Here is a 144179-nt window from a genome sequence, read left to right as displayed (position 1 = left end):
TTTTACGTTCGTGATCTCCTCGGGAGGTATAAGTAGGGGGAAGCAATATATTCGATACCTCATCAAGATATGCACCCTCTCGAAACCTGGACAGCAAGCTACACCGCGATGCAGAGCGCCTCTCTTGCAGAGTCTGCCACTTGAGTTTGCTAAACATCTCCGTAACGCTATCACGCTTACCAAATAACCCTGTGACGAAACGCGCCACTCTTCTTTGGATCTTCTGTATCTCCTCCGTCAACCCGATCTGGTACGGATCCCACACTGATGAGCAATACTCAAGTATAGGTCGAACGAGTGTTTTGTAAGCCACCTCCTTTGTTGCTGGACTACATTTTCTAAGGACTCTTCCAATGAATCTCAACCTGGCACCCGCCTTACCAACAACTAATTTTATATGATCATTCCACTTCAAATCGTTCCGCACGCACACTCCCAGATATTTTACAGACGTAACTGCTACCAGTGTTTGTTCCGCTATCATAAAATCATACAATAAAGGATCCTTCTTTCTATGTATTCTCAATACATTACATTTGTCTATGTTAAGGGTCAGTTGCCACTCCCTGCACCAAGTGCCTATCTGCTGCAGATCTTCCTGCATTTCGCTGCGATTTTCTAATGCTGCAACTTCCCTGTATACTGCAGCATCATCCGCGAAAAGCCGCATGGAACTTCCGACGGGCACAGTATCTCATGTTCCTTAGACTACCGACGGAATAGCCCACAAATTGTATTATCTTTCGTATCACATATCATTTTTTTGTTTATAAGACTTAAACACTTTTCGCCTGCTCCCGTTAAAAGCAAACCCGCCCAAGTTCTCAGTTGCGAGCACAGTGTAAAACCCTTTTTTGGAGCATTTTATTTGGACAGTGGAGTGTTTGCAGGTGTCGGAACTGCAGGAAGCCCGCAGCAGGTTAATAGCACGCGCGTTCCGAGCGGTAGCCCGCCGGCCAGCTCGCGTCGCGCTTCCTGCCTCTGGAGGACACGCCGGCTCGCAATTGTCTGTGTCCGGCTGTTTCCGCCGCCCGTGATTCCCGCAGCGCTCTGTCGCCGTAACCGGCGGCCTTTACGTAAACCGCACACCGCCGTAAGTGCCTCTCGCCTCTGCCTATCATTGTTCCATGCTCCGTGAGGTCCGCTCGCAAACGGATCTCCGGCCCGTGAAATGTGTACCACAAGCGCACACACACACACACACACACACACACACACACACACACACACACACACACACACACACACACACATGCACAATTCTGGTCGTTAAAATTGCAACACTAAAATGCGGTGTGCAACAAACATTTGGCTGGTACGATGCGTACTACACTATCTGATGAAAATTATCCGGATACGCGTGTGTAATGTGAAATTCACATCTAGACCGCATAAGAGGTGTACTCGCCAGTATAAAAAGAGGCGGGGTACACTATCCGAACACACTAGACACTACTAGCTAGGCCATAGCCGCCTATGATAAATGGTTCAAATGGCTCTGAGCACTAAGGGACTTAACTTCTCAGGTAATCAGTCCCCTAGAACTTAGAACTACTTAAACCTAACTGACCTAAGGACATCACACACATCCATGCCCGAGGCAGGATTCGAACCTGCGACCGTAGAGGTCGCGCGGTTCCAGACTGTAGCGCCTAGAACCGCTCCGCCACTTCGGCCGGCCCACCTATGGTAAACTAACATACACTAACAAGCGACAAACGTCGGCAAGCCCCTGCATAACAGCAACACTGACTGGCAACTACCAGCTGCTATTAGAGCCGACCAACAGGCCACAGCAGGGACACCGACGAGCTCGCCCACTGACGCACAAACAATTCGCAAACATCACCCTACACTGTGCATCCGATATATGACCTATCGGACACAAAAACGATAATAAACCTAATTGTTGCAGGTTGCTGACGCTGAACGAGAGCTCTACACCGACACCCAGCGGCAGCCTCCGAGAAACATCAGCGCACAACGCCAAAGGTATAGACATACATGATACCCACTACTAACAAAGCCTACCCTTGCAGGACCTATCGCAAGCAGCAAGACATCCGCTACTGCTCTTACCACCCGACCTAACTATCGCAGAGGTTTTTTTTCCCTTGGCTCTTGTCTTGGCACTTTTTTTTCCTCTGCCCTTCAAACCGCTACCCTTCGTTCGACTTCGACCCAATCTATCTCCAGATGAGCGCGTATTAATGGTTAACCTTAACCACACGTACGCAAACATCGCAGTACCCACATCCTGCGACACCTCACTTTACTGAAAACTAACCCTTATGCAGAGATGGCAGTACACATTATGAGTTGGCTATCATACCGGTGTGGGCGTGGAGGGGCTCCACCTCTATAAAACTATCCGGACACCTGGCTCAAAATGACTTAGAAGTTCGTGGCGCCCTCCATCGGTAATGCTGCAATTCAATAAGGTGATGGCCCACCCTTGGCCTTGATGACAGCTTCAACTCTCGCAGGTATACGTTCAATCAGGTGCTAGACGGTTTCTTGGGGAATGGCAGCTCATTCTTCACGCAGTGCTGCACTGATGAAGGGTATCGAAGTCGGTCGGTGAGGCCTGGCACGCTGTCGGCGTTCCAAAATACCCCAAAGGTGTCCTATAGGGTTCAGGTCAGGACTCTGCGCGGGCCAGTCCATTACAGATACGTTATTGTCGTGTAACCACTCCGCCACAGACCGTGCATTGCGAACAGGCGCTCGATCGTGTTGAAAGATACAATCGCCATCCCCGAATTGCTCTTCAATAGTGGGAAGCAAGAAGGTGCTTAAAACATCAATGTTGGCCTGGGCTCTGATAGGCCCATGCAAAACAACAAGGAGTGCAAGCCTCCTCCATGTAAAACACGACCACACCACAACACCACCGAACCCGAATTTTACTGTTGGCACTACACACCCTGGCAGATGAGGTTCTCCGGGCACTCGCCATACCCACACACCCACACCCTGCCATCGGATCGCCACATTGTGTACCGTGATTCGTCACTCCACACAACGTTTATCCACTGTTCAATCGTCAAATGTTAACGCTCCTTACACCATGCCACCATGCGAGGCGTCGTTTGGCATTTACCAGCGTGATGTGTGGCTTATGAGCAGCCGTTCGACCATGAAATCCAAGTTTTCTCACCTCCCGCCTAACTGTCATAGTACTTGCAGTGGATCGTGATACAGTTTGGAATTTCTGTGTGATGGTCGGGATAGATGTCTTCCTATCACACATTACGGCCCTCTTCAACTGTCGGCAGTCTCTGTCAGTCAACAGACGAGGTCGGCCTGTACGCTTTTGTGCTGTACGCGTCCCTTCACGTTTCCACTTCACTATGACATCGTAACCAGTGCACCTAGGGATGTTTAAGAGTATGGAAATCTCGAATACTGACGTATGACACAAGTGACACCCAATCACCTGACCACGTTCGAAGTCCGTGAGTTCCGCGGAGTGCGCCCCATTCTGTTCTCTCACAATGTCTAATGACTACTGAGGTCGCTGATATGGAGCACCTGGCAGTAGGTGGCAGCACAATGCACCTAATATGAAAAACGTATGTTTTTGGGGGTGTCCGGATACTTTAGATATATAGTGTATGATGTGTTGACACTGTAGAAGCAGTAACAGTGTGGGTTGGTCGCGAGAGCTCAGTGACTTCGAACGTGGACTATTCATTAGTTGCAGCTGAGTAACATATCCATCAGGCACATTTCGACCCTTCTAATGCTGCCAAAGTAGATGGAGATGTGGTTGTGAATTGCAAACGCGAACGAAGAACCACAACTGAACCAACACCGGTCAGACCTCACGTACTGACAGTCGTGAACCGTCGAACCTAGCGGAGAGTGGTTGTTTTAAAAAATTTAAAAAAAGCTTGAGGTGGTGTAAAGAGCGAAGCCAGTGGACTGTGAATGTCAGGAAACGAGTGATTTAGAGTCATGACACACGCTATACCCCGTGGCAATCCGATGGAAGGCTTTTGGTTTGGCGAATGCCTGCAGAACGTTACCTGTGTTCGTGTGAAGTGCGTGCTTTGGTTACAGAGGAGGTGGTGTTTCCGTGGAGGGGTGTTTTCGTGGTAAGGGTGTCGCCACCTTATTGGGCTTAAGAAAAGTTTAAATGCGGAAGGATATGAACGCATTTTACAGCATTATGTACTGCGTACATCAGGGAAACAGTTCTGAAACGTTAATTGTATCAGCATTATAATGCACCCTGTCACAAAGCAGCGTCTGCCCAGAGTCCCTACATCAACCCGATGGAACACCATAGGAATGAGTTAGAACGTCGGCTACGCTCTAGAGCCAGTGAACATCAGTACTTTCTCAGATTTCGGCTCTTGAGCAAGCATGTGTTGCCATTCCTCCATAGACATTCAGAAACCTCATTGAAAGTGTTCCCAGTAGAGATCAAGCCGTCATACAGGCGCAGGGTTGACACATCCCATTTTAATGTCTACTAATAGGTGTCCAGATGATTTTGATCACATAGTGTACATGCTTTGACATGCAAATGGTCATCAGTTCAGCGCAGCAGCACAAGGTAAGTAGCAGTATTCTGTTTACTAGCTAAAGAAGGGCTTTTGCATACCGTCTCTTTTTAGGGTCCTGTACCGCTAAAACCCATGTAAGATCCCTTTGTCAAAAAACTCATTTTTCCTACGTAAGAAGCCAAATATATAACACACAAACCGACATAGGTAAATCTGTACATCCTAGCCAAGTAAATTCAATGTTAGTTTGCATTCGTAAAGATAAATAAATGTAAATGTCGTGTGACTAGGGCCTCCCGTCGGTTAGACCGTTCGTCTGGTGGAAGTCTTTCGATTTGACGCCACGTCGGCGACTTGCGCGTGGATGGGGATAAAATGATGATGATTAGGACAACACAACATCCAGTCCCTGAGCGGAGAAAATCTCCGACCCAGCCGGAAATCGAACCCGGGCCCTTAGCACTGGCATTCTATCGCGCTTACCCCTCAGCTACCGTGGGTGAACATTCGTAAAGATGTAAAGATGAGATTGCGGCATTTAATTCTTTCGCTGACGCAAAATTCTGAAAATACATGTGTCACTTAGGTAAAAAGCTAACCGCGTCATCTATCGGTTTTTTCGTCTCCTTCGAAACTAACAGCGTCATCTATCGGTTACCTTTATTTTCACCATCCTATTGTTATGAAATAAAGCCAGTATGTTGCCCCAAGCTACGCTCAAGTTACCTGTGAAAACCGTAAGAAATTTCGTCTCGTAGTTTCGGAGATTAGCGAGTTCAAACAGACAAATAGAAACGACGGTTTTAGGTAAAACTTTAACTCATGGTACCTTTTTTTCGTGATCCTATTTCGATGAAATAAAGCCTATAAGTTGCTACAAGCTACGTTCAAGCTACCCGTGAAAATCCCATGAAAATTCGTCCAGTATTTTTGGAGATTAGCATGTTCAAACAGACAGACACGACGTTGTTGGATAAAACTTTAAATCACGATATTTGTCCGTGATCCTATTTCGATTTAATAAAGTTTGTATGTTGCCCCAAACTACGTTCAAGTTACCTGTGAAAATTTATCCAGTAGTTTTGGAGATCAGCACGTGCAAGCAGACTGATACGACAGTTTCACAGTTTTATTATTAGTGTAGATACAGATAAGGAAAGATGTCGCAGTGGGATACTTACTAAAAATTTTCATTTGAATGTTAGTCGTTTCTGAAAAAATACTGTTACGCCACGTGTAAGAAGGAGAAACACCTATCAACATGAGTCGGCATTCGACAGCAGGCAGTATCGTGGTTATGGTTCTCTGTTATTACCGCTAGCGTTGTGCCGCACCCCGCGACTGTTATGCCAGCGGAGAAATGCTCCTGTCGGAACACAAAAAAGCGAATATGCTCCCGTTTAGAGGACTCTCACTGGAAAGTGGAGTACCAGCAGCCTGATTCTGCCTTCCTCGGCACCTTTAAAATTTTTGCCAAAACTTTTGGAATGCGAACACGTCCGCGCTCATTTCAACGTGCCACTCACCTGTAACTCCCACAAGCTGCCTTAAACGTAAGACGCTCACACCCACTAGTCCCTCGCTGTAAGTCGCTAGTACCCATCCATTCCCACTTGCCCATCCGCACTCACTCATTCACCCCTACTCATTGTCGTTGTCTCTCTTGTCTCTCTCGCTGCCACCGTCTGCTTCCTTCTACTGCTGTCCCCTCCCATTGTCAGTGTCTCCCTCTTACTTTCTCTTACTGTTACTGTCTCATTCCTTCCTTGCCACTTCTGCTGTCTCTTCTCACTTTCACTATCTCTCTCTCCCTCGCTGTCATTGTCATAAACTTTGTCTCTCACTATCACTGGCTCTCATCCACTTCCATTTTCTATTTCTCTTTATTTCTCCGCCAGTAACATTATCTTTCAGTATTTATTACTTTTCCGTCCATTTCGCAGTACCACTGCGTCCTTCGCTCCCAGTATAAAAATGCGCGAATACGTTCACTTGCCAAAATGGTTCAAATGGCTCTGAGCACTATGGGACTCAACTTCTGAGGTCATTAGTCCCCTAGAACTTAGAACTAGTTAAACCTAACTAACCTAAGTACATCACAAACATCCATGCCCGAGGCAGGATTCGAACCTGCGACCGTAGCGGCCTTGCGGTTCCAGACTGCAGCGCCTTTAACCGCACGGCCACTTCGGCCGGCACTTGCCAAAATTTTTGGAAACATTTTTAAAGGTGCTGAGAAAGGTAGAATGAGGCAGATGGTACCCAACTTTTTCACTTAGTCTTATAAACAGGAGCATATTCGCCTTTTTTGTGCTCCGACAGGAGCGTTTTTCCGTCCGTTCCCTTCTGTTCCCAGCCACACCAGGGCATATCACTGATACGAAAAGATCTTTATGGGTCAATAACATTTTGGTAGTTTATTTACGTGAAATTGAAATAACGCAAAACTAACTTTACACCTCAACCGTGTTTTACGTGCACAAAAATTTGCACGTGCTTCAGTATTGCACAAGGGGTTTCCAGAACACTTCTGATGACAACAGACACATTACAGCATAATTCTCCATGCTATGTCACTTTATAAACTACGTTTTTGCCCCACTCCGGATTTTACTTGTGTGTTTTACGTGTACAAGTAGGAGAACTTTGTACCTCTGTACTTCTGAAACGGATAAAGATGTCAAGAAAACTTTCATGGCTGTGCGTGATCGGGTTCTTTGAAATATATAGTAAACATTTCAGCCATTTCCTGCTCATAGGTGTCTTGGAATCCGCGCCTGGGTTTTAGTACCCAACAACCATGTTTTTAAGATGTTTCTCGAAAACGGATAAAGACACTTGAAAACGGGAAGATGGCACTTCTAGATAAATGCCGGGAGAATGTGTAGTTAAAATTTGACCGATTTTCTGCGATTAGTCATTTAGCTGTCAGCTTATGACGGCGTAAATAGGATGAAAAACATTTTTTCTGGTTTTCTGAGGAACCTCCCACGAACTAAATGGTGCCTCTACAAGCCCTTTAAGGCACACCGTAGACCACATTTACCACAACAAGAACCAACCGATTTGCTTCATTTGCCTAAGCTGGATGAAGTGTGTAATATTCAAAAATTGACCTGTACTGTCGGATAGTTACAGTAAGACGATCAGATAGTCTCTTGCCCAATTGCTATCCAAAACAATAGACCCTACCTTTCTATCACCAACAGAACCCGAGGTATGAGCTGCGGAAAAATCCCGTTTTTATGCGTGATCTTTTGGAACACACTCGTAACGCATGCTGTCGCTTTTGTATCGTCGGGTTCAGGGGGGGAGGGGGTAGAGGGGGGGAGGGGCGGACATGTTCGCCCTCACGTGCAGGATCGAAGAGACACATCATGTAACGTTAGTCGCCAATTGGTCTTGTTTTGCTGCAAGACAAGTACCAATACTTTGGTAATCCATCAAGGGAAATGGGACAACAGACCGCTACGGTCGCAGGTTCGAATCCTGCCTCGGGCATGGATGTGTGTGACGTCCTTAGGGTAAGTTAGGTTTAATTAGTTCTAAGTTCTAGGCGACTGATGACCTCAGAAGTTAAGTCGCATAGTGCTCAGAGCCATTTGATCCAACCAAATGGGACAACAGCCGGACACGAAGTACTTGAATAATGGTAACAAAACCAACAGCTGTACTGAAATCCAACGTCTTTTATTCTTTTCAACACCTGCTACCAGTTTCGACACCAGATGGTGTCATCTTAAGGACCCAAGCGTATCTGCCATCCATAACCGCAATGATACAGACCAACGAAGTCGTCAAACGGGCACATGTTTCATGTGTGTGAAATCTTACTGGACTTAACTGCTAAGGTCATCAGTCCCTAAGCTTAAACACTACTTAATCTAAATTATCCTAAGGACAAACACACACACCCATGCCCAAGGGAGGACTCGAAACTCCGCCGGGACCAGCCGCACAGTCCATGAATGCAGAGCCTTAGACCGCTCGGCTAATCCCGCGTGGCCAAACGGGCACAGTTATCAAGCATGTACACCAGCATGTGCAACGAACAGAGTCGCATGCAGTGGGGCCAAAATTAACTGGATTCCGTAGGTAGCAGTAACGAGCGCAGCATGGTCAGACGACAGCTGGAACTCCAAGGCACTCAAGGTAATCTTGACAGTAGGAGTTACACTTACGATGAGTTAAGGTTGTGCCCTTTCAACAAGCTAATACAAGATCTTATGTTTCCCCTACTACTGAGTTTATTAACAACAAAAAAACCACAGTGTCCAAACAGGCCTTGAAGCATCAACAGCACCGACCGGCCGCCATGTCTTCCTCAGCCCTTAGGTGCCACCAGATGCGGATGATGATGATGATGTTTGGTTTGTGGGGAGCTCGACTACGAGGTCATCAGCGCTCGTACAAAGTCCCAATTTTTACACAGACCAGGTTTTGTACACAGTCCAGTCTAACCACTACCACGAATGATGATGATGATACAAAGGTGAGGACAACACAAACACCCAGTTCCTGGGGAAAGAAAATCCCAATCCTGCCGGGAATCAAACCCAGGACCCTGTGATCCAGAGGCAATAACGCTAGCCACTACACCACGAGCTGCGGACCCCAGATGCGGATGCAGAGGCGCATTTGGTCAGCACACCGCTCTCCCAACCTTTGTCACATCCGTGCCGATTGTCACCATTCCTTGGTTCACAGGATCACAAGTGTGTCTGGAATACTTGACTTAAATCATTTCTGTCAACAATGGACAGTGCCGTTACTGGTCATTGGCGACTAGCACGAACTTCCCGAAGACGACTTTTGTTTTTTATCTTTTGCTGTTCAACGTCCTGGTTGCAGCAGGACCATTTACGGACACCATTAGGTCTGACAAAAATTGGCAATATATCCACGACATCTTCGTTCTTTTGTTGCGGAATGATGATGCTGCAGGACTCTACTCAGCGAACCGCTTGATTATCAGTTCTTAGGGATGTTTGTAATCCACTCGAGACCCTTCTTTTGGGGCAGCCCTCTGCAATGTGGTTGGTAATTTGCACAAGCACCATACCAGCACTAGCGATTCTTTCATAAGCGCTGTTCGTTTATGATTTAACAGTACAGATGCTCTTCAGTCTCATACTTTTTCAACTGGAGACGCAGTTTTCTCGGCAGGCGATAACCATGGATGCCAGTTGGACTGCGTACAAGCAGAAGAGAAGGAAGATAGTGATTTAACGCCCCAACGACGACGAGGTGATTAGAAACAGTGATCTGGGTGTTTCTCCATGGCGGGAAGACGAGTACAAGTTGTACTCAGCCTCGTGCTGTGGTTGAGGAGCTACGCACTTGTTAAGTAGCGGCTCCAAGGTCTGGAAATCCGACAACGGTCATAAAAGGGGTGTCCTGATCCCAAGCTCCTCCATATCAAATCCGAATGACGCCACTGTCAGAGGATGGCATGGCGGCTGGTCGGTACCGAACAGCCCTTCAGGGCCAGTACAAGGACTGGCACAAGCACGGCTTTTGGAAGGATGTGAAAGAAAACTGTCCATGTCTTTTTCAAAGGAACCATCCCGAGATTCGTCTTACAGGATTTAGTGAAACCTAAATCTGGATGGCCGGATGGTGACTCGAACCTTTGTACTTTCAAATGCAAGTCCAGTGTCTCACTATTGAGGGACCACACTGCGTGTGGGAGGTTATGCATTTGGCTCTCGCCACTCATGCTACAGGACCTTCTGGTCAAAACCACCTTATGACAATGGTGAGGGTTCATCATATGCTGCTCCTCTTTATTTCAGTCCCTTAAATAGTAGGACCGAAGGGCCTCTGAAATGAAACTTCCACTAACAGTCCAAGCTGAGTTCTCCTACGGATATATAGTGGTCAAACTTTTTGATATCATCACGCGAAATGAACTACTTTTTTCTTGAATCAAACCGTCTAGATCGCTTAATGCATTTCTTTATTTGTAAAGCATCTATAAGATCGTTTCTGCTACTGCCATAATCGCTCAGAACTTAGAACTTCAACACAAAGTTCGGTGTCAGTATCAAAAAGATTCGGCTAATCGAGTCGTTAACTCACTGCTTCTTCATGAACATTCTTCTGGACGTAAAACTACGTCCTGATGTGATACAACTGCCATTTGGTTACAATTCCAAGCAGCCTGTTACCTCTAAATTGATGGCTGCCTGCTGTAGTAGCCCAGTTGTCGGTCGTCGCACATCCAGAAGAATTTTATTGAAATATGTAGACAACGGCCCCGAAAGCCTACGCCCTTATACGTAAATGCGGTAATTGATTGGAGAAACGGTTCCAGTCTCGGCATCGAGCACGTTACGAAAATCGCGGGAAGTCTAGAACAAAATGGGTGGAGCCGCAACGTAATTGACGTGTACCCGTGCTCTTCCACCGATTTATGCCATCCGCTCATGGCGAAACTCTGAAACGCCGTGCGAGGGCGTGGAAGATAGGGTGCATTGTTCGTTGTACCCAAGCACCTGTTTTTAAAACTCGGCGTGTCGAACGCACATTCAAGAGCAGAGTAAAATGCAGTATTCATTATTACACACGAACGAGGAAACGAAGAAAATTCTGGATTCATCCATCCATCCGCTCAAAGAAACATAAACTGCAGGCTCTTTGTAGCCGTCAAGGAGCTTGTAACCACCCTTATACCAACATAACTGTGTGAATCGTAATTGCTATTTGTGTACTCGTATTACTTCTTTAAAAAGCAAACGAAACATAACACAAATAATGAAAGTTGTAGTAGAACGTTGAAATGTGTGGGATGTTACTTCACTTACGTGCTTATTGTCATGCTGACAGTTGATGTCCAGTTAATCTGCTCACTGAATCTTCCGTTGTGTTGAGTAAAAATCATTGTGATATAAGTGCGGCACTCCAATAAAAATGAGTACGTCGTACTTTTAATTTTAATTAAAGTTTAATGAAAACCGGACATTTTTTTTTTCGCAACAATTTTACAAACAACCACACTCTGACCTTATCTTACTGAAATCACACTGCCTTGGCTGGCGAAGCTGCCGGCACATACATGTATTCGCAATTGCGAATAAGGACAACCATCAGATGTAGAATGGAATGACGGCAATGAAAATTTGTGGCGGACCGGGACTCGAACCCCAGACCCAAACTTCCGTATGTCGTCAATGATTGGTCTACGACCTGCACTCGTACATCCATTATGTATATTCCCGTACAGGTCAGGCGTTGTACTTGAAAATCGCAATTGCGAATACATTTCATTATTTCATAACGGCTGTATTCGCCGCAGTGCCTGTTCCTGAAATGCATGCATGTCCAAAGTAACTTTGCATCGTAATCAGAATAACACAGGCTCTGCTATATCGTAATTAAATACAGTAGGAGTCAACAACACAATTTTGATTAAAATACATTCACAGAAACTAATTAGAACTGGGACGCAGTATGGCGCACGTTATAAAATGTAGACACAAATTTGTTACTGAGGAATACGAAATGCGGATCATTTTAGTCACAGTTTTGCAAAATATGTTCCTTCAATAACACGGAGTTATCAAATTTTAATTAAACAAGTAATTAGAATTCCAGTTATTTTACTAACATTTATAGTAAAATTTAACACTAGATAGATACATCTGATGTTCCTGCTTTTGTTTGGTATTACATAAATATTCACAATGTGATAGTTTACATAGTAAACAAATATAACTTTTACGTAAATGAATAACATTGTATTTAAAAAAATTCAATGATTAGCAAAAAAAAATAAAATAAAATTTAAAGAATTTATGAAAGTTATAACATATGGTTCGACTAGTAAAATGGTTAGTATCCCATACTTCAATATGTGCTTCTCGGTCGGTGATATTACAAGTTGCAAGAGAAAAATTTCGAGATTCATTGCTTTTTATAGAATCGTTTGTCTTGTGAACACCACTGTGTTTTCACTTATCTTATATCTGTTACTTCTCTATCGTTTTTCGCCATTTTCACTTGTAATTTTACAGAACGACACGGGAGCGGCTAGTCACACAAAAAATACTCCCGGAATTTTTTACTATTTGTTGTGTATTTTCTCCCATTGGCGCAATTTCTTTTTTCAAACAATAGAGGCATAGAATCATATATACCTGTAATTTGAACTGCTTTTTCCCATCCACGCCACGTCTTCTCTATGAAATCTCTCCTCCAGTAGCCTTGGAGCTTATGGTTGTATAAAATGGAATGTTTTTTCCACTGCCCGTACGAAGCAAATGTTCAAAACATGCTTATTCGTTTTCAAAATATAACAATACAGAGCTTTGTTCGAGGAGAAGATGCATCTCAAGTCGCTTGGCAATCGAGACAAGTCTGTGGAAACTGGTTGGTCTACACCAGAGGTGCCCAACCTTTTAGCTTACCTCGACCACATTGGAACGAGTATTTTTAGGCTGCACATGATAGACTTAACCCTACTAACAATAACTGTTGAAAAAAACGGAATGGACCGATGAGAGAACAGTATTGTTGGTGGGAGTTTCAGATTGAAAATATTAAATTTATAATAACTTTACAAGAACGGAATTTTATGGAATTTTTTTCCGGTTGTGTGATAGTTGTTGATTTCTCGGTACGCAGTCATACATGTCTTCGGCCGCATGCGGCCCGTGGGTTGGACACCGCTGTCTACACGATGCGAACGATTTAATAGTAAATAAAAATGTCGTGTGACTAGAGCCTCCCGTCGGGTAGACCGTTCGCCGGGTGCAACTCTTTCGATTTGAGGATGGAATGATGATGATTAGGACAACACAGCACCCAGTCCCTAAGAGAGAAAATCTCCAACCCAGCCGGAAATCGAGCCCGGGCCCTTAGGATTGACATTCTGTCGCGCTGACCACTCGGCTACCGGGGGCGGACGATTTAATAGTGAGCGAACAGTTACTAAATTGCATCGTCATCGAGTTTGATTTATACCTATCCCTGTGCGGAGGGTCTTCTACATCATGATGGGCTCAAGATATTATTTCAGTTACTATTCCAGGCAGCCTGTAACCCAAATGAACGGTATCTACATTGTTGTTGTTGTGGTCTTCAGTCCTGAGACTGGTTTGATGCAGCTCTCCATGCTACTCTATCCTGTGCAAGCTTCTTCATCTCCCAGTACCTACTGCAACCTACATCCTTCTGAATCTGCTTAGTGTATTCATCTCTTGGTCTCCCTCTACGATTTTTACCCTCCACGCTGCCCTCCAATGCTAAATTTGTGATCCCTTGATGCCTCAAAACATGTCCTACCAACCGATCCCTTCTTCTAGTCAAGTTGTGCCACAAACTTCTCTTCTCCCCAATCCTATTCAATACCTCCTCATTAGTTACATGATCTACCCACCTTATCTTCAGCATTCTTCAGTAGCACCACATTTCGAAAGCTTCTATTCTCTTCTTGTCCAAACTGGTTATCGTCCATGTTTCACTTCCATACATGGCTACACTCCATACAAATACTTTCAGAAATGACTTCCTGACACTTAAATCTATACTCGATGTTAACAAATTTCTCTTCTTCAGAAACGATTTCCTTGCCATTGCCAGTCTACATTTTATATCATCTCTACTTCGACCATCATCAGTTATTTTACTCCCTAAATAGCAAAACTCCTTTACTACTTTAAGTGTCTCATTTCCTAATCTAATCCCCTCAGCATCACCCGATTTAATTAGACTACATTCCATTATCCTCGTTTTGCTTTTGTTGATGTTCACCTTATATCCTCCTTTCAAGACATTGTCCATTCCGTTCAACTGCTCTTCCAAGTCCTTTGCTGTCTCTGACAGAATTACAATGTCATCGGCGAACCTCAAAGTTTTTACTTCTTCTCCATGAATTTTAATACCTACTCCGAATTTTTCTTTTGTTTCCTTTACTGCTTGCTCAATATACAGATTAAATAACATCGGGGAGAGACTACAACCCTGTCTCACTCCTTTCCCAACCACTGCTTCCCTTTCATGCCCCTCGACTCTTATAACTGCCATCTGGTTTCTGTACAAATTGTAAATAGCCTTTCGCTCCCTGTATTTTACCCCTGTCAACTTCAGAATTTGAAAGAGAGTATTCCAGTTAACGTTGTCAAAAGCTTTCTCTAAGTCTACAAATGCTAGAAACGTAGGTTTGCCTTTTCTTAATCTTTCTTCTAAGATAAGTCGTAAGGTTAGTATTGCCTCACGTGTTCCAACATTTCTACGGAATCCAAACTGATCTTCCCTGAGGTCCGCTTCTACCAGTTTTTCCATTCGTCTGTAAAGAATTCGCGTTAGTATTTTGCAGCTGTGACTTATTAAACTGATAGTTCGGTAATTTTCACATCTGTCAACACCTGCTTTCTTTGGGATTGGAATTATTATATTCTTCTTGAAGTCTGTGGGTATTTCGCCTGTCTCATACATCTTACTCACCAGATGGTAGAGTTTTGTCAGGACTGGCTCTCCCAAAGCTGTCAGTAGTTCTAATGGAATTTTGTCTACTCCCGGGGCCTTGTTTCGACTCAGGTCTTTCAGTGCTCTGTCAAACTCTTCACGCAGTATCGTATCTCCCATTTCATCTTCATCTACATCCTCTTCCATTTCCATAATATTGTCTTCAAGTACATCGCCCTTGTATAAACCCTCTATATACTCTTTCCACCTTTCTGCTTTCCCTTCTTTGCTTAGAACTGGGTTGCCATCTGAGCTCTTGATATTCATACAAGTGGTTCTCTTCTCTCCAAAGTCAGACAACCCTCTACATCCTTACATTTGTCCTCTAGCCATCCCTGCTTAGCCATTTTGCACTTCCTGTCGATCTCATTTTTGAGACGTTTGTATTCCTTTTTGCCTGCTTCATTTACTGCATTTTTATATTTTCTCCTTTCATCAATTAAATTCAATATTTCTTCTGTTACCCAAGGATTTCTATTAGCCCTCGTCTTTTTACCAACTTGATCCTCTGCTGCCTTCACTACTTCATCCCTCAGAGCTACCCATTCTTCTTCTGCTGTATTTCTTTCCCCCATTCCTGTCAATTGTTCCCTTATGCTCTCCCTGAAACTCTCTACAACCTCTGGTTCTTTCAGTTTATCCAGGTCTTATCTCCTTAAATTCCCACCTTTTTGCAGTTTCTTCAGTTTTAATCTACATACATACATGTTCTTAGTTTTTCGTAATATGTAGGTTCGGCTCATTCGAGCGTACATGAAGGTTCATTTAAGTGACTGAAGAAATATAAATTATTTCATAAATTTACAATATAGTCGCATTTCTTAAAACATTCCATATATCATGATAAATTTAAGTGACAGCGAACTGATAGTTCCGGTGCGACTAGTTACTCCGTAACTACGAAATATGGTCTGCTATACAACTTTTGTATTGTAATTACATAGAATTTTCTTGCTTTGTAATATTCTAAACAGCGGATTAAACTGCAATTGTAATTTTTTTAATGTGTAATATATCTGAAAATGGGCGACTTTGACCGAAACCGGTCACAATGAAATAAAAATAGTGATCGACAGACGGAAAACAAGCCTATTTTGTATAAACTAGTATGGCCTGTGGTCGAAATTCGACCAATTGTGTCAGTGGACCTGATCTGTGATGGCAAATGTCATGTGTCTGACATTTTAGCCACAGAACTGATCCGTGGCAATTGCTGCTTTGTAGCTACGTCTATTCTTGAAATAATTCTTTGATTTCTCTTTAATTGTTCGATCATTTAAAGGGAGTCTTTGATACACTGCGCTGAAAAATAAATTTTGTGTTAATAGCAGCACATTACCTTTACGACAACACAATATGAATGACGTTGTACCACGTGAAGTCACATCAGGCTCGAAATTATTTGCGTTACAAAATCTGCACTGTAAATTCATCAAACCGCAACTACAATTGTCAAAATTATGTTCGGTGCACATTTAAATGTATCTTTCAGAACGACAATAAAATTATCGTCAGCAACATCTGCATTATTCCTATTACTTTTTCTACTCAAAAATTGTCTCTCTCTAAATCTTTGTCTTTCAATCCGAACCGTTAATGTTTTTCTTCGAAGCACAGCCTAAAACAAACAGCGTTTCTTTATAATACGAGACGTTGTAGCTACTCAAAATGAAGATACTGAAAATTAGGAACACACTAAATAATTTTGTGGTGACGGTGGCAAATGAACACAAAATTAGTTCCGTTTCCTCGTAGACCAAAGCAAGTGAAAAAAACGACGCTAATAAACAACGTTTGTTGTCCCCAACAGCTTCGTTACCACGTTTCATTTTCCACTGTTGATAACATCAACGAAGCAGCAGTTGTGGCGTTGTAGCTGCCTGCTATGCACGTTTTACTGCAAATGAACCATGTACAGATGAAAGCCCCTAGAAAGCTATTTCACGAACTATTACTTTCGTGAGTCATTTCTACCACAGCACTTGATGCGTGCGCAGGGCAAAGGTTGGTAGCTGTTCAGTTTTCGATGTTCTGGTATCGGAGATTTTAATGCGTGGTAGAGAGTGAAACATCAGTGCTATGAATGTGAAAGCTTCTACTTGATTCTACCACTCTGAACGGCTACATACACACGTTGTTTTTTCTTTGTGCGTATCTGTGGTAAAGTACCTTTCGAATTATATAAGTATCATTGGCCTCCTTATACAATTAATATTAAGAATAGGTACTTCAGTTTTCGTGTTCACGTATTAATATTACCATAAGGCTCATGGGTAACTCCCTGTGACAAATATGTCTAGTTTCGATTAGCTAGGATCACAAACAGTGAATAATGAAAAATATTGTCATTCCGGAAGTAGTACCAGATGAGGCGTACAAAGCAATTCGAGGTAATGCATAAGGTAAGGCGCCTGTCCATGATAATACTTCAATACAAATGGTTAAAGGAACTCGCACATTGTTTACAGAATGTCCGCCGAGAAATACAGTTCCACTAAACGGGAACAGCTCTGATACAAGACAGGGTACAGTACAAACTACACCTAAGATCCAGACACCGTTCAGACTCATTTGAGATTTTACAGGGACAAAGGTAAGAGAAGACTTAATAAGGAAGAAAACGATTTTTAAAAAAAACGACAGTTCTTCAGCAAGGAATGGAGAGATGCGTACAGGGAATTATTAAGAGGAATAGCAGGAAAGAAAAAAAAAGTGTTTCGGAGGGCAAGTAGAGGTGGACGACGTAATTATGAACGTAATGAAGAAACTGAAATGAAGGTGGGCGCTACACGTTGTCAGGCGAAGGCACTGTAGATGACTCAAGGAAGTTGTTTGCTGGATTCCAAGAAATAAGAAAGACACAAACGATAACCTAATGGAAGTTTGGTTGCCACTGGAAAGAGCCTACTAAGAGGACTTCAGCAACATAACAACTTCAGGAAACAGTTACAGGATAACAGCGCCACCTGGGGAAAGAGCGCAGGACCCATGACCCCTACTGTCCACCCAGTCCTGTTGAAAGCGGGTAATTCACACGTACTTCTGGTCGAAGCTGTAAAAATTTTTTCGCGTCTGTGGTAACAAGGAAAAATGGCTCAGATTATCCTGCATGTCGAGACCAAAAGATAATGAATCTCTAATGCTTAAATGTGAATTAGTGAAGCCGGCCATAGTGACCGAGCGGTTCTAGGCGCTACAGTCTGGAACCGCGCGACCGCTACGGTCGCAGGTTCGAATTCTGCCTCGGGCATGGATGTGTGTAATGTCCTTAGGTTAGTCAGGTTTAAGTAGTTCTAAGTTCTGGGGGACTGATGACCTCAGAAGTTAAGTCCCATAGTGCTCAGAGCCATTTGAATTAGTGATTTTTGTACATGTTCGTTTAGCATTACCTTGGGAGGAAGGGAACCGTCCCACACCCCATTTACATTTCTTAGTATACTTTTAAACACATTTACAATTTCGTTGTCATTATGTCCATATTTATAACTGGAAATAATTTGTCTTTTTCATATTAATTAGTATTTTCAGGTTTTACGCACAAACACAAAAAAAAAACCGACGCACCAAGAAGGAATAATCCGAATTGGACGAAAATAGGTAGATGCGATGTTCACGAACAGACAAACAAACGACTATACAGGGTTATTACAAATGATTGAAGCGATTTCACAGCTCTACAATAACTTTATTATTTGAGATATTTTCACAATGCTTTGCACACACATACAAAAACTCAAAAAGTTTTTTTAGGCATTCACAAATGTTCGATATGTGCCCCTTTAGTGATTCGGCAGACATCAAGCCGATAATCAAGTTCCTCTCACACTCGGCGCAGCATGTCCCCATCAATGAGTTAGAAAGCATCGTTGATGCGAGCTCGCAGTTCTGGCACGTTTCTTGCTAGAGGAGGCTTAAACACAATCTTTCACATAACCCCACAGAAAGAAATTGCATGGGGTTAAGTCGGGAGAGCGTGGAGGCTATGACATGAATTGCTGATCATGATCTCCACCACGACCGATCCATCGGTTTTCCAATCTCCTGTTTAAGAAATGCCGAACATCATGATGGAAGTGCGGTGGAGCACAATCCTGTGGTACGTTTAGCTCCCTGCTTGCTTTATTCGTCGACTTCCGCGGGCTACGCGTGAAACTTGCCCGCACGAGTTCAACCGTTTCTTCGCTCACTGCAGGCCGACCCGTTGATTTCCCCTTACAGAGGCATCCAGAAGCTTTAAACTGCGCATACCATCGACGAATGGAGTTGGCAGTTGGTGGATCTTTGTTGAACTTCGTCCTGAAGTGTCGTTGCACTGTTATGACTGACTGATGTGAGTGCATTTCAAGCACGACATACGCTTTCTCGGCTCCTGTCGCCATTTTGTCTCACTGCGCTCTCGAGCGCTCTGGCGGCGGAAACCTCAAGTGCGGCTTCAGCCGAACAAAACTTTATGAGTTTTTCTACGAATCTGTAGTGTGTCGTGACCATATGTCAATGAATGGAGCTACAGTGAATTTATGAAATCGCTTCAATCATTTGTAATAGCCCTGTAGTTTCAGAAAAATTTGATCATTTATTCAAAAGAAGGATCTTCACAAACTGAGCAAGTCAATAACGTGTTGGTCCACGTCTGGCCTTATGCGAACTGTTATTCGGCTTGGCATTTATTGATAAAGTTGTTGGGTGTTGTCCAGAGGGATACCGTACCAGATTATGTCAAATTTGCGCGTTAGATCGTCAAAATCCCCTCATGGTTCGAGGGCCCTGCCCATAATGCTCCATACGTTCTCAATTGGTAGAGATCGGGCGATCTTGCTGGCCAAGATAAGGTGTGGCAGGCACGAAGACAAGCAGTGCAAACTCTCGCCGTGTGCGTACTGGCATTATCTTGCTGGAATGTAAGCCCAGAATGGCTTGCCATGAGGGGAAACCTAACGAGTTGTAGAATATCTTTGACGTACCGCTGTGCTGTAAGGGAGCCTCAGATGAACATCTAAGTGGTCCTCCTATATGAAAGTCCTATATGAAAGTCCTTGTAGTTGGGCCGTACGGCAGGCGACATTCAGGTTGGTATCCCACCGCCGTCCGGGGCGACTGGTCATCGGGGTTCAGTTCGAAGCGGGACTCGTCACTGAAGATAATTCTACTCCAGTCATTGAGATTCCAGAACGAAGACGTGTCTGAGGTGCCATTTCTTTTCATGGCATCCGCGTAAACCTAACAGCACAGCGGTACGTCGATGATATTAGATTAGATTAGATTTACTTTCATTCCAATTGATCCGTAGTGAGGAGGTCCTCCAGGATGTGGAACATGTCAGAAAAACAACAATACATGACAAATATTTACAACTAAAACAAATAAGCTAATGTACCATTCCACAGGTCCCAAGTGGAATGATCGTCATTTTTTAATGAACACTATATGAAAGTCATTTTACAAATACTAATGCACTGAATTTAAAATAATTTTTTTTTACTTATTTATAAGGTAATAAACATGTAATACAACTACTATAATACTTATTTACAATGAACACATTACTGCACTGAAATGGTGCAGAAGTTAGATTGTACTTACACACACACACACACACACACACACACACATTTACAATGAACACATTACTGCACTGAAATTGCGCAGAAGTTATATTGTACTTATATACACAAATCAGTTGGTTTTACTGAGAAATTCATCAATGGAGTAGAAGGAGTTGGCCACCAATAAATCCTTTAGGCTTCTCTTAAACTGAATTTCATTGGTTGTTAAGCTTTTTATGGCTGCTGACAAGTTATTGAAAATGTGTGTTCCTGAATAATGCACACCTTTTTGTACAAGACTAAGTGACTTTAAATCCTTGTGAAGATTATTCTTATTCCTAGTATTGATTCCATGAATTGAGCTGTTGGTTTGAAAAAATGATATATTTTTAATGACAAATTTCATTAAGGAATAAATGTATTGGGAAGCAGTAGTTAGTATCCCTAGTTCCCTAAACAGGCTTCTGCAGGATGTTTTTGAGTTCACACCACATATAATTCTTACTGCACGTTTTTGTACCCGGAAAACTTTAGCTTGGCTTGATGAATTACCCCAAAAAATAATCCCATATGACATTATGGAATGAAAGTAAGCATAGTATGTCAGCTTCTTCATTTTTATATCCCCTATGTCTGACAAAATTCGCATTGCAAACAGAGATTTGTTAAGACGCTTCAGCAGTTCTGTGGTGTGCTCCTCCCAGTTGTTGCCCTTGCCTCCGTTCTGTTGCCCTTAATGGAAGCCACCCTGGGCTCACATTTCAGCAAGATAATGCCCGCCAGCACACGACGAGAGTTTCTACTGCTTGTCGTAATGCTTTCCAAACCCTAACTTGGCCCGAATTTCGTTGTATCTCTCCACAATTGAGAACATTTGGAGCATTATGGGCAGCCGACCAGAAAAACTTCTTGCATAAGGGCCAGAGGTGGACCAACGTGTTACTGACTTTCTCAATTTGTAAAGCTCTTGCTCTTGAATGTCTCATACAGTTTTTCTAAAGAATGGTAATCATCTGTTTGTCTGTAAATGTACATGACATCTATCGATTTCCGTCCAATTCGATTTGTTTCTTCGAGTGCGTCGTTGGTTCTTTATAGAGTGTATTTGTTTTCTGAGGAATTGATTGAAATTTTGGTTTCGGGTTGAATTTTCTTTGATATACAAGAAATCTGTATTTATCTGGATTGCAGGAGTAGAATTGACTAGTGTAATTTTTCTGGAAACATTCTCAAGCACTGGTGGTTCTCTGTCTATTGCAACTAAGTATCCATTAAGTAATCACAAAGCGTTTGCAGTTTTCCAGATACAGGCATTGCTGACACTAAGTCCTCAACAAAACAGTTACCATCCATATCACGATCCGCACTGAGAAACAAAATATACAGGATGGTCAGAAACAGTCTGAAAAGCTTTTAAGGGTGTTGCAGAGTAAGTTCTATTGAGAAATAGTTGTTAACGTGGGGACTGTATGTTGTTGCTTCTTGCATTAGTCGCATTAGTCTCGTCATATTGTAATATCCATGACGCTATGTTCTAGCCACAAGATATTAAAATGAACTAAGTGTACAAACTTCAACAAATATTATCGATACTACGTATAAAAAGACTGTAACGCGTAAAAATGACGATAATTATTTCATTATTTCTGTAATAATTTAATTTCTGTGTGAATTAAAACTATTATCAGAGAACTACACTCATGGGCAACGGCAATTATAATTGTTTTTTCTTGTTATCTGTGATAATTGTGGTTCAGTTGTTCTTCCTATGCTAACGGATGAACTGTTCGGACGTGAGACGTGTGAGGTCTGTAAAGAGAAAACCTATAACTATATATTGTTAATTATTATTTGAAAAATAGAGCTGCTATTGTCTAGACGTGAATTTGTATTTATTTCAATTGTAATCCAATCTACTTAATGTTTTTAAGTGTTAATTTTCAGCTCCGCAATTAGGAGCGCAGCCACTAGTGCTAGTAACTTACAGCGGAGTTTACTAGTAGCTAGTATAAAAAATATGTCGGTATTTATCATTGAAAATGATTTTAAATGCTAAAGAATATAGATAAAAGGATTAAAGAGTTTTATTTAAATATATTACCTTGATAACATAAATCGAGAATAACAATAGACAAATTGACTATCGTCTGTCTGCCGCCATCTTAGCAAAAATATTTCCGCGGCAGTTTTAAATCGAGAATTTTAACAAACATAAATGTTGTTAGAAATAAATGAATGGAAATAAATGTGCACCGATGGTCCCGAATCTACTTTAAAAGACAGAACTCAACTCAGATTGAATCCTTAAATACATCACGTTACGTAATATCAATTTCTTATTTGTTGATGTATGAAGCCTAATTATTCCGGACGGTTTACATGAAATATTTTAATAGGAGACATATGTCAGTGTTGTGCACGGGTAGTATTTTGTGACTAAATGTTCCCTTTGCTAGAGAAAAGTGTTTCCATCTTAAGTAGCAGTTGTCTAAAATCTGATGAATGATATGCAATTTAGTGCCACTCACACGACTTTAAAGACAACATTTATACACAACGTCAAGTGGAGATTTCTTTAGCAGAGTGACAAATATTAGCCGGGATAATCATTTTTGAGATCAAACGAATTGTTACGCTGCAATAGGTAACTGGTTTTATATTTTTTTGATCTATCTGAAATATCGTTTATTAGTAATTAAAGTCACGAAACACTATAAACCGGTTCCGCCACAATATGCTGTTCTCTACCAATGGCGTATTTTATTCTTCACGCTTCCAGTTTCTTGAACTTCTTTTATAATGTTTGTAAAGACAGAGCGTGAGTGTTTGGCTTGATCAGAATACCTTTCAGCATTCAATTGCACCGGTGGTATAACAATTTACTAATGAATACCATACAGATATTTTTGTTCTGTGGTATACAGGCTGTAAAACATACATATGACCAAACTTTCAGGACACATTCCCTACACATAGAGAAAAAAAATTGTTACATAGACATGTGTCCCGAACGACTTAATTTCCCTGTTCGAGCTCATTTTCTACTTATCTTCATAATGAAATTAATCATGGGAAACACGGAAATAGAGCGTACCTGCGTTGCATGAAACGTTTTCTTACACGAAACGTTCAAAATATGTCCTTGGTTACATTTGGTTAGAATGTACATTAAGATTAGCTTCACCGTCTATGTTTGTTGTTCCAACTGAACGAAGGTAGTGTTGATATGGAACTCACTTCGTTGTTTTCGTTGGCGTAAGACTATCTTCATTGTCTTCCTTGCATCATGCACATATCATCAACTGTTGAGTATACATCGCGGACTTGGTTTCCTGTACAGTGCAATGGGAGTGTACTCCAATTCGGAGATGGCACATGCCTATTTTCAAGAACGACAGGGGTCCTACGATAAAACGTTTGAAGCAACAGATCATCGTCTTAGGGAGCGACGGACATACGAATCTACTACTCGCGACTAGGGGGGACCTAGAAGGGTGAGGACACCTTAACTGGAGGAGAAGCAGGTGACGACAACCCTTGCGGGAGCGCAAGACAGTTAGCTGCAACAAGTAATGTTGACTACATGACTGTGTGGAGTGTGCTACATGAGAACCTGGTGTATCCATACCATGTACAGCGTACGCAGGCAATATCAGCAGCTCACTTTTTCCCACCGAAACACTTCTGCCAATGGTTCATTCAACACCTCACTTTAGTGCAAATATGCTGTTCACGGACGAGGCTTCATTTCAGAGTGGATGACTAATGTTTTTAAGAGTTGTAGAAACTGAGCTCTAACATGGAAATAAAGCGTATCCGGAACCATTTCCATATAACCGTATTTTCTTCCTTTGAGCGTGAGGAATGTTTCCTGAAAGTATGGCCATACCTTTCTGTTACACCCTGTAATTGTGAACGTCCAACTAGCTTCACGAGTGACTTGCCTGATTGCTACAACAGCTGAGCACAGACTGACAGACTTCAAATGTATAGGTAAACATACGAGGGGCGTTTGAAAAGTCCGTGCAAAAAATAAAAACTACTTGCGTGTTTGGGGTAAACCTTTTTTTATTTTTCGACATAGTCTCCTTTTAGACTTACACACTTCGTCTAACGCTGTTCAAATTTGTTGATCCTTCTGAATAATAGGAATTGTCCAAGTCTGCAAAATGGCTATTAGTTGCTGCAATCACCTCCTCGTTCGAATAAAATCTTTGTCCCGCCAGCCATTTCTTCAAATTGAGGAACAAATAGTAGTCCGAGGGAGCCAAGTCTGAAGAATCCGGCGAGTTGAAATCCTATTTCCATTAATTTTGTGACCATAACTACTGAGGTGTGTGTTGGTGCATTGTCGTGATGGAAAAGGACTCTTTTGTGGTCCAATCGCCGGCGTTTTTCTTGGAGCTCGGTTTTCAAACGGTCCAGTAGTGATGTATAATATGCGCCTGTTATAGTTTTACCCTTTTCCAGATACTCGGTGAGGATTATCCCTCGCGAATCGCAAAAGACGGTCGCCATAACCTTTCCGTCCGAAGGACTGATCTTCGCCTTTTTTGGTGCAGATAGTTCCTTGGTAACACATTGTTTAGATTGTTGTTTGGTCTCGGGAGTATAGTAATGTATCTATGTTTCATCCACAGTGACGAAACGACGCTTGAAGTCCTGCGGATTCTTCCCGAAGAGCTGCAAACCATCCTTGCAACACTTCACACGATTCCGTTTTTGAACAAGCGTGAGCAATCGCGGAACCCATTTTTCTCATGTCCAAATGTTTATGAAAAATATTATGCACCCGTTCATTCGAGATGCCCACAGCACTAGCAATCTCACGCACCTTAAGTCTTCTATCATCCATCACCATGTCATGGATTTTATCAATGATTTCTGGAGTCGTAACCTCCACAGGGCGTTCAGAATGTTCAGCCTCACTTGTGCCCATATGGCCACTCCGAACATTTTGAAACCACTTAAAAACTGTTCTAATCGAAAGTGCAGAGTCACCGTAATGTTTATCAAGCTTCTCTTTAGTCTCCTGAGGTGTTTTGCTTTTCATAAAGTAATGTTTAATAACCACACGAAATTCTTCTTCGTCCATTTTTTGACAACCACTCGACTTCCTTGTTTCACAAGAATGCCAAACACAAATAAATAGACCAATATGGCCGAAACTTGGTGTGCGTTCTTTCCAAAGATGCTACTAACTAAAAATGACCTCGATACGCGCTGGGAGTGCCATCTCTCGGATTTTGCACGGACTTTTCAAACGCCCCTCGTACACTGAGGTGACAGAAGTCATGGGACAGCGATACGCATGTACACAGATATCGGTAGTATTGCGTACACAAGGTATGGCAGTGCATCGGCGGAGCTAAAAGTTGTACTCAGACGATTCATGTGAAAAGATTTTCGATGTGATAATGGCCGCACAACAGCAATTAACAGACTCAGAACGCCGAATGGTAGATGGAGCTAGACACAAGAGACATTCCATTTCAGAAATCGTCAGAAAATTCAGTATTCTGAGATCCAAATAGTCAAGAAAGTGCCGAGAATACCAAATTTCTGGCATTATCACTCGCCATGGGTAACGCCGTAACCGACGGCCTTCATTTAACGACCTAGAGCATATGCGTTTGAGTACAGATGTCAATGCTAACAGACAAGCAACACTGAGTGAAATAGCCGCAGAAATCAGTGTGGAACGAAAGAGGAAAGTATCCGTTAGGACACTACGGCGAAATCAGCCATTAATGGGCTGTGGCAGCAGACGACCGAAGCGGGTGCCTTTGCTAACAGCACGACATCGCCTCCCGCGCCTTTCTTGGGCTCGTGACTGCACCACTTAGGGTCTAGATGACTGGAAAACCATCGCCTGGTCAGACGAGTACCTACACTACTGGCCATTAAAATTGCTACACCAAGAAGAAATGCAGATGATAGACGGGTATTCATTGGACAAATATGTTATACTAGAGCTGACATATGTTTACATTATCACGCAATTTGGGTGCATAGATCCTGAGAAATCAGTACCCAGAACAACCACCTCTGGCCGTAGTAACGGCCTTGATACCTCTGGTCATTGAGTCAAACAGAGCTTGGATGGCGTGTACAGATTCAGCTGCCCATGCAGCTTCAACACGATACCACAGTTCATCAAGAATAGTGACTGGCGTACTGTGACGAGCCAGTTGCTCGGCCACCATTAACCAGACGTTTTCAATTGGTGAGAGATCTGTAGAATGTGCTGGTCAGCGCAGCAGTCGAACATCTTCTGTATCCAGAAAGGCCCGTACAGGACCTGCAACATGCGGTCGTGCATTATCCCGCTGAAATGTATGGTTTCACAGGGATCGGATGAAGGGTAGAGCCACGGGTCGTAACACATCTGAAATGTAACGTCCACTGTTCAAAGTGCCGTCAATGCGAACAAAAGGTGACCGAGACGTGTAACCAATGGCACCCCATACCATCACGCCGGGTGATACGCCAGTATGGCGATGACGAATACACGCTTCCAATGTGCGTTCACTGCGATGTCGCCAAACACGGATGCGACCATCACGATGCTGTAAACAGAACCGGAATTCATCCGAAAAAATGACTTTTTGCCATTCGTGCACCCAGGTTCGTCGTTGCGTACACCATCGCAAGTGCTCCTGTCTGTGATGCAGCGTCAAGGGTGATCGCAGCCATGATCTCCGAGCTGATAGTCCATGCTCCTGCAAACGTCGTCGAACTGTTCGTGCAGATGGTTGTTGTCTTGCAAACGTCCTCCTCTGTTGACTCAGGGATCGAGACGTGGCTGCACGATCCGTTACAGCCTTGCGGATAAATGAGACGCCTGTCATCTCGACTGCTAGTAATACGAGGCCGTTGGGATCCAGCACGGCGTTCCGTATTACCCTCCTGAACCCACCGATTCCATATTGTGCTAACTGTCATTGGATCTCGACCAACGTTAGCAGCAATGTCGCGATACTATAAACCGCAACCGCGATAGGTTAAAATCCGACCTTTATCAAAGTCGGAAACGTGATGGTACGCATTTCTCCTCCTTACACGAGGGATCACAACAACGTTTCACCAGGCAACGTCGGTCAACTTCTGTTTGTGTATGAGAAATCGGTTGGATACTTTCCTCATGTCAGCACGTTGTAGGTGTCTCCACCGGCGCCAACCTTGTGTGAATGCTCTGAAAAGCTAATCATTTGCATATCACAGCATCTTCTTCCTGTCGCTTAAATTTCGCGTCTGTAGCACGTCATCTTCATGGTGTAGCAATTTTAATGGCCAGTAGTGTATTTCAGTTGGTAAGAGTTGATGGTACAGTTCGAATGTGGCGCAGATCCCACGAAGCCATGGAGCCACGTTATCAACAAGGCACTGTGCAAGCTGGCGGTTGCTCCATAATGGTGTGCGCTGTGTTGCTATGGAATGGACTGGGTCCCTGGTTATGTTCGGTGGCTTGGAAACCATCTGCAGCCATCCAGGGACAAAATGCTCCCAAACAACGATGGAATTTTTATGGATAACACTGCACTATGTCACCGGGACATAATTCTTCGTAATTGGTTTGAAGAACATTCTGGACAATTCGAGCGAATGATTTGGCCACCCATATCGACAGGCATGGATCCCATCGGACATTTATGCACAAAATCCTGCACCGGCAACACTTTCGCGATTATGGACGGCTGTAGGAGCAGTATGGCTCAATATTTCTGCAGGGGAGTTCTAATGAATTCTTGAGTCCGTGCCTCGTCGAGTTGTTGCGCTACGCTGGGAAAGAGGCGGTCCAACACGATATTGGGAGGTATGTCAAGACTTTCGTCACCTCAGTCTATTGTCTCGACATTGGTAACACGCTTGTTCACTGTGTCGAATTGCGCGGTTTCTAACCTGTAGCTGGTCCCAAAATCTTTTTGCTTTGAACATTTTTATGTTACGATTCACAAATTCAGTGTAAAGGATTAAAATCAATTGGTGTATCATGAAAGAAGTAGCGTAGCACTATTTAATTATTAACAACGCTATTGTCTGTTATTTGTCTTTAGTATACACAGCTACAGGATACCAGTACAACATTGTTGAAATAATATTGAACAAAGCCACGGCTGCAAAATACTAAAACGAATTCTTTACAGACGAATGGAAAAACTGGTAGAAGCCGACCTCGGGGAAGATCAGTTTGAATTCCGTAGAAATGTTGGAACACGTGAGGCGATACTGACTCTACGACTTATCTTAGAAGACAGATTAAGGAAAGACAAACCTACATTTCTAGCATTTTGTAGACTTAGAGAAGGCTTTTGACAATGTTGACTGGAATACTCTCTTTCAAATTCTGAAGGTGGCAGGGGTAAAATACAGGGAGCGAAAGGCTATTTACAATTTGTACATAAACTAGATGGCAGTTATAAGAGTCGAGGGGCATGAAAGGGAAGCAGTGGTTGGGAAGGGAGTGAGACAGGGTTGTAGCCTCTCCCCGAAGTTATTCAATCTGTATATTGAGCAAACAGTAAAGAGAAGAAAAGAAAAATTCGGAGCTGGAATTAAAATCCATGGAGAAGGAATAAAAACTTTGAGGTTCGCCCATGATATTGTAATTCTGTCAGAGATAGCAAAGGACCTAGAAGAGCAGCTCAACGGAATGGACAGTGTCTTGAAAGGAGGGTATAAGATGAACATAAACAAAAGCAAAACAAGGATAATGGAATGTAGTCGAATTAAGTCGGGTGATGCTGAGGGAATTAGCTTAGGAAATGAGACATTTAAAGTAGTAAAGGAGTTTTGCTATTTGGGGAAGAAAATAACTGATGATGGTCGAAGTAGAGAGGATATAAAATGTAGACTGGCAATGGCAAGGAAAGCGTTTCTGAAGAAGAGAAATTTGTTAACATCGAGTATAGATTTAAGTGTCAGGAAGTCGTTTCTGAAAGTATTTGTATGGAGTGTAGCCATGTATGGAAGTGAAACATGGACGATAAATAGTTTGAACAAGAAGAGAATAGAAGCTTTCGAAATGTGGTGCTACAGAAGAATGCTGAAGATTAGATGGGTAGATCATATAACTAATGAGGAGGTATTGAATAGGATTGGGGAGAAGAGAAGTTTGTGGCACAACTCGACTAGAAGATGGGATCGCTTGGTAGGACATGTTCTGAGGCATCAGGGGATCACAAATTTAGCATTGGAGAGCAGCGTGGAGGGTAAAAATCGTAGAGGGAGACCAAGAGATGAATACACTAAACAGATTCAGAAGGATGTAGGTTGCAGTAGGTACTGGGAGATGAAGAAGCTTGCACAGGATAGAGTAGCATGGAGAGCTGCATCAAACCAGTCTCTGGACTGAAGACAACAGCTACAACAACATGTGCGTTAGTTTGACATATACTCTAAGACAAAAAAAGAAAAAGAAACGAAAGAGGCGCCACGAAGGAATTATCCGTATGTGACAGAAATAAGTAGGTGTGATGTACATGTACAGGCAAACAAATGATTACAATTCCAAGAAAAGAGGATGATTTATTGAAGAGAAAGTGTTTCACAAAGTGAGGGATGTCGTTCCAAATTCTGTCCAATTTGTGCGTTCGATCGTCAAAATCCAAGGTAATTGGAGGGTCCTTCCCGTCGGGCTCCTGATGTTCTTAACTTGGATGAGACCCAGTGACCTCGCTGGCCAAGATAATGTTTGGTATGCACGAGGACAAGCTCTCGCCGTGTGCGAGCGGGCTTTATCTTGCCGAAATGTAAGCCCAGGAAAGCTTGCCATGAAGGGCAACACAACAGGGCGTATAAGATCATCGACGTGCCAATGTGATGCAAGGGTGCTGCGGATGACAACGAAAGGGGTCCCGCTATGGGTCGAAATGGCAGCCCGGACAACCACTCCTGACTGTCGTGCCGTATGGCAGGCGACATTCAGGCAGGTAACCCAGCGCTGTCTGGTGGGGTCTCCAGACACGCCTTCGCTGGTGATCGGGGCTTAGTTCGAAGCGGGACTCACCACTGAAGGCAATTTTACCCCAGTCAATGAGGTTTCAGGCTGAATTCGTGCCTAGAGCGGTCCCAGACAGTGGTGGGATACCAGCCTGACTGCCAACAGCCCAGCAACCAGGACTGATGGTCTGAGGTGTCATTTCTTATCGTAGGATCTCTTTCCTTGTCTTACAGCACAGCGGGACATTGACGATATTCTATGCTCCATTTTTGTTGTCCTTCATGGCAAGCCTTTACATTTCAGCAAGATAATGCCCACTTGCACACGGTGAGAGTTTCTGCTGCTCGTCTTCATGCTTGCCAAACTCTACCTTGGCCAGCGAGGTTCCAGATCGCACACAAATTGAGAACGTTTGGAGCACTATGGTCAGGGCCCTTCAAACAGCTCGTGATTTTAGCTATCTAACGCGCCAATTGGACAGAATTTGGAGCGATATCCCTCAGGGAGACATCCAACAACTCTATCAAGCAATGGCAAGCCGAAATACTGCTTGTATTAGGTCCAGAGGTGGACCGATGTGTTACCTACTTGCTAAATTTGTGAAATTCTTTCTCTTGAACAAATTATCACTTTTTCTGAAATTGTAATCATTTGTTTGTACATGTACATTACATCTATAAATTTTTTCTTAGAGTGTGTAATGTCCTCATGTTAATTTATATACTGAAGCGTGAAGAAACTGGTATAGGCATGCGTATTCAAATACAGAGAGATGTAAACAGGCAGAGTACGGTGCTGCGGTCGGCAACGCCTATATAAGACAAAAAAATGTCTGGAGCAGTTGTTAGATCGATTACTGCTGTTACAATGGCAGTTTATCAAGGTTCAAGTGAGTTTGAACATGGTTTTATATTCAGCGCACGGGAGATGGGATACAGCATCTCCGAGCTAGCGAGGAAGTGGGTATTTCTCCGTACGGTCATTTCACAAGTGTACCGTGAATATCAGGAATCTTGTAATACATCAAATCTCCGACATCGCTGCGGCCGGAATAAGATCTTGCAAGAACGGGACCAACGACGACTGAAGAGTATCGTTCAACGTGACAGAAGTGTAACCCTTCCGCAAACTGCTGCAGGTTTCAGTGCTGGGCCATCAACAAGTGTCAGCATGCGAACCATTCAACGTGACATCATCGAGACGGGCTTTCAGAGCCAAAGACCCACTCGTGTACCCTTGATGATTGTACGACACAACGCTTTACCTCGACATTGGACTGTTTTTGACTGGAAACATGTTGCCTGGTCGGACGCGTCTCGTTTCAAATTGTATAGAGCGGATGGACGTGTACGGGTACGGAGGCAACCTCATGAATCCATGGACCCTGCATGTCAGCCGGGGACTGTTCAAGCTGGTGGAGGCTCTGTAATGGTGTTGGGCGATTTCAGGTGGAGTGATATGAGACCCCTGATACGTCTAGATATGACTGTGACAGGGGACACGTACGTAAGCATCCTGTCTGATCACCTGCATCCATTCATATCCATTGTGCATTCCGACGGACTTGGGGAATTCCAGCAGGACAACACGACAGCCCACAAGTCCAGAATTGCTACAGAGTGGCTCCAGGAACACTCTTCTGAGTTTAAACAGTTTCGATGGCCACCAAACTCCCCAGACATGTTCATTATTGAGTGTATCTGGGATGCCTTGCAGCGTGCTGTTCAGAAGAGATCACCACCCCCTCATACTCTTACGGATTTATGGACAGCCCTGCAGGATCATGGGGTCAGTTCCCTCCAGCACTACTCCAGACATTAGTAGATTCCATGCCACGTCGTGTTGCGGCATTTTTGGGTGCTCGCGGGGGCCCTACACGATATTAGGCATGTGTAACAGTTTCTTTGGCTCTTCAGTGTGTTTTTCGTCTAGAATAACATGTCTTTCCTCGGACTGGATTTCAAAACACGTTGGGCAGTACTGTCCACCATTCTGATCCTCTTTCCTCCGCACTGTACGAATAGGAGGGCTGTGGCTGTCACTCCTCTGTACAGTGTTTCATGCATGACGGCTGCACTGGGGCGGAGCGAGCGCCAACTGGTTGCGAGCAAAATTTAAAAGCTGTACTTTTAGAGAGCATAACAGGATATTATTAGAATTACGGCCCAAATTTCAGCGCGGGATCGATTTCTGAGGCTGATTTCTTGCTAGTGTTCTTTTGTCCTCATTAAAATATGAGGTCGAGTTGGTGATGTTCCCTTGTTAGTCTTGCCACCGGAGCTCTTGAGGCTGATACAGCTATTCTCCAAAGATTACTTTAATGTTCATATATGCGGATTCTATCTTCCACGCATGCTTACACAGCTCTGCATTACTCCTCTAGCAATTCCTGCTTTGCCATTTCGCACTTTCTGTCACCCACTTTTTTTACATAGCTCTGTTCACATTTGCCCGCTTCATTTGGTGCAGTTTCAGTTTTACTCCTTTCATCATCAAATTAAACATCTCGTGTGTTATACACGGATTTGTGTTAGATTTCATCTTTCTGCCTAATTGTTTCTCCGATGATTTCGCCATTTCATCTCCCAAGGCTGTGCGTTCGTCTAGTATATTATTCCTTTCCCCCCTTCAAGTCAATAGTTGCCTAATGCTCTCTTTTAAACTTTCAACAACCTGGTGTTTGATTCTTTCAACTTATCCAAGACCCATCTTCTTTATTTTCTACCTTTTTGCAGGTTCTTTAGGTTTAAGTTGCATTTAATGGCCAATAAATTACGGTCGGAGTCCATATATGGTCTTGGAAATATGCCACATTTTAAAATCTGGTTTTTAATCTCTGCCTTACCACTACGTATTTATCTGGAACGCCCTGGTGTATTACACGTATAGTTTCTTTCATAGTTCTTATACCAAATGTTCCCAATGATGCAGTTGCACTTAGTGCAAAATGCTGTCAGGCTGTTTGCCCTTTCATTCCTTTTCTCCAGTCCATGTTCTCGTAGAAGTTTCTCTTCTCCCTATCGAATTCCAGTTGCTCATCACAATTAAATTTTCATCTAATCAACGAACTGAATAAATTCTTTTATGCCGCGCGGTCTAGGGCGTCTTGCCACGGTTCGCGCGGCTCCCCGCGTTGGAGGTTCGAGTCCTCCCTCGGGCATGGGTGTGTGTGTTGTCCTTAGCGTAAGTTAGTTTAAGCAGTGTGTAAGCCTAGGGTCAGATGACGTCAGCAGTTTGGCCCCATAGGAACTTACCACTACCATCACCAAATTCTTTTATCTCATTATATTTTTTCGGTTTCTTCATTATCTACATAGCTTTTTACTGCAGTGGTGGATGTTGACTTCCTGTCTAACTTGGTTATGAAATTAGTTTACTTTTGGCGACTTATTGGTAATAGATATGCAACCAGTCGCTTTTTTATGATTTATCCAACGATGAACATACTTTCGAGCCATTGCAGGCTCATCATCAGATGGAGGAGTTACAAGAACGTTATGCGTGGACCAAGCGTAGCTAGATTTACTTTTATAATCGTGTCCCCACCTGACCATTACTCGTGTTCTACCTACCACCGCATTTCACTAAATCCCATTATATCAAACTTAAACCTATTCATTTGTCTTTATAAACTCACTAACTTGATGAAAACATCTTCCTGGGCAGTCCACGCCCAGAGATCCTAATAGGGGTCTATTTTACCTTCAGAATATTTTACCCAAGAGGATGCTATCTTCATTAGGCTATACAGTAGGGCTACATGTCCTCTGGAAAGATAGCAGTTGTATTTTCCCCTTGCTTTCAGCCCTGCTGCAATACCAACATAGCGAGGCCATGTCAGCTATGTTACATAGCAAGATCAGCCAAGCGTCCACCCTGCTAAACCCGCAGCTACTGGAAACGCTGCTGTCTTACTTCAATAACAATACGACGTGATTTTAATGGTTTTGTGGGTTACTTGGCAGACAACATATTCACAGGTCTCCGTTCGATCCCCAGTTGTTTGAAGGGTCATCTGTGAACTCGGAACATAGGGTCTATAGATTTACGGTCTGACAGTTTCTAGCACTATCCTTCAAAGGTGAAATTTTTATAATGAGTTCATATTTTTAATAATTACCTGTTATGTGGCTAGTGAGCTTCCTTGGCTCACAATAACGTCTTAAAAGTATTACACGAAATCATTTCGCGGGAGCATCCTCGTTTAAAATAATTTAGGTGTTATTTGCAAATTCTCTCTCAGCTTTCCCAGAACTGCCTACGTTATCTTCGTGAAGAGTAAAAAAACGTAATAATTTCTGACATAAATTGCCGATTTGATCTCACAACATGTCAAACACACTGATAGTCCTTACCTTTCAAATGTTTTGGCTCTCTTGGGAGACTTTCGAGTTTTATACCACTCTTAGAATTTTCAGCACACGATGACATTCACGGCTGAAAAACTTGCTCATAAGTTTTCAGTGTAAAGACAGGATAGTTCGCACTCGATAATCGCACCTTTCAGCCGCAAAGTAGGTGCTCTTTTCGTTCCATTTATATATTCGGAATACAAGGCCATTACAGCTCACGGGCAAGTGAAATAATCAGAGTATTCCCAGATAAAAAAATCACATATTGTAAATGCGAGAAATTGTAACTTGCCAAAAGTAGGATACAGGCAATAAATAGGATTCTCTCAGAGCAAGTAGTGACAACCGAAAATTGGATTATCTCAATGAACATGAACAATCATCTCTAAAAATCTATTTCAAAACTCGAAGCCAATAGCTTTATGTTGTCCTAAATAAATTTTATCACAAATTCCTTGTTGGGTGGCTGTAAACGGTAAAACGGCGATTTCAGTACGTCAAGATGTATTGGAAATGATAAAGCTTGCTGAGAATTTACAGTGACATGTTCAGGCTGCTGTTTCACACAACCGAGTTTTCTCAATCGCTCCCTACTACTCATCCATAACGTGTACCCCACCTTTTCTTCCAAACAACGGCTTCCAAGCTCCGTAATGGGAAAATTCCGCTCCTAAACGAGGCCGAACTCAAAACATAAACGTACCCTCCGTTTCCACCGTTATAAGACATTTTGCGTTCACTTGTGTCTCGAACTAAAGGAGATCTGAGAGCTGTTATCAACCAAGTACACAAATTTATTTTTATGTACTTCGTCACAAAAATACATCGTCTTCATAGCAACCGTCTGATACAGATATGCCAAATCCCAGTACGTATGAATACTACAGATGACACCTACATAAAAGTATTGCGCTGTGACGTCTTTTTTAGTGTTTTTGTTTCTACACGCACATACGAATTACGTAACGTAAACATTAAAAAAAAAGTTTGGTTACACAATTTTAAGCATGTTTCTTCCCTGTTTTATTTCCTTGTTTAAGAGTCTTTTGGTCTACAATGAGCTCAAGAAAACTGCAGAACTGTTGACACACCGTGTATAACGTCTTATGCATGTTCCATTTTCTCCCTACTGCGATTTCCTAACAATCGATTTAGGTGGTAATTGTAATGTCGTTAAAAAGCACGGGTGTCCGAAGTTGCTTGCAATACCTTAAATGCAATCATAGGCTCACATTTAGTGCAAATATATCCGCGTGAATATCAGAGTTATATGACAAACAAACCAAATCTGTAAACTGATGAGCCATTCCAGACTATATGTTATTATGGCTATGCATGCCATAAGCTTTGAAACTGTTGATGATTTTAGTCCCACACTTTTTTCCTACATTTTAAACGTGTTATTCAATTAATAAGCTACTGACAGTTCAGTAACAACGAACGGATCTATATTGCCAATACAAAATATTTAATTATCCTCTAGTCTTAAAGTGTTTTAGAAAAATTCTTCGGTAACGTCTTCTAATGAAAGAAAGCCCAAAAAGGCAGTGCTACACTTGGCTGTGAAAAATACACAAAGGCACATGTTTCAAATCTAAAAGAAGCTTAGGGAAACAACAACAGACAACTGCAAACGAAGACAAATGAATTTGTTATAAATGTAAGACCTACCCAGTTACCCAATTTCGTAGTTTTTAAGTGTGTGAATAAAGCATTGAATAAGATAGACACACCTCAAAACTAATGGCACATGTGTTTACGATACGATACACCGCGCTTATGTAGCTAGCTTAAATAACTCAAGTGTGAGTTGTATAACGGGGCTTTCTTCGTGCCACAACAAGCGAAGATGGTCGGTTCCTATCTTAACCAGCGTTATATTCCACATAGCAAAATCATACTTAATACAAGCAGGAAAGGTATGTTCAACAGCTGTTCTTAAATATTTAGCAGCGTGGTCCGAAAATTTGATGTAATGCGACTCCTGAAATACCTCGTAGAATAATTCTTTTCATTTTTACAATTGCATTTGATAAGATTATATTCCGAATATTAAATGTCCTGTTTTTCAAGGACGCATTACGATTTGGCGGCTAAGATACACAAACACACGTTGGCAGCAACTTCTTGCGTGATGCAAGCGGCTTAAAGAAAGAGAAATTACATCTTCTCAACAGCCGCTCTAAAATAGAATCCATAGATCTTTATAGCCATTACGTTGTCCCACTGTGACAAGCGGACATCGCGGCACGTCTGTCACTTTCGCTTCTCTCGCGTCAAGGATTCCGCAGCAGCGCTGTACCACCACCGAGTTGCACCAGCACCGCCTACCAACAACAAGGCTCCAGTAATGTCAACGCCGAAATACTCACCTAGGACGGCCTGTAGAGCTTGATCCTCTCCAAGAACGTCCATGGCCTGCTCCTTTCACCTTGTCAAGCCATTTTCATTAAGAAAATTCATCTTCGTACGATTGTCTTTTCCATTTTTCACACGATTCACTGGAAACCGTCCCCGTTACAGCAATGAACTTTCCTCCAAAGCCACTGTTATCACGTGACGTACGGTGCGCTGTAGCGTTTCCGCAACGCACCAACAGATGGCTCTAGCCTACAGAGCAGCATGGAGATTTGAATGCACTCTTGTTGTCCTTGGTAGTCATGACAACAGGAATTCCGATAACCATTCGCATACGCAGAGTAGAATTGACAGTAGGGAGGCAGAATGGCAAAACATAAATACGTGATATATGACGCAGGAGATAAAGTAGATGTTGCTTCCGAAGGTAAATTAATACGGTACCAACATTAAATTATTAGAAAGCATTTCATAGTTAGCAGACGGTGCGCTTCCACTGTCCGAATAATATTAAAGCATGAACTGTTTAGCATGAGCAATGTAACCCATTTCAAATGATATTTGCCTTGAATAGACGTCACATGCCGTACAGCACATATTACAAGAGTAATGCATCAACGACTGTTATCAACATATCTTAGTTTGGAAGAATGTGAGGGACTTTATTAGGTGGATGTCAGTAATCCGTTTTACCTGTATCCATGAGATCTGTAATTCTTGCCTACCAAAACTTATGATACATGCTAATGTCACTAGAAACTATTAAGATAGTAGTCAGCTAGGTGGTGAAGAGCAAATAAGGTTTCAAAATTACAACTTTTTTTTTTTTTCATTCATGAATTAACTGCTATTGTAAGTAACAATGAAATATATTAGGGTATTTGCATAATTCAGTGAATGATTTTCAGAACGTTCTTGTATTAAATTGAGTAGTCTACATCAGAACAAAAATTAATATTGTGTGTGATGTCCATGGACAAGGCTCTTGTGGGCACTGATAATGTTTATGTTTCATGTTTTCTTATGTGTTTCATGAGTATTCATGTATTTTCCCAAATGTTATCAACGTGATCTTTTAATATGGTAGGTGTTAGGCAGGATATCTGGCCACCAACTGTCACTAACATTATCATAACCCATACAACATACTGATCCCATAGAGAACAGGAGAAAGATGAAGAAGAAAAGAAGGTCCATTAAGAAGATGTCTTCCCATTCATTAATTAATTTTGTTCCTTAAAGTCCATGAGGTAGTACAGCCTGCAGGGGAAAGGAATAAATCAAGGTATATATTAACAAAGGATAAGGTAATCACAGAAATTTAATGTGTATCTTGTATTAAAAACAAACTATTCCTGAATTAAAAACGAACTATCACTATACTACTTAACACTATTTGCACATATTTCATCTGAATTTAATCAAGTATGCTAGAGAGGAAGCTGCTACTTTTGGGAAAAAAGGAAAGGAAAAGATGATGATGCTGCATTCTTAGTTATACTACAAAGCTGTTGTTTATGTACTTTTAGGTGCTTTATATTTCCCTGAGTACAAAGTATTTTTTTTTTTTAAAGTACCTACATGAGTAACATGAAATATATTCCAGCACTGTTTCAGAAGATCTTGTGCCATATCAGTGAGAAGTCAAAAGGTAGCCATTTTATGTATTTTTTATTTCGATATGATACAGTATGGTCACCAAATTTTGCATGCAGGTTTGAAACTTGATTATTACACACTATCTTTTATTTGTATGGATAAGATTTCAGAAGAAGCTTTCCTAAACTATCCATTAAGAGGAAGAAAACATGTATATATAAAGAATATAATAGAGGGAAACATTCCATGTGGGAAAAATATATGTAAAAACAAAGATGATGTGACTTACCAAACGAAGCGCTGGCAGGTTGATAGACACACAAACAAACACACAAAATTCAAGCTTTCACAACAAACTGTTGCCTCATCAGGAAAGAGGGGAAGGAGAGGGAAAGATGAAAGGATGTGGGTTTTAAGAGAGAGGGTAAGGAGTCATTCCAATCCCGGGAGCGGAAAGACTTACCTTAGGGAAAATTTTCAGTCAGGGGAAGACTTGAACCAAGGACCACTCACTCCACAGCTGCTCACGCTAACCACAGGACCCTAAGGTAAGTTTTTCCGCTCCCAGGATTGGAATGACTCCTTACCCTCTCCCTTAAAACCCGCATCCTTTCGTCTTTCCCTCTCCTTCCCCTCTTTCCTGATGAGGCAATAGTTTGTTGCGAAAGCTTGAATTTTGTGTGTTTGTTTGTGTTAGTTGGTGTGTCTATCGACCTGCCAGCACTTCGTTTGGTAAGTCACATCACCTTTGTTTTTAGGTGTATATATAAAGAGTAATATTTGATATGAGTTGTCATCTTCGACGAGTGATATAGGAAACGTGACAAGCCCCATAAACAACATGGCAACTGTAACATGATACAAGTGATGATTTTTTTCAAACATTGTAAGGCACAGATTGGACTGTCACCACGATCAGTCTTTTTAGTTTCACATCCATTGGCTTTTGTTAGCTCACAACCAAACTGTCAACTTCCAACCTAACTGAGACCTAAGGCAAAGTGACAGATCAGTTTGTCACCGCAACCGGGCTTTTTAATTTCACGTTTGTTGGCCTTGCCAGCTCACAACTAAACTGTCACTTTCCAACCTAACTCAGACCTCGGACAAAAGCTACAGACCAGTCTGTCACCATGACCAGGATATTTTTCCCTTCCACACCAAAGGTGATATCACAGCAGGCATTAAGATTACAACAGGGGGCAAAGTCGGTGACATGTATCGACTATTCCTCTTGAACTGAAGCACATTACTCAGTGAAAACCAAATTTCCCATCATGCTGAATGGGGAGGGATTTGGATGGCACGGGGAGGGGTGAAAAGGTCGTGGGGGCAGGAAACACAATTAGTTCACTGCTGCCACTGCATTTGTGTGTGTGTGCGTGTGTGTGTGTGTGTGTGTGTGTGTGTGTGTGTGTGTAAGTTGTCTAATTCAGAAGAAGGCTATTTTGGCTGAAAGCTTAATTGTTTGACAGTCTTTTTCTTGTGCCTTATGACTCAGCATCTTTGCTATATAGTGAGTAGCAGTCTGTCCTTTTCATGATATTGTTAAATACAAACATTAGTTATTGCCTGATGGTGGCCTTGTAAGCCAAAAATCGAGTAATTAAATAAATTAATACCATCGAATGCCAAAAGTGTTGTGCTTTATATTTATAAACAAACATTAGGGATCTTTGTAATTTCTGTCCCTTAACCCAGATGTTATGGTAAATTGTAGGAGTGGCAAATGAGGCATTCCTTTACTGTGTTTTTTAGTATCCTACCTGATATCTGTTGGCAACTTGTTATAGACTTTTGCACGAGACTATAAAAAACTATTATGAACAGTAGACAAGGATGTATTATTTGAATGGGAATTATTTTTACCTCCAGAACTGTGGTTGTGAATTGCACAGTTAGAGAGTTGGTGCTTAAGTATAATAATCCATAGGTCCCTGAAGAGACTTCTGTAAGGTGTGAAGAGAGGTATTAATGCTCCTGAAGAAGAGCAGAATGTGAATTGTGATGGGGTAGATAAGTATTTCTGGACAAAGGGGCCAGTAATGTTCTGAAGAAGAAAGATAGTCATCTTGAGGAAGAACATCTTAAAGATCTGTAAAAGAGGAGCATGAGAAGAATAATGGGCAGAATGTGTACTGAAGGAACCATCAGGCCCTGTCTTACATCTTACCAGCAATTCTGCATATGTTTCATTATGTTGATAATGATACACACAAAAAAGACCTGGATTTAATTTGGGGTATTAAAATGAGTAACTAATTAAGGAGAGGAAGAAGGGCAAGAGGTGTAAGTGCGCAAAAAGTGATGTGATGGGAAGAGAAAAGTTGCAGACAGAGAGATGTCATTTATCTGCAGGAATGTGGAGAGGGAAGCAGTAGCTGTTTGTGTGAAAAGAAGGGTTTGTTTTACTATAATTCAGTGTGAGGAAAGTCAAAAGAAGTGATACAGCTCCTTATTAATCAGCATATTTTAACAACATAAGGAGACAGGAACTTCTGGGCTAAGGGAGACAGAAAACGAATAATACACATGGGCAGTGGTTAAGAGAAAGTGAAAAATACTATACCTGGGTACAAACTGACTTCAAATTAGTAGTTTGTATTGTTTGATATGTAAATATGAAAACAATTATGAATTTTCACTCTCATATCTTCATTAAAAACTCCAATAATAAGTGTAAGGCTGCGTGGAGGGTCATTAAAGCAGAATTAGGTACAGGTAGTCATAGTGTAAAAGTTACAACTGATGTTAATGTCACCCCAGATGAATTTAACCTCTTTTTTATCAATGCAGCAAACCCTAATCCCTCACCTCCTCATAAGAAGAGTTCAAAATCAAATTCACAATCTACTTATATAAACCGGTTTTTACAAAACTTTGCTGATACTGTGCCAACCTGTAATTGGGGACATGTGGAAATAAGTGATGTAATTAAACCAGTGGCAAAGTTTAGTGATTCCAGATCAGAAGATATTTATGGCCTCTCAAATTTTGTGATTAAAAAAGTAATCGACTTGATATCATTCCCTCTCTGCACACTCATAAACTGGGTATTTGACAGTGGTATTTTTCCAGAATGTCTAAAGAAGACAGTAGTAATTCCATTACACAAAAAGGGTGATAAAAACTGCACTAATAATTATCGTCCAATTTCTCTGATACCTATTTTTTCAAAAATAATCGAATATTGTATACAAAAGAAAATTAACATGCATTTGTCAAAAAACAATGTACTGACTAAGTCTCAATATGGTTTTAGGGCCCAGTTATCAACAATTAATGCTGTTGAAAATGTTGTTTCTATTGTGCAATCTTCTTTTGAATCCAAATTATCTGCTGAAGCCACACTAGTGGACTTAAGCAAAGCATTTGATTCTGTAAACCACACAATACTGCTCGAAAAACTATGGTGTTATGGCATTAGGGATCTGGAACTCTCTCTCATTAAATCATATGTCAGTAATAGAAAGCAAACTGTAAGCTACAACGGTCAAAAGTCACAGCTACTGAATGTCACTAGAGGTGTACCCCAAGGGTCAGTGCTTGGGCCATTACTGTTTATAATATTTATAAATGATCTGCCCAGCAATATGCCATGCAAATCTGTGCTTTACGCAGATGATACAACTTTCATCAATTCGGGGAAGGACATAAATAAACTGAAGGAGCAAAGTAAGGATTTTCCCAGATTATCCAGTATGTGGTTCGAAGCAAATGAGTTACCTATTAACTATGAAAAGACTGTAAATATATCCTTCAGCTTATCCAATGCTGATGTTGAGTACACTTCTACCAAACTTCTTGGCATATACTTAGATACGAAATTAACCTGGCAGCGTCACATAGACAACATATCTCGAAAGCTTTCGCGAGTTATCTATCTACTGAAAAAATTACGCACCTGTGTTTCTGAAAGCCTACTGATTAATTCCTATTATGCATTCTTTCATTGCCATATTAGCTATGGTATTCTTCTATGGGGTAATTCTCCATGGTCAAGGAAAATTTTTATTTGGCAGAAGAAAGCCATCAGGAGCATCTCTGGGATTACCAAAAATAACATATCATGTAGGTCATACTTCAGAGAATTACAGATAATGACAGTCCCTTCTATTTTTATATACACCTGCCTTTTGTACATAAAAGAAAACTTTAACAGTTACAACCTTAGGCAGTCCGTTCACAATCATAACACTCGTCAAACATTTAAGATAGACATACCAACAACTCGACTCAAGAAAACACAAGACAGTTATGAATACATGGGAATAAGGCTTTTCAATACATTACCTGTGCAGGCACATTGTGCCTCTCTTAATGTATTTAAAAGTAAGACTAAAAAATGGCTGAAAGACAAAGCTTTTTACAGTGTTAAAGAATTTGGAAACTCTTCAAAAATAGACCTGACTTACAAAATAACTTGTAACTCTGTTTGAACCTCTTCCTAAGCTTTTTTTGTCTCTGGAGTTCCACATTTAATTGTTAAACGTGTGGAGAAATCCTTATGTATGAAATGTATTTTTTTATTATGCACATTCTTTAAAATGCACACTTTAGTGATGTGGGATATCTTTATGTATCAAATGTATTCCTTTATTATGTATGTTCTTTTAAAATGTATACTTTAACTACGTGTGATACCTCACAGTAGTTATACAGGGTGATTCAAAAAGAATACCACAACTTTAGGAATTTAAAACTCTGCAACGACAAAAGGCAGAGCTAAGCACTATCTGTCGGCGAATTAAGGGAGCTATAAAGTTTCATTTAGTTGTACATTTGTTCGCTTGAGGCGCTGTTGACTAGGCGTCAGCGTCAGTTGATGCTAAGATGGTGACCGCTCAACAGAAAGCTTTTTGTGTTATTGAGTACGGCAGAAGTGAATCGACGACAGTTGTTCAGCGTGCATTTCGAACGAAGTATGGTGTTAAACCTCCTGATAGGTGGTGTATTAAACGTTGGTATAAACAGTTTACAGAGAATGGGTGTTTGTGCAAAGGGGAAAGTTCTGGACGGCCGAGAACGAGTGATGAAAATGTAGCACGCATCCAGCAAGCATTTGTTCGCAACCCAGGAAAATCGACTCGCAGAGCTAGCAGAGAGCTGCAAATTCCACAGTCAACTGTATGGAGAGTCCTACAAAAAGGTTAGTTATGAAACCTGAACGTCAACTACCCGAGGCGATGGATCGGCCGCCAGGCAGCCCGTGACAGAGCACTTCATCACTGGCCTCCAAGAAGCCCTGATCTTACCCCCTGCGATTTTTTCTTATGGGGGTATGTTAAGGATATGGTGTTTCGGCCACCTCTCCCAGCCACCATTGATGATTTGAAACGAGAAATAACAGCAGCTATCCAAACTGTTACGCCTGATATGCTACAGAGAGTGTGGAACGAGTTGGAGTATCGGGTTGATATTGCTCGTGTGTCTGGAGGGGGCCATATTGAACATCTCTGAACTTGTTTTTGAGTGAAAAAAAACCTTTTTAAATACTCTTTGTAATGATGTATAACAGAAGGTTATATTATGTTTCTTTCATTAAATACACATTTTTAAAGTTGTGGTATTCTTTTTGAATCACCCTGTATTTCTTAATGTGTAAATTGTACATTACTCATGACGACATCGATTGCATGTAAATGCTTAAAGATGGATAAATAAATAAATAAAATAAATAAATAAATATTACAAAAAATGTTACAGTATTATTTTATGTAGAAGTACACATTATATACTGAAAAGGGTGATTGGTGTTTACGAGGGCTCTTGTCTTCAGAACGGAAACCAGAGGGTCACAGCAACAAACTGCATTACAAGACAGAAACTAACCCCACAAGAGGGGAAATATAAAATATGCAGTCTCACAAGATTTAGTATTGAGTTCTATCCTGTTCGTAATATATAAACATGTTCTTTTATTGCTTTAAAAGATTATTAAAAACGTGCAACATTTCCTGATCCCCAGTGCCCAAACTCAGCCATACTAGACTCGTTTCAGATGGCAGCTGAACAGACAAACATCTCTTTCTCAGTCTTAATTTGATGATAAGTCATCTTATTGTTCTTAGTAATGATTAATGAGCTGCTCATATTTATAAGACTATGTACAGTTGTTATTATATTAATTGATCACAATAGACCACTTGAGTCATTCCACATTTACTTTTTATTAGACGGCTGATTGGCACTTTCAGTTCACTCTGTACCTTTTCATTCCTTCTGATCATGATTCCCTCAGTTTGCTCGAAATATTTGTAGCATTTATGTGTATTATGTTTGCTAACCCCCCATGAACCATGGACCTTGCCGTTGGTGGGGAGGCTTGCGTGCCTCAACGATACAGATAGCCGTACCGTAGGTGCAACCAAAACGGAGGGGTATCTGTTGAGAGGCCAGACAAATGTGTGGTTCCTGAAGAGGGGCAGCAGCCTTTTCAGTAGCTGCATGGGCAACAGTCTGGATGATTGACTGATCTGGCCTTGTAACATTAATCAAAATGGCCTTGCTGTTCTGGTACTGCGAACGGCTGAAAGCAAGGGGAAACTACAGCCATAATTTTTCCTGAGGGCATGCAGCTTTACTGTATGATTAAATGATGATGGCGTCCTCTTGCGTAAAATATTCCGGAGGTAAAATAGTCCCCCATTCGGATCTCCAGGCGGGGACTACTCAAGAGGACGTTGTTATCAGGAGAAAGAAAACTGGCGTTCTACGGATCGGAGCGTGGAATGTCAGATCCCTTAATCGGGCAGGTAGGTTAGAAAATTTAAAAAGGGAAATGGATAGGTTAAAGTTAGATATAGTGGGAATTAGTGAAGTTCGGTGGCAGGAGGAACAGGACTTCTGGTCAGGTGAGTACAGGGTTATAAATACAAAATCAAATAGGGGTAATGCAGGAGTAGGTGTACGGGTAAGCTACTACAAACAGCATAGTGAACGCATTATTGTGGCCAAGATAGATATGAAGCCCACACCTACTACAGTAGTACAAGTTTATATGCCAACTAGCTCTGCAGATGACGAAGAAATTGATGAAATGTATGATGAGATAAAAGAAATTATTCAGGTAGTGAAGGGAGACGAAAATTTAATAGTCATGGGTGACTGGAATTCATCAGTAGGAAAAGGGAGAGAAGGAAACATAGTAGGTGAATATGGATTGGGGCTAAGAAATGAAAGAGGAAGCCGCCTGGTAGAATTTTGCGCAGAGCATAACTTAATCATAGCTAACACTTGGTTCAAGAATCATAAAAGAAGGCTGTATACATGGAAGAACCCTGGAGATACTAAAAGGTATCAGATAGATTATATAATGGTAAGACAGAGATTTAGGAACCAGGTTTTAAATTGTAAGACATTTCCAGGGGCAGATGTGGACTCTGACCACAACCTATTGGTTATGAACTGTAGATTAAAACTGAAGAAACTGCAAAAAGGTGGGAATTTAAGGAGATGGGACCTGGATAAACTGAAAGGACCAGAGATTGTACAGAGTTTCAGGGAGAGTATCAGGGAACAATTGACAGGAATGGGGGAAAGAAATACAGTAGAAGAAGAATGGGTAGCTTTGAGGGATGGAATAGTGAAGGCAGCAGAGGATCAAATAGGTAAAAAGACGAGGGCTAGTAGAAACCCTTGGGTAACAGAAGAAATATTGAATTTAATTGATGAAAGGAGAAAATATAAAAATGCAGTAAACGAAGCAGGCAAAAAGGAATACAAACGCCTCAAAAATGATATTGACAGGAAGTGCAAAATGGCTAAGCAGGGATGGCTAGAGGACAAATGTAAGGATGTAGAGGCACATATCACTAGGGGTAAGATAGATACTGCCTACAGGAAAATTAAAGAGACCTTTGGAGAAAAGAGAACCACTTGCATGAATATCAAGAGCTCAGATGGAAATCCAGTTCTAAGCAAAGAAGGGAAAGCAGAAAGGTGGAAGGAGTATATAGAGGGTCTATACAGGGGCGATGTTCTTGAGGACAAAATTATGAAAATGGAAGAGGAAGTAGATGAAGATTAAATGGGAGATATGATACTGCGTGAAGAGTTTGACAGAGCAGTGAAAGACCTAAGTCGAAACAAGGCCCTGGGAGTAGACAACATTCCATTAGAACTACTGACAGCCTTGGGAGAGCCAGTCCTGACAAAACTCTACCATCTGGTGAGCAAGATGTATGAGACAGGCGAAATACCCTCAGACTTCAAGAAGAATATAATAATTCCAATCACAAAGAAAGCAGGAGTTGACAGATGTGAAAATTACCGAACTATCAGTTTAATAAGTCACAGCTGCAAAATACTAACGTGAATTCTTTACAGAGGAATGGAAAAACTGGTAGAAGCCGACCTCGGGGAAGATCAGTTTGGATTCCGTAGGAATGTTGGAACACGTGAGGCAATACTGACCCTCCGACTTATTTTAGAAGAAAGATTAAGGAAAGGCAAACCTATGTTTCTAGCATTTGTAGACTTAGAGAAAGCTTTTGACAATGTTGACTGGAATACTCTCTTTCAAATTCTGAAGGTGGCAGGCGTATAATACAGGGAGCGAAAGGCTATTTGCAATTTGTAGAGAAAGCAGATGGCAGTTATAAGAGTCGAGGGACATGAAAGGGAAGTAGTGGTTGGGAAGGGAGTGAGACAGGGTTGTAGCCTCTCCCCGATGCTATTCATTCTGTATATTGAGCAAACAGTAAAGGAAACGAAAGAAAAGTTCGGAGTAGGTATTAAAATCCATGGAGAAGAAATAAAAACTTTGAGGTTCGCCGATGACATTGTAATTCTGTCAGAGACAGCAAAGGACTTGGAAGAGCAGTTGAACGGAATGGACAGTGTCTTGAAAGGAGGGTGTAAGATGTACACCAACAAAAGCAAAATGAGGATAATGGAATGTAGTCGAATTAAGTCGGGTGACGCTGCGGGAATTAGATTAGGAAATGAGACACTTAAAGTAGTAAAGGAGTTTTGCTATTTGGGGAGCAAAATAACTGATGATGGTCGAAGTACAGAGGATATAAAATGTAGAGTGGCAATGGCAAGGAAAGCGTTTCTCTAGAAGAGAAATTTGTTAACATCAAGTATTGATTTAAGCGACAGGAAGTCGTTTCTGAAAGTATTTGTATGGAGTGTAGCCATGTATGGAAGTGAAATGTGGACGATAAATAGCTTAGACAAGAAGAGAATAGAAGCTTTCGAAATGTGGTGCTACAGAAGAATGCTGAAGATTAGATGGGTAGATCACATAACTAATGAGGAGGTACTGAATAGAATTGGGGAGAAGAGGAGCTTGTGGCACAACTTGACTAGTAGAAGGTATCGGTTGGTAGGACATGTTCTGAGACATCGAGGGATCACCAATTTAGTATTGGAGGGCAGTGTGGAGGGTAAAATTCGTAGAGGGAGTCCAAGAGATGAATACACCAAACAGATTCAGAAGGATGTAGGTTGCAGCAGGTACTGGGAGATGAAGAAGCTTGCACAGGATAGAGTTGCATGGAGAGCTGCATCAAACCAGTCTCAGAACTGAAGACCACAACAACAACAACATGTTTGCTAAAAATTTGTCAGTCTTAAGAAGAGTGTTAATTTAATCTTTATTCTATGCATCTGCTCTTCAAGTTCAACTGCTTTGCGGTATTGCTGTATTTATTGGATCCACTGTCCTCTCATCTTTTCTGAATTTCTCAGCACTAATTGTCAGAAGATCCATTTCTGGCTGTTGCAAGATGTGAAAAAGTAAGAGCTTATTTTATTCTTAATTGTTCTAATAATTAAGTTAATCTCTCAATAGGCAGTTTCATTGGAGGGAGGATTCTCCAAACTTCGTTGACATGAAATTTTTTATTTACGCAAATTCTGATAAATCTTCTGTAATTTTTGAGAAGGTAATCAGTTCTTCTTTCATTTTTAATTTGGAATAGAGTTTTTCAAATGTAAGAGACATCTGGGATAGTTATGGTTTTACAGTGTTGGATCTTTGTGACTGTTGCCAAGCATTTCCTGTGTTACATTTACCAGATTAAAAACTGGAATTCATAAATTTTGCTTGATCTGTTTATGCATGTTACTTTCTCACTTATATCATGCTTGCTGAATCACCCATGTATTTAAAATGCAACATTGTGTTCAATTTCTATTAATTTACCGAGACTTCGTTTATACACAGGATTTCAATGACATAATCTCAGTTTTCTGTAGTATTCCAATTTCTTATTTTGAAGACTTGTAGTTAGGGCATGAAAATTTTCCATATTGAGGACTGAGAGAGCTAGTGTGTCTACAAACTTGAAGCAGTTTGATTTGTTGAGGACATTGTTGAAATTTTGGCTCTAAGTGGATTTTCTTTTTGCCAAATATTCATGATGTAATTGAGGGCCACATTAAAAAGTTGTGGGGATTATTTGTCAACTTATCTGAGACCAGCCTTCATTGTGAAAACTTTTTACTCTTCTCCTGTGAACCTTGATTCAGAATTTGTTGCTTTCTATTAATTTTGGGTGGTTGCTGCTTTATCTGAGGAGTTTTAAAGGTGTGGTTCTATGGGTACTATGGCATTTTTTAAAATTTGTGAATGAAATAGAGAGCTTTTATTTCTGTACTGTTTGTTTCTCTACTGTAACATTCCATTATTAGCTTGAAGCTGAGAATTTGTTCTGGGTAGGTTCTGTATGGACAAAGTCCTCTTTGGTATGCCCCAACTTGAGGTTTCAGACAGTTTGGACCTTGTTGTAAATTACTTGGGAGAAAATTTTATATGTGCAGCATGGAAAGACTATTCCTCTACAATCATCTAGGTTGTTTTTCTCCTTTTTTAAACTTTTCTGGCATTTTCTCCCCCATTTGAATCAGCCATTGCTGGAGATTTATAATTGCAGGTTTTCCTGTATTCTTACAGATTCCTGCACAGACTAGGTCTGCACCAGCTGCCCTGTAATTGCAATTTCTATCTAACTGGTAGTTCAAAGATTTATTCAATTAGGAGTAGATACAATGGGTCTGATGTATGTGAAGATCTTTTCATTTTCTTGGATACTGTGAATTAACTTTCCCGATTTTTCTCTCAGTATTGGAGTTCATATTTTGTAAGATAACTGTAGAGGAATAGTCTTTCCGTGCTGCACGTATAAAATTTTCTCCCATGTAATTTACAACAGGGTCAAAACAATCTGAAACCTCAAGTTGGAGCAGACCAAAGAGGACTTTGTCCATACAGAACCTGCCCGGAACAAATTCTCAGCTTCATGCTAACAATTGAATGTTACAGTAGAGAAACAAACAGTACAGGAATAATCTCATTAATATATTTTTCTCTTAAATTCTGTTCTATCTTTTCTGGGTATTCTTGAGATGTTTACATTTTGTCAGTATAGTAAATGAAACAACCTCCCTTCACTCTATTAATGACCTCAGTTGTTAAATTAGAGTTGACAGTACAATAGCGCAATCTCTTAATAAGATTAAGGTGAACTGCTTTATATTTAGTGGAAGTGCAGATACCGATAATGTTTTTTAGCTTAAAAGACTAACTTTTCTCTGATGATCCTAGTTGTGTTATATTTTGCAGTGTAGATCATAAATTATCATGGGAACATCATGTAGAATTAATTGATTATGGTAGAGCTGGAGCAATCTGTTAAGGTATCTTATAAATTATGTACCTGGTGTTTATTTTGGAACATTTCATTTTGCATTTTTTCAAAACATTGTGACATGAGCTATATAAAACTAAAGACAGCTATGGAGAATCTCAATACTGACCTGCATGCACTATCAAAATGAACACACAATATATGATTAAGACTCAGGCCATCCAATACCCAAACAGTACTAGTTGGTCATTCTAGGCTCATTAACCAGAAATATTATGAATTTCTACCATCTTTAATCCTAAATGGAACAAATATCAACTTCTCTCCCTTAGCAAAGAGTCTAGGAGTACTAATAGATGAATATCTAAATTGATATGAGCAGTGTACAAGAAGACATCGGCATCTCTCTATGCTGTACAAAAATATAAAAAGCTCTTCCCTCTTGACTTAAAAAGAAACTTGTACAAATACTTCTACTTCCAATTAGTGATTACAGTGATATTATCCTGCAAGGTCTTTGTTAGGAAAGCTCACATCACCTGTAACTTGCTATGAATACCTATGTTCAATACATCTGTGATGGTTGACACTTTGCTCATATTTCACCACCATGTGCACAGTTGTCCTGGCCACATGCAGGCAAGTGAGGAGATTTCCATACCCTCTTTCTTCTCTACTGTCTTATCAATGTACACTACCCCTCATATCTCTCCTTGACCTCAAAGCTTTTGCCTGAATAACAAAGCAGAAACACCAGTTCCCATCAAAGCAAAATCTTTTCCGTCCCACTCCATTGTTCAGCCACTTCCTTGAATTCCTTTGTAGCAGTAAGAGCCCAACTCTGGAGGAATAACCTCCCGCTTTGTATTAGAGAACGGAATGTCTTCAGCTTCTGGAGCAACAATAATGACTACCATTGTCCCTGTGTGCAGTTGTTGCAACTTTGTTAGTTCATATTCATTATTATTTACTCACATTGTGTCTATAGACATTCAAATCATTTTAATACTATATGTCATACTAAAATTGCTATTTCTTGGGTAATGATATTATGAAAAGGAAAGTTGCTACTCACCATGTAGCAGACATGCTGAGTCACAGATAGGAACAACAAAAGGATTGTCACAAATAAGCTTTTGACTAACAAGACCTTTCTCAAAACAGACACACACACACACACATACACACACACACACACACAAAAGCAACTCACTCACATAGTCAGTCGTGTGTGTGTGTGTGTGTGTGTGTGTGTGTGTGTGTGTGTGTGTGTGTATCGTCTGTTTTTGACAAAGGCCTTGTTGGCTGAAAGATTATTTGTGACAGTCTTTTTATTGCGCCTATCTGCAACTCAGCATCTCTGCTACATGGTGAGTAGCAACTTTCCTTTTCATAATATTGTTACATTTCCTCCTGGATTTTCCATTGTTTTATTTCTTAGGTAACTATGATGTAAAATACTGTCACACTGAACTGTCATTTCTTAGGTAACTACGATGTAAAAAAAGTACTGTATATATCTGATGTAAGAGAAGGTGTGATTGCCCAAATCAGATTGAGTTAAATAAATAAATGAATAAAATTATCTTGTGTGGTAACTGTAGTTACAGTCATGGCATGCTGGAAAAGCAGAAGAAAGCATTGGAATAACTATAGGCTCTCCATATAAAGCACATTGCCAATATTGTATTTGCAAACAAAAAGTTTTGACTGAAGTAAATTAATACATAAACAGTATTTTAATTTATGCAAATATTAAGTATTTAGAAGTAAAATTTTTGGAAAACATCAAAACTGACAGGCTGTAATGTGTTTCACTCATGCATGGCTTCATATAGATCCCATCAAAAAGAAGAACTTTCAGGGATGTGGAATGAGTCTAATAAGACCAGGAAATCATATAAATTTAAACTATTCACTGTATTAAGAATAAACTGTCACAGTATTTCTGAATACTGTGTTTGGTTATATCACCTAAATTTAATCGAGTAAATCAGAAAGAAACTGCCGCTTTGAAGCAAACTGTTGCCTCCTCAGTTATGCTATTCAGGGTGAATATATAAAACTGACAAACTGCAGGGATAGGTTTCTGACTGGAAATGCAAGAAAAAAGGTCCTATAAACATGTGACCGAAAACGCATCGTTGCCATGGTAGATGGTGCTGACAAATGAAAGTTCCTCTGACCAAGTGCTCTGTGTTCCCTGTGTGTTGCAGGCTGGCTGATTGATGCAGCATATACAAAATAATGTGAACATCAGTACTTACTTGGTAATGGTTTATTAATAAGGGATTGGACCCCCATTTGCCTGTAATTAACCCAGCCTGATGTTGGAAATAACTAAAATGTTGACTTCTTCGACAATATGATGTGTTTCCACTGATCAGCCATCCACGATTTATGCTCCTGACACCATGTTTTATGCTTCTTTATGTTGGTTGTCATCTCTAATAGTTTCAGTATAGCAGCTCGTCCATGAATATTTGCTTTAAGGAGTTCTCGGTGGACAGCGTCAATAGATATGGGTCTAGAAGATGGATATTGAGCTCTGCAGTCACTTTATCCACCATAGTTTTGTATTGTTTTGTCACAATTCATCCAGATTAAGGGTTTCTGCACTTCCCCTTAATCAGTTAAGGCAAATAGTATAAGTTTGATTTGCACCTGTCATTACATTTACATGATGATATCTTTCCATGTTTTTTGTAGGCTGTCATGACTGTTGAAACAGTTGCTCTTGAAACATTCAATAAGTCGGCTGTCTTGGTTACTGATGCTCCAGCTAATCAGGCTCCCACAATCTGCACTCTTTGGAACCCTGTTAGGTCTTTCATAGCATGTCAACCTCGGCCTCTGAATGCAAATACAAAGTGTGCACTACTTGTAAACAACCTGCACTGACACCTACTCCATACTGAACATGCACAGTCCAGCACAACACATGCCTTACCTGCATTGTTGACCATCAAACAAAACCATCCCATTACTGCGACTGTTCACATTATTTTGCCTATCCCCTGTACATGATCAACAACTCAGTGGAAGAGCCTCATCTGACACTTTACTGGATTCCCTGCTGCAACCATTCCAGTGAAACATCGACCCACACTCCTGAGATGTTTCTCCCATACTAATTAACCTACAGCATCATCCACATTTGCCACTTTTTCTGGCAGATAGTTGCTTTGTATTAATGTATTCTGTATCACTGTAATTTCTAGTGAATCTTAAATCATGTGTGATTATACCCTAAATTACAGTAAAAAAGTGGTCTCTTCTTAAATGTACTGTTAATAACTCATCTCATGATTGGATATCACAAATTTCACAGTCTAGACAGCATTTTGTTAATGTTATTTGGCTGTCTTGGAACCATTCACTTTCTTCCTATTGGGGAAAATTTTAGACAATATCACATGTGAGACTATTCAAGAGACGTAAGACAACAAACAAGATTTTACATTAATTTCCACATTGCATGTAACACCAGAAATAAGTATATCTGGAACTCTGGAAACTTTAAAACCTACAACAACTTATATCATAAAAAAGAAGAGACACTGACACTGAGTTCTCTGAAGTTTCCAGAGTTCCGAATATACTTCCTTATTAGGTATGATATGTGGTAGACAGTATGAAAAAAACAGAGTAGTGCAGGCCGCGATGTCCTCTGAAAGTTGGTACAAAGTGAGGTGAGACAGTGATTACCACTGCAGACACATATTCAGGAGTGCATCAGTTCAGATCCCCATCCAGATTAAGGATTTCTGCACTTTCCCTTAATCCGTTAAGGCAAATAGCATGGATCTTTTTAAACTGACATGGCCAACTTCTTCCCCACTGTACACTAAGGTGACAAAAATCATGGGACAGTGATATGCTCGTATACAGACGGTGGTAGTGTCATTCACACAAGGTATACAAGGGCAGTCCATTGACAGAGCTGTCATTTGTACTCAGGTGATTCATGTGAAAAGGTTTCCTATACGATTATGGCACACAACAGGAACTGAAAGAATTTGAATGCAGAATGGTAGTTGAGGCCAGACGCGTGGGACATTCCATTTCATAAATTGTTAGGGAATTCAATATTCCAAGATCCACAGTGTCAAGAGTATGCTGAGACTACCAAATTTCAGGCATTACCTCTCATTACTGACAACACAGTGGCTGACGCCCTTCACTTAATGAGTAACAGCAGCAGTATTTGTGTAGAGTTAGTGGTCAGTGCTATCAGACAAGCAACACTGCATGAAATAGCCACAGAAATTAATGTAGAGCATACAACAAATGTATCCATTAGGATAGTGTGTAAAATTTGGCATTGATGGGCTATGGTAGCAGACGACTGGCGTGAGTGGCCTTTGCTAACAGCATAACTTCGCCTGCAGTGCCTCTTCTGGGCTTGTGACCATATTGATTGGACCCTAGATGATTGGAAAACCATAGCCTGGTCAGATGAGTCATGATTTCAGTTGATAAGAGCTGATGGCCAGGGTTGAATGTGTCACAGACCCCATGAAGCCATAGACCCGGGTTGTCAACAAGGCACTGTGCAAGTTGGTGAGGGCTCCATAAAGATGTGGACTGTGTTTATATGGAATAGACTGGATCCTCTGGTCCAACAGAAGTGTTCATTGGCTGGAAATGATTATGTTCAGCTACTTCATCACCAATTCCAGCCATCGATGGATTTCACGTTACCAAACAATGATGGGATTTATATGGACAATAATCCACAATGTCGTCAGGCCACAATTGTTTGCAACTGATCTGAAGAACATTATGGACAATTCAAGAGAATTACTTTGTCAGCCAGATCACTCATCATGAATCCCTTCAAACATTTATGGGACATAAATGAGAGGCTAGTTTGTGTACCACATCCTGCACCAGCAACACTTTCGCAATAATGGGTGACTATAGAGGCAACATGGCTCAATATTTTTGCAGGGGCTTCCAATGACATGTTGAGTCCATGCCATGTAGAGTTACTGCAGTATACCCAGCAAAAGGAGGTGTGATACAATATTAGGAGGTATCCCATAACTTTTGTCACCTCAGTGTAAACTTGCATCACATCTCTAATGGTCTCATCACTGATGGACAGTAACACTAGAAAAGGAAGAGGTCAAAAGACACCTTTCACTTTCATTTCTGCAATAACAAATTCAGTTTTTAACATTTCCACCAATCTTTGTGACTTTATTTAATTTTTTCTTCTTTTCACAATGATGTACTGCAATTTACTGAATTTTTCACAATTTCATGAAAATCTCATGAAGTGCACATAGAATGGTGGGAGTGGTCAGTTGATCCCATTTTGGGATGTTGCTGTCTTTATAATTACAAAGGTGCTTGCACTGCAATTGTTTCAGTCGATAATCTGTGCTTCAGATGAAAAACATGCATTGTCAGAAGGTTTTGCACACTAGACTTTGTTACATAACTTTTCAGTTTTGTGTTGTGTGTTGCTATTGTTTTTCATCATTTAGATAACATTATTTTTTTTATGTATGTTTTTACTGTAAGAAGTTTTTCATTCATGTCACACCTGTGTGGTATTACTCATTAAGATGTTTTGAATATTCTGCCTAACTCAAATTCTGAATCAGAAAATGCCTTGTGAGTTTTAGAAGCAAATTAAAATAAACCGTAAAAATCAAAATCTAGAAGAAGTGGTTTCTGTTAAATTTTTAGGATTCGACCTAGACAAGATTTTAAATTGGATAAAACGTGGAATATCTAGCAAACAATCTATGTAGCTTTGTATTTGCAGTGCAAATATTGGCAACTGCCACTGACATGGACATGAGGAAAATTGCGTACCATAGCTACTTCCAGTCTTCATAAGGTACACAGTATTATTTAACTTAATGCACATACTGAAATTACAGAAGAGAAGCATTAGAAATATGTATGTGCTGTGCATCCAAGGAAGTCATGCCACCCATTGTTTAAAAACATGAAATTATTAACAACAGTATCCTCCCTGTATATCTATGATATCATTTTTTGTGTACCACTTAAGAATTATGCAAGGAGAACTGCTTTGGTCACACTTATCGTACAAGAAATAAAGAAAATTGAATACTCCCTGCTCATTACTTAAACTTATATGCTCAGACTCCCCAGTATATGGGAATGTAAATTTATAACAAATTAGAGGACAAGAACATTTTGAGTATGAATCTAGGTTCACTAAAAAGAAAGCTACGTGGTGCTCTGCTTCAGCGATGCTGCTGCTCTGTTGAAGATTTCATGAACAATGAACTGAATATTTGAGCAGAATGTAATTTACAAATTGTCTTGTTATTTGAATGTGTAAAGGTATCTTTCCACAAAATATTTGCATTAATGTTTAAATACAGCTCCATCGTATTAACTATAGCTTTATAATGGTGAAATTGCATTAATTATATTTTGACATATCTACTGTACCCAATCAAATGATTAGCACATGTATGTTATGAGATGAATAAATCACAATTCACAGTTCTGCCAGAGGCAGTTAAAATAGTAATCCCAAGTCAGAGTTTCTCTAAACAGATTTCTCTCCATTTCAGTTATCTTCTCACTGGTTTCAGAAGTTGAGGAGATAACAGTGAAGGTGGCTGCTAGAGACTGAACTGAATGGATGATTGCTAACATTTTTGTTAATTGTGTTTTGACATTTCTCCTGTACTCTAATCAAATGATTAGCATATGTATGTTATGAGATGAATAAATCACAATTCACAGTTCTGCCAGAGGCAATTAAGATAGTAAGGCTGAGTTGAAGTTTCTGCTACTAGATGTCTCTGCATTTCAGTTGTCTTCACAATGGTCTCAGAAGTTGACTGAGCCAATTGTGAAGGTGGCCCCTAGAGACTGAACTGAATGGAAGGTTGGTAACATGTTGTTGCCTGGAAGAAAAGCAGCTGTGGATGTCCTGAAGGAGAGGGTATAGTCCACTGCATATGCATGGCACCTAGTGGATGATTCTGTCATCAGTGCCCTCCAACTTGGAGAAATTTGGGGTAATGACTGATTTCATGTTCACCAGAGGCACTTCTTGTGCTAAACGTGTTTCCCAAGATGACATTTGGTCACATTGTTGGGGGCCTAATTTAATCAGGATAAAATGATAAGAGAGATATTCCATGAACTCATCAAATTCATCCTCTCCGATGAGAAGTCATTCCAAGATCAACACATCTTTGCTGAGAAGTTCCCTCTTATTTATGAAATATGGATTAAGTTTGTGGAAAACTGTCTCCACTTTTACCACTCTGGTGAAAATATTGCAGTTGATGGGCAGTTACTACCCAGCAAAGCAAGGAGCAAGGAGCCCAGTTGATGCCAAACCAATGTGAAAACTTTGGACTCAGTTTCCAGATGGCTGTAGACATGGCATCAAAGCACATTTGCTGCAACACTTTTGCATACCTTGGTGAGGAGGATAACTGACCAAACAACCAAACATTGTGAGGGTATGCCATTCTTCACCTCATGGAGCCATTTCTAAATAAAAGACAGAATTAACTAAACAAACACACTTTTTTGGTTTCACAAATTTTATTATGGTTACTGCACAACCTAGGTTTCAGGCTATAAGCCAGTTTTCAAGTACATTATGATTCCAAAAATGATAAGCAAAGATAAACATGATGATAAGGCAAAGATAAACCTCTCAACTTCTTAATGTATTGATCCTTGACTTAATGTAAAATTGCTTCAATGACCATTTTTTTTTGACAAATTACGTATGGAATTACAAAATTTATCAGTTGCACTAACATGACTAAACTTACCTAAGAATAAAGTTATGCATCAGGCTGTAACCTTTTTATCTACTGATGGACTGAGGCCCAAAGCTTCACTTCTATCTAGGAGTTGTGATATCATCTCAAAGAGGTGAGTAATTGAATTGGGTTTGCTCATTTAATAATATGAGTGGGAATATACACTTTTTTTTAATTTCTAGAATTTCTAACTGGCTGAGTTTTTCCCCCTTTTCCTCTGTGTGTAAGACTTGTAAATCTGTTATGTATTTATGGTTTTTGTTAAGGCAATTTTTTGCAAAGGCTGAATGAGGCTTATTCAGGCTCCAGCTTCTATGATATTCCTTAAGCCTGGTGCAGATTGACCTCCCAGTCTGTCCTATGTAGCAAGACTGACACTCTTGGCATATTTTATAAATGCCACTTTTTGTGATGGCTGGTTGTTGGTCTTTTGCATTGAACAAGCAACTATATATTTGCTGAGGGTCATGGGAAAACACAGAGAAACTCTTTCCCTTCAAATTGTTACTTAACCTGTTTGACATTTTCTCTGTAAAAGGTAATCTGCAGCATTTCTTTTCCAGTTTGTCTGTGTTGTTTGTTGGGGATAGTAGAGACCTGGTTCACTTCTTCATCTTCTTACTTAGAATTTTGTAAATGATGTTGGGGTCAAATTTATTATTTGTGGCTATTGTTTTTATTATATTAATTTCCTGTTGAAAGTCTTCTTGGAACGTGGGGATAGAAAGGAGATGGTTGATCATGTGGTAGAGGGAATGAATGTGTCAGTGAAGAAGTATTTGCAATATATACAATTTCCATTCTTTTGGACATGTCCAAACGAACAGACACCAATTTGATCCAGCAGTCATTACGAATTAAGATGCAAACGAATTATAGACTTTGGTTGTGAGTAGGCATTGGATGAAAGCAATGGAGAAAGTTTAAAATTTGTGCTAGACCAGGATTTGAACCCAGAGCTCCTGCTTACTAGACAGTTGGTCTTACCACTAAGCTATCTGGACACAGTGGACATTGCAACTGCACAGACTACCCAAAATATACATGGTGTCTGTTCTTTTGGATATGTCTGAAAAAACAGACACTTGTTTGATCCAGCAGCCATTATGAATTATGACACAAAAGAATTAAAGATTTCGGCTGCGAGTGGGCATTGAATGAAGTTGAAAATTTGTGCTGAATCGGGTGTGAACCTAGGTCTCCTGTTAACTAGGCACTTGCTCTCTCCACTAAACCAACCGAACGCAGTGGACATTGCAACTGCATGGACTACTCTAGCATGCCTACCATGAGATCCAGATTCTCAGTTATCCACACACTTCTAATACAGTGCCCCTTGCCCATTATCCTCATTACTCACGGCATTTTGTTGATTCCCGAAAATGTACTTTGGTGTGTGTGTTCTTTTGGACTAATGATAACTTCTGACTTTGGTTTGGTCATCTTTAGTTGTGTTGTGGTGCTAGTGATTATAGTGTGTGTTGGCTTTTGATGTATGCTCTACATGCTGAGGTTTTAAATTTTCATGCACAGCACTCTCTTGGATTTATGTCTTGAAAATTACAGGGTATGCATCTGTGGAAATATCAAAGGCTGTCAAAAAGTCACTCAACTGCAATTCCTCACTCAGCTGCATTTCCACAAGTTGTTTGTGTGTTTAAGGATGCTATTATTTCTGCAGTTCTAGTGTTAAACCCTAATCTTTCTGCATTCCAGGTATCATTGTTGAGAAAACCATAAGGCAGTTGGCACTAATTGTCACTACCGTCATAGGGGTTCTGTTCTTAAATCATGGAGTACATCTATGATCATCCCACTATTTAAAAGACAAAGTTCCCATAATACCAGAAACTATTATCCTATCAGTATTCTCTTGTGTTGTATAAAATATTCTTTTGAATCCTCTTGAACCATATTAGTTTGAGCAGTGATTCAGTCCAGCCTGTTGGAAGACTGTTCCACAGTGGCTTTAGAACACTAGACCATCTTTTAGTCTTCTGTGAGAGCATCAGTAACATTAATGAATACTAGTTGCCTCTCTGTGAAGCTTTTGTCTATGTTAAAGAGTCATTCAAGTCAGTCACACAGTGATCATGCAAACCTTCCTGGAACAGTGGTGTACCGTAGGTCTCTAGAAGAGCGTAGTGTTCCAAAGGATTGGAAAAGGGCACAGGTCATCCCCGTTTTCAAGAAGGGACGTCGAACAGATGTGCATAACTATAGACCTATATCTCTAACGTCGATCAGTTGTAGAATTTTGGAACACGTATTATGTTCGAGTATAATGACTTTTCTGGAGACTAGAAATCTACTCTGTAGGAATCAGCATGGGTTTAAAAAAAGACGGTCATGTGAAACCCAGCTCGCGCTATTCGTCCACGAGACTCAGAGGGCCATAGACACGGGTTCACAGGTAGATGCCGTGTTTCTTGACTTCCGCAAGGCGTTCGATACAGTTCCCCACAGTCATTTAATGAACAAAGTAAGAGCATTTGGACTATCAGACCAATTGTGTGATTGGATTGAAGAGTTCCTAGATAACAGAACGCAGCATGTCATTCTCAATGGAGAGAAGTCTTCCGAAGTAAGAGTGATTTCAGGTGTGCCGCAGGGGAGTGTCATAGGACTGTTGCAATTCACAATATACATAAATGACCTTGTGGATGACATTGGAAGTTCACTGAGGCTTTTTGCAGATGATGCTGTGGTGTATCGAGAGGTTGTAACAATGGAAAATTGTACTGAAATGCAGGAGGATCTGCAACAAATTGACACATGGTGCAGGGAATGGCAATTCAATCTCAATGTAGACAAGTGTAATGTGCTGTGAATACATAGAAAGGTAGATCCCTTATCATTTAGCTACAAAATAGCAGGTCAGCAACTGGAAGCAGTTAATTCCATAAATTATCTGGGAGTATGCATTAGGAGTGATTTAAAATGGAATGATCATATAAAGTTGATCGTCAGTAAAGCAAATGCCAGACTGAGATTCATTGGAAGAATCCTAAGGAAATGCAATCCAAAAACAAAGGAAGTAGGTTACAGTACGCTTGTTCGCCCACTGCTTGAATACTGCTCAGCAGTGTGGGATCCGTACCAGATAGGGTTGATAGAAGAGATAGAGAAGATCCAACGGAGAGCAGCGCGCTTCGTTACAGGATCATTTAGTAATTGCGAAAGCGTTGTGGAGATTATAGATAAACTCCAGTGGAAGACTCTGCAGGAGAGACGCTCAGTAGCTCGGTACGGGCTTTTGTTAAAGTTTCGAGAACATACCTTCACCAAAGAGTCAAGCAGTATATTGCTCCCTCCTACGTATATCTCGCGAAGAGACCATGAGGATAAAATCAGAGAGATTAGGGCCCACACAGAAGCATACCGACAATCCTTCTCTCCACAAACAATACGAGACTGGAATAGAAGGGAGAACCGATAGAGGTACTCAGGGTACCCTCCACCACACACCGTCAGGTGGCTTGCGGAGTATGGATGTAGATGTAGATGTAGAACCTACTTATATACAAGTGTTTACACCCACCCCACATACTCAAACTTTAGAACTATTGGAGAACAGACCAACGATTTTCCAATAGAAAGGAGTGCTAAACAACGTGATTCCATTCCATGTAAGCTATTCCCATCTGTCTCGGAAAGCGCGATGTCAAAAACAAATTGTGGAAATAACGGATTACAAATTAATGGGAAAAGGCATAAGAACTTGATATTCACAGGTGACAGTGTACTATTTGGCTAAAAATACCCTTTAATTACACATTTCTGAAACTAAAATTATGTCAACAAATGGATCAAAGCAGAAAATATATGTATTCAGAACTGGCCTCTCAACAATGTCAGTGAACATATCTATTTGGACCTGCTCATAAATATGAAGGATGATGTAAGACCTTGTCTCATATCTGAATATCTGCCATCCTAGTTTGAAGTTTCTTCATGTTAAAGATGCAAGTAAAAATGAAGAAAGTAGTCCACAATTACAGTGTCTGCAAGTGCTGACCTGTGGCTCCAAGTCCTGGAAACTGAATATATCCAACAAAGGCAAGTACAGAAGACCCAAAAAAATATGGTATATTCTAGGTTGATCTTCACAAAAATATAAATAAGTAAAAATGTTAGCATAACATGTGACCTGATCCGAAGATTAATGACATTCTGGAAAGGCAGCTTCGTCAAAATGGCAGTGGACTGGCTATATTGCCAGAAGCAAGGATGAGGGATGCACAATCCTGACATTACAGAGGAGTCCAAGGAACAGAAGAAGATGTAGGGGAAGGTCACCAGACCAACTGGATGCCCAGAAAATCTCTAGGCTCAATTGGCAGAGATCAGCCCAAGATTGCACTAGCTGCAGATGAGTGCTGAAAATGTGCTTCAGTGCATGATTTGAAAAGGCCTTGTCATTTCAAAACAGAGATGGTTGATGGTAATGATTACTCTTGGGGTGTTATACAACTGAAACACATTTTACTGTATGCCAGATAGCTTTCTATTGGTCATATTTTGGACAGTTATCATATGCAAGACCATTCAAGAGCCATGAGACGACAAACAAGACATTTCATTTATCACTACATTGCAAATTATACTTCAGACATAAGTTTGTCTTGAAACTTCAAAACCTATTACAGCAAACTATACCATAAAAACAGAAGAGAGACTGACACTGCCTGTCTTGTTTGAAGTTTCCAGGGTTACACATATACTTTCTTATTAAATAAGATTCATGATAAACAGTATTAAAAAATGGACAGCTGCAGGCTGTGGTGGTCTCTGTGTTGATTTCTCCAAGACAGGACTAAGGTAAGGTGACACAATTGTTAGCACACTGGACCCACATTTGGGGGCAGGATGGTGGTTCAAATTCCCATTTGCCATCTAGATTCAGATTTTTCATGGTTTTTCTAAATTGCCTCAGGCAACTACTGGGATGGTTCTTTTGAAAAGAACACAAGTGGTTTTCTTCCCCACCATTCCCCAGTCCAAATCTGAGTTTGATCTGTAATGACCTTGTCAATGATGGGTGATCAGCTCTTAATCTTCCTTACGCTGAGGTGACAAAAGTCATAAGATACCTCCTGATATCGTGTTGGACCTCCTTTTGCCCAGTGTAGTGCAGCAACTCAATGTGTCATGGACTCAACAATTCATTGGAAGTCCTCTGCAGAAGTATTGAGCCATGCTGCCTCTATAGCCATCCATAATTGCAAAAATGTTGCTAGTGCAGGGTTTTGTGCACAAACGGACCTCTCAATTATGCCCCATAAATGTTTGATGGGATTCATGTTGGGTGCTCTGGGTGGCCAAATAATTCACTTGAATTGACCAGGATGTTCTTCAAATCAGTTGCAAACAATTGTGGCCTGGTGACATGGCAGATTATCATCCGTAAAAATCATGTCATTGTTTGGGAACATAAAGTCCATGAATGGCTGAAAATGGTCTCCAGTATCCAAAAGTAATGATTTCCAGTCAGTGATTCATTCAGTTGGACCAAAGGGCCCAGTCTATTCCACATAAACACAGCCTGCACCATTATGGAGCCATCTCCAGCTTTCACACAGTGCCTTGTTGACAGCTTGGGTCCATGGCTTTGTGGGGTCTGCATCACACTCAAACCCTACCATCAGCTCTTACCAATTGAAATTGAGACTCACCTGACCAGGCCACAGTTTTCCAGTCATCTAGGGTCCAACCAATATGGTTACGAGCCCAGGAAAGGCACTGTAGGCAATGTTGTGCTGTTAACAAAGGCACTTTCATGGTCATCTTCTGCCATGGCCCATGAGGCCAAATTTCATTGCATTGTCCAAACAAACATTCGTCATACATCCCACATTGATTTCTGTGGTTATTTCTGCAGTGTTGCTTGTCTGGTAGTGTTAACAACCCTATGCAAACACTGCTGCTCTCAGTCATTAGGTAAAAGCTGTTGGTCACGGCATTGTCCTTGGTGAGAAGTAATGCCTGAAATTTGGTATTCACGGCACACTCTTGCCTCTGTGGATCTCAGCATATTGAATTCCCTAATGATTTCCAAAATAAAATGTCCCATGCGTCTAGTCCCAACTACCATTATGTGTTCCAATTCTGTTAATTCTCATTGCGCGGTCATAATCTTGTCGGAAACCTTTCCACGTGTATCACTTGAATACAAATGACAGCTCCATCAATGCACTGCCCTTTTATACCCTGTGTATGCAATACTACTGCTATCTGTATATGTTCATATCACTCACCCATGATTTTTGTTACATCATTGTACTTCCACTTATAACTGTGAACTTGTTTGCTGTTACAAACAGAATTAAAGTATATCTGTGTTTATATGTATGTGTGTCATTGTAATGAACATTGAGATTTATTCAAAATGGAAACCTGTACAAGAAGCATTGAATTGAATAGAGAACATGTGTTACCTTACAAACTGTATTTATAGCATAATATCAGTTGTAATGTTTGAATTTTTGTTTTAGACTGAGTTATTCAACTTTGCTTGTGATGTGTCTTTTATGACAGTGGATCTGTAATTACACTGGTAACTTATTCTGACATTCTCTCTTGCAGGGGACATACCTCCACCAAGGGATCTGGTTGAGCAGATGTACTGCTCTGAACAGATTCACATCCCACCAACCTTTCCTTATATTCTGCGTCAGTACTGCAAGGCAGCTATCCGCACACAGCCATATGATCTGCTCAAATGGTCAACTGCTTATTTCCGTGCAATGGCAGATGGAGAAATACCACCTGTTAAACACCGACTTGAGTACCCACCCACTGATGTGCCCTCAGGGCTGACACCTGGGTATCTGAGGGTAATACTGAGGCAGGTATGTTTGTTCTACCACACTTGTCATAACACCACAATTCTTGTTACAGATTTGATACACAGTAGTCTGGAAGACATTTGCAGATACATTATAAGAACTAAAAACTAAACTCTGCCCAAACAGTCCATGAAGGCCCAACAGTACCAATCAGCCACCATGTCGTCCACAGCCCACAGGTGCTCTGGATTCAGATTTGGAGGGGCATGTCATCAGCACACCGCACTCCTGGCCATATGTCAGTTTACAAGACCGGAGCTGCTGCTTCTCAATAAAGTAGCTCCTGAGTTTGCCTCAAGAGGGCTCAATGCCTCTCGCTTGCCAACAGTGCTCAGCAGACCAAATGGTCACCCATCCAAGGGCTATCCCATTCCAACAGTGCTTAACTTTAGTGATCGAATGGGAACCGGTGGTACCACTGCGGCAAGGCCATTGACTTCATTATAAAAACCAGGCTCTTAAAATTAATTACATGCAGATGGTGTAGAATGGGTAGTAGCAGCTATCAGTCAAGAGACAAAAAAGAAATCACAATACTCTTTAGAATGTAATGTTGTGAGATGGTTACATAATCGAAATCAGGTAGGCTGCAGAAGCATGCTGGAAATTATAAAGAGAAGACTCATTCATTCAGGGTCTTTCATAATAAGAGAAATAATCAAGGGACAGAGAGAGGTACCAACAAATACAGTAAATGAAACACATCTGAGCAATTAATGGAGCATTAGAAACGCAGTCAGGTAGGAAATAGATAGACTAAATGGCTTTTTGGAGGCAGATATTGAAATATAAGTGGCTTTGACATTTCATAATAAGATGTCTGTTGTTCAAAGTCTTTCTGTCTGGCATTTTCAGCTAAATCCCCAATTATAAATTTTAGGTGAAGTTTAATTTTATCCATTCATTGCAAACTTCAGGTTGACCTGGTGTTTTGCTGTTTAAAAAAAATTGAAGATCAGTTATATACTGTTATTTCACTCTGAACTTTCCATTGTCAGACATTTCACAGACCAACATAGCAATACAACATTGTAGAGTGATGTGACATTTTGTTAATTATGATTTCTATGAACTCCCTAAGAAGCGAATGCCATTCTTCCTGCAAACAGCTCTCAGGCAACCATGTTGTTGAGAGAAAGGCTGTGAGAGGAGTGTGCCTCCCAATACATGCTCTGCAGGATTCAGGACAAGAGATGAGCCACTCAGTGAGTTCAATTTTTTGCTATTGGAAATATTTGTATTCATGATGAGCCTGTGTAGTCAAGCATTTTCACCTTGTATGAAAAAATCATCACCTTTGGTAACAGGGTGGGGACATGTGTAAGAATAAAGGAAGTCATTTCTGTAGACCTGAACACTCACAGTTTCACACTGGTGACTTAGAGGTCTGTGTATCCACCAAAGGATGTACAATTGTTAGGAATTGAATTAGAGATGGCTATGTATTGAAGAAGAAGAAGAAGACATTTTTGTGGCGGGAGAGAGAGAGAGAGAGAGAGAGGGGGGGGGGGGTCCTGGTCAGAGCATTGTGAATGGAATTTTGTCAGACACACATATATTTGTGGCTACAGTATTAGTGGCTGACACGTTGAGACACTCCATCTCTGGGGTCATACAGGGACAGAGCATTTCACTCATCACCATGTCAAGGATACGAGGTGTGTTCAGAAAGTAAGGTGACTATATTTTTATGAAAAAATATTTATTTATTCATCAGTATTCATGTTGTCCCCTTCAATGTAATCCCCCTCAGATACAATACACTTGTGCCAACGCTTCTTCCAATCCTTGAAGCACTTCTCATAAGCACTTTTTGGTACTGCCTTGAGTACTTCCAGCAATGTAGTTTTTATTTCCTCAATGGTTGAAAATCTTCATCCTTTCATAGGTCTCTTCAGTTTTGGAAACAGGAAAAAGTTGCAGTGCCAAATCCAATGAATATGTTGGTTGATGCATCATTCTCATGTTGTTTTTGGCCAAAAAATCTCTCACAAGCAACAATGAATGAGCAGGTGCTTTGCCATGATGCAAAAGCCATGGATTGGTTTTCTACAATTCCAGACATTTTTTGCATATTGCTTCTTGCAAACGGTGCATAACATTAAGGTAATACTCTTTATTGATCATACGACCTCGAGACAAAAATTCATGATGCACTACATCAGGGTAATTGAAAAAAACAGTGAACAAAAATTTGATATTTGATCAAACTTGGGTGTGCTTTTTTCAGTCTCGGCTCTTTGGGATGCTTCCATTGCGACGATCGGGCTTTGGTTTCAACATCATAACCATAAACCCATGTTTTGTCACCAGTTATGACCCTTTTGAACAAATCAGGATCATCATTGATGTCATTCAAGAGCTCCGGAGTGATGCTCATGTGTCGATTCTTCTAATCAAAATTGAGAAGTTTTGGAACAAACTTCGCTGACACACATCTCATGCCCAAAACATCTGAAAAAATTGCATGACATGAGCTGACCAATGAGCCAACATTCTCAGCAACTTCTCTTATGGTAATTTGACGATTTTTCAAAATAATTTTCTTCACAGCTTCAGAGTTATCATCTGTTGTTGATGTGCTGTGGCGTCCAGAGCGAGGTTCGTCATTGGCATCTTCTTGGCCATCTTGGAAAAGCTTGTACCACTTGTAAACATTTTTTTTACTTAGAGCAGACTCATTGTGTGCCACTGTCAACATTTCAAGTGTTTTAGAGCTCATGATTTCATTTTTCATACAAAATTTGATGCGAATTCTGTGCCCCATTTTTTTATAATAATCAAAAATCACTGAGCACATTAAAACACGCCTAATCTTTCTATCTGCCAAACACAAACAAAGTATGCTGTACACTTGAAACTGTGAACATATGTTCATGACATATGTACCAACATAACAAAAAAAAAAGATCGATAATCAAATGTACGTTGCCTGCACAATTTGAAAAGTCACCTTACTTTTTTAACAGACCTTGTATACCATGAGTATCTCGATTTGGGGAAAACTGCTGTTTCATGTATCACAGATATAAGCTTGGGAACACAAATACTATTATCAGATGCTTGAGGCATTAAAAATATCACCTGAGCTCATAAGTCACAGTATCAGACTGACACAGATCAATTGCAGGGTAAGAGTACACTGAAAACCACATAAGACAATGCATCCCACTTGTCAACATGACACCTTTCAGGCAATTGCTGAGGGTATTCTCAAGGAGGACGTTTATGTGGGATTTCATATGGCCACTTATATATTTTCCACTATTTCTCACCAGCAAACAATATAGGAAATTACTGTCCAATAATGTGCATCCATTTCTTTGCTGTCAACAGCTTGTATGTGACCAGTGCCTTCAGCCAGACAATACACCCTCCTATCAAACCCAAATTGTACCAGAATGGTCTAAGAAGCTCTCTGCAGACATGAGTGTGCTTATGTGGCACCACAGGTCACATGACTGCAAACCAGTTGATAACAAAAGCGACACTATCAAGGGATATTTCAGGCCTTGTATCTAGCTACTGAAAAGTAATCAAGAAGCTTTCAACCAGCACTGTGATTTCAACCTCATTGGGTGCACACTACCATCACTGGGGTGTGCTATCCTGTACAAAAGTCTAATCATAAATTGACATTGGTCATCATCATCCAAAATTCTGGATGCCAAACTTGTGGTCAGAAAATGTTGCTACAACCTTTTTTGAGTCATTAGTTTACTGACCGATTTGCTGCCACATTTTTTCTTCCCAGTGCCAGTCTCTTCACCTTAGAGTAGTACTTACACCCAACACCCTCAATTATTTCAAACAATAAAAAATCCAGGATGGAATGTAACAGTATTATGAATTATTAATGTAACAGTGTTATGAAAAGGATAGTTGCTACTTGCAATATAGCAGAGATACTGAGTTGCAGATAGGAATAATAAAAAGACTGTCACAAAATGAGCTCTTGACCAACAAGATTCACACACACACACACACACACACACACACACAAACACAAATGCAATATGCCTATAATAGAGGGAAACATTCCACGTAGAAAAAATATATCTAAAAACAAAGATGATGTGACTTACCAAATGAAAGTGCTGGCAGGTCGACAGACACACAAACAAACACAAACATACACACAAAATTCAAGCTTTCGCAACAAACTGTTGCCTCATCAGGAAAGAGGGAAGGAGAGGGAAAGACGAAAGGATGTGGGTTTTAAGGGAGAGGGTAAGGAGTCATTCCAATCCCGGGAGCTGAAAGACTTACCTTAGGGGGAAAAAAGGACGGGTATACAGTCGCGCGCACACACACACACACACACACACACATATACAGACACAAGCAGACATGTGTGTGTGTGTGTGTGTGTGTGTGTGTGTGTGTAGTGTTTTTCAACAAAGGTTTTGTTGGCCAAAAATTCATTTTGTGTCTGTCTTTTTGTTGTGCCTACCTGCAACGTAGCATCTCTGCTGTATGGTGAGAGCAACTATGCTTTTCATAATATCCTCAATTATTTCTTATATACATTTCAATGTTTGTCTTCCACTAAAAATTTTGCCCTCTATGCTCAATGTCTTAACATATTTCTAACCCTTCTTTTAGGTGATGTTTTTCTCGTATTCCATATTTTGACAATTTTGTAGACAACTTCCTCACTTTTTAACACGTTTTTATAAGATCGCTCTCTTGTCTATCTGTCTGTTTAGTACAGACTCTGCAGTTGATTTTAAGCTAACTTCCTCATGAGCTTGAGAATTCAAATTTTAAACATAGCTCAGAACGGGATGATGTTACAATATTAACTCACTTTTATGCCAGTCTGTTTGTAGTGGTGTGGATGGGGATAAAAAAGTTAGGTAACACCTGACATCTCGGCTGCGCTGCAGGATCAGCATGTTGTGCGTGTAGTATCAGAATGCGTTACAGGTGGTATGCGAGTGGATGGGCATAGCTGAGCAGAGAGAGAGGGAGGGAGAAGGTGCATGGGTGAAACCATGGGTACAAAGCTAGTACATATAAATAATTATTTAAATAAAAAATATAATCTCATCAAAATGTTTAAAATCCATTGAGAAATTACACACACACACACACACACACACACACACATACACACACACACACACACACACACACACACACGAGCCTAAACAGTAGAAAATTGTTATTTGAATATCAATATATTTTTAATATAACAATTTTTGAATTGGACAAAAAAGTGTCATAATATTTCTTGTAGTGCTGTAAAGATTCCTAATGCCTCATTGGTAATCCTGAAAATTAGTGCTTACAAATTTTAATAAGTAAATGTGAATATTACCAGACTATCAGTTTAATATGTCATGGTTGCAAAATACTAACCCAAATTGCTTACAGAAAAATGGAAAAACTGGAAGAAGCCGGCCTCAGGGAAGATCAGTTTTGATCCTGGAGAAATGTAGGAACATGCAAGGCAATACTGACTGTACCAGTAGATTTAGAGAAAGCTTTTGACAATGTGAACAGGAGTACTCTCTGAAATTCTGAAGGTAGCAGGGATAAAATACAGGTAGTGAAAGGCTATCTGCAATTTGTACAGAAACCATATGGCAGTTCTGAGAGTTGAGAGGCATGAAAGGGAAGCAGTGGTTGAGAAAGGAGTGAGGCAGAGTTGCAACCTATCCTTGATGTTATTCAATCTATATATTGAGCAAGCAGTAAAGGAAACAAAAGAAAAATTTGAAGTAAGAGTTAGAGTCCATGAAGAAGATATAAAAAGTTTGAGGTTTTCTGATGACATGGTAATTGTCAGACAGCAAAGGACTTGGAAGAGTAGTTGAATGGAATAGACAGTGTCTTGAAAGGGGGATATAAGATTAACATCAACAAAATCAAAACAAGGATAAAGGAATGTTGTTGAATTAAATTCTAAGGGAATTAAATTAGGAAATGAGACACTTAAAGTGGTAAATGGGCTTTGCTACTTGGACAGTAAAATAACTGATGGTGGCCAAAGTAGAGAGGATATAAAATGTAGACTGACAATGGCAAGAAAAGCATTTCTGAAGAAGAGAAATTTACTAACATCATATATAGATTTAAGTCTCACGGAGTCTTTTCTGAAAGTATTTGTATGAAGTGCAGCCATGTATGGAAGTGGAAACAGTTTAGATAACAAGAGAATAGAAATGAGTGTGGTCTCGGCAGCCAGAGACTGCAGTCATGTGTGTGTGAGATGCATTTGCATGAGTGTGAGTGTGTATGTTCTATCTCCACTGAAGGCCTTGTTGGCCCTAAGATCATTTTCTGACTGTCTTTTGTTGTGCGTATCTGCAACTCAGGGTCTCCACTATCTAGTGAGTAGCAATTATCTTTTTCGTAGTATTCTTACATTCCATTCTGGATTTACCATAAGAGAATAGAAAATATGAAATGTGGTACAACAGAAGAATGCTGAAGATTAGATGGGTAGATCACGTAACTAACGACGGCGTGCTGAATAGAATTGTGGAGAAAAGAAATTTGTGGCACAACCTGACCAGAAGATGGGATCAATTGATAGAACATATTCTTAGACAATAAGGGATCACCAATTTAGTACTGGAGGGAAGTGTGGGGATAAAAATTGTAGAGGGAGACAGAGAGATGAATACTGTAAGCAGATTCTGAAGGACGTAGGTTGCAGCAGTTATTCGAGGATGAAGAGAGTTGCATGGGATAGAGCAGCATGGAGAGCTCCATCAAACCAGTCTTTGAACTGAAGAACACAACAGCAACATGACAATACTTTTAAGATTTATAACAAAAAGCATGGGGTGTATGCAATAGATAATAGTTAGGAAGTGAACTATTCATGCATCAGTTATGTATTGCATGCGCCCAACATTTTTCATAATAAATGTTATAAAAATTGTCATAGCTATTAAAAATTCACAAGCACAACTTTTCACAACTATCTGAATCAGTTTAGGAATCTGTATGGTGTGAGGAGAAATTATTGTATACTTTTTAGTCTAATTTCAAAATGTCTAATATTAAAAATTTATTTATTTAAATAATTATTATTATGTTTTTAGTCTGTTTTGAGCATCCTTCCATAACAACACATCTCAAAAGCATCATTTCTTTTCTAGTCTTCCCCCAGTGCATCATTAATGTACATACAATGATATGCTCCAGGTGTATAGACTCAGAAATTTCTTTCTCAAATAATGGCCTATGTTTGATACCACAAGTTTTATTTATTGAGGAATGCTCTCTTTGCCTATTTCTTATACTCACTTTGTTTCATATGCTACTAGGTAGGAGAATTCTTTCATTTCATCTTCTACCTGGTCTCCAATTTTAATGTTAAATTTGTCATTGACCTTATTTCTATCATTCCTCAATGCTTTTTTCTTTCAGTGGTTCTCAATTCAGTCTGTAATCTGTGTCCAGCAAACTGTTCATTCCAACAACAGGTACAGTAATTCTGCCTCACTTTCACAGAGGGTGGCACTCTCATCAGTAAATCTAACAGTGGAAACTACAGGTTGGCATATCAACAATATTAGTAAAAGAGTGGATTGCTACTGTCCATAAAGCTGACCCATTGAATTGCAGAAAGGCACAACAAAAAGACTGGAACATATTATAGCTTTTGGCCAAAGCCTTTTTCAGCAAAGATAACACATACTTTGACACAAGCAAGCACACCTCATGCACACATGACAGCTACCAACAGTAGCTCCAACCGGACTGAAAACGGAGCTGCCAGTGGTAACAGTGGTGTGTGCATGAGGCAAGTGTGCTTGCATGAAAATGTATGTGTTTTCTTTGCTGAAGAAAGCTTTGGTCAAAAGCTATAATGTGTAACTGTCTTTTGGTTGTACCTTTCTGCAACTCAGTGGGTTACCACAATGGTGAGTAGCAATCTATCCTCTTCCTAAAATTTTATAATCAATGTCCTTTCATCCTGAATTTTAAGACTACATCTGGTTTTCTTTGATTTCCTTCATTACTTCTTTGATAAACAGGTTTAACAGTAGAGAAGAAAGACTGCATCTCGGCCTTAAGCATGTTGTAGTCAGAGGACCCAAAGAAATTCTGGTCTTATGTAAAAGATGTTAGTAGTACCAAAGTTAGAGTCCAAAAACTCATGGATGATACAGGAACTGAAACTGAGCATAGCAAAGCAAAAGGAAATGTGCTGAACTCTGTGTTAAATTTTCCTTTACAAGGAGTACTACCTCACTTTAATTTTTGCACCACTGCAAAGATAAGTACTGTCAGCAATGTTGAGAAACAGCTGGAAATGTTCAATCTGAACAAGGTCACAGTGCCTGGTCCCTATCAAGTTCTATACAGACTGCATGTAACAGAAACTTCCTAATAGAGTAAAGCTGATTGCCGAACCGGGACTCGAAGCGTAAACCTTGCCCTCCACAGGTATTGCTCTTTCCAACTGAGGTATCCACTCAAGCATACAACCCACCCTCACAGCTTCTCCTAGTGCCTCTCTCCTCTTTTCCAAACTTCAGTCCGTACACCACGTCCTGTAAGTCTTCCTCAGTTTTACAGAGGATAGAAGTGTCAATCATTAAAATCTTTGCCCACAAATAGCAAAGTTCCAGGTGCAAACCCTGCTCCATTACACAGTTTTAATCTTTTGTGAAGTTTCAAAACAGAGTACTCTCTGCTACAGAGTAAAAGTTTCATTCTGTCAACCTGTATGTAACAATTTGTGGGGATATGAAATGGAATGATCACATGGTCACAGTTGTCAGTGAAACAGGTTGCAGATTATGGTTAATTGATAGGATACTGGGAAAACATTGCTGAAGTGTCTCCATAGATTGATTTTCTAAAGGATAATGTGACAGCAGCTATTTTGTTTATGGGCAGCAACATTAATTCCAAAAGCTGTGTGTATTAGTATTATATAATTGGTACCAGTTTCGTTGATACAGTCTGCCATCCTCAGACCTCTACAAAAATACCGCAAACATATTATCTCATTATTTGCTAACTGAATTATACTGAACCAATTTAAATTGTATATATGCCTGTTTCTATCACAGTATTAAAACTGTAAAAGACAGTAGCTCTAAATAGTGCTCCACTGCAACTATATGTGTAATAGCTGCTAAAAATCAAATAGCCGACACAAGCTGTATAACTCAGTAAGCACACTACATACATACAAATGAGTAGGTGTTGTCGTTGTTGTTGTTGTGGTCTTCAGTCCAGAGACTGGGTTGATGCAGCTCTCCATGCTACTCTATCCTGTGCTCGCTTCTTCATTTCCAAGTAACTACTGCACCCTACATCCTTTTGAATCTGCTTAGTGTATTCATCTCTTGATCTCCCTCTACAATTTTTAACCTCCATGCTGCTCTCCAGTATTAAATTGGTGATCCCTTAATGCCTCAGAACACGTCCTACTAACTGATCCCTTAGTCTAGACAAGTTGTGCCACAAATTCCTCTTCTCCCCAGTCCTGTTCAGTACCTCCTCATTAGTTATGTGATCTACACATCTAATCTTCAGCACTCTTCTGTAGCACCACATTTCGAAAACTTCTATTCTCTCCTTGTCTAAACTATTTATCATCCACATTTCACATCCTTACATGGCTACACTGCACACGAATAGGCCTACTTTGAGAAAAGACTTCCTGACACTTAAATCTATACTCGATGTTAACAAATTTCTCTTCTTCAGAAACGCTTTTCTTGCCATTGCCAGTCTACATTTTATGTCCTCCTTACTTTGACTATCATCAGTTCTTTTTCTCCCCAAAATAGCAAAACTCATTTACTACTTTAAGTGCCTGATTTCCTAATCTAATTCCCTCAGCATCATCCGATTTAATTAGACAACATTCCATTATCCTCGTTTTGCTTTTGTTAATGTTCATCTTATAGCCTCCTTTCTAGACACTGTCCATTCCGTTCAATAGCTCTTCCAGGTCCTTTACTGACAGAATTACAATGCCATCAGCAGACCTCAAAGATTTTATTTTTTCTCAATGGATTTTAATTTCTACTCCAAATTTTTCTTTTGTCTCCTTTACTGCTTGCTCAATGTATAGACTAGATAACATCGGGGATAGGCTACAACCCTGTCTCACTCCCTTCCCAACCACTGCTTCCCTTTCATGCCCCACAAATCTTATAACTGCCATCTGGTTTCTGTACAAATTGTAAATAGCCTTTTGCTCCCTGTATGTTAACCCCTGCCACCTTCAGAATTCCAGTGAACATTGTCAAAAGATTTCTCTAAGTCTACTAATGCTAGAAATGTAGGTTTGCCTTTCCTTAATCTACGTTATAAGATAAGTTGTAGGCACGTGTTCCAACATTTCTATGGAATCCAAACTGATTTTCCCCAAGGTTGCCTTCTACCAGTTTTTCCATTCATCTGTAAAGAATTTGTGTCAGTATTTTGCAGCTGTGTCTTATTAAACTGATAGTTTGGTATTTTTCACACTTGTCAACACCTGCTTTCTCTGTACTTATATGGATATGGTGTCTGTTCTTTCAGACATGTCCAAAAGAATAGACACCATTGATGACCTGCAGCTGTCTAGAATGAAACTATAATTATATATTAATGCCTTCAGCTGCTCACGGATGTTGATATATATCAACGGGGACAGGTGAAAATGTGTGCCCCAACTGGGATTCGAACCTGGGATCTCCTGCTTACATGGCAGATGCTCTATCCATCTGAGCCACCAAGGGCACAGAGGATAGTGCAACTGCAGAGACTGCGAGACCTACATTCTCACCTTATATGTCCACACACTACATTTGTAAGACCTTCTTACTGGGGCACACATTTTCACCTGTCCCCGTTGATATCTTTCAATGCCCATCAGCAGCTGAAGGTATTAATATATAATTCTATTTGCTGTCTTTGAGTTTGGAATTATTACATTCTTCTTGAAGTGTGAGGGTATTTTGCCTGTTTCATACATCTTGCTCGCCAGATGGTAAAGTTTTGTCAGGGTAGGGTCTCCCAAAGCTACCAGTAGTTCCAATGGAATGTTGTCTGCTCCAGGGGCCTTGTTTTGACTTAGGTCTTCCAGTGCTCTGTCAAATCCTTCACGCAGTATCGCATCTCCCATTTCATTTTTACCTATGTCCTGTTCCATTTCCATAATATTGCCTTCAAGTACATCACCCTTGTATAGAACCTCTGTATACTGCTTCCACCTTTCTGCTTTCCCTTCTTTGCTTAGAACAGGTTTTCCATCAGAGCTGTTGATATTCTGTTGATATTCATACAAGTGATTCTCTTTTCTGCAAAGGTCTCTTTAATTTTCATGTAGGCACTATCTATCTTACCCCGAGTGATATATGCCTCTATATCGTTACAGTTATCCTCTTACATTTGTCCTCTAGCCATCCCTGCTTAGCCACTTTGCACTTTCTGTCAATCTAATTTTTGAGACATTTGTATTCCTTTTTGCCTGCTTCATTTACTGCCTTTTTATATTTTCTCCTTTCAACTATTAAATTCAATATCTCTTCTGTTACTCAAGGACTTCTACTACCCCTTGTCTTTTTACCTACTTGATCCTCTGCTGCCTTCACTCTTCCATCTCTCAAAGCTACCCATTCTTCTTCTACTGTATTTCTATCCCCTGTTCTTGTCAATTATTCCCTAATGCTCTCTCTGAAACTCTCTACAACCTCTGGTTCTTTCAGTTTATCCAGGTCCCATCTCCTTAAATTCCCCTCTTTTTGCAGTTTCTTCAGTTTTAATTTACAGTTCATAACCAATAGATTGTGATCAGAATCCACATCTGCCCCTGGAAATGTATTACAATCTAAAACCTGGCTCCGAAATCTCTGTCTTACCATTATATAATCTATCTGAAACATTCCAGCCGGCCAGTGTGGCCGTGCGGTTCTAGGCACTTCAGTCTGGAACCGCGTGACCGCTACGGTCGCAGGTTTGAATCCTGCCTCGGGCATGGGTGTGTGTGATGTCCTTAGATTAGTTAGGCTTAAGTAGTTCTAAGTTCTAGGGGACTGATGACCTCAGACGTTAAGTCCCATAGTGCTTAGACCCATTTGAACCATTTGAAACATTCCAGTGTCTCCAGGCCTCTTCCACATATACAACCTTCTTTCATGATTCTTAAACCAAGTGTTAGCTATGATTAAATTATGCTCTGTGCAAAATCCTACTTGGCAGCTTCCTCTTTCATTCTGTATCCCCATTCCACCCATTCCATATTCACCTACTACTTTTCCTTCTCTTCCTTTTCCTACAGTCGAATTCTAGTCCCCCATGACTATTAAATTTTCATCTCCCTTAACTATCTGAACAATTTCTTTTATCTCAGCATACACTTCTTTAATCTCTTCATTGTCTGCAGGGCTAGTTGGCATACAAACTTGTACTACTGTACTAGGTGTGGGCTTCATGTCAGTCTTGGCTACAATAATGCGTTCACTATGCTGTTCATAGTAGCTGACCAACATTCTTACTTGTTTATTCATTACACAGGCCAATGAAAACTTTTTTTGAAACCTTTTTTACTTTGATAGCTTATCTTTATAGGTTTTTATGAGCTGAATCCAAATCTAACCTTAGTTTTTTGTATCACCCTTAGTTTTTGAGCAATATGCTTTTAATTATATAGTATAAAAATCCTATGCTATACAGTAGACAGGGAAATTAATGAAACGTTTTGTTACAACATAAGCATGGTTTGTATTTACAGTAAGCTACATAAAACAATGATATGTGTTAATAGATGTTTCACTTGTCAGCTGGAATTGGTTTGTATTTTCTTTCTCTTTTTTCATTGAAGCTTCTTGTGTAGCTTTTTCTACAATGAGTCATTTGCTGAACTTCTCAGTGAAGTGACTAACAGTATTCCCCCATCATGTTGGTGTTCCAGTGGTCTTGGTAGCGATTCTCCATCACTTTAATGTCCTGGTGGAAACACTCTCCTTGCTCCTCGCTAACATCTCCCATATTGTCTGGGAAGTAATCAAGGTGACTGTTCAAAAAGTGAAGTTTCAGGCTCATTAAACATCCTAAAGCTTTAAACTTCTTTAACATCTTAATTATAATAGAAACATATCCTGTACTAAGAATTTTGTAACGACTTGCTTGAATGATACCCATGATTCTTTCTCATTTAAGGTCAATTGTGGATTCAAAGTTAACATCAAATATAAATTTTCTAATGTCAGGTCTGACAAAGACGCCTTCTTTTAGTTTAGCTTCTGAAAGGTGTGGAAACAGTTGGCAGAGATACTTAAAACATGGTCCATCTTTAGGCAAAGTCTTTACAAACTGTTTCATTAGGCCTAACTTTATATGTATAGGTGGTAGGAGTATGTTTTTTGGATCTACAAGGTTTTTGCGTAGAATGTTCTTCTCACCAGGTTTTAAAGACTCCCTCACAGGCCAGTTCTTTCTGCACTGATGTTGATCCCTAGTCCTACTGTCCCATTCACACAAGAAACATGGAAATTTGGCAAAGCCACCTTGCTGACCAAGGATCATGCATGTTACTTTTAGATCACCACATATCATCCAACAATGAGGAGAATAGCCTATTTTATTTAGCACTATTTCTAGGTTTTCATAGCTTTCTTTCATATGTACAGAATGTCCAACAGGTATAGATGCATAAATGTTACCATTGTGTAATACAACAGCCTTTAAACTTGTTTTGTATGAATCAATAAACAGCCTCCAGTCTTCCTTTGTGTATTCAATACCAAACTCATTCATCAGATCGGGAATGTCTGAGCAGTGCACTAAGTCATCTTCTTGTTAAAAAAAAACTTGGAAAATTGCTGCTCTCTCTTTCTATACATGTATATGCTGGTTCCAACTGCCAGTAGTTCTTTTCTTTTAATCTAGAGCCAAGGAATTCAGCCTTTACTTTTGTTAAGCCCAGATCCCTAACCAAATTGTTAAGCTCGGTCTGAGTAAACAATTTGGGCTCTAGACTTTCTGTATTACAATGGAATTCATCATTATCTGGTTCATCTAAATCAGATCGTACATCAGAAAATACTTCTGTTGGAATAGAATTTAAATCATCTGTTTGTTCAGAAACCAGCAAATCTACACCATGCCCTACTGGTCGGATGGTGGACAGAAGGTTAGGGTAGCTTATTACCTTCTTGTTTTTCGCATTATGACCAGTAATATCAACACTGCAAAAGTAGCAATCACTGGAGTGATTTCTTGGCTCCCTCCATATCATAGGAACAGCGAACCTAAAGGCTTTTTTCTCTTTTGTGGACCATTTTCTCAGCTCTTCAACACACATATAATATTCTTATGTGGCACCCAAGATTTATCTTGATCACCAAGTTTAGATTCAAACTATGATAGATAAACCTTTTTCACATAGTCTGTAATGTTTCTTTGGTGTTTTTAATCACAAATTCGCCACAAATATAACAAAAACTGTCAGTAGAGTTTTTACAACCATGATTAGACATTGTATTGAACACATGTACAGGAAATGGGAAAGTGAGGTTAGGGTGACAGTAAACAAAACACCATGTGTTAACACAAAAATAGAATTGACCTATTTTTTGCTAGCAAATGTTTTTCAGCAGTGCTACCAATGTCATGTACAGTCATTACACCTCCTTTTAAAATTATTTAACTATACAAAATCTGTTAATTTCTTTAACAAAATCACTTAATTTAATAAATTTAACTGTAAAAATGTGAAGAAATGGTGTACAATATAGTTTTTTAAGTATCATATTTGGGTTTTCCATGCTTAAAAACATAAGAATAAGGTATTTTCAGCAAAAAAAGTTTTTCCATCATTGGCCTGTGTTGTTAAACTTATTACTGCATTACCTCTATCTGATTTTGTATTTATAACACTGTACTTACCTGACCAGAAGTCTTGTTTCTCTGGCCACCGAACTTCACTAATTTGCACCGTATCTAACTTTAATCTATCTATTTCCATTTTTAAATTTTCTTACCTACCTGCCGATTACGGGACCTGTCTGTAGAATGCCAGTTTTGTTTCTCCTGATAATGACATTCTTCTGAGTAGTCCCTGCCCAGAGAGGCGGCTATTTCATCTTCGGAATATTTAACCCAAAAGGACGCCATCAGCTGCATACCCTTGGGAAAAATTATGGCTGTAGTTTCCCCTTGCTTTCAGCTGTTCACAGTACCAGCACAGCAAGGCCGTTTTGGTTACTGTTACAAGGCCAGATCAGTCATACAGAGGTTTATTCCATAGAATCTAAGTACCTTCTAGGCTAAAATAACCTTACCAGGACTGCATTCACTCTTGTGTTGTACTTATAAAACAAATAAAATGTTGCGGTGCGCAATACACCCTGGGAATGAGCAAGAGAAACAGGCAATACTGAATACATACAGAAAAGGGCAGCACAAATGATTAAAGGTTTGTCTGACTAACACAAATGCTGAAAAATGTAAACTAGCGGATGCTTTAAGATTGACATCAGCAATCCTACAAATGCCTTGTTACAAAGTTTCAAGAATTGATGTTGTTGTTGTGGTCTTCAGTCCAGAGACTGGTTTGATGCAGCTCTCCATGCTACTCTATCCAGTGCAAACTTCTTCAGCTCTTAGTACCTACTGCAACCTACATCCTTCTGAATCTGTTTAGTGTATTCATCTCTTGGTCTCCCTCTACGATTTTTACCCTCCACGCTGCCATCCAGTACTAAATTGGTGATCCTTTGATGCCTCAGAATATGTCCTACCAGCAGATACCTTCTTCTAGTCAAGTTGTGCCACAAGCTCCTCTTCTCTCCAATTCTATTCAATACCTCCTCATTAGTTATGTGATCTACTTATCTAGTCTTCAGCATTCTTTTGTAACACTGCATTTTGAAAGCTTCTATTCTCTTCTTGTCTAAACTATTTATTGTCCACATTTCACTTCCATACATGGCTACACTCCATACAAATACTTTCAGAAATGACTTCCTGACATTTAAATCTATACTCGATGTTAACAAATTTTTCTTCTTCAGAAACGCTTTCCTTGCCATAGCCAGTCTACATTTTATATCCTCTCTACTTTGATCATCATCAGTTATTTTGCTTCCCAAATAGCAAAACTCCTTTACTACTTTAAATGTCCCATTTCCTAATCTAATTCCCTCAGCATCACCCGACTTAATTTGACTACATTCCATTATCCTTGTTTTGCTTTTGTTGATGTTCATCTTATACCCTCCTTTCAAGACTTTGTCCATTTTGTTCAACTGCTCTTCCAAGTCCTTTGCTGTCTCTGACAGAATTACAATGTCATCGGCAAACCTCAAAGTTTTTATTTCTTCTTCATGGATTTTAATACCTACTCCAAATTTTTCTTTTGTTTCCTATATTGCTTGCTCAATATACAGATTGAATAACATCGGGGATAGGCTACAACCCTGTCTCACTCCCTTCCCAACCACTGCTTCCCTTTCATGTCCCTCGACTCTTATAACTGCCATCTGCTTTCTGTACAAATTGTAAATAGTCTTTCGCTCCCTGTATTTTACCCCTGCCACCTTCAGAATTTGAAAGAGAGTATTCCAATCAACATTGTCGAAAGCTTTCCCTAAGTCTACAAATGCTAGAAACATAGGTTTGCCTTTCTTTAATCTTTCTTCTAAGATAAGTCGTAGGGTCAGTATTGCCTCACGTGTTCCAACATTTCTACAGATTCCAAACTCCCCGAGGTCGGCTTCTATCAGTTTTTCCATTCATCTGTAAAGAATTCGCATTAGTATTTTGCAGCTGTGACTTATTAAACTGATGGTTCGGTAATTTTCACATCTGTCAACACCTGCTTTCTTTGGGATTGGAATTATTATATTCTTCTTGAAGTCTGAGGGTATTTCACCTGTCTCATACATCTTGCTCACCAGATGGTACAGTTTTGTCAGGACTGGCTCTCCCAAGGCTGTCCGTAGTTCTAATGGAATGTTGTCTACTCCCAGGGCCTTGTTTCGACTTATGTCTTTCAGTGCTCTGTCAAACTCTTCACGCAGTTTCATATCTCCCATTTCATCTGCATCTACATCCTCTTCCATTTCCATAATATTGTCCTCAAGTACATCGCCCTTGTATAGACCCTCTATATACTCCTTCCACCTTTCTGCTTTCCCTTCTTTGCTTAGAACTGGGTTTCCATCAAAGCTATTGATATTCATGCAAGTGGTTCTCCTTTCTCCAAATGTCTCTTTAATTTTCCTGTAGGCACTATCTATCTTACCCCTAGTGACATAAGCCTCTACATCCTTACATTTGTCCTCCAGCCATCCCTGCTTAGCCATTTTGCACTTCCTGTCGATATCATTTTTGAGACATTTGTATTCCTTCTTGCCTGCTTCAGTTGCTGCATTCTTTTATGTTCTCCTTTCGTCAATTAAATTCAATATTTCTTCTGTTACCCAAGGTTTTCTACTAACCCTCATCTTTTTACCTATTTGATTCTCTGCTGCCTTCACTATTTCATCCCTCAAAGCTACCCATTCTTCTTCTACTGTATTGCTTCCCCCCATCCCTATCAGTTGTTCCCTTATGCTCTCCCTGAAACTCTGTACAACCTCTGGTTCTTTCAGTTTATCCAGGTCCCATCTCCTTAAATTCCCACCTTTTTGCAGTTTCTTCAGTTTTAATCTACAGTTCATAACCAATAGATTATGATCAGAGTCCACATCTGCCCTTGGAAATGTCTTACAATTTAAAACCTGGTTCCTAAATCTCTGTCTTACCATTATATAATCTATCTGATACCTTTTAGTATCTCCAGTGTTCTTCCATGTATACAACCTTCTTTCATGATTCTTGAACCAAGTGTTAGCTATGATTAAGTTATGCTCTGCGCAAAATTCTACCAGGCGGCTTCCTCATTCATTTCTTAGCCCCAATCCATAATCACCTACTATGTTTCCTTCTCTCCCTTTTCCTACTCTTGAACTCCAGTCACCCATGACTATTAAATTTTCGTCTCCCTTCACTACCTGAATAATTTCTTTTACATCATCATTAATTTCGTCAATTTCTTCATCACCTTGCAGAGCTAATTGGCATATAAACTTGTACTACTGTCGGAGGCATGGGCTTCGTGTCTATCTTGGCCACAATAATGTGTTCACTATGCTGTTTGTAGTAGCTTACCTATACTCCTATTTTCTTATTCATTATTAAACCTACTCCAGCATTACCCCTATTTGATTTTGTATTTATAACCCTGTATTCACCTGACCAAAAGTCTAGTTCCTCCTGCCACCGAACTTCACTAATTCCCACTATATCTAACTTTAACCTATCCATTTCCCTTTTTAAATTTTCTAACCTACCTGCCCAATTAAGGGATCTGACATTCCACGTTCCAATCCGTAGAAAGCCAGTTTTCTTTCTCCTGATAACAACGTCCTCCTGAGTAGTCCCCACCCGAAGATCCGAATGGGGGACTATTTTACCTCCAGAATATTTTACCCAAGAGGACGCCATCATCATTTAATCATACAGTAAATCTGCATGCCCTCGGGAAAAATTACGGCTGTAGTTTCCCCTTGCTTTCAGCTGTTTGCAGTACCAGAACAGCAAGTCCATTTTGGTTAGTGTTACAAGGCCAGATCAGTCAATCATCCAGACTGTTGCCCCTGCAACTACTGAAAAGGCTGCTGCCCCTCTTCAGGAACCACACGTTTGTCTGGGCTCTCAACGGATACCCCTCCTTTGTGGTTGCACCTACGGTATGGCTATCTGTATCGTTGAGGCACACAAGCCTCCCCACCAATGGCAAGGTCCATGGTTCATGGGGGGGGAACCAAGTGTTCTTCCATGTATACAACCTTCTTTCATGATTCTTGAACCAAGTGTTAGCTATGATTAAGTTTTGCTCTGTGCAAAATTCTACCAGGCGACTACCTCTTTCATTCCTTGCCTCCATTCCATATTCACCTACTATGTTTCCTTCTCTTCCTTTTCCTACTATTGAGTTCCAGTCACCCATGACCATTAAATTTTCATCTCCCTTCACTATCTGAATAATTTCTTTTATCTCATCATACATTTCAGCAACCTCTTCATCATCTGTGGAGCTAGTTGGCATATAAACTTGTACTACTGTGGTAGGTGTGGGCTTCATGGTATTAAGTGAGGAATCTACAATTATACAACAGCTTTCTACAGATCACTCCTGTAGGGATGCAAAGTCAAGACTAGACTAATTACAGACTTAGCAGAGGCTTTTAAGCTGTCATTTTTCATGATCTCCAAATGTGACTGTAAGATGAACTAACACCAATATTTGGTGTAATGGGAAGTAACCTCTGCCATGCACTTCACAGTGGTTTGCACAATGGTGTTATAGATGGAGAAATCCTTCCTGATATTGGTATCTGTCATAATGTTGGGCTTGAAGAGGGTCTTTCCTTAGTATTGTTATTCCTTGATTCCTGTACGTGCCTCTCCCTGCATTTGTATATACTCTACAAACCACTGTGAAGTGCATGGTAGAGGGTAATTGCATTGTACTACATGTTGGTTTTCTTCCCGTTCAAATCATGTATAAAGTGCAGGAAGAATGAATTTTTAAATTCCTCTGTCTGTGCTGTATAGTTTAGTTTTGTCTTTGTAGCCCCTATGAGAGTGTTATGTAGAGGGCTGAAAAGTATTTCTAGGTTCTTCACTTAAAGCTGGTTCATCAAATTTCATAAGTAGGCTTTCACAGTATAATTTGCATTCACCATCATGGTTCTGCTTATTCAGTTTTTTCAAGATTTCCATGAACTCTTCCTCAAGTCAAATAAGGTGTGACATGCCAACCTTCTTTGTATATGTTCAATATCACCTGTCAGTCATATCCGGTATTGGTCCCACACACTTGAGCAATAATCTAAGGTAGGGCACACAAATTATTTATAAGTAGTCCCTTTGTAGGCTGACTTCACTCCCAGTATCCTGCAACTGAACTGAACTCAGCCATGTGTCTTACCATTGACTGAGCCTAAGTGATGCTTCAACTTCATATCCCCACAAACTGTTACACCACATGTTGACAGTTAGTTACATATTTCATAGATCATTTGAATGATTATTTTGTCAAACTGTAGTAGAATGAATCAATTTATGGGATATGAATAAATGATTAGTGTTAACATTAATGAACACATTATTCTTTTTAGTGATTTAGTCCTACTCATACAACTATGCAACTACATGTACAAACAAGGTTCCTTTTTTTTTTTAAGTTGTCCAGGAGAAATGATTTTTTAGGTTAGATTTAAAATATGCTTTGCTGCATGTCAGATGTTTTATGTTATTGAACAGATGATCAAGAAACTTCTTTGCTGAATATTGAACTCCTTTCTGAGCCACCAATAGCTTTAATAATAGGTAATCTGGTGTTGTAGGTATGGACCTGTTCTTCGTAAATTGTGATCAATTATTTATGATTTATTTCATTAGTGAATACATGTATTGTAACAACACAGCTGAAATGCCTAGGTTCTTGAAAAGTTGCCTACATGACATCTGTGGGTGAACACCACATATTATTCTTACTGCTCGCTTTTGTGAGTTAGCCCAGAAAATTACTCCATAAGACATTATTATGAAAACCGTAAATTACTAGTCACCATATACATATAACTATTTTTCTGAGAATTTCAAACATCTTGCACCATTTTACATTGTTTATGTTTTATTAGGTCAACACAACAAAAAGATGAAATGTGTTGATCAACCTCCAAACTGGGAATAACATTCACTACAATGAGTTCTACAAATTGTACTTTGAATCTGTTGTGACAGTGCCATGATATTTAAAAGTGCCGCTACGTCAGTACGCGAACATGGTGATAGAGGCGCTCCGCAACTCGGCTGAGCGCGGGAGCGCCACTTAGCTATGAACAGCGCCGGCCGCATGTCACGAGACGGCAGTCGAATGACAGATACGGAGTTAGCAGCATGTAACCCGCTATTGTTTCTACTTTTGTATATCCACGCAATTTATTAGTGATTAAAGGTTATAACACTTTTTGGTGACGAGGATGGGATATTTTTTTCCTGCATTGTGGAATTGTGTGTTCGTGTCGGGGCAGACATGGAACAGCTTATGCAAGCGCTCATTGAGCAACAAACACAGCTGACGGCTGCTATTCAGGCGTTGTCGACGTCGCTTACTCATCGTCTGTCTTCCTCTTCTCCGCCTCCATTCCCTCCTTACGATGAGGCCACTGAAGACTGGGAGGATTATGAGAAGCGTTTGCGGCAACACTTCTTGGCTTTCGGCATTGTCGACGCTCCTATGTGTAAGTCGTTATTTCTATCTTGAATTTCCCCACGGATCTATCAGCTACTATCTCAGTTAGCCCCTCTGCGGGAACCTGCCTCTCTGTCCTTCCAAGAAATGTGTGACTTATTGTCTACCTATTACCGAAAAAACACCCACGTCGTTGCCGCCCGTGTGGCGTTCTACCAGTGTCGTAAACAGCCCCATCAATCTTACCGGGCTTGGGCGGCGGAACTACATGGTCTGAGTCGGAAATGTCAGTTTGTCACGGACACTCATCATGAGTCTTACGCTGATTCGATGGTTAGGGATGCTATTCTATGGCTTGCTCCTGATAAAGAAGTTTGGCAACATGCCTTACAACTGCCAAACCCGTCGTTGTCGGAAGTTCTAAGCATCGCTCAATCTTTTGAAGTGTCTCACGCTGCTGGTGCGCAAATAGACGCGTGGTGTGATGTAGGCACTATACAGACAACTTTCGACGCGGACAATTTGCCTGTTTCCCAGGGGGACGACGATGTGGCGGCGGTCCACTCGCGTCAACAACGTCGTGTTGGGCCACCACGCTCGCAGCGAAAACAGCAACCACAGAAGCAGGTTCATTCCGCACTTCCTTCTTGTCCACTTTGTTTCGTACAGCATGACAGGGCCGCGTGTCCAAAATGTTGGGCCAGGTGTAATTCATGTAGGAAAAAAGGCCACATTGCTTCTGTGTGTCAGTCCTCTAAAGTTCCTGTTGACAAGAACGAGGCATCGGACATGGATGTTAACTGTGTGCTTTCTCAAACAAATAAGTTGTTTGTTACTGTTCGTGTTCTGGATAAAGACATTGGGCTCCCCTCCCTTGTCTCCAGTTACGCAATATCTGCGAACTTATAATAAGCAGAAAATTCCTATCGTTGGCCAGTTTGATGCTTCCACTGCCTACAAGTCTGTTGTTAGGCCCCTCACATTTTATGTGGTGGATCATGCGGGCACTGAAAACCTGTTCGGTTATGATGCTTTCCAGTTGTTCGGGTTCTCCATTGATGATGATGTGCACCTCATATCTGCGGATATTCCGTATCAACAGCTGGATGGATTGTGTTCTGAATTCTCGTCCATGTTCTCTGCTGGTCTGGGTCGTGCCAAGGATTTTGAAGCCCACATTACTCTTAAGCCTACAGCTCGCCCTAAGTTTTTCCGGGCACGCCCTATTCCGATGGCGTTGCGTGCACTTGTCAAGGCTGAGATAGACAGGTTAACAGCTTCAGGGATTCTCCTTCCTGTTACCTCCAGCGAATGGGCATCGCCAATCGTGGTGGTTTCTAAACCAAATGGGAGTCTGCGATTGTGTGGTGATTTTAAAGCCACTGTCAATGCTCAGAGCCTCATTGACACTTATCCTCTTCCCCGTCCTGAGGAGTTATTTACCAAGCTCGCTGGGGGCCAGTTCTTTTCCAAACTTGACTTATTGGAGGCGTACCATCAGCTGCCGTTGGATGCGTCTTCCAAGGAATTTCTCATCATCAACACTCCTTGTGGGTTTTATCAGTACCAGCGGTTACCATTTGGAGTTGCTAGCGCGCCGGCCATTTTTCAGCGGTTTTTGGAACAGCTCACGGCTTCCGTTCCTGGCTGCATCAACTACCTGGATGACATTGTTGTCACGGGGGCCTCCACTGAGGAGCACCTTCGCAATTTGCGTTCACTGTTTCGGGTTCTGCATTCGGCTGGGTTGAAGTGCAATCTGGACAAGTGACAGTTCTTCCAACCCTCCATTGTGTATCTTGGTTTCCACTTGTCCCGTGAGGATATATGTCCTCTACGACAGCACGTTGCAGCCATTACCGCTCTACCCCGGCCGTCTACGGTCAAAGAACTTCAGGCGTTTCTAGGCAAGATTGCTTATTATCACAAATTCATTCCATCTGCAGCGGCGGTAGCTCATCCTCTGCATCAGCTGTTACGCAAAATCGTTCCTTTCTGTTGGTCCGACGAGTGTGAGCAGGCTTTTGTCCGCCTGAAGGCTCATTTGCAGTCGGCGCCTTGTCTTGCCACATTCCGTCCGGGTCAGCACTTGGTTCTGGTGACTGACGCGTCACAGTATGGCCTAGGGGCTGACCTCGCCCATCGGTATGAGGATGGGTCGGAACGACCCATCGCCTATGCTTCCAAGACCCTCAACGATGCCCAACGGCGTTACTCTCAAATCGAAAAGGAGGCGCTTGCTATCATTTATGCTCTAAAAAAGTTCAGCGTTTTTTTGTATGGTTCTAAGTTTCGCCTCATCACCGACCACAAGCCTCTGGTCTCTCTGTTCAGCCCATCGGCGTCGCTTCCGGATAAGGCAGCTCACCGTCTGCAACGTTGGGCCTTATACTTGTCTCGTTTTCACTATGAGATTCACTATCGCCCCACGGCCCAGCATGCCAATGCTGACGCGTTGTCGCGTTTGCCGATGGGCCCCGACCCGGTTTATGATTGAGATGAACTACTGTGTTTCTACATTGATGAGGAAGAACATCGTGCGGTCGAGGGTTTTCTACTTACAGGTTTGCAGGTTGCGTCGGCTACTGCACGGGACCCGGTCCTGCGTCAGGTGATTGGTTTTGTTCAACGGGGTTGGCCGGACAGGACCGAGGGCCGGGCATCGGATCCCCTTCGCAACTACCATGCCTTGCGCCTTTGTCTGTCTGTTCGTGAGGGTGTTGTTCTTCTGGCCACGGATGGCGCATCTCCATGGGTTGTGGTGCCAGCCTCTCTTCGCAAAGATGTTCTCAAACTGTTGCATGAGGGCCATTGGGGGATTTCTCGGACTAAATCCCTGGCCCGCAGGCACGTTTATTGGCCCGGTATTGATTCGGACATCGCCCACATGGTCGCTGCGTGTGGTCAGTGTGCTCAACAAATGGCTGCTCCCCGTACAATGCCCTCTCCGTGGCCTGATCCGGCGCAGCCGTGGGAACGGGTGCACGCTGACTTTGCCGGCCCCTTCCTCAGCACTTACTGGCTACTGTTGATTGACGCCTTCTCGAAGTTTCTGTTTGTTGTTCGATGTCTGTCGCCCACCACTGCGGCGACGATGCTGGCTTTGTCCAAAATCTTTGCGCTAGAAGGTCTTCCATCCACGATCGTCACGGACAATGGCCCTCAGTTCTCTTCACAGGCCTTCCGTGATTTTTGTACTGGACAAGGGATTCATCATGTTACAGCACCGCCCTTCCATCCGCAGTTGAATGGGGAGGTCGAGCGCCTTGTCCACACTTTCAAAAGCCAGATGAAAAAATTCCTTAGTGATTTTTCTACAGATGACGCTCTGTTGCAATTTCTGAGTTCTTATCGCTTCACGCCTCTGGGTGATCGCAGCCCTGCTGAACTCTCGCATGGCCGCCAACCGCGCACTCTACTGCACCTGCTTCACCTTGTCAGGCCTTGTACTGTGTCCCCTAGTGCGGGAAAATACTCGGTGGGCGCCGACGTATGGGCACAAGGGTATGGATCTCGCCCTAAATGGTTTCCAGGGGTGGTCAAGGAAGGCTCTTCGCAGCCGCCGGCTTTGTGAAATACGTACGGACGACGGCACGGTTGTTCGCCATTACGACCAGGTGCGCCCACGAGTGGTGGCCACGCCGGTGCCACCGCCCCTTCTTTCGCCTCCACCAGCCCGAGAAGCCAGTCCTGTCGCTGCTGCCGATCTTCTGTGCGTGTTGCTGCAGCCGACGTCGCTACCACTTCCGAGTACGCCGGAACCGGCCCCAGTCGCGACGCCGCCTTCTCCGGGACCCATCTCGCTGGAGCACACCCTCAGGTCCACGACTCCTATGGATGCTGCTCCGGAGTTTTCACCCATCATCTCGTCCAGGAGGCACGTTCCACGCACAAGCTTCCATCCTGGACATTTTCGACCATACTGTCGTGTTTCTCTGCGGGATCTTCTCGGGGCCTCCCAAGAGGCCATGGATGTCTCCGCACTGTCTGTGTCTCCAAGGAAGTGAGTTTTGTTTTTTTTTTTTTCAAGGGGGGAAAAGTGTTGTGACAGTGCCACGAGATTTAAAAGTGCCGCTACGTCAGTACGCGAACACGGTGATAGAGGCGCTCCGCAACTCGGCTGAGCGTGGGAGCACTACCTAGCTATGAACGGCGCCGGCCGCATGTCACGAGACGGCAGTCGAATGACAGATACGGAATTAGTAGCATGTAACCCGCTATTGTTTCTACTTTTGTATATCCACGCAATATTAGTGATTAAAGGTTATAACAGAATCCATATCATCAAGTAGACTATCCCATATGTCTTCTAACTAAACATGCAGTTGTCTGGTATGTAAGTATAATGCAAATGTAGTGGTGTGCATGGGGATGGAATACGACTGGTTTCTAAGCCATTTTCCCTGCTCTAGAATCTAAAGTACTGACTTTTTATTCATTACAGAATTGTAATTCCTTTCTAAACTGTTGGCCATTAAAATTGCAGCACCTGGAAGGATAGCAAATAGAAATTTTACTTATTGTGCCTACACAGTATAGTAGGAAAACTTCGCTTTTTTTAGTCATCAATCTTCTGATTGTTTCGATGTTGCCTGCATTGAATTCCTCTCCTGAGCCAACCTTTTCATCTCAGAGTAACATTTGTAACCTGTGCCATCAATTATTTGCTGGATGTATTCCGGTCTCTGCCCTTCTCTAAAGTTTTTACCCTCAGCGGCTCCCTATAGTACCATGGTATTTATTCTCAGTCTTAACAGATGTCCTATCATCCTGTCCCTTCTTCTTGTCAGTGTTTTCCATATGTTCCTTTCCTTGGCAGTTCTGTTCGTTATCTTATCACACCACCTAACTTTGAACATTCTTCTGTAGCACTACATCTGTTCAGGTTTTTCCACAGCCCATGTTTCACTAGCTGTACTGCTAACTTACAGTCGCAGAAATTTCTTCCTCAAATTAAGGCTTATGTTTCATACCAGTAAACTTTTCTTGGCCAGGAATCCCCTTTTTGTCAGTGCTAGTTTGCTTTTTATGTCCTCCTTGCTCCAATCATCATGGGTTATTTTGCTTCCTAGGTAGCACAATTCCTTAACTTTGTCTACTTTATGATCTCCAATTCTAAATTTAAGTTTCTCTCTGTTCTCATTTTTGCTACTTCTCATTACTCTTGTTTAATTTGAATTACTCTCAATATGCATTCTGTACTCATTCAACTGTTTATTCCATTCAACATATCCTGTGATTCTTCTTCAGTTTCACAGAAGACAAAAATGTCATTAGTAAATCTTATCATTGATGACTTTTCACCCTGAATTTTAATCCCACTCTTGAACCTTTCTTTTATTTCCATCATTGCTTCCTCAATATGTAGATTGATCAATAGAAGCGAAGGACTACATCCCTGTCTCACACTCTTTTTAATCCGAGCACTCCATTCTTGGTATTTCAGTCTTGTTGGTGGTAAGGTCTTATGGGACCAAACTGCTGAGGTCATTGGTCCCTAACCTTACACGCTACTTAATCTAACTTACACTAACTTACGCTAAGGACAACACACACACCCATGCCCAAGGGAGGACTCGAACCTCCGACGGGGGGGGAGCCGCGCTCCAGTCTTCTCGTTCCCTCTTGGTTCTTGTACATATTGTATATTACTCATCTTTTCCTTAACCTTACCTCTGTTTTTCTCAGAATTTCAAACATCTTGCACCATTTTACATTTCTGTACGTTCTATTAAATCAACAGTTTACGAACAAAAAAAAAAAAAAAGTGTTGTATCAGAGATGATTGACTCGTCTCCAACCTGCAAATACCCATTCACAAGAACTAGTCCAACAAATTGTACATTGAGTCCATATCATCAAGCAGGCTATTAACATATATCTTTTAATTAAACATATAGTTGTCTGGTATGTACAGGTAATGCAAATGTAGTGTTGTAAAATGAGAGAGAATAAAAATGACCACTAACCCATTCGCCCTGCCCAAGAATCTAAATTACAGACTTTTTATTCATTACAGAATTCTCATTCCTATTTAAACTGTTGACCATTAAAATTGCAACACCTGAAAGGATAGCAAATAGAAAGCATAGCAATAGACTGTGCATGTACAATACAGTAGGAAGACTACATGATTGAATTTGTACGCAACATGTTGTATATAGAGTGCCAAATTTAGTACACAGAGTTTCCATCTCTACTTTTACATCGGTACTCTGCAAGCCACCTTACAGTGTTTGGTGGAAGGTACTTCATGTTCTACCGTAACTTCCCTCCTTTCCTGCTCCTGTTGCTAATAGTTCATGGGAAGAATGATTGCCAGTAAGCCTCCATGTGGGTTTGAACCTCCTTAAACTTTTATGAGATGTATGTAGGAGGAAACAGTATATTTGTTGACTTTTCTAGTGATGTATGTCTCAGAACTTTAACAATAATCCACACCATGATGCAGAATGCCTCTCTTGAAGCATCCGCCACTGTAATTGGTTGATCATCTCTGTGATGCTCTTGTGCTTACTATATGAACCTGTAATGAAACATGCTGTTCTTTGGATCTTACCTGTCCTCTATCTATTATATCTGGTATGGATGCCATACTGACATGCAGTATTCATGTATTGGTTGAATGAGTGTTTTGTAAGCTGCTTCCTTAGCTGACGAACTACATTTCCTGGGGATTCTTGGAATGAATCTCAGTCTGTCATCTGCCTTACTCTCAATTGATTGTATGTGATTTTTCCACTTTTAATAATTTTGTACACATACTCCCTAGATATTTTATGGAAGTAACTGCTATCAGTTATTGTTCTGCAACTATGTAATCATACAATAAAGTGTCTTCCTGTTACTGTATTTTCAATACATTTTATGTTGTGGGTCAGCTGCCATTCCACCCACAAAATGTCAATCCTCTGTAGGTCTACCATTATTTCATTACAGTTTTCTAGCACTGCAACTTCTCTGTAAACAACAGTATCATTCACTCACTCAACAAAAGATCCATACTTAAAGACTGGAATGTTGCACAGATCACACCAATACACAAGAATTACAGACCCATATCACTTATGTCAATTTGCAGTAGGATTTTGGGACACATACTGTATTTGAATATTATGAATGTCCTCAAATAAAATGACCTATTGACACACAGCACAGATTCAGAAAGTATTATTCATATGCAACATACTAACTCTTTAGTCTCATGAAGTAATGAGCATTATTGACAGGGGAGTTCCAAAATGATTCCTTATTTCTAAATTTGCAAGTGTCTTTTGATACTGTCTAATCAAGTTGCGTGCATATGGAATATTATCTTAGTTGTGCAACTGGATTCATGATTTTGTGTCAGGAAGGTCACAGTTTGTAGTAATTGATTGAAAGTCATCGAGTAAAACAGGAGTGATTTCTGTCATTCCCCAAGCAAGTGCTATAAGCCCCCCAATCTTCCTAACTTATATGAAATCTGAATGGCCATCTTAGATTGATTGCAGATGATGCTGTCATTTACCATCTACTAAAGTCATCAGAAGACCATACTTGCCTCCGTGGCTGAGGTCACTAACGCATGCTTTGTAGTGTCGCTTGACCCAGAGGTAAGCCGGTTCAGATCCTGCTGGTGAATGAAATTTCCATTGCCAATTTTTGCCCAGCAAGGAGAGAAGAGGTGGTGGCATAAAGTTTCTGATCACCAGTCTTTGTGACAATGTCATGGATTTAGTTCCAAACCCTTCCGTATTGTCCCAAGGAGTGAGGGCTTGTGACACTGTTGATGGTGACCCGTCCGTTGGTTGGGGACTTTTAGCTCAGCAGCCCCTTGGTGCAATTTGAGGAAGTAGGCTATGTGCAGGCACCAGTTTTCACCCTCTCCCTTCTACCATCATCTCCAACATGAACATTACACTACACTACACTGCACACACTCATTACAGTCACCTACACTTAACAGCTATACTTATGCAAACAGTTCTCATACTTCATGAAGGAAAGGTGTCTGCAGGTGTGCAGGAAAAAGAAAACCTTTTCAATTTGGTAGCCTAACCCGCCCTTCAGGATCTCCCAGCCATTCATGCCACATGACTTTACTTTACTCTATCACAATATCAAAACTAATTACAAAATAATTTAGACAAAATATCTGTGTGGTGTGAAAAGTGGCAGTTAATCCTAAATAATAAAAATGTAATCTGCCCTCTTAGTTGAGTGGTCAGTACATCTGACTGCCATGCAGCAGGCCTGGGTTCGATTCCCGACTGGGTCAGAGATTTTGTATGCTCAGGTACTGGGTATTTTGACCTCCATGTGGCATCAACTGAAAGAGCTTGAAACTCGGCTGCAGAGTCCCCAGGTGGGGACTCAACAGCCATCAATGTCATACAGTAATTTCATTTCAATGAAAAGTGTAAGGTCATCCACATGAGTACTAAAAGGAAACCATTAAATTTCATTTGCACAATAAATGATTAAATCTGAAAGCCGTCAATCTGACTACCTATGGATTACAATTACAAACAACTTAAACTGGAACAGTCACATAGCAAGTGTTGTGGCTAAGGCAAGCAAAAGACTGTTTTTCATTGGAAGAACACCTAGAGATGAAACACATCCACTGTGACTGCCTACACTATGCTCATCCATCCTCTGCTAGAGTATTGCTGTGCTGTATGGGATCGTTATCAGATAGGATTGATGAAGAACATTGAAAAAGTTCAAAGAAGGACAGCTCATTTCGTACTGTTGCAAAATAGGGGTGAGAGTGTCACAGATATGACATTCTAGTTGGGTTGCAATCATTAAAACAAAAGTGTTTCTCATTGTGGTGAGATCTTTTCAAGTGTGGAGTTGTCATGTAGATGTAGGCATAGATGCTATCCAAATCACCAGTTATGTGAACTTGTGCTGATTATTTTGTGTACCCAATTACACACGGTACTATCATCCCAGATGCAGGGCCTGCATGATGATACTGTAGTAGCCTCCTTTAATAAATATTGTCCTACTTCAAATACCAAGAGGACTTGTTCAAAGAAAAATGGGAAATGATACATAAGTAATTGGAACACTCCTTATCTGTACAAACTAAAAATACTGCTGAAGTCAACTACGAAATGTTTTGTGCCAGTAGTATATATAAGCCATAATATGTAAAATTGAAGCAATATTACAGAAAGGGAATAAGTAAAGCTAAAAAGCATTTTTTTTTTATTTTACAGGGAAATACACTGATAATGATGAGACAGTAACCAATATTCACGTTGAACCAGCCTTAGTTGCCTTACTGGGAGCAGGCTTTGAAACCAACCACCAGAGTAATGGAGAGTTTGTATGGAAAGCTGTCTCCCCTAAGGATGTAGTAAATGTAATAGCAAAACTCAGTAATTCAAAAACTGTAGACTATTATGGCCTCTTCAACTTTATTGTGAATCACATTATAGGTATAACAAGCCATCTCCTGTACTACCCTATAAACTGGATATTTGAGGGAAGTGCCTTTCCTGAACTGTAATTTTACCTGTGCATAAAAGGGAGATAGAGAATCACCAGAAAATTATAGACCAATTGCCATAGTTCCATTATTACCTAAAATCATTGTGTTGATAATGAAAAAGCAAGTGGAAGAATTTTTTGAGAACAGTTGCATCTTAAATCAGGTCCAATATGGATTTTGTCAAGGTCAGTCTACATTTAAAGCTGTGCAGGATATTGTTTTGTGTCTCTTAAAGAAATTTGAAGGTAAGCAATGTACATGTGCCACACCGATTTATTTAACAAAGCCTTTTGACACAATATGGCATAATATTCTTGTAAATAAATGTAAACAGTATGGGATAACCACTAAGATGTTGGCATTACTACAATAGTACTTGTCCAATAAGAAGCAAATAGTCATAACTAATTTTTTTAAAAAAGAAGTCAGGCTTTCTGAAGATCTTAAGAGGAGTGCCTCAGGGACTGGTGCTTGGACCATTTTTGTTCATTGTTTATGTTAATGATCTGCCTAGCCTGCTTCCTTTCAAAGCAGTATGTGTACAGATGATACCACATTTATTACTTCACATAATCACAAAAATGCTATGGAGGAAATGAATAAACTTATGATGGACAAGACATCTTGCTGATTTAAGGTAAATGAATTAAAATTAAACAGTGGCAAAGTCAAGAATATAGTATTCTCTCTAAAAGACAATGAATGCCATGGTGAAGACTGTCAAATTACTGGGTACCCACCTCAGCACAAAATTGAACTAGAAGACACAAACAGATAATTTAGGCTGCAAACTATTCCATGTGTTGTACCTCATCAGGAAATGAAAACCTGTGTTCATGCAAAATGGCTACTCATTGCCTACTATGCCATTTTCCACACACACATAAACTATGGACTAATGATGTGTGATAACTTTGCTGGAGCCAGAAGAGTCTTTCTTTGGCAAAAAAGCTCTTCTGTGCAAAATGTATTTCATTGACAAAGAAATACTGACTGTCCCAAGTCTATATGTATGTCACCCCTTTATGCACACCAAGAATGATTGGGATAAATATGATGCAAGAGTGAACATTCACTCTTACAAAACTATGAACAGGAACTCTTTGAATATTACCTTGATTAGACTCTCAAAAATTTAAAAAGCTTTCTGCTTGCAGGAAGGTCTCGTTTTGGCAGATTGCAAAGTGAGTTGAGGAAGTTAAATACTAGTAAGTCCAGAAAGATTATAGAATCCTGGCTGAAAAAAAAAGCTTTCTGTACTCTTGATAAATTTGTAAATAATGATGTAAGTGATCTAGCACTTTCATTATAAACAAATTTCTCCTATCCTCATTATCCACTGATTTAATTATAAACAAACAGCTTCCATCCTTGTAACCAAATTTAACTTAATTATAAAATTGTTCAATTGCGTACTGTGTAATACAACCTGTATTTCAAAAAATGCCCAACATACTGATAAGTTGTAGGGTTGTTTTTGGGGAAGGAGACCAGACAGTGAGGTCATCGGTCTCACTGGTTTAGGGAAGGACGGGGAAGGAAATTGGCTGTGCCCTTTCAAAGGAACCATCCCGGCATTTGCCTGGAGCGATTTAGGGAAATCACGGAAAACCTAAATCAGGATGGCCGGAAGCAGGATTGAACTGTTGTCCTCCCGAATGCTTCTGATAAGTCAATACATTATGACCACTGCCCACCGCAACATTGGATGCCACCTGGTAGTGGTTTGGGCATTTGACATGGTAGCAAAAGTATGTCAGCAGAGGCAGACACAGACGGGGGATCACCCTAGTGAAGATACGGGCTGCAAAGGGGAAATACAGTGAGATAAGCGACTTTGACAAAGGGTGAATAATTATTACACAGATCCTGTAAATGAGTATCTCAAAAATGATGAAGCTGGCTGAATTTTAATATGCTACTGTCATGAGCATCTACGGAAAGAAGCAGAACAACAGTAAAACTTCCACTAAATGCTGAATGGTTGGACATCCACATTTCCTCACAGGATGTGGTGTTTGGAGGCTTGTCTGCTCTGTATAGTAGGATAGATGGTGATTTGTGACATCTCTGTCAAAAGAGCACTATGCTTGTGCATTCAAAAGTGTTTTGGAGCACACTGTTTACCGTACATTATTGAACATGGAGCTCCACAGCAGACCACCCCTATATGTTCACATGTTGACCCAATGACATCGTCAGTTATGAGTGCAGCGTGCATGGTACCATCAGGATTTGACAGTTTATCAATGGAAATGTGTCGGCTCTTTGGGTGAATAACATTTTTACTACACTAGGTCAATGGTTGTCTCCACAAATGCCGTCATCAAGGTGAAAAGTGGCTTGAAATGTACAGCACACCACAGGTGCAGGCTGGTGGGAGCAGTATTATGCTATGGGAGACATTCTCCTGCACTTGCTTGAGATCTGTGGTAGTAACTGAAGACACGCTGACAGCTGCAAATTACTGCATCCCTTCAAGCTTGATGTCGTCCCTGATGGTGATGTCATCTTTCAGCAGTATAATTGTCCATGCCTTGGAGCCAGAACCATGCTACAGTGGTTTGAAGTGCATTTTAGTGAACTCACATTGATGTCAAGGTGACCAAATTCACCTCATGTAACCCCCCTGCGGGTTCGGGGGTAAGAATAGGCCCGTGGTATTCCTGCCTGTCGTAAGAGGCGACTAGTCTCAAACATTTCGGCCTTAATGTGATGGTCCCCTAAGGGGTTTGACCACTACCTTTCAAAATTTTCTGTTAGTGTGTACCATTTGGGGAAGGACGCCTTACGTGGTGTATTATATATCCATCTTGCCCTAAGATCTGGCACACCCGATATTGTCGTGGAGTTGAACTTACATCGAGCTTCTGGCCACATCCGCTGCAGTGTGTTCCGGGTAGCATACATTCCCTCCATAGTGCACTTCCATCTTTGCCCTCGTGATGTACATGGATATTTCGACACCCGACATCCAGCACGGTAGCCAGTCCGTTGTGGTGGGGTTGTCATGTACCCTCTTGGTGGTAGTCCCCTGACAACACAGGGATCGCACTGCTGATGCCTGAGCTGCTACCTCCCCACATATGCCGAGGAGTAGATGCCTATCCCTCTGGGGCATCGGGACTCCTGGCAAAGGCCATCCTGCCAGGTGGTTGTTGCTGTGGCTGGGTGGCGCCCGTGGGGAGAGCCCCTGGTCGGATTGGGTGGCATCAGGGCAGATGACCCGCAATGAAGCGTGGTACATCATCTCTTGCTGGTGGGCCTCCACCAGCAGTCTCTAAGCGATCGAGGTCTAACCTCAACGGGAAGAAATTTGATCCGAGATCATTTCCCTCCCTGGCCACTCCATGGGAGGAACGTGTGGCTAAAGAAGGCGGTGCAGATTATTCACCCCGGTATCTAGTCTGTACCCGAGTCGATGGTGAATCTTTTATGTCAACCAAGCCCCAGTTTTTTGTAGAGCATATAGAGGACAAGTTCGGGGAGGTGGAAGGCTTGTCTAAAATGCGCTCTGGTTCAGTTCTAATTCAGACAGCATCCTCTGCCCAGTCACGGAGGTTTCTCGCTTGCAATATGTTAGGGGACGTTTCTGTCAGCATCATGCCACATAAGAGTCTCAACATGGTCCAGGGTATTATATTCCACAGGGATCTACTTCTAGAGTCGGACGATGAACTACCCGCCAATCTAGAACGACGAGGTGTTCACTTTGTCCGGCGCGTCCATCGGGGTCCGAGGGATAATCAGGTGGCCACCGGTGCCTTCATCTTGGCCTTTGAGGGTGACGTCTTACCCGAAAAGGTCAAGGTGATGGTTTACCGCTGTGATGTGAAACCGTATATCACTCCTCCGATGCGGTGTTTTAAATGCTGGAAGTTCGGGCACATATCATCCTGCTGTACTTCCGGCATCACATGTCGAGATTGTGGATGTCCTTCACATCCCAATACTCCATGTGTTCCGCCTCCCATCTGTGTTAACTGCAGAGAACACCATTCCCCCTGCTTGCCGGACTGTAGGATATTCCAGAAAGAATGGAAGATAATGGAATGTAAGACCCTGGACCGCCTGACCTACTCAGAGGCGAGGCAGAAATATGAGAGGCTCCATCCTGTGCCAATGACGTCGACCTACACAGCTGCTGCTACGACGGTTCTCCCATCTCCTGTGTCGTCCTGTCCAGTTGGATCTATGATTGGTCAAAATCCACTAGCCCCCTTGAGTGTGGGGGGCACTTCACTGTCTGTTGCTCCTGCCCCATCTACTTCAGGAGCAACACCCCCCCAACCATTGGGGACATCAGTTCCCCCTTCCCAGACGGAGAAGCGTAAGACTTCTTCGGCTACTCTCACCAGGAAGGGGTCCCTTGGGGACCTCCCTTCGCAAGTCCCGACCAGCGGAAAAGCGGACACCCGCAAGTGGCTGAAACAACCTCCAGTCCCTGGTCGTAGGGCCTCACGGTCGTCGTCCGTCCCTGAGACTGACCCTGTGAAGCCCTCCAAGCCTGAACCACCAAAGGCACTGCGAGAGAAGCAGAAAAAGAAGAAAGTCCCCAAGAAAAACGACATTGCGGTGGCACCCGTCCCACCGCTTCCTACAAGCTCTGCGTCTGAGGACGAGTTGGAGATTCTGGCGTCTGCTGAGGACCAGGATCTTGCCGGTCCCTCAGATGCCATGGATGTCACTCGTGCGGGTTCTGAATCGGTGGCAGCAAGTAAACAAGCGGCGTAAATTGCCTTGCTAGTCCCTTCACGCCTTCTCAGCCATGGACAATTTCATACTACAGTGGAACTGCAGCGGTTTTTTCCACCATCTAGCTGAGCTCTGACAACTTATCAGCCTTCACCCTTTCTTCTGCATTGCTCTTCAGGAAACTTGGTTTCCAGCAATGCGAACCCCCGCCCTCCGTGGCTATCGGGGTTATTATAAGAACCGGGCAGCTTATGAAAGGGTGTCTGGTGGCATCTGCATATATGTCCTTAACTCTCTTCACAGTGAGTCTGTCCCTCTACAAACACATTTAGAGGCTGTCGCTGTTCGGGTGTGGACGCCACAGTCTGTTACCGTCTGCAGTCTTTACCTTCCACCGGATGATGATGTTGCGCAGCATGTCCTGGCTGCGCTGATAGCCCAATTACCGCCCCCTTTCCTGTTACTGGGCGACTTCATCGCCCATAACCCTCTGTGGGGTGGGTCGGTGGCGACAGGTCGAGGCGCCACCATTGAGCATTTATTGGCACAGCTCGATCTTTCGCTTTTAAATGATGGTTCCTTCACACACTTCATTGTGGCGCATCGCATGTACTCCGCCATCGACCTTTTGCTCTGCAGCCGTAGCCTTTTACTGTCTGTCGACTGGAGTGTGCATGACGACCTGTGTGGTAGTGACCACTTTCCGATCTTTATGTCACTGCCACAGCGTCAGTCTTCTGGGCGGCCTTGCAGGTGGGCCATGAATAAGGCTGCCGCTATTGAGCCTCTCTCTAGTGATGACATTGATGCGGTGGTTCAATCGGTCACCACCGGCATCGTTACTGCTGCCGAATCTGCCATTCCCCATTCTTCTGGGTCCCCTTGGCGGCGGACTGTGCCTTGGTGGTCGCCTGAGATCACTGCAGCGATTCAAGATCGCCGACGGGCGCTACAGCGTCACAAGCGACATCCCTCCATCGAACACCTTATCGCCTTCAAACAGCTGCATGCGCGAGCCCGCCGCCTTATCCACCAATGCAAGCAGGACTGCTGGGAGCGGTATGTGTCAACCATTGGCCTCCATGTCATTCTATCATGGGTCTGGGCCAAGATTTGACGCGTCTACGGCTATCGGACCCCTGTCAGCGTCCCTGCGCTCTCACTGAATGGATCAGTTTGTACTGATTCCGACGTCATTGCAAACCGCTTGGCAGAGCATTTTGCTATGAGTTCTGCTTCTGCAAATTACCCCCTGGCCTTCCGCTCGATTGAAGAGCGGATGGAACGTCGGAGCCTTTCGTTTCGCACCCACCATCCAGAATCGTACAATGTTCCATTCAGTGAGTGGGAATTTCGCAGTGCCCTAGCCGCTTTCCCTGATACTGCTCCTGGGCAAGATGGCATCCACTGTCAGATGCTGAAACGCCTTTTAGTGGACTGCCAGCGATGGCTCGTCGACCTTTACAACCATATTTGGGTCGAGGGCGAGTTTCCGTCACAATGGCGGGAAAGTATTGTTATCCCCATTCTGAAACCAGGTAAGACCCCTTTGGAGGTGGACAGCTACCGTCCCATTAGCCTCACCAACGTTCTTTGCAAGTTGCTTGAACGGATGGTGAGCCGGCACTTGAATTGGGCACTGGAGTCTCGGGGCCTTCTGGCTCCATCTCAGGGTGGGTTCCATAAAGGCCGTTCCGCCGCCGACAATCTGGTGAGCCTGGAGTCGGCCATCCGTACTGCCTTTGCCCGCCATCAGCACCTGGTCGCTGTCTTTTTTGACATGCGGAAGGTGTACGATACGACATGGCGTCATCACATCCTTTCTACACTTCATGTATGGGGTCTTCGGGGCCCTCTGCCGATCTTTATCCGAAATTTTCTGTCGTATCATACCTTCCGCATGCAAGTCGCTGCTTCCTATAGTTCCTCCCAAGTTCAGGAGAATGGTGTGCCACAGGGATCTGTTTTAAGTGTCTGCCTGTTTTTAATAGCCATTAACGGGCTCGCTGTGGTGGTGGGGACGTCTGTCTCAGCGTCCCTATATGCTGACGACATCTGCCTTTACTACAGCTCTACTGGCATTGCAGCTGCTGAACATCAGCTACAGGGTGCTATCCGTAAGGCACAGTTTTGGGCTGTAGCACATGGCTTTCAGTTTTCGGCTGCCAAGACCTGCGTTATGCATTTCTGCCAGCGACGCACTGTTCACCCGGAGCCGCGGCTTTATCTTGATGGCGAACTTCTTGCTGTGGTTGAGACACATAGATTTTTGGGTGTAGTTTTTGATGCCCAGTTGACTTGGCTGCCTCATATTCGGCAGCTTAAACAGATGTGTTGGCGGCATCTAAATGCTCTGCGAGGCCTGAGCCACACCAGGTGGGGCGCCGACCGATCTACTCTCCTACGGCTCTACCAGGTGTTAATCCAGTCTCGTCTGAATTATGGGAGCCTGGCTTATGGCTCAGCATCCCCATCTGTGATGCGGGTGTTGGACCCAATCCTACACAGCGGAATATGACTTGCCACTAGTGCCTTCCGGACCAGCCCAGTGGACAGCATACTTGCGGAGGCAGGTGTCCCTCCATTGTGGTTAAGGCGCCAAAATTTACTGGCCGCTTATGCTGCCCATGTTTTTAGCTTGCCCGGGCATCCAAACTATCATCTCCTGTTCCCGCAATCGGCCGTCCATCTGCCAGAACATCGGCCCCAGTAAGGTTGTATGATCGCGGTCCATGTCAAAGAACTTCTCTCTGGGCTTAGGGTTTTCACTGTTCCACCTCCTTTCCGGGCCACTTTGCGTACACCCCCATGGTGTGTTCCTCGCCCTTGCCTTCGTCTCAAGTTGGCACAGGGCCCGAAGGACTCAGTCCCTCCAGAGGCCTTCCGCCGCCGCTTTTGTTCCATCCTGGCCACGTATCAGGGCTCTGGCGTTGTTTACACTGACGGTTCAATGGTTGCTGGTCGTGTCGGTTATGCGCTAACTCTAGGGGACCATTCCGAACAACGTTCATTTGCCAGATGGCTGCAGCGTTTACACTGCTGAGCTGGTCACCATCTTTCATACCCTAGAGTATATCTGCTCCTGCTCAGGTGAGTCCTTCGTGATCTGTAGCGATTCCCTGAGTGGTTTATGAGCTATCGACCAGTGTTTCCCTCGTTCTCGTCTGGTGATGGCTATCCAGGAGACCCTGCATACTCTTGCCCGCTGCGGCCGCTCTGTGGTCTTTGTGTGAACCCAAGGCCATGTTGGGATACCTGGCAATGAAAATGTTGACCGCCTGGCGAAAGAGGCCACCAGTAAACCATCTCTGGAGATTGGCCTCCCAGCGACTGATTTGCGGGCACTATTACGCCGCAAAATTTTTGATTTATGGGACACTGAATGGCACAACCTGCCCTAGCCAAACAAACTCCGTCGCATCAAGGAGATGACAACTGTGTGGTGGTCGTCCATGTGAGCCAACCGCAGGGACTCAATCGTCCTGTGTTGGCTCCGCATTGGCCACACCCGACTGACACACAGTTATTTATTGCGTCGTGAGGACCCGCCTCTATGTCGCTGCAGGGTGGTTTTGATGGTGGTGCACATTTTATTGTCTTGTCCGCTTTTAGCTGTGCTCAGGCAGACATTTGCGCTGCCTGATATGCTCCCTGCCCTTTTAACTGATGACCCTGCTATGGCTGGCTTAGTTTTACGTTTTATTCGGGCAGGGGTTTTTTATCATTTAATCTGAGTGTTTATGTTTTATTTTATTGTTTTGTGTTGATTCTGGCCTTTGGCCTATAGTTTTAAACTCAGTTTTTAATATGGTCTCGGCGGTTGGCTTCTCCTTTTTTTTTTTTTTGTTCCTATGGTCGGCCAACCACCGTCACACTCTGTGTGATTTTATTTCATTTTGTCTGGTCCTTGTCTACGTTTCTTTTGTTCTGTGTCATTTGTCTCCTATTCTGTTGAACGTTTTTTATTCTCTGTGGGTATTTTTAGTATTTGGAAAAAGGGACCAATGACCGTCGCAGTCTGGTCCCTTGAATCCCCCAAACCAACCAACCATCACCTCATGTAAAACGTATGGAACCCCTCTGCAGCAGCAGAGAGAAGTATATAAACAGTGGTGCACTCCGTGACAAAAGACACGAGTGGTATCATGTCCTCTTTCCAGATCGGCACTGGTTCTGCGTACAAAGTTACGATGGACGTACCCATTTGTGAAGGCTCAAAGGAGAACAGACTGCATTTGTTTTCATTTTTGTTTTATTCACTAGCCCATAAGACAGCTTTTAAGCTGCACGAAGTACCATACAATTACATATATGTACACTGATAAGTGAAAACATTATGACCAGATCCCTGATACACAGAATCAGTGATGTATTAGACATACAAACAAGCTGTTAAGCAGGTGGTCATAATGTTTTCACTTATCAGTGTACATATATGTAATTGTATGGTACTTCGTGCAGCTTAAAAGCTGTCTTATGGGCTAGTGAATAAAACAAAAATGAAAACAAATGCAGTCTGTTCTCCTTTGAGCCTTCACAAATGGGTGCGTCCATCATAACTTTGTACGCAGAACCAGTGCCGATCTGAAAAGAGGACATGATACCACTCGTGTCTTTCGTCACGGAGTGCACCACTGTCTATATGCTTCTCTCTGCTGCTGCATTGAGGCAAGTCACAATAATGGTTGCTGCATTGACTGTCTGTAATGATCCAGATGTAATCGTTTTGCCCAGATGGATATTTGTCTCACTACCTGACTCAAGGTATGTGAAGTGACTGTATGATCCTACATGACCTAGCAAACAACAAGTCTGGCCTCTTGAGTATTAGTCATGTGTTGCTGCCGAGATCCTACATAGAAGAGAGTATAGCTCTTCTGAACCAACTGATTCAATATTGGCATGACAATCACAGGATCTCAACAAATATCAGCACATATATTATGAAATGATAAACAGCATTCTTGACAGGCCACGATCCTGCCTCTGTCAGAATTCTGACATATGCTTGTAGTTATTTCTCTTCCTTACACAACCACAACACAGTCTTCTCACAAACATAAAATGAAATTTGTAAATGAGAAACTCACTGCTAGTCTTTCTTTACATACAGGATGTAGAAGGTGTTACCCCCTACACTTCCAGAAAAAAAAAAGAAGATGCACACTCTTTTAGAGGTTTCCAATTCTTTCAAGATTTATTGCTGCAGTAGTGCATATGGAGTACACAAAATGATTACATTTACAGATCAATTGCAGAAGCCGTTCTGAGGTACCAGGTATTGATCCATGCTGAACCACCCATATTAGTACCTGTTGCAGCCTCCATGGGTGGCAATGCAGGAGTTGACTCTGGCACCCAGTCAGTCGTACAGATGGCTAATACTGTACTGGGATACATTATGCCACATCTGCTCGACCTGTTCACATAGTTCTGTAAGATTTGTTGGTTGATGAGTCACTTCTCATTCTAACATATGCTCGATTGGAGACAAGTCTGGAAATTGTGCTGGCCAGGGAAGGGAAGTTGCTGCACATTCAGCAGAACATGTTGAGTTTTACAGGTTGTGTGTGGCCAAGCATTGTCCTGTTGGAACAACACATCACCTTCCTGTTGCAAGAACGCCAAAAGAAAGGGTCTAACAACATTCTGCACGTACCGAGCACTGGTTAGCATACCCTCCAGAAACACCAAAGGTGAATGAGGGTCTTAGCGTATCACAGCCCAGATCATAAGGCCTGTGGTGGGGCCAGTGTGTCTTGGACAAATGCATTTTATGAGACAGTGTTCACCACATGTACCTCATATGCACAAACGACCATCACTTGCATGCAGGCAGAATCTGCTTTCATCACTGGAGATCATGGCGCACCATTCAATGTTCCAAGTGATCCTCAGACGGCACCAGTTGAGATGAGCATATAGATAGTGTTGTGGGAGTTGAAGACAGGTTACAGGTATGCATTCCTGTAGGTCCACCGCTAATAACTGGTTAGCAACAGTGTAACTGGTTCGCAACAGCTCATGCTGACGTATCTGGGCTAACAAGCCCACTTATCTGTGCTGTGGTAGCTGTATAGTCTGCATTGTTGCCCTTACAGTGCAACAATCTTGCTGGATGTCTGTGCTACATCGACATGCAAAGGCTTATCTACGAGTGTGAGAATGTCCGTGTGACCACTGACACAACCAGCATCATTGCACAACTGATGCAGCATGACCACTTGTGTGGAAATTCTCCAAAAAGACTGTTCTGCCAGTTGGAAGGCCACAATTTGACCCTTTTAATCTCAATCATTTGGCTTTAGGAAGCATGAGTGCATCTCCATGTCATGGTTGTCTGCTTGCTTCAGATGTTTGTGCCACACTGAGCCTTCTGGCTGTGAGCTTCTCTGTTACAGGGTAGACACAGATGGCACTCTGGTAGCTATGTCACTAAGCTATTATCTGTTGGCTGATGATGTTGAAACTATTAAGATTATGTCTGCTATCCCCCAGGTGGCATATGCTGTCACTGGATCAAAATCGACATCATCTTTACAGATGTAATGCCATGTATTTTGTGCGGTTGTGATGAAATGCCACTCATTTGCATATCCTAGCTTGTAGTACACTTTATACCATTTTGAGATTCATGTGTGTTGCCTTCATGGTGTTTCAGTTTCAATAGTCAGCAGTGTAGAAACATTCATGGGATATTATAAGATTTCCTTTGGTGCAGTGGTAATTTTGGTGCTGTCCCAGTTAAGGTTGATGCAAACCTCTGCAGAATAGTCAAAAATAATGCTTCCATCTTGTTCATTTCACTTCTTCAAGTTTGGTTGCAGAAAAAGGAGCACTCAGGCCCCTTTACAAGGAGGAAACTGTCACTAGGAGACACACTTTCCCAACCCCATTCACACAGATTAATCCCTGCTGTAGTATACTTTTCATCTATGTAGCTTGCTGAGATTACATTCTGTTCAACAGAACAAAGAGATTGTAGTACACACTGAAGAATGCAGCCTTATTATATTGTAGTTGCATTCAGTTCAACTGCAGCAAGGGTTTGTATCAAAGTGTCAGGCATATGAAAGCAGGACATATTTTCTAGAAAAGAAACTGATCTTTGCTTTTAAATAATATGATTGGTATATAAATAAAAATCTTTTGCAAGAATATTTCGCTGTAATATGTATAACTTTTGTTTGTCATTTCCATTGTGAATTTCCACTATTATAATATTGGTGATCTTTTGTTGAATATGTGCTCAATTTCAATCATATGGAGATAAATTTCAGATCATCATTTTCAAGAGTTGTCACACCCACAGTCAATTTTAAAAATATGATATATGTATATATTTTGTGTTTACCCATGAATTAGTAGGTAACCCTGAATTGTCTGAGATATAACATTTTCAAACTCATAAGTAGTGACAATTTCAGTCCCCCCCCCCTCCTCCCCCCTCCCCTCTTCCGCCTCCTCTTCTTCTTTTTATTGGATTCCATGAATGCAAATGAACAGCAGTGCTTACTGGTTTGCATCAGATGAATAGATACTGTAAAAACAAAATACAACAACTTGAACAAAGTTGTGAACTTCAAATACTACTCATTTAGTTTCTTTCATAAAAGCGTCAGAGGCAATGTAAATAAAATGTATGAATTTATAATATTTGTGGTGATGCAACTAATTGAATGCTAAAACAATCATTAAAAAGTGGAATATCTTTTGTTCTATTGTGTCTCCCATCCTGACTTTTTCTGTGAGTGGCAACCTATAGTTTTGTGTTCTGAGAACCAGCAACTGAATTATGATAAAACGTGTTATCACACTATTAACAAGTACTTACTGCACTCACTGCAAATCAATATTTCCCACATATTCACACATAAAAAGAAAGGGTAATTGGACTGTCTAAAGATGTGTTGTATCCTTATCAGAATGTAACATGGGAATCATTGAAATTAAATGGGTGTGTGTTGATGAATAAAATTCAGTATCATGCTATGGTAGAAATGGATAATAGGAAAAGGGGGGAGTGATTATTTACAGAAAGACTAGAGTTCACTCACAGACCTTTCAGGTTAAGGAATATTGTGTCTAATAGCTCTTTGAATTCTGTGCTACAATAATGGATAAAGAAACACATAAGCCAGTAGAACTGGCAGTTTGTGGGCCAATAGTTCCTTAACTTCATCTACTTTGTGACCATCAATCCTGATGTTAAGTTTCTTGCTGTTCTCATTTCTGCTATTTCTCATTACTTTTGTCTTTCTTTGATTTGTTCTCAATCCATATTCTGTACTCATTAAACTGTTCATTCCATTCAGCAGATCACGTAATTCTTCTTCACTTTCACTTAGGATACCAATGTCATCAGCAAATTGTATCATTGATATCCTTTCACCTTAAATTTTAATTCGACTCCTGAACTTTTCTTCTATTTCCATCATTGTTTCTTCGATGTACAGATTTAACAGTAGGGGTGAAAGACTACGTCCCAGTCTTACACCCTTTTTAATCTGAGCACTTTGTTCTTGGTTGTCCACTCTTATTATTCTCTCTTGGCTCTTGTACATATTGTATATTACCCATTCCTCTCTACAGCTTACCCCTATTTTTCTCAGAATTTTGAACATCATGCACCATTTTACATTGTCGAACACTTTGTCCAGGTTGACAGATCCTATGAACATGTCTTGATTTTTCTTTAGCCTTGCTTCCATTATCAGTCACAATGTCAGAATTGCCTCTCTGGTGCCCTTATGTTTCCTAAAGCCAAACTGATTGTCATCTAGCACATCCTCAATTTTCTTTTCCATTGTTATTTATATTATTCTTGTCAGCAACTTGGATGCTTGAGCTGTTAAGCTAATTGTGTGATAATTCTCACACTTGTCAGAGCTCTTGCAATCTTTGGAATTGTGTGGACGATATTTTTCTGAAAGTCAGATGGTATGTTGCCAGACTCATACATAGTACAACTACACAATGACATGAACAATCATTTTGTTGCCACTTCCCCCCTAATGATTTTAGAAATTCTGATGGAATTTTGTCTATCCCTTCTGCCTTATTTGATCTTAAGCCCTCCAAAGCTCTCTTAAATTCTGATTCTAATACTGGATCCCTTATCTCTTCTAAATTGACTCCTTTTTCTTCTTCTATCACATCAGACAAATCTCCCCCCTCAAAGAGGCCTTCAGTATACTGTTTCCACCTGTCTGCTTTCTCCTGTGCGTTTAACAGCAGAATTACAATTGTGCTCTTAATGTTACCACCATTGCTTTTAATTTTACCAAAGGTTCTTTTGACTTTACTATATGCCAAGTCAGTCCTTCCGACAATTATTTCTTTTTTGATTTCTTCACATTTTCCATGCACCCATTTTGTCATTGCTTCCATGCACTTCCTATTTATTTCATTCCTCAATGACTTATACGTCTGTATTCCTGGATTTCCCTGAACAATTTTGTACTTCCTTCTTTCATCGATCAACTGAAGTATTTCTTCTGTTACCCATGATTTCTTCATAGTTACCTTCTTTGTATCTATGTTTTTCTTTCCAGCTTCTTTGGTTGCCCTTTTTAGAGATGTCCATTCCTCTTCAACTGTACTGCCCACTGAGCTATTCCATGTTGCTGTATCTATAACCTTAGAGAACTTCAAGTGTATCTTGTCATTACTTGGTACTTCCATATCCCACTTGTTTGCGTATTGATTCTTCCTGACTGATCTTCAGCCTACTCTTCATCACTACTACATTGTGATCTGAGTCTATATCTGCTCCTGAGTATGCCTTACAATCCAGTATCTGATTTCGGAGTCTGTGTCTGACCATGACGTAATCTAACTGAAATCTTCCCATGTCACCCGGCCTTGTACAAGTATACCTCCTCCTCTTGTGATTCTTGAACAGAGTTTCACTATTACTAGCTGAAATTTATTACAGAACTCAATTTGTCTTTCTCCTCTCTCATTTCTTGTCCCAAGCCTATATTCTCCTGTAACCTTTTCTTCTACTCCTTCCCCTACTACATTCCAGTCCCCGTGACTATTAGATCTTTGTCCCCTGTACTACCCTTTCAATATCCTCATATACTTTCTGTATCTCTTCACCTTCATCTTGTGATGTCAGCATGCATACCTGAACTATCATTGTCAGTGTTGGTTTGCTGTCTATTCTGATAAAAACAACCCTATCACTGAATGACAGTGACTTCTTATGCCACAAGTCTTTGGCTGCCAATGCTGATCATTAATGAAAATATAAGTGGTGGCAGTTTTCAGACCCGGCACCCGAAAACACTTTGATTACTAATCAAAGACACTACCCCTAGACCACAGATGCAGGCTTCACTACAGTGTCATTGTTTGAGGAGACTTTGATGTTGATTTTCTGTTAGATTTTTTTTACAGAGATAAGTTCTCAATGAGGAGTGAAAGACGAGCACGACAGCCATTAATAATTTGTTTTTAGACCCAACAACCTGTAGTTATTTAGCTGTGAAAGGTTCTCAGTTGCATGTCTGATTATGATACTCAAATCTCTATGCATAGAAGGAAATGTTTGACTCATTCACTATGTCAGCATCTTCCAGCCCAAACTCCTATGGACAGAAACTTGAAATTTGGAGAGGATGTTGATCTTATACTGTAGGTATCGTTAAGTGCAGATTTTTTGAAATTAGCACTTAAGAAGGTGAAATATAGGATGAAATATTTTTTGAAAAATGTTACTATTTAAGGAGATGTTGAAGCTAGAACTAAGAAAATTGATGTTTGGTTTCTCAGTCAGAAATAAAAAAAATTATATGTTTTGGAAATTCAAAAACTAATGGGGTGAAGTAATGAGTGATTTTTTAAAAATTATTCATTATAAAGATCTACTAAGTATTTTCAAAGTTACATTTATGAAAACTGGTATTTGACTTATCTGTTAGAAATAAAAATTAAAAAAAGACTTGTTTCAAACAGTTGAAAATCGGAGGATGAAATAATGACAATATTATGAAAAGAATGCATGCCATACAGAGGAGATGTTGAAAATCACAGTCAGGCACAACAAAAAGACTGCTATATATTTGAGTTTTCAGGCAAAAGGCCTTCTTGTGGGATAGGGAACACACACACACACACACACACATTCATGCAAGCACAGCTCTCACACATAGGAAGACTGTCTCTGGCGACTGAGACTGGCCTCAGTTAAGCTAGTGTTAACATAACATATGCTGTTAAAGCTCAGGTCGAATAAGAAAATAATTTATTACAGGCTCAAAAACCATGACTTGCTTGGGGTTTTCAGAGAGAAATATCAAGAAGAGTAATGGTAAGAGATTTATAAAACAGACTGTGCAGATGGAAAATTCAACTCTCTTGAACATATTCCTACAAAATTCTAGTGTCTCATTTCCCCTAAAACAAAAAGGCTACATTCAAATGCAAGAAGGGAAAGGAGTTGAATGACTCCCAGTATTATAGTATCCTGTGCTAGGAAGAGCAAGAGAGCTTTATCTAGTTCCATAGACAAGTTGTAGTAAGAGAGCTGGAACTCCATTATCAACAGTAAAATCATCTAGCATGTATTCTTGTAAAGATTAAACCACCATTAGAAGATAACTGTTATTTTAAATACCTGAAGAAGAATCAGCTTTTTTCATCTTAGCAGCTATCTTGTTAATTTAATAGTTTCATTTAGCTGGCAAAAGCACAAGTACTATTAGACAATACAGAATAGTGATATTTGTTGATGCAGTATGCAGATTAAGTTTCTAAGACTTGGTTCCCTTTTGTTAATGTACGTAGTGATTCATTTCGCATCCCTTAAGAGTCTCCTCCCTAGTGGATTCATGAGAACATGATGTATTAATGAATGAACTATATGCTTTATCAGCCATCTATTCACCTAGTTGCATGATTTGCCAACCTCCATTTTACCTTCATTGCCCTCAGGAAAAATTACAGCTGTAGTTTCCCCTTGGTTTCAGCCATTTGCAGTACCAGCACAGAAAGGTTGTTTTGGCTAATGTTACAAGGCCAGATCAGTCAGTCATCTAGATGTTTGTCTGGCCTCTCAACAGATACCACTCCATTGTGTTTGCACCTACTGTACAGCTATCTGTATCGCTGAGGCACACAAGCCTCCCCACCAATGGCAAGGTCCATGGTTCATGAAGGGAGGGATGGTACACACCTTCAATTCAGACAACTTATTACAGAATAGGCACTCAAATTTAGCATGACGAAATTACAGTAAAAAATTATGTCCATAACATGGTACTGACAAATGGTAATAAAAGCAGAACCGAAACATAAATTGGGCTTAGCAGCACTAAGCTAAACAGCTGGCCAGCCTAACTATTTTCTTAATTTAGCTCCATTAGTGCAGCTTTTTCATTGCAAGTTAGCCATTTGTTTCAGTAGAGATGTTACTTATAATATGCTGCTCCCAGTTCTTGGGTCAATGAGTACAGCAAATGAGCAGACAGAATTACATGATCCCCTTTTCCTGTAACACTCAAGACACAGATGAACAATATAAAAATTACAAACTATATGTATACAGAACAGACTACCTGAGATTAAAGGACCACTCATTCTCACTAGGTACAATAAAAAACTTTAAATAAAGCTTTTACTACCATGTTACGGGAGTGACTTAAATCATATGAGATTTTGCAGGTTAGAAGATGGCTCTCAATCAACATAACCCAACTTGGCCAAACAGCTCCTCTAATAGGGCAAGGTCAGTTACAACCACAAGTGAATCACTTAATAACCAACCTAAGATAACTAGGTCACTGATTCTACCATGCTTTTGAGAACATTTGCGTATCCAGGGCAGTGAGCACACACATGGCAAGATCACATAATGAATATCAATGTATAGATCAACAGTGGCCCCAAATAATAGACACTCCTAGCATTTACCATTCAGGAACCAACAAGATGTCATACACAGGCAGCCCTTGCGACCAATGATCAGAATTTACTCACAGGCAGCAAACTCGCCACCACAGCTGACATGGGGCTCTTCCAGATACTCAAAATACCAAGCACATGTAAAAGTCCAAATGTCATGTCAGAACAAGTTTTTCACCGGCAGTATTCACTGGCCAAACAGCAACAATCAGCATTTCGGACCAGAACAGACTACTGTTTTAACATAGCTGCTGCCCAAGTGTACTGCGGTCTACAAAGTCACTACCCTTCTTCACAGCTTACTGCCTGCCCTGTTCATTACAGTCATGCTTAAATCACCCACCACAAGACACGGCCACCACCAGTGGTGTTGCCAACCACAGGCACCTATCGATAGTGTGAGATAGGGAAAAGAGTACCCAGCACAGCACAAATCTCCCCCCTTCCCCTCAAGCTTGAAAGGGGGTGGGGAGTGAGGAGGGGGGAGGGGGAGGGGGAGCGGTGAATGGCCAGGCTGTGTCCCAACATCCTGGTTACACATGGCAACTTGAGGTTGACTCGCTTGGGACCTAATAAGTTTTTGGGAAGATAGACAGTGAATGAGGAAAGTGATGAGGGAGGTGGCTTTAACGAATTCATAAGGTTTTACAAATGTAGTTAGCATTTTCGAGGTGACTCTCTGGGCCCATATGCTTTGTATCCAGAAATTCTTCAGAAACACCATACTGCCCAACTGTAGTTAGATTGGACACCTCCTCTGATCGTAGCAAGCGGCCTACCTTCTATGCGCCAACTGAATGTTTTTCTTAGCAGCCTTTTACAATTTTTTTAATATCTGAGGATCATTATCCTCTGGGAGTAAATCATTTACCCTTCATAAGTTGGTGAGGGTTGAGTTTATCTGAAGGTGAACATCAAGCTAGTATGAGTCAGCTTGTGGGTCTCATGAAGCACAGTGTTCAAAGCTAATTTTAACCATCCATTTGATTGATCCTATTTGATCTGAAACTGTGAATGAAAGACTTTAAATTGTGGTTCACACACTTGGTGAGGGTCAGTTGAGGGTAGTTGGAGTTGTGGTCATGACGGACGTCCCACTACTAAAACAGAACCTTTTGAATTCCTTTGATACATATGGCAGTACATTATCACTCACTAATACTCTGGGTGGACCAAACACAACAAATATCTAAGCCAGATGAGTTTTGTACCTGCAGTTGAGCGTTCACCAATATGAAACTTCCTGGCACATTAAAACTCTATGCTGGATGGAGACTTGAACTTGGGATTTTCACCTTTTGCAGGCAAGTTCTTTACCAACAGAGCTACCAAGAATGACTCACAACCCATCCTCACAACTTTACTTCTGCCAGTACTGCATCTCCTACCTTTCAAACACTGCAGATGCTCTCCTGTGAAACTTGCAAGAGTAGCACTCCTGGCAGAAAGGATATTGTGGCAACATGGCTTACCCACAGCCTGGGGGATGTTTCCAGAATGTGATTTTATAATTGACAGCAGCCAATATTTTTGTTCTCAAACTATAGCTGAGAAACTATCTATCACATGCAGATATGTGCTAAGGTATGATTATTAGCCAATTGATAATTTCCACAATGAAAGGTTTTGCACTGTGATTATGAGGGAACTGCAGTTTTGGAACCAAACTGCTGCAGGGTGTCGCTGTTGGTGGCATACAGATGAAACCATGACAACCCTAAGATTTGCCTACTTTTGTTAAGGCAACCCTATATGTACATTTTTATAACTATCACACAAGGAAACTTGACAAAGGTAATTCACTCATACACACTTACCTGTTTACAACTGGCAACCTTTCATTACTGCTTGGTAAGAGGTAGATAACCTTAATTTGGTGTTTTATTGACATATTTTTGTGGTGTCACCGCCAGACACCACACTTGCTAGGTGGTAGCTTAAATCGGCCGCGGTCCATTAGTACATGTCGGACCCGCGTGTCGCCACTGTCAGTATCGCAGACCGAGCGCCACCACAAGGCAGGTCTCGAGAGAAGTACTAGCACTCGCCCCAGTTGTACGACGACGTTGCTAGCGACTACACTGACGAAGCCTTTCTCTCATTTGCCGAGAGACAGTTAGAATAGCCTTCAGCTAAGTCCATGGCTACGACCTAGCAAGGCGCCATTTGTACCATTGCATGTATCTCAAGATAGTCTCACTTGTATCATCAAGAATGCTGTATACCAAAGGACGATATAAAAGTTAAGTGTTCTAGTAGCTACGTTCTTTTCTTTATCACATTCATTACGAATCCTGTTCCAGACTTCGCGCCAGTCGGCGTGTGTGTACGTGTGCCCTCTCGACTACCCGTCACTGTGGACTGGCTGCCTTGTCAGTCCACTACAATTTTACTATTGATTGGTGCTAATTTTCATTAAGAAACTGCTTGACAGTCACTATTGAAAAAACTGAATTAAATAATTTTAATTAAAAATAACTTTGCAAAGATGTGGGGCAGCAACCTTAGCAAGTTTTGTTTCTTTGTACATCATTTTATACAAAACATACAATATATTAGGAAACTCAATGAGAAGGTCAATTTAAGTTAGGATCTTAGACTATAATAACCACTTTCTAAAAAGCTGAACTTGTTGCTTAATTGTTCTGGTATACTTTCCTTGTCTTAAATAATGTCTCATAATCTACATTACTGAATGTCATATTTTCTTTTGATATTACAATTAACTTTAGAAGGCAAATTCTTGAAACAGTGCAAATACATTTTATAAAACAAGCAGAAAAAAGTAAATTACAAATAACTCACAAAACAAAGCTTTATCAGATGTTAAGTTTTAGATCTAATTTAAAAATCTTATTGCTGCAACTTTGTTTTTATACTATTACAGAATTTCTGAAAATTTAATTGTAGCTTTTGCTATTCTGTAGTACTTTGTTGTTAAATTACCTCCCAAATACTACACTTTAATACCTCTGTAGTATGTAATACTTTTTTATATTATGGTCTGGGATACAGAGTCATATGTGATCCCAATGACAATTATCTGGCCCTTGTAATTTGTAACCACACACTCTACAAAATCCTAAAATTCTGTAAATTTTAATTCTGGTAACTATTTTGTGTCAGCATAGATTTGTATCATTCAAAACATAGTTCACGAAATTATACTCATTTCTATAAAAATTTTAGTGTTTGACCGCCATCTTCTACGTCACTCACCCTTATACAGAGGGGTGACAAAAGTCATGGCATAATGACAAGCACACATATGGATAGTTGTAGTATTGCATATGAAAGATATAACAGGGCAGTGCATTCGATGAGATTTCATATGTACTCAGGTGATTCATTTGAAAAGGTTTCCAATGTGATAATGGCATTGTGGGAATTAATGGACTTTGAACATGAATTGGTAGTTGGAGCTAAATTTGGGGACAGTCCATTTCAGAAATCACTAGGGAATCCAATATTCTGCGATCCACAGTGTCAAAGTGTGTGCTGAGAAGACCACATTTCAAGTATTACGTATCACCATGGACAATACAGTAGCCATCAGCCTTTGCTTAATGACTGAGAGCACTGGCGGTTGTGTAGATTTGTTAGTATGAACAGAACACTCTGTTGAACATGTGAATAACATGTCCATTAGGACAGTGTGGCAGAATTTGGCATTAATGGGCTATGGTGACAGATGACCGACATGAGTGCATTTGCTAACAGCATGACATCACTTGCAGTGTATCTCCTGTGCTTGTGATCATATTGGTTGGATCCTGCATGATTGAGAAACCATGGCCTGGTCAGATGAGTTCCAATATGAGTTGGAAAGAGTTGATGATAGGGCTTGAGTGTGGCGCAGACCCCATGAAGCCATAGAGCTGATGGTGGGTCCATAATGGTGTGGCCTATACTTACATGGAATTGATTGAATCCTCTGATCCAACGTAACCGATCATTGACTGGAAATGGTTACGCTTATCTACTTGGAGACCATTTGCAGCCATTCGCAGATGTCATGTTCCTGAACAATTATGGAATTTTTATGGATGACAGTGTGCCTTGTCACCAGCTCAGACTTCTTCGTGATTGGTTTGAAGAACATTCTGGACAGTTTGAGCAAATGGTTTGGCCACTCATATTGTTTGACACGAATCCCATTGAAAATTGATGGTACATAACTGAGACATCAGTTCGTGCACAAAATGCAGCACCAGCAATACCTTCGCTACTATGGATGGCTGTAGAGGCAGCATCACTCAATATTTCTGCAATGACTTGCTGAATCCATGCCAGGTCGAGTTTCTGCACTACGCCAGGTGAAAGGAGGTCTCACACAGTATTGGGAGGTATCCCATGACTTTTGTCACCTCATGTAAGTTCCCATTTTATTATAAGTCATCCACGATTACTTCACTACATTTATGTATCTCATATAATGTGGACAAGTGCAACATAGTGACTTGTAGACTGTGATAATCATGCCAATACTGTTACATTATCATCAAATAAGTTCTCTGTCTCCAATGAAGCAGTAAGCAGAACTGCAATTTTATGTCAAAAAATGTGTTTGCTGTATCTAAATAATGAAAAAGATAGTTGCTACTCACCATATAGTGGAGAAGCTGAGTCGCATAAAGCCGCAACAAAAAGACTGTCAGAAAGTTAGCTTTGAGCAAACAAGGGCAGGATACAGATTAGCTGGCTGTTTTTCAAGGAGTTCTTTGCAGTGTGTGGCAGCAGCCATGTTTGTAAAAGAAAGTGTTCCATTTGAGTCCATAGATGTATCATGGCACTGCACTGAACAGGCATTTGAATGTTGTGCAGGGGCAGTTGAGTTCAGTGAAACTAAACTTCTAATTGTTGTTATTCATAGGTCCTTTAACTCTGACTTCAGAGCAGTTCTTGGTTCACTTTATAGAAAGTACGAAAAATTAGTTGTGTGTGGTGACTTCAATATTAATTTTCTATGTGATTGTGCAAGAAAAAGGATGTTGGAAGACATAACTTCAGATGGTCTGATGCAGATTGTGTATTTTCCAACCAGGCTGCAGGGGAATAGTAGCACAGCCATAGACAATATTTTTATTCATCCTTCATTACTGGCTGGACATTCTGTTAGTAAAAGGGTGGATGTCCTTTCAGACCATGACGCTCAAATTTTAACACTAAAACGTTTCTGTAATCAAACAAATGTTGTATATAATTACAAACTATGTAGAAAAGCTAATCCAATGGCAATAGAGAGGTTAGGGAACAAGAGTGGCAGGGTGTTTATAGTTCTGATAACATAGATGGCAAATATAACTCTTTCCGTAACACATCTCTCAAGCTCTTCGAAAGATGCTTTCCATTAGAACATTCTATACAGGGTACTATCAGTAAAAGGCAGCCTGGGTGGCTGACTAGTGGGATAAAGTTGTTGTTGTTGTTGTGGTCTTCAGTCCTGAGACTGGTTTGATGCAGCTCTCCATGCTACTCTATCCTGTGCAAGCTTCTTCATCTCCCAGTACCTACTGCAACCTCCATCCTTCTGAATCTGCTTAGTGTATTCATCTCTTGGTCTCCCTCTACGATTTTTACCCTTCACGCTGCCCTCCAATGCTAAATTTGTGATCCCTTGATGCCTCAAAATATGTCCTACCAACCGATCCCTTCTTCTAGTCAAGTTGTGCCACAAACTTCTCTTCTCCCCAATCCTATTCAATACCTCCTCATTAGTTACGTGATCTACCCACCTTATCTTCAGCATTCTTCTGTAGCACCACATTTCGAAAGCTTCTATTCTCTTCTTGTCCAAACTAGTTATCGTCCATGTTTCACTTCCATACATGGCTACACTCCTGACACTTAAATCTATACTCGATGTTAACAAATTTCTCTTCTTCAGAAACGATTTCCTTGCCATTGCCAGTCTACATTTTATATCCTCTCTACTTCGACCATCATCAGTTATTTTACTCCCTAAATAGCAAAACTCCTTTACTACTTTAAGTGTCTCATTTCCTAATCTAATCCCCTCAGCATCACCCGATTTAATTTGACTACATTCCATTATCCTCGTTTTGCTTTTGTTGATGTTCATCTTATATCCTCCTTTCAAGACACTGTCCATTCCGTTCAACTGCTCTTCCAAGTTCTTTGCTGTCTCTGACAGAATTACAATGTCATCGGCGAACCTCAAACTTTTTACTTCTTCTCCATGAATTTTAATACCTACTCCGATTTTTTCTTTTGTTTCCTTTACTGCTTGCTCAATATACAGATTGAATAACATCGGGGAGAGGCTACAACCCTGTCTCACTCCTTTCCCAACCACTGCTTCCCTTTCATGCCCCCTCGACTCTTATAACTGCCATCTGGTTTCTGTACAAATAGTAGATAGCCTTTCGCTCCTTGTATTTTACCCCTGCCACCTTCAGAATTTGAAAGAGAGTATTCCAGTTAACGTTGTCAAAAGCTTTCTCTAAGTCTACAAATGCTAGAAACGTAGGTTTGCCTTTTCTTAATCTTTCTTCTAAGATAAGTCGTAAGGTTAGTATTGCCTCACGTGTTCCAACATTTCTACGGAATCCAAACTGATCTTCCCCGAGGTCCGCTTCTACCAATTTTTCCATTCGTCTGTAAAGAATTCGCGTTAGTATTTTGCAGCTGTGACTTATTAAACTGATAGTTTGGTAATTTTCACATCTGTCAACACCTGCTTTCTTTGGGATTGGAATTATTATATTCTTCTTGAAGTCTGTGGGTATTTCGCCTGTCTCATACATCTTGCTCACCAGATGGTAGAGTTTTGTCATGACTGGCTCTCCCAAGGCCATCAGTAGTTCTAATGGAATGTTGTCTACTCCTGGGGCCTTGTTTCGACTCAGGTCTTTCAGTGCTCTGTCAAACTCTTCACGCAGTATTATATCTCCCATTTCATCTTCATCTACATCCTCTTCCATTTCCATAATATTGTCCTCAAGTACATCGCCCTTGTATAAACCCTCTATATACTCCTTCCACCTTTCTGCCTTCCCTTCTTTGCTTAGAACTGGGTTGCCATCTGAGCTCTTGATATTCATACAAGTGGTTCTCTTCTCTCCAAAGGTCTCTTTAATTTTCCTGTAGGCAGTATCTATCTTATCCCTAGTGAGACAAGCCTCTACATCCTTACATTTGTCCTCTAGCCATCCCTGCTTAGCCATTTTGCACTTCCTGTCAATCTCATTTTTGAGACGTTTGTATTCCTTTTTGCCTGCCTCATTTACTGCATTTTTATATTTTCTCCTTTCATCAATTAAATTCAATATTTCTTCTGTTACCCAAGGATTTCTATTAGCCCTCGTCTTTTTACCTACTTGATCCTCTGCTGCCTTCACTACTTCATTCTTCTTCTACTGTATTTCTTTCCCCCATTCCTGTCAATTGTTCCCTTATGCTCTCCCTGAAACTCTCCACAACCTCTGGTTCTTTCAGTTTATCCAGGTCCCATCTCCTTAAATTCCCACCTTTTTGCAGTTTCTTCAGTTTCAATCTGCAGTTCATAACCAATAGATTGTGGTCAGAATCCACATCTGCCCCTGGAAATGTCTTACAATTTAAAACCTGGTTCCTAAATCTCTGTCTTACCATTATATAATCTATCTGATACCTTTTAGTATCTCCAGGATTCTTCCAGGTATACAACCTTCTTGTATGATTCTTGAACCAAGTGTTAGCTATGATTAAGTTATGCTCTGTGCAAAATTCTACAAGGCGGCTTCCTCTTTCATTTCTTGCCCCCAATCCATATTCACCTACTATGTTTCCTTCTCTCCCTTTTCCTACTGACGAATTCCAGTCACCCATGACTATTAAATTTTTGTCTCCCTTCACTACCTGAATAATTTCTTTTATCTCGTCATACATTTCATCAATTTCTTCATCATCTGCAGAGCTAGTTGGCATATAAACTTGCACTACTGTAGTAGGCATGGGCTTCGTGTCTATCTTGGCCACAATAATGCATTCACTATGCTGTTTGTAATAGCTAACCCGCACTCCTATTTGTTTATTCATTATTAAACCTACTCCTGGATTACCCCTATTTGATTTTGTATTTATAACTCTGTAATCACCTGACCAAAAATCTTGTTCCTCCTGCCACCGAACTTCATTAATTCCCACTATATCTAACTTTAACCTATCCATTTCCCTTTTTAAATTTTCTAACCTACCTGCCCGATTAAGGGATCTGACATTCCACACTCCGATCCGTAGAATGCCAGTTTTCTTCCTCCTGATAATGACATCCTCTTGAGTAGTCCCCGCCCGGAGATCCGAATGGGGGACTATTTTACCTCCGGAATATTTTACCCAAGAGGACGCCATCATCATTTAATCATACAGTAAAGCTGCATGTCCTCGGGAAAAATTACGGCTGTAGTTTCCCCTTGCTTTCAGCCGTTCGCAGTACCAGCACAGCAAGGCCGTTTTGGTTAATGTTACAAGGCCAGATCAGTCAATCATCCAGACTGTTGCCCCTGCAACTACTAAAAAGGCTGCTGCCCCTCTTCAGGAACCACATGTTTGTCTGGCCTCTCAACAGATACCCCTCCGTTGTGGTTGCACCTACGGTACGGCCATCTGTATCGCTGAGGCACGCAAGCCTCCCCACCAACGGCAAGGTCCATGGTTCATGGGGGAAGGGGATATAGTTATCATGTAGAAAAAAGTGGGAATTATATCAAAATGTCAGAAGTAGTCACAATCAAGTTACAGTAGCCCATTACAAACGGTATAGTAAGAAACTTAAAAATGTCATTAGGAAGGCAAAGAGTATGTGGTACACAAACATAATAATTCACAGGATAAAATTAAAACCATATGGTCAGTCATGAAGCAAGTGTCTTTGGTCAGCAGCATGAGTTCGATGATATGAAGTCAGTACATAGTAAAAATGTTTCTGTTACTGATAAGTGAGATATATGTGCAGTATTTAAAATCACTTTCTGAGCATTGCTGGTGAATTAAATAAAAACTTAGTTTCAACAGGGAATCATAGAACTCTCTTGGAAAATACCTTGATGTCTGAAATGCTCTTCTGTGATACTGACAATTGGGAGATTGAGTCAATAATTAAATCACTGAAGAGTAAAGACTCTCACAGATATGATGATGGAGTAAGTAGCAGAATATTAAAGTATTGTGCTGCACATGTTGGCCCTGTACTTAGCCAGATTTGTAATTTTTTCTTTAAGAATGATCAGTTTCCTGAACAATTAACATACTCAGTAGTAAAGTTGCTTTAAAAAAAGGGAGAAAGGGAGAATGTAGACAATTTCAGACCTATTTCTATGTCATCATTGTTTACTAACGTTTTTGGAAAGACTGTGTATGTAAGGATAATTGATCATTTTATTTCACATAATTTGCTATCAAATGTACAATTTGGTTTTAGAAGTGGTTTAACTACTGAAAATGCTACATTCTCTTTTCTCTGTGGGATACTGGATGGATTAAACAAAAGATTCTGAATGCTAGGCATCTTTTTCGTTTTAATTAAGGCATTTGATTGTGTTGATCATGAAATATTGCTCCAGAAATTGGACCATTGTGGAATATGGGGAGTAGTTCACAATTGGTTCACCTCTTACTTTAATAACAGACAGCAAGAGGTCATTCTCCACAGTGTTGAGAATGGCTAAGATGTAGGATCTGAGTGGGGGATAGTTAAATGGGTGTTGCCTAAGGGATCAGTGCTGGGGCTGTTCCTGTTCCTTATTTATAAAAATAATATGCCCTCTAGTATTATGGGTGTTTCTAAAATATTTCTGTTTGCTGATGACACTAGCTTGATAGTAAAGGATGCGTGCAATGTTGGCACTGTTTCAAATGCTGCACTTCAGGACATAAGTTCTTGGCTTGTAGAAAATAAACTAACGCTAAACCACAGTAAGACTCAGTTTATACAGTTTCTAACAAACAATTCAACAAAATCTGACTTTTAATTTTACAGAATGGGAATATGATTAGCGAAACCGAGCAGTTCAAATTTCTAGATGTTACATCAGATAGTAAACTATCGTGGAAAGACCACTTTCAGAATCTCGTTCAAAGACTTAATGCTGCCATTTTTACTGTTCCAATGATATCTGAGGTGATAGTTCGACATGAAAAATAGTCTACTTTGCTTATTTCCATTCGATTATGACATGTGGTATTATATCTTGAGGTAACTCATCCCAGTCTCAAAGGATATTTTTGGCTCAGAAACAGGCGGTTCAGGCAATAAGTGGTATAAGTTCACTAACCTCTTGTCGACACCTGTTCAGTAGATATTCTTCACTGTTGTTTTTTTTTTTTTTTTGTTATCAATATCAGCTTATTCCCAAGAATTAGCAGCTTTCAATCAGTTAATACTAGGCAGAAATCCAGTTTGTATTTGGATCACACATCCTTGACTCTTGTGCAGAAAGGGACACAATGTACTGCTGCTTCCATTTTTAATAACCTACCACAAGAATTCAAAAATCTTAGCTGTAATCAGCATGCTTTCAAATCCAAACTTAAGTGTTTTGCTCATGGGTCACCCCTTCTATTCTGTCCTTGAAAAATTAAGCTGATTTCTGGGTTTTGTTGCTGATTGTTTTTACTTAAAATTGTGGCTTTTTATGGGGGTGCATAAACATTTTATTCTATCTGTTACTACTTTTATGTTGTAATTTCATGTACTCACACATTCCATGACATTGGAGATTTGCTCCTCAGTGCTGTCCTACAGAACTGCATATGCAAAATAAAAAAAAATAAAAATGGCCTTTGTGTAAAATAAGACACACACACACACACACACACACACACACACACACACACACACACACACACACATGACCACAGTCTCTGGCAGCTGGACCCAGACAGTGAGCAGAGTCACATTGCGAGAGAGGCAACTGGGTGGGGGTATGGAGGAGGCTGGGGCAGGGAGGAGCAGGGATAGCAGGGTAGAGGTGGGGGATGGAGAAATGCTACTGGAAGTGTTTAGGGACGAGGTGGAGAGTGGGGCAGATAGGTGCAGTCGGGAAGTTAGACAGAGGGTGAGGGAGAGATGGGGGGTAGTGGAGGAGGAGAGAGGTAAGAAGATAGGTGCATTGGTGGAATAGAGGGCCATGTAGTGCTGGAATGGGAACAGGGAAGGAGGCTACATGGGTGAGGACAATGACTAACGAAGCTTGAGGCCAGGAGGGTTATGGGAACATAGGATATATTGCAGGGAGAGTTCCCACCTGCACAATTCAGAATACCTGGTGCTTGTGGGAAGGGTCCAGATGGCACAGGCTGTGAAGCAGGCATTGAAATGAAGGATGCTGTGTTGGGCAGCATGCTTGGCAACACGTTGGTGCAGTTGTTTCTTGGCCACAATTTGTCAGTGGCCATTCATGAGGACAGACGGCTTGTTGATTGTCATGCCCAGTAGAATGCAGCACAGTGATTGCAGCTTTGCTTGCCCCCAGGGGTTCAGCATTCATTTGCTGAGTAAGGGCTTGGCGACCCTGGGGTCATGAGCTGGGGACTGGTCAGCACCGCCAGTCTCCTGTCACTGTAACCCCTGGACATGCTTCAGCGACCACCGTATGGTGCGGCGGTGGAATGTTGTGTGCTGCGGGGAATGGTAATCTTGGCTTGACCACCTGGATTGAGAGGAAGGTAAACCTCTATAAAAAAAACCTCAATCTTACGGTGTGCTGCGCGCCAATAAGATGCATGGCTGTTGGGGTGGAACAGTCGCAAGTGGGCAACCTCTGGGGCACCTGCCGCACCCCAGTTGTATTAGGCTTACCTAGGCATGCGGGGCTCTGTCTAGGTGAACTTCTAGTTCCCTAGATGCTCGTGGGACCAAGATGGATCCTTCGAAATCCTCTTTTCCTCCTCCCAGCGGAAAGGGTGGGCCACTGGAAGGTTCTAACACCCAGTCTCTGAAGAGGGCTCGTGCAGTCAGTCCCCCTGACTGCAGCACATCTTTGACCAATCAAGTCTTTAGTAACAGAATGCATTCTGGTAATCAGAACGAGTTTCTCATTGTAAAATGGAAGGAGGGTAGTTTTGAGAAGGTTTCGCCCTTCTATATACAAAAGGGTTTGGAGGGCATCTGTGGCTCCTTAAAATCAGTGAAGCGTTTGCGTAATGGGACCTTGCTCGTGGAAACTTCCCTTTCCCAGCAAGCAACTAACCTCCAAGCTGCTAAATGCCTTGGGGAGTATGCCATAGACACTGAACTGCACAGCACCTTGAATTATAGCAAAGGTGTTGTGACATGCTGGGATCTAGTCGACATTCCCAAAGACGAACTGCAACGTGAGTGGGCTCCGGAAGGTATCGTTGATGTCCAACATATCAAGAAGAGGGTTGATGGCAATCTTGTGAAATCCGACTCCTTTATTCTGACCTTCAGTAGCACGAAACTTCCAGAACATATTAAAGCTGGCTTCCTTCACCTTAGTGTATGGCCTTATTTCCCGTTCCCAATGCGCTGTTTTAAATGCCAGCGTTTTGGGCATACCATCTTAGGGTGTAAAGGCGAAGCGACTTGTGGCAACTGTGGTAAGGCTGCTCATGAAGGAGTTGGTTGCTCGTCTCCAGCCAGATGTATCAATTGCTCTGGAAACCACCCTGTTTGGAGTAGGGACTGCCGAATATTTTTAGAGGAACGCAAAGTCCAGGAAATAAAAACAACCCAGCGTATCCCCTATGGTGAGGTCAAGAAGATCTATAAGTCGATGCAACCTCCCACATTTGCTACATCTTTTGCATCCCTGGTTCAAAAGCCTTCTCCAAACGCTGATGCCCCAATGCAGACAGAGGTGGTGAGTATTGGTACTAATACCTGCACCTGTCAGTGCACTTGCAATGCAGCCAGTGTTTCAGAGCCGGTAGCCCCTACTCGAACGGCAGACAAGGGTACAGTGGCAAACTTGGTCCAGCCCCTGGCGCCTCCAACAGCTGAGGCGGTTCCGAGGCTCAGTACGGCCATTACCACTGCCACATCGGCTCCCCCAAAGCCCACCAAACCGCAGAAAGCTCCCGTACAGCAGCAGCAGCGGGCCAAATCCCGTGGTAAACCGTCTGACCATGTGGATGTTGTTTTACATGAGGCTTCATCTGACTCTTCCCCAGAGTTGATGGAATCCGACGTATGTGTGGGGAAATCATCTCGCCCCACGCCTGCCCCTCCACCTGCTGCGGTCTCCCCGCCCTGTCGGAGAGACGGGATGAAGGTGCTACCCCCATCATAGATGGCTCCCATACTTCAGTGTAACTTGCAAGTGTTCAGGACGCATGTGGAGGAACTTCGTCTACTCTCTCAGGGTAGACCACTGTGTCTCTGTCTCCAGGAGACTTATTTCCATCCCTCATACTCCCCTGAGCTACGAGGCTATACACTCCACAAAAAGGACGACCTGCGTGGAGAGAGAGCGAGAGGAGGCGTAGGTATTTTCATCAGGACAGACTACCACTCCTCGCCTCTCTCGCTTACAACGCCTTTACAGGCCATCGCTGTGTCCGTGCACGTGCATCATCCATTGACTGTCTGTTCACTTTACTTGCCCCCACATGACGCACTTGATGAAGTGGCCCTCACCGACCTTCTTACACAGCTACCCCAGCCATTCATTATTTGTGGTGATTTTAATGCCCACAATTTGCTTTGGGGCTCTGCACTTACCTGCACCAGGGGTAGAGCAATTGAGAAGCTTCTCCTGTCATCCTGTGCCTACTTGATCAATGGAGGACAGAGTACTCATTTCTGCACAGCGACTGGGTCGTTCTCTGCCATTGATCTCTCGCTTTGCTCTCCAGCTCTTGCCACCAGTGCTCACTGGGAAGTGGTTGCTGACTTGCACGGCAGTGATCATTTCCCAATCTGGATTCACCTGCCAGATGGCGTGGGCCCCGGAAGGAGACCACCACGATGGGTGCTCAGTGGAGCTGACTGGACACTTTATAGCCAGTTGGCCCAATTTGAACACTGTGCGAATGTTGAGGTGTGGGTAGATCATATTACCAAAACGGTCCACCACGCCACTGCAGCATCCATTCCACAGTCCACAGGCCACCGGAAGAGGCCACCTGTGCCTTGGTGGAGTGCCGAATGCCGCTCTGCAATCAGGACCAGGCGTGCAGCTCTGCGTCGATTCAAGTGTCGGCCGACTGCTGAGAATCTTGCAGCCTTTCGGGTGGCGAGGGCAAGATGTCGCCGCATTATTCGTGAGAGCAAGAAGAGGTCATGGTAACAGTTCCTGAACACCATTAATCGTTCCACCAAAAGTTTCATTGTGTGGGAGACCATCAGGAGAATTTCTGGCAGAGGAGGGAGGTGCCCCATGGCTGCTGTAAGAATAACAGCACTCTCCACACGGATCCGCGACACATTGCCCAGACTATGGCAGCGTATTTTGTGACAGTTACTGCAACAACCAGTCAGGATCCAGGTTTCCAGTGCCATAGAGCTGTTGCTGAGAGATGTAGTCTGGACTTCCAGTCCACCTCACATGAAGTTTACAACTGCCGATTTTCTATGTGGAAGCTGGATTCTGCATTGTCTGCAGCTCATGACACATCGCCTGTTCCCGACAGGATCCATTACAGTATGCTATGGCAACTCACAATGCGCAACAGAGAAATCCTCCTCGCACTTTTTAATGCCATTTGGGCATCGGGTCACTTTCCTGATGCATGGCGTGAGGCAGTTTTAATCCCTTTTTTAAAACCTGGGAAAGACCGCACGAGCCCAAGTAGCTACTGTAGTGTTGCCCTCACTGGTTGCATAGGGAAGACCTTGGAGCGGATGGTCAACCGCCACCTTGTCTGGATGTTAGAATCCCGGCAACTCCTTAGTCACTTTCAGTGTGGGTTCAAGAGGTTTCGTTCCACCTTCGATAACCTTGCCCTCCTGGAGGTGGCTATACAACAAGCTTTCCTATGCCGTCATCACCTTCTAGGTGTATTTTTCGACATCGAGAAGGCCTACAATACCACTTGGAGGCGTCTCACCCTGGAGCAGCTTCACGAATGGGGTTTTCATAGTTGTCTTCCTCTTTTTATTCAGTCTTTCCTCTCGCCACGATATTTTAGATACCGAATTGGTGACGTCCTGTCTGATCGCTTTGAGCAGGAGAATGGTGTTCCTCAGGGTAGCGTTTTAAGTGTGACTCTCTTTGCCATCGCTATTAATAGCATTATGTCCATAGTGAAAAGTCCTGTCCAATGTTCTTTGTTTGTGGATGACTTCTCTTTATTTTGCTCTTCTTCAAGCCTTGCAACGACAACTCATCAGTTGCAACATACGATTGGGCATTTGGATGACTGGGCGCAGAAGAGTGGTTTTAAGTTTTCCACCGAGAAGTCTGTATGTGTTCTTTTTAACCGTTCTCGTTCGATTTTAACCTTTCCTGAGTTGCGGATGAGGGACACTATTCTTACTTTTAAAGACACGGTGAGATTTCTGGGGCTCATTTTTGACTTGAAGCTCACGTGGTTACCTCATCTTAAAGACCTGAAATGGCGGTCGCTTCAGGCTTTAAGTATTTTAAAATGTCTTAGCCACAGTACATGGGGAGCTGACAGGACTTGTCTGCTCCAGTTTTACAGGGCTTTTGTGTGATCTCGGCTCGATTATGGGTGCATGGTGTATGGGTCTGCGAGGCCTTCTTACTTAGAGATGTTGTGCACCATGAAGGGCTTCAGTTGGCCACTGGGGCATTCCGAACTAGCCCCATACCAAGCCTCTGTGCAGAGGCTGGTGAACCGCCAGTTCATATGCGACGACGGCTACTTACAGTACGCCAGGTGTATAAAACTTTGTCCACCCCATACACATCTGCATACCATACCGTTGCTCAGCCTCCTCTGGCACGGTTATTTCATAACCGGCAACGTGCGATGCAGCCCTATGGGATTCACGCACAGGATTGCCTCACTGCAATGTCTATAGCTGATCTTCGTGTTTTACGTTGCGGTTGGAGCAGATCTCCACCTTTGCTCCTCCGGAGACCCAAACTTATTTTAGATTTGACTAATTTTAAGAAAGATAGCACACCAGATTTTACATTCCAATCTCTGGTTTTTAACATTTTAGATGTGCATCACGGTTTCACTGTCGTTTGCACTGATGGCTCCAAACAGGAGACTTTCCTTGGCTGTTCTGTAGTGTTCCCTGACCATGTTACCCAGATTCGCCTCCCTGACGAATATACCATTTTCGCAGCGGAGCTCCACGCGATCCTGAAGGCACTGGAGCGGACGAATCGTGTTCGGGGCAATCGATTTCTCCTCTGCTCCGATTCTCTTAGTGCCTTACAATCATTGCAGAATGTGTACCCAACTGAGGAGATGGTCCAGCTAATATATGACCAACTGTAGTTGCTCCAACGACGGGGTAAGGAGGTGTCCTTCTGCTGGGTGCCTGGTCATGTAGGAATATGGGACAATGAACAGACCGATTGGGCTGCCAAGGAGGCCTGCAGAGAGCAGGATGTGGTCCAGTGTCCTATTCCCTTGCAGTGTGTCATTTCTGCACTACACAAGAAGTGCATGGAGTTGTGGGAGGAAGAATGGCTGGCGGTGACGGCCAATAAATTGCGGTTGGTGAAGTCAACAACTCGGCCGTGGCGTACCTCCTTCCGGTTGCTCAGGAGGGAAGAAGTGATCCTCACACGTCTTCGGATCAGGCACTGTCCTCTCACACATAGCTTTTTATTACAGCAGGAGGATCCTCCGTTTTGTGATGCTTGTGGTGTGCACATCTCTGTCCGCCACATTTTAACAGACTGCATTTTATACCATGATGCACGGGCAGAAGCACAAGTTGATGGGGATGTGGCTTATGTTTTAGCTAACGATGAGACGTGTGTGTCTAGGGTTTTTAAGTTTTGTGATGTGTCTGGACTCTGGCCTAAACTTTTAGGCTGGAGGTTTTAGCGTATTGCAGAGTGGCTGACTCCTCCCTTTTTTCATTGCGGTCAGCCAGCCACTTCCATCTGCTCCATTGTTTTAGCTCCCTCTACCATTTTCGTTCTGTGTTGTCCGTGTTTTACTGCTGACGCCCTGCTTCATGCCACACTTCGGTGTGGGTGAGCACATATTTTTCAATGATTGTTCCCCGTGTTTTATATTCCATTTTATATAACTGTTCTGAGTTTTTTTCTTGACACACCCGTCTCACTATGTTACTGAACGGGCGCTGAAGACCTTGCTGTCGTGCGCCCAAAAAACCCCTCTGCTACTACTACTGCAGCTTTGCTTGTAGATCACATGACTGGTTTTACAGGTAGCCCTGCCTTTGATACGCTAGCTGATGTCTGTGACCAATCTGTAGTAGGTGGTGATGGGAGGATGTATAGGACAGGTCTTGCATCTAGGTCTATTACAGGGATATTAGCCATAAGGCAAGGGGTTGGGGCAGGGGTTGTGTAGGGGATTGGTGGGTGTTGTGGGAGGCATTGGGAAGAATAGTGGATAGCACATTTCTCATTTCAGAGCATGGCGAGAAGTAGTCGAAATCCTGGCGGAGAATGTAATTTAGTTGCTTCAGTCCTGGGTGGTACTGAGTCACAAGGGGAAAGCTCCTCTGTGGCTGGACGGAGGGCTTTGGGAGGTGACTGGATGATGGGAAAGATAAGGCATGAGAGATCTGTTTTTGTACAATGTTGGGAGGATAATTACGATCTGTAAAGGCCTCAGTGAGACCCTCAGTATCCTTTTCATTATATTGTTACATTGCATCCTGGATTTTCCATTGGCTGATTTTGCCTGACAGCTTTTTTTCCATCATAACACAGTGCTGTTTTCCTTTGTTACTATTTTCTAATGCATTACTATACTCAGTGTCCATCTTTCTTTCTTTTTCTTTCCTGTGTATCTCTTGTTGCCTTACAAACCAAACTGCATGCTCAACCATCTTGGCTGCACACAACAGACAGCTACAAGACCATGCTGTTTGTTGGTGCAGCACTTCATGTCTCACATTACTCCTGCCACTATCATTAATCCTATACATTCACATTGATCACTCTCCCTATGTCATCCTTGCATTGCATGTTATTTCCTCCACCTTTTCTATCCCACACCAACTTGTAACTCATCCTACCAACCCCTCCTCACCCCTCATTCCTTTCCCTCTCTATTCCAGTTTCACCTAATCTAGTCACATCTGCTGTCCCCCTTCTTCACACTTATCCAACCACAGACCTGCAACCCACATCACAAATATTTTTGTTTTTTCTTATTGTGACTTCACACCAATTTCAGTTGGTTTTCATGTTTACCTATCAGCCTACTCCCTCAGATTTCATCTTGTTCCCCCCTTATTTAATTCATTTCATCCTTTTTGTAGTTTTTACCACATGTTTAAGTATATTTTTGCAAATTTTTGGATGCAATTGTACCTTTCTTAATGTATTTTACACGTTTTTTCCACCACTATGGATCCTTGCTCCTTACATCTGTATCAACACAGAAACATTTCCTTATCACTAACCAGAACTCAGTCCCACATACGAGGTGTGATTGGAAAGTTTTAAGAATGGATCCGCTACTGCTTACTGGTATGGTGAGCAGGTACACAGAGGGTGGGGAGTGAGTCATTGTCTTGTCCTTGAACGCCCTCTGACAGGAAACTGTGTTTCCTTTATTCAGTTCATTGTGGCAGCTGGTTGAGTGCGGGTCTCAAAAAATGGCTCTGAGCACTATGGGACTCAACTTCTGAGGTCATTAGTCCCCTAGAACTTAGAACTAGTTAAACCTAACTAACCTAAGGACATCACACACATCCATGCCCGAGGCAGGATTCGAACCTGCGACTGTAGCGGTCTCGCGGTTCCAGACTGCAGCGCCAGAACCGCACGGCCACTTCGGCCGGCTGAGTGCGGGTCTGTTAGGGCTTGTTGCCAGATTCTGTCTGCGTGAAAATGGATGTAAAAACGGAGCAACAAGTTTGTGTGAAATTTTGTTTTAAACTGAGAAATCAGCTTCTGAGACTTACGGTCTATTAAAAACAGCATTTGGAGATAATTGCATGATCCAGTCAAATATTTCTGTGTGGTTCAACAGATTTAAAAACGGCCACAAATCATTTGAAGATGAACCCTGTCCCGGCCGTCCTTCCACCTCAAAAATGAATGAAAATGTTGTGAAAGTTTGCAACTTAGTGTGCTCTGATTGTAGACTTACAATTAGGAAGATGGTTGAAGAACTTAATTTAAGTTTCTATGCAGTTCAGTCAATTTTAACTGAAGATCTGAACATGCGTTGAGTGTCCACAAAATTCATTCAAAAAGTGTGATCATGTGACCAGAGACAATACCAACTTTAAGTATGCCTAGAACTGATTAATTGGACTAAAAATGACCCAGATTTGTTAAATGGGGTATGATCCTAAAACCAAAGTGCAGTCTTCATAGTGGAGGACTCCAGGTTCACCACGACCAAAAAACCCACAGCAAAGTTGATCGAAGGAGAAGACAACGTTGGTGATTTTTTTATTCTACCAGTATTGCGCATCACTAATTTATCCCTGGAGGACAGACAATTAACCAGGAATACTACAAATGTGTCCTTGAGTGTTTGCATGAAAAGGTGTGGAAGAAAAGGCATTGTGGAAAATCAGGAGTTGGGTGCTACAACATGGCAATGCCCTGGCTCATTGTGCCTTCTCCATCGTTGAATTTTTGACCAAATTCAGAATTGCTGTGCTTCCACAAGCGCCATAATCCCCTGATTTGGCGCCTGCATACTTCTACCTGTTTCCTAAACTGAAATTTTCACTGGAAGGGTAGTGCTTTGACTCAACTGAAGACATCCTAGCAAATACGGAGAGTGCCCTTAACACACTTCAGGAAAAAAAAATTCCAAGAATGTTTCCAAAAGTGGAAACACCATTGGAGTCTGTGTGTTCAGTCAGAAAGGGACTATTTTGAAGGAGATGCATCACAGTAGCATGTAAGTACCACCATTATATGATTACATGCCCATTCTTAAAACTTTCGAATCACACCTCATACTGTTCCTACATTGCTGCTTGACTCATGGGATCCCCCCGAATGGCCTTACCATTAAGTTACACATCTCCATCTGCCACCTTCCTTGCACAATGACCTCCTCCTGTTCAGATTCTACCAATCCTTATCCCTCAGCAACATAGTCCTGCAAAACCATATAAGTCATGTCCAATCCTCCTTGCAGTATCTTTTCTTCATCTGTAAAAATCTCCTGCTATGCAATCCCAAATTCCTGGATTCACACATTGAAAGTCTTGCTCTCCAGGAACTAGAGCAACATGCACAACACCACCTCAAAAAACTCTCCAACCTGCTCACTTGCTACTCCCACCTTGGACTACCACCATCCACCACCTCTACAACAACCTTCATACCTCCCCCTCATCCCCTCAAAGCTGACGAACACTGTCTCACAGACCCATTACATTTACCCCAAGCTTGAAAACTGACTCCCACCATCACACGGAATCCAAAACCTAAACAGACCTGAAACACAGTCATGAACTTTCCCACCAAAGGCCTTACCCCACAGAAGTATCAGTCCTTTCCAAGGGCCTCACATTTTGCCCCACTCACATGCAGGACTTGTTAAAGACCTTCTCTCCCTCTCCCGGTCCCTACAGTGGAAATCTTTTTCACCACCAATCTGAGCAATCAGACTCAACCAAAGAGCAATGTTGAACCCTGCCTGACTCAGTTCACTACTCCATCCAACCGTGATCTACCCCCACTGCCTCCAAATCACCCCCTGTTAACTTTCCAGAATTTCCTAACCTCGAACCTTGCCCCACCATCATTCCTCAAATCCTTACATCTGCCGAAATATTCACAATCCACCACCTGGAAACTGATCACAGCCTTATAATCCTACCTGCTGACAAAGGCTCCACCACTTTTGTTTTGAACTGCAAGGATTACCGGGGCAGAAGGACTCAGCCAGTTGTCAGATTCATCCACCTACAAACCTTGCCACAGTGACTCCATTCCAGAAATCCAACAGGATCTCCAGTCTCTCCTCAAATCCTTAGGCTCATTCCACAACCTCTCCCTAGAGTCCATCTCTCTTCTCACCCCCTACTATTCCCCACACTCTTACCGAGCGAGGTGGCGCAGTGGCTAGCACACTGGACTCGCGTTCAGGAGGACGACGGTTCAATCCCGCATCCGGCCATCCTGATTTTGGTTTTCCGTGATTTCCTTAAATCGCTCCAGGCAAATGCCGGGATGGTTCCTTTGAAAGGGCATGGCTGACTTCCTTCCTCTTCCTTCCCTAATCCGATGAGACCGATGACCTCGCTGTCTGGTCTCCTCCCCCAAAAACAACCCAACAACTCCCCACACTCTTACATTCTACATGCTTCCTAAAGCCCATAAACCCAACCACCCAGGATGCCCCATTGTGTCTGGTTACTGTGCCGCCACTAAGAGAATCTCTGCTCTCATACACGAACACCTTCAATCTATAAACTGCAACCATTTCCTCTACTGACTCTCCAAAGTTCCTCTTCCTTTACAACACAGTGCCCTGCTTGTCACTATTCACAGCACCTCCCTTTACACCAACATCCTTAATGCCCATGGCCTTACTGCTATTGAACACAACCTTTCTCAATGCCCAATGGATTCCAAACCAACCACCTACTTCCTAGTCGCTGTGACCAACTACATCCTCACCCAAAATTACTTCTCCTTTGAAGGAATTACCTACAAACAATCCAGGGTATGGCTATGGACACCTGCATGGCACCACCCTATGCCAACCTTTTCATGGGCCATCTAGATGAATCCTTCCTAAATACCCAGAATCTCAAACATCCAACTGGCTCAGATTCATTGATGACATCTGTGTGATTTGTGATCCGAATTGAGGGTGAGGTCAACCTATTCACATTCCTCCAGAACCTCAACACCTTCTCGCCCATTTTCTTCAGCTGGTCCTTCCATACAGCCTAGCCTCCTGTGGCCATTGCACCTGTGGTGACGAGTGGTTCCTCTCGAAATATACCAAGGGCCTCACTGAGGCCTTTACAGATCATAATTACTCTCCCAGCTTTGCACAAAACAGATATCCCTGCCTCACCTTTCCAGTCACCTAACACCTCCCAAAGCCCCACCATCCAGCCACAGACGAGCCAACCAGAACTGGAGCAACTGAATTACATTCTCCACCAGGGTTTCAACTACCTCTTGTTGTGCCTCGAAACGCGAAATGTCCTACCCACCACTATCCTACCCATTCATCCCATGGTGGTATTCAAACGCTCACAGAACCTACACAATATCCTCATCCATCTTTACACAACCCCTACTCCCAACCCCTTGCCTCATGGCTCATATCCCTGTAACAGACCTAGATGCAAGACCTATTCCATACATCTTCCCACCACTACCTGCTACAGTCTGGTCACAAAGATCACCTATCCCATCAAAGGCAGGGCTACCTGTGAAACCAGCCATGTAATCTACAAGCTAAGCTGCAACCACTATGCTGCCTTCTATGTGGGCATGACAGACAACCAACAAGCTGTCTGTCCACATGAGTGACCACTGACAAAATGTGGCCAAGAAACAACTGGACTACCCTATTGCTAAGCACACCTCCCAACTTGGTGTCCTTCATTTAAATGACTGCTTCACACTCTGTTCCATCTGGATCCTTCCCATAAACACTAGCTTTTCTGAATTGTGCAGGTGGGAACTCTCCCTGCAATATATCCTACGTTCTCACAGCTCTCCTGGCCTCAACCTTCATTAGTCATTGTCCTCAACCATATAGCCCCTTCTAGTTCCCATTCCAGCATTACATGGCCCTACCACTGATGTAATCTTTTACTTCTCTCCTTTTCCCATACCCTCTGTCTAACGTCCCAACTGAACCTAGCTGCTGCTCTCTCCATTTCGTCCCTGCACGCTACCAGCATCACTTTACCATCCCCCACCCCTACCCTGCTATCCCTCCCCCTCCCTGCTGCAGCCACCTCCTCCTCCTTATCCGCACCCCCACGCCTCTCCCATAATGTGCTGCTGCTCGAAGTCTGGCTCCAACTGCTAGAGATGTGGTCGTGTGTGTGTGTGTTGTCTATTTTTGACAAAGGCCTTGTTGACCAAAAGCTAATTTTCCAACAGTCCTTTTGGTGTGCTTTTCTGCGAATCAGCATCTCCGCCACATGGTGAGTAGCAACTATCCTTTTCATTATTACATTCCATCCTGGATTTTCCATTGTTTGTGTTTGCTGTGTCTTTATCTTCCAAGATATGCACAGTTGTTCCACAACAGAATTGTTGTAAGTTTTTTCCCTCACGCTATTTACTGTGGGCTCATGAAAAAATTTATTACTCCTTGTTACAGTTAAAGAGGAAAAAAGTTATCCCAACAGAGCTGCTGTATAATAAGTGGGGAGGATTATGTCTGAACCATAACGCCTTGAAGGTGATGCTGGAAATAGGAGAGTTCACTGATGATGAAGTAGATGTTTTGAAATTTGTGGCAATTGCAGCTGGCCATCTCACACATGTAAGTTATGAACAATGCATCATAATAAATTATGTGAAATCTTGTCAAATATTTATTTTAAATGTTTCTTTTTGCAGAACCTGAAACAAACAATGATAGTCATATGTGAAATACTGACTGAAGAACCTGAAGGTGGGTCAGCTATGATTCCATTCTCAACATTTTGTGACCTTTATACATATCTTGCAAAAAAAGACTGTGGGCCACCATCTGCCCATAAACCTGTTGTCAAGGAAACAATTCAAGCAGAAGAGGAATCAGAGGAAACTGAAGACAAATTACACAAACATGCAGAGGACATAATCACCGATATTGTAGGAACTGTTGTATCTGTTCCAGGAGATGAAGAACAAACAACAGAAAATGTTACTGGAGCAGATGTTCAAGGAGAAGGTGAGCAGGAACAGAGCCCAGAGTTATCAGAAACAACCATTGGTGAAATGCAAATGTCTGGCAGTAAAGATCTTGAGGATACAGCAGAAGTTCATGAAGAGAGTGTTCACATAACAGAAACAAAAGGAGAAAATGGTATGGATAATATGCATCCAGATAAAGAAAGCAGTCATGTAGGAGTTGATAGGACTACTTCAGTGAAATTTAAGGAACCGGTACATGCAGGCAGTATAAACACAGAGGAAGACGTTTCATTATTATCTGATGAGTCCAGTTCTGCCACAGTGCCAGAAGAAAAGAGTTCTGAACCAGAAGAAAAGAGTTCTGAAAAGATTGCAAAAGAAACTGTTAAAGAAGTTGTACATAGAGCAGAAGTTGCTGCTGAAGCAAATCAAGCCGAAATTACGGCTGCCCAATTTGTGATTAAGGTTAAGTCAGAAACAGTGTCAAGGAAAGTTCGTACACAACAGAAAGCACCCAAGAAGACACTGAAACCCTCCCACATGCATCATGAAGTACCTGGCATTGGGCCTCCAGTCTCAGATGAACAAATAGACAAAGTTATTACATATTTGCATTACTGGTCTGCACGACAAGAAGGAATGATTATGCCACGCAACATAAATCATTTCCTTTGTCCATCACTTGATCCTCCTCCTCCTCCAGAATTTATAGAGGCATCGCTACCAACGTGCATCTGTGGCATAGGAAATCCAATGGCCTCTGAGTGCCATTGCACAGCTGCTTCTGACAACTAATCAATTTAAAACCATCAGTGTTAGTGGGAATGTGCATGCTCACCAGTAATTGCTTGTAACAGTGCTTTTTACCAGTGATATTGTCATTTCAGTACTGTAGTTCTTCAAAAGTTCTTCAACTGCTGTTTCACTAGCAGTTTTAAAGTAAATGTAGATTGATCATAAGGGTCTGAAGCTCACCATTGCCTTTGACTGCTGATCATACACCCAGCACAATATTGACCACAATGCTCATCACCTCCTACAAACTTAAGCAAATTATCTTTCATTATTTTCAAATAATTTACACAGTGATTAGCTTTTTGCTATTACATGTACAACAAAAGAACATAAGGTAATAAATAGCCTGATATTCAACAGAGAGTCCCTCTTTAAAATTTTTTGGGATGTAACTGCTTGCAGCAAAACAATGTTTGAATTTTACACCAAATCACACACTTCAACAGTGTTTACCATTTTGCCAGCTGGATCATGTTTCTACACCTTCAACTTCTGCTCTATGGTGTATTACCAGTAAATTTTACTCTCACTTAAGAAAAATAGTGGCTTACTGTTTGTCCACAGTAAGAAGACAGTTTTTACTGGTGTTACCTGTGGAGAAGAAAATCGGCACTAGTTGGAAAATATTCATTTGTCTCCAAGCACTGCCAGTGTTTCTGCATGTATCACCTCTGCTTCCATGTAAGCACAAAACGGGGGAAATTGTGCCAGCACTCATTGTGTGAAGAAGTTAACGCTACTGTCCCCTCACTGGTTGTCTCCCACTGGCAGTCCTAATGCAGGGGCGAGGCATATCTCCCACAGTTCCTGAAGGGCATCGAGTGAAGGGTAATCATAACATGTCAAACAGTATGTGTGCTAAATCAGGAAATTAAGTCAAGGAGAACAAACATCCAGTATATATGCATAAACTAATTGGCAAGATCCTCATTTCAGGTACCTAAATCATATTCACAGGACTAAGGAGAAAAGTATACTTCAGTCACCTGTTCCAGTAACATTGCAAAGTGATTTTTAAAGAGCTCAGAATGTACTTTTGTATCCTTTTCAGTTTCTGATAGAGCTAAAGAGTAAGACAAATGAGAATATCAGAAAGGATTTCCACATCTACATCCATACTCTGCAAACAAGTGTGAAGTGCATGCAAGTGTGTACTGTCCATTGTACAATGAAATATAGTTTCCTTTTCATTCCATTTGCATATGCAGGATAACTACTTAAATGATTCTGTACACAGTGTAGCTAGACTGATCCTGTCTTCACAGTCTCTGTGGGAGAGCCCTGTAAGGAACTGTAGTATTACCATAAATTACTCATTTACTGGCAGAAGTAAAGCTGTGAGTACCGGGCGTGAGTCGTGCTTCGGTAGCTCAGTTGGTAGAGCACTTGCCCGCGAAAGGCAAAGGTCCCGAGTTCGAGTCTCGGTCGGGCACACAGTTTTAATCTGCCAGGAAGTTTCATATCAGCGCACACTCCGCTGCAGAGTGAAAATCTCATTCTGAATTACTCATTTAATACTACTACTTCAAAGATAGTAAGTAGGCTTTCATGGGTTAGTTGATGTGTTTCTTTAAGTGTCTGACAGTTCAAGTTTTTTTCATAATTTTTCCAAGTCAAACAAACCTTCTATATCACCTGTTAGTTCTCTTTAGTGCAGGTCCTATACCCTTAAGCAGTATTATAGCATAAGACACAAGAGTGTTTTGTTAACAATCTTCTTTTAGACAGACTGCATTTTTCCAGTACTCTATGAATTAACTGGAGTCTGCCAGCTGTTTTATCTGTGAGTGACCCTGTGTGATTATTCCATTCCATAGCCTCAAAAATTGTTACACCCAGATATTGGCATAAGTTGACTGATTCCATTTGTGAATCACTGATATTGTAGTAACAGGGTACTACAGTTTTGTGAAGTGCACTATTTTACAGTTATGAACATTTAAAGTAAGCTGCCAATCTTTAGACCACTTTAAAATATTATCAAGATCGCAGTGAATATTTGTCCAGCTTTTTTTCAGGTTGTACTCTGTTAAAGGTATCTGCATCAACTGAAAAAAAAAACCTATGGTTGCTACAAAGGATTTTTATGAATATATTTACATCTAAGATTACTATCAGTATTGTTTGCCAGGTGGTGGTGGTGGAGGAGGAGGATGATTTGGGGCAGGAGACCAAACAGCAAGGTCATCTGTTCAATTGGATTAGGGAAGGAAGTCTGCCGTGCCCTTTCAAAGGAACCATCCGGCATTGCCTGAAGTGATTTAGGAAAATCATGGAAAACCTAAACCATGTCTGCCAGGTCATTAATATACAACATGAACAGCAAGGGTCCCAACACACTTCCTTGGGCCACACCTGAAGTTACTTCTACATCTGCTGATGCCTCTCCATTTAATGTAACATGGTGTGTGCCAGTTGCCCATCAAAAAACCTTCAGCCCAGTTACAAATTTTGTTTCATAGCCCATATGACTGTACTTTTGTTAGTAAGTGTTAATATGGTAATGACCCAAATGCTTTTTAGAAATAAAACACACTGTGTATACCTTATTGTCTTGATCCATGACATCCAGAAAGTCATGTGAGATAAATGAGGGTTGGATTTTGTATGTCTTCAGACTCCATGCTGATTGGTGTGGAGGAGGCCGGTCTGTTCATGATAGCTAATTACATCTGAGCTCAGAATATGTTCTAAGATTCAGTAACATATGGGTGCCAGTGATATTGGATGATAGTATTGTGGTCACTTCTACTACCCATGTTGTACATAGGTGTGACCTGTTCTTTCTTCCAGATATTGGGCACACTTTTTTGGACAAGGGATCTATTGAATTTTATGCTTAAAATAGGGACTAAGCCAGCTGAAAATTCTGTGTAGAATGTGCCAGGCATTTCATTGGTCTCTAGGGCCTTGTTCAGCTTTGTAAGAGACTGCGACAAAAAAGAGAAAAACAAGAAATCTGCTTAAGGGCATAATGAGGTGTCGTCAAGTGTAAAACACAGAATCTGATGGTATTTCCAAAGGGCCCTTAGATCTTCTTCAATTGTAGTGATTAGTGATTTCAGCTATTTCTCAATGACATCAATACTGGTGTCCATATCAGTCACTTTTACAGTGGTGCGAGAGTTAAACTGAGAGAGTACTTTGCACCTTCCTTTCAAAGTAACATTTGGGAACAGTTTAGCATTTCTGATTGTGCTTTTCTACCATCAGTTTTTGTTTCTATTCCATTCATAAGCATCTGGCACTAACTTTGGTGCTGATGTCAGTCTTTACATATGACCAGAATTTCTTTGGGTTTTGTGAGATAGTCTTCAATAATACTCTGTTCACTGTAATCTTTGGAGTTTCATCCATTGGACTGTTGACAGCCAAACATGTTTAATTTAGCATTTATCTACATTCCTTGTGTTTTCTGCCTAAGTTCAAGCCATGTTTCCTCTATGTGCTCCTGCCCACAATCAAATGTTACAAATCCTTCCTCAGCATATGATACTACCACCACTTTATCTAGTTTGTTTCCTTTGCATTTGGGGATGAGTCTGGCGCTGGACAGGAAATAATTCAAAATCTCTGCACAGTATGCTGAGTCTTGCTTATCATGTTGACTGCCAGGAAGTGGCAGCGCAGCAGAGCCACCTGCTGTGGCTGCCAGTGGCCACAAGGTAGCCAACATGTTACATAATGTAACATGCAGCATCAGTTTCTGTTTGTGTTTATCTAATCCAATGAATACAATACCTTCATTTTCATTGGATTAGCCTTTAGATGCATATATTTACTTAAAAATCTCACTGCTTTCAGTTTCAACCTTCTGTACCTAGTGTTATGCAAGCTCCACTGAATTTTAGGAATACTTCAAACTCTAGGATTTTGTTACAAATGCTTCAGCTGTTGATCACTATAATTTTAAGCACCTCATCTGTTAGAGGGGAAGGGGGAGGGGTGTTTCCTTGGATCTTACACTAACACTTCGTGGTCAATATCTGGATAAGATGAAGAACCACCTGATTTTTAAATAAATAAATAAAAAGAGGGAAAGAAAGAATCTGCTCAGCCTAGCTTATCACAAAACCTTCCATTGATACCATAACAATGGGTATTAGAATGAGAGTTTTATTGAGATTCTGTGGACAAGGCTGATCTTTTTTCTGTAGCTGGAATGGCTCAAGAATAAACCTAGAGCCCAAACTATGCAGATATGTTAAGAACAAATGAAGATGAAAAATATAGTTCAGGTATAATTCTGCTCCATGACATTTCCAGACAAGATGCAGCTGTGTTAATTAAACCTTTTCTAAAGGTTTCCTTGCTGCCATTTCCCTATATAACAACATTCAGTATATACTACTCATCTACACTTGCTTCCCAAACATGTTACACAACAGGCCTCACAACAGATGAAGTGCGTTACACAGGCTCAATTTCAGTGGAAGACAGCACATCGAATGTGTTGGTTACAGGTGTAATACCCAAGTTCTCCTTGTTCCTTGCCTCTCCTGTACAGGACTTCTAGCCATGCCTTTGGCACACTACAAACGGTCAAGTCAGTAGGTGGTCATGGACCCTGTACTGCCTACAGAGGAATCAGTTTCCATTGGAGAGGATAATACTTGAGTACCCTTGGTATTTCTGGTACTTGTGTTTTGGCATTTCATCCAACACACCCATTCAAAGCAGCTTCCAATCATTTGGCAGCTTATGAATAGTAACAAACTCTTTCAGTGGCTGATATTTGTTTATGATTCAGAAAAAACAACTTTAAATTAAGCTTGTTGATTCACAAACTGAAGCTATAAATAAAATGATTTTGTATAACAAGAGAGAAACCTTGGATTAGATTTGCCGATTCCCTGATGCTACTTTGAATTATCTGTCTTGAACTTTTGTTCTGTCGATGTCATGTTCACTAACAAACGAAAAACCAATGGAAAATTCTGACAAATACAGAAAATAAGCAGTGGTGTTGAAGGGGAAATTAAATGTAACACAATGCAACTCATTTATCTACAAATGAAGATGCATAGTGTACTTCAGTTGCCATTCTGCTCAATGACAATTTCATACCAGATGCTGCTACATAAAATAAATAATTTTCTTAATTGTTCAAATTACATTTTGCAGTCTAGATTTTACACTAGGTGACTTATAGAATTGAAGTGGTTAGGCACACGGTGTTTCATCTCAAATGAGAAACTGTAAGGCACTGTAACACTGTGTTTGCAGACAAGCAGGAAAACAAAGTGGCCATGAAAAAAATGTTTCAATCATCATGGTAATTACATAATAAAATACTCAGCATGTCTCCAGACATCACTACAAAAATCTTTTCTTATCCATATTTGTTTTAATTTCTGAAAAAAAAAATAGCCCTCCTAAGTAAAAGGAGGTTAACCAAAACTAATGATTACTTTACAATCTTACAAAAGTGAGCATTTGAACACATTGATGATACTGGATAAATAAATTAACAGTTCTATCTCACAGAGCAAGCAGTGTTATGCCAGAACAAATTACAGGCTCTGTACTTAAGGAGTTCACTATATGGTCTCAAAATATATATCAGTATGTATGACTGTGGTATCCAATATTGTACAGAACTGAGGAAGACCTGAAAGTGGTGTACTTCTGGAGCACAGCATTGCACAGAAGTGAAATGTGGGCCATTGGAAATCCAGAGAAGAAACTGGAAGCATCTGGAATGTGGTGCTATCAAAGACTTTTAAAAATAAGTGAATAGGTAAAGTATGAAATGCAGTATTGGTGAAGAAAGGAGTCTCTTGAAGTCCCTTATCAGAAGAAGGAAAACAGTGTATTCAAGGTATACATCTATGTTTGTACTATAATGTGCTATGGAGAAACAGTATAACAGGATGAAAGTGAGGTTTTATGTTTTCCAATGTTAGTTGTTTTTAACTATTGCTTGGTCAGTTACATTGGCAAAGTTTTGCAGCTGATGGTTATTTTGTATTTTACCATTGCCATTTCCATTTATGATGTACTAAGCCCAAATGTATTACAACAATAAAGTTTTTAATGCAGCTCAGAGGCGTTCATTGCAACAATGTCAGTCCTGTCATTATCACCAGTTCACCAAATAAGTTGCTTTTTGTTTTGTCTTCATTATACTATCAGTTTTGGCTTTGGAAGGGGAAAAATTCATATGTAATGCTATACTTAAAATTT

The 144179-nt window shown here is 41.5% G+C and overlaps 1 protein-coding gene across 2 annotated transcripts; it reads left to right on the top strand.

The window, feature by feature from the left end:
- Positions 1–37487: 37487 nt before the first annotated feature.
- Positions 37488–138315, top strand: LOC126203373 (uncharacterized). Of its 2 annotated transcripts, XM_049937669.1 has the most exons (4): positions 37488–37604; positions 64743–65008; positions 136678–136842; positions 136920–138315. In XM_049937669.1, the coding sequence occupies exons 1-4, from the start codon at positions 37544–37546 to the stop codon at positions 137991–137993; spliced, it is 1566 nt and encodes a 521-aa protein (XP_049793626.1). In that variant the 5' UTR covers positions 37488–37543; the 3' UTR covers positions 137994–138315. The 2 variants fall into 2 exon arrangements, with proteins under 2 accessions (XP_049793626.1, XP_049793627.1); XM_049937670.1 differs by lacking the exon at positions 64743–65008 and having other exon boundaries at positions 37496–37604.
- The last annotated feature ends 5864 nt before the right edge of the window (positions 138316–144179 follow it).

This window comes from Schistocerca nitens, chromosome 9, assembly GCF_023898315.1.
Source record: "Schistocerca nitens isolate TAMUIC-IGC-003100 chromosome 9, iqSchNite1.1, whole genome shotgun sequence".
In the NCBI taxonomy this organism is placed as follows: Eukaryota; Metazoa; Arthropoda; class Insecta; order Orthoptera; family Acrididae; genus Schistocerca; species Schistocerca nitens.
Note: the sequence above shows the minus strand (reverse complement) of the source record. Positions and strands in the feature narration are given on the sequence as shown.

Bases quoted from the DNA above. Each gene is read 5' to 3' on its own strand.
- LOC126203373 (XM_049937669.1), top strand. From the start codon at position 37,544: ATGGCAAAACATAAATACGTGATATATGACGCAGGAGATAAAGTAGAT. The intron at 37,605-64,742 runs GTAAATTAATAC...TCTCTCTTGCAG, and splicing joins AGTAGATGTTGCTTCCGAAG to GGGACATACCTCCACCAAGG. The intron at 136,843-136,919 runs GTAAGTTATGAA...TTCTTTTTGCAG, and splicing joins CAGCTGGCCATCTCACACAT to AACCTGAAACAAACAATGAT.